Raw genomic sequence first — 121,896 nt, forward strand, 5'->3', positions numbered from 1 at the left:
TGGGCAGGGGTGGGGGTAAGGGCTGCAGATCAGTCGAGAGGGACCCAGAAGTCCGGGGGCGGCGGGCCTTGCAGGGTAGCAGGTGGGCCCGGACCTCACCTGTGGGGTTGGGGAGGAGGGACATGCAGGGCATGGGGCCACGGACACCTGCCCCACCCTCACCACCATTTCCCCACCCCTGCCATGGAAATCATGCTCACCCTCATCTGCCCCGTGCTCTGTCCAGTAGATGCCACCCAGTTTACATAGGAGGAAGCTGATGCTCAGAGGGGGGAAAGGTCTGTGGCCTGGAAGCGCCCAGCCCGGCATCACGTGGTCCCGTTTCCCTGAGTGGCTCTGGGCAGGGTGCCCCTGCCTCTGAAATCTAATTTCCTCATTTTGCAAACTGGTGATCCCAGCTTTTCCTTTTTTAACAGTTTTATTATGGACAGGAACAAAGCTGGTATAATCGAGTCATGTCATCATTAGGCAGAGAGTTTCTTAAATGGTGATGAGACTCAACCCTCCGGCTGGAGCCCCCGCCCCGGGGGTCCGGCCTCCCGCCCCTGCCAGCGCCCCCTCCCAGTGGCTCACCAAGGTTGCTGTACGTGGGCTGAGTCCGCCAGGTGGGCATTACGGGCCCCGGGGCCTCTGGGGCTGGCGTGGGGCTGCTCATGCTGCCTGGGGGAGATCAGAGCCAGGTGCATGCGTAGCTGGGCACATGCAGGGTGTCCAGGAGCCCTCGATGGCAATGGGAGGGTGCACAGCGGCCTGGGCAAGAGAGGGCAGTGTGGCATGCCTGTGCTCTCTTGCCTGGCCCTGACCCTGCTGTGTGGCCCTGAGAGGCTTTCTCACCCTCTCTGGGCCCTTTCCTCATCAGTGAGACAACAGGGGCAGTGCGAAGGCCCTGTACTTCTGTGATGTGGACAGAATGCCTAGCCCTGAGGGTGGGCATTTGGGGGAACGACTGACGGTCATGGACCAGTACATGATGCCGGAGACACTTGGGATGCGTAAAGCTCAGCTCCTCAAGCCTGCAATTGCCCCAGCTCTGCCCCACCCAGATCCCAGGGCACCCTAACCCCCCAAAGCTGCCACTTCTGCCCACTGCCCACCCCGGAGCCCCTCCCGAGCCCCCTCCAAGCCCCCTACCTTCAGGAGTGGTGACTGTGGGCCAGGAGGGCATCAGGGACAGACCCCCACTAGCTGCAGCCCCTGCCTCCCAAGACTGTCTGACCTGTCACTGGCAGCCAGCCGGAAATGCCGCCCAACTGTCAGACCTCAGGCCACCGCCCGCATCACTTCCCCTCCTGCCCTCAAAGGTGGGCTGGCATTCCAGGCAGGAGGCACGCGGGAGCCAAGGTGGGGGGTGGGCTCCAAGAGACTGAGCACAGGGTGGGCAACAGAGGACGGGTTGAGGCCCCAGAGGGCGCTCAGGGCAGGCGGCCGTGGTGGCCTCTGCTACACTGGGGGGCCGGGCATTTTGGGCTCCCAGTGTTTGGCTAGGTCAGGGAGCCCCAAACAACTGCTTAGACAGGAACACAGTGAAGGCACTGTTTCCTCTGCAACTTTCACTTCCCGGAGAACCACTTCCCCTTCTTCAGGACCCTCCGAGACGACCCCAGGGCACGGCCCCTGCCGCCTGCCCAGCCCAGCACCCTCTGCTCGGGGCAGGCACTGCACCTTTGAGCACCTCTGTTCTGACCTGCTGTGTGACGTTGGGTAAATCACCATCCTTCTCTGCATTCCAGCGAATAAAAAAGTGGCTCCTGCTTGCTGCCTCAGAAGAGCCACGCCAGCTGGATTTTTCTTGAAAAATAATTGAATCACCTCCCTCGCCAACGCTCACCTCCTGAATGCATTTATTTAGAAAAAACGGTTGCTACATAATTACCATGCATGGAAAATAATCTAGAGTGATGGAAAATCCAGGGAAGACAATGTGAGATTCTAGCTTAAGCACGTGCCTGGGAGGCTGTTTTGAGATTTGAGGCTTGCCCTGCCTGTGCGGGAAGCGTGAAGGGCATCCCGTCCCCAAATCCAGTCCCTGCCCACATGTAGCAGAAGAGCCGAGAAACCCCTACATGTCGGAGCAGATTTCATGCTGTATTTCTCCCCACCACCCTATTCTGTTTCCCTTTGGGACCGTGAGCCCAGAGAAGGTAGGGGGTCCCTGCAGGGTCACACAGCAGGTCAAGGCTGGGGTGAAAGTTCTATGGTGTCATTGCTGGGTGCCCCAGTGACAGTCCTCATTGGTCCTCACCTATCCAAGCAATATTTAAAACAAAAAATCTAATGGCGTATTCTGGCCATGGCTGGCTGGCTGTTTTTGTAAATAAAGTTTTATTGGAATCAGGGCTAGGATTTGGGTATGGAGAGTGAGGCAGGGTCCTGCCAGGGCAGATCAGATCCTGTCTTTATTTAAAAGGTTGGCATTTTGTTCCTCATGGATTTGAGGCACAAATTAATTGCATTTATGGAATGTTGATCTCGATGACTAAGTTCTGGGCACTTTCTTACGTTTTGTGCCCAATGTGAGTGCCTCTCTCACCCCGTCCTGGTCCCAGCCCTGCGGAGGCAGAGATTTGGCTAAGACTGTGGGGTGGGGAGGCAGGCAGAGGGGCCACACTGGACACGGGGTGGCACCTCTGGGGACTTTTCCATGCAGGACCGGACAGGGTGGTGGGCAGCTGGCACATGGGCAAGGAGAGAAGAGGGACCAGCTGACACCTGCCAAGCACCCTTGGTGTTTGTGGTAGAGGCAATCACAGCCCCCGAGCAGTGACTGGCAGGTAGGAATGGGGAGGGGGAGAGAATTTGCACACCTTGGGGGTCAGTCACCAGGAGAGGGCCCTGGCTGGGCGGACCTGGGAGAGGACAGGAGATCCGCAGGAAGTGTGTCTGCACCAGGGCCAGAGGCAAGCACGCGGAGGTCCATGCGGCAGGGACCCCACGCACCCTCCTAGCCCCACCTGGTGGGGGATCAGGGCAGGTATGTTCGCGGTGCCCCTGGGCCCAGAATGTGCGGATGGCAGGCACCCCGTGATGTGTTTTGGGGGAAAACCCCCCATCCCCCTCTGAGGGGCGCCTCTTTGGGTTTCTGGCCACCAGCAGGGATGGGTCCCCGGTCAGCTGGGCCTTGGTCACCCAAGGAAGGACCCCTCAGCTGTACCCAAAATAAGACAGGAGTCAGGAATCCTGATCTTATACCTGGTGTGAACCAGGGGTTCGGCAGCCAGGAGGAAGAGGGGCGTAGACCCCAAGGGACCCCTAGCCTCAGCAGCCCTGCCCTCCGGCTTCTCTGAAACCAGGCAGGGGCAGGTTCAAGCGGGGAAACCCAGGCTCAGAGAGCGGCAGTAGGGTGGTCGGTGCGAGGCTGCCCTTGGCCATGGCGGCCTCTGACCACTCTGACCTGGTCCACCTTCTTCTGGAAAAAGCACAGGCCTTCAGGGGCCAGTGGGGTTTAAGCTCTGACGTCAGGCTCCATGACTCAGTTTCCCTGCCCCTCGGTGGGGGTTGGCATGAGGATAAAGCCCTTTATTAAAAGCTGCCTGCTTCTCCGGAGGCAGGGAGGCTGACGGGACCCCCGCAGAAGAGGACAGCTCCCCCTGCCCAAAGGAAAAAGCTGCCAGGAGACATCGTGCAGGGCAGGGGGCCTGCGCCTTGTCTGCCTTTCTCCCTGCCGCCGGCTCTGCGCCCCGCCTGACTTGGGGCAGGAGTTTCTCTGACAGCCCAGCTCTGCAGGTGCCCCTCGACCGCACCCCTCCCTAGCTGGGGCCTCTGGGCGGACGGCCTCCATCCCACCTCCGTTTGTCCGTCTGTACAATGGGAGGCTGCAGGCTGCCATCAGCATGAAGGTGGTTGTCGCACGCAGTGAGGGAACAGCGTGGACGCTCCTGAAGCCCCGCCTCTGACACGGTCACCATGGCTGTCTTGGCCCCACAAAGGCTCTGTGACTCTGGGTCAGCTTAGGGGCCAGAGCCGGGCAGCGCCCCCTAGGCACCCTGCAGCCTTTACTTTCTGCCCCGCCTCCTTCCATGGGACTTTTTTAAAGCCCTAAAGTTTGTTATTAAATTGGCTTCATTTTTATTGAGTTCCAACCAAATACAGCAGGCTGGAGCTCGGGGGGTCTTGGTTCATTTGGGACTGGGGGCGGGCAGAGGGCCTGGGGATCCCAATATACTGACGTTCTGTGAGACCTGATGCTGCTGGCATGCACCCCCTCCTGTCTTTGATGATGCTAAAGGCACTTGGATGTCTTTTTGAGGGGCCCTCAGGGTTGCCACGGGCAACCAGAGTTGGGAGGATGCTAAGAGGCAAACCTAGTGGGTTCTGCCCAATTTGGGTGGAGTTTGAGGTTGCAGGACACCCTTTTCTGCCCTCATGACCCACCACGAGTGGGGCTTGGGTGCGGTCTCCACCCTGGCTGCCATGGTCACAGCCTGCCATGTGGCCCTGCTGGCCCATCTGCGTACTGTTGAGGCAGGACCAGGACCTTCCAGGGAGAATGGCCGTGTTCCCTCTGGAGTTCTGAATCCTTTGCTCAAAAACTCCCCAGCTTTCTCTATGGCTCAGCTCAGAAAGGCCTTGGAGGGATCCAGGCTCTGAACCAACCATCAAGCCCATCCATGGGCCTGTCTTCTATATAGGCAGCAACCTACTTGACCCTCAGAACCATTTTACAGATGAAGATACCAAAGGTCCTAATGGTCCTCAGTCACCAGAAATTACATAGCTGGGCAGGAACAGAGCTAGTTTTGAGCCTTCTTACAAGGTCCTTGAGAATACTGTCCTAACCTCCTCATTGGCGGCCAAGTTCCTTATGGCCTAGGCCCAGCCCCATGTTTCCTGCACCCCTTCCTCCCAATGGTGCCCTGTCATCTGGCCAAGGTGGAGGGTGGGGCAATAATCAGGCTGGGGAAGGCAGAGTCATGGCCAGTTCCTCTCTGGTGTCTGTGTATTTCTGCAACAGCTCCTGCTTGGTCACCTCCGGTGACAGGAAACTCACTACCTACAGGGCATGGCACAGTGACCTTGGGGAAACTTCCTTATCCTGAGCTGCAGTCTGCCTGTGATCCCCGGCTCTTTGGTCCCAAGGTGCCCTGTCACCTCCCAAAGACCCAGGCCCAGGCCTCCTTATAGCCCGAACCCCTGTCCTGAACTTGCTCCCCACTGCTGCCCCTGCGGTGCAAATAACAGAGACCCCAACAACCTCCCACAAACTGGATCTAGTTCTCCATGTGCACAGCGGGCCACGGGGCTGGGCACGTGGGGCCTGCACTAGGAACGCGTGGGGCGCTGGCTCAGGAGTGGGGTCCACTCAGGATCAAAGGTCACTCCGGCTGGCTGACTAGAGGAAGACACCCCAAAAGCCGCGGTCTTGGGGCCAGTAAGCGAAGTGGCTGCTCTGACTGGGGTGGAAGAAGCTGCAGAAATGGCTTCTCCCCGTGGGCAGCCTGTCCTGCGGGCTGGCGGGTCCTGGTGGGGTGCAGTCGGGGGGCAGGGGTGTGGGCTAGCATGCGGGGAACCTCACCACATGCTGGGCCCCCTCAGGGTGAACCTGATCCTCTGATCAAGACGGTGGCCCAGCCCCTGAGGTCCCTCCCCCCCAGGAATGGCCATCGAGCAGGACTGCGTGAGCTCGGTGCTCCAGACGTGAGCTGAGTGTGTGCTGGGTGTGATTTATGCACGTCCCGAGTGTGCGCGGTGTGTGACTCAGGCCTGAACTGCTTGTCCCAAGTGTGAGCTTTGCCCTGCGTACCCCTGGTGAGCTCTGGCACCTGCTTAGTGTCACCTGGGTGTGAGGCTTGGGGCGTCCAGGTGCGAACAGCACCCACTTTCCTGTGCTCTGCCCTGGCGGCTGGACTGCCCTCAGTGGGTCCTAGGTGTAGACCACCTCCCCCAGGTGGGGGCTGTGTCAGACGGGGGAGCAGCTGTGGGCTTCCCGGGTGTGCTGAGGACCCTGGGGTCTCTGAGACCACCCAGCTCAGCCGCCGCACCAGGGGCAGGAAAACAGGGTGAAACCTTTAGAAAACACTTGAGAAACTGCAAAAGGTGCATCCTGATGAAAAAACAGTCCTGTGGCTGGGTCTCTACAAAAAAAGGGGAAGTCCTGCCAGGAGCCGGCCTGCAGCCGCTCCCCCCTGGAAATGCATAGGTGGTCACCAGAGGGCCGGCGAGGGGCCGGCGCGGGTGGAGACGCGGTCCCCCCGGGCGCTCAGATCATCTTCATGTTGAACTTGCGAGAGCCGCCCTGGCCGGCCGCCGCAGCCGGGCCGTCCACCTTGCGGAAGGAATACTCCACCGAGAAGCTGTTCTTGTGCTGCCCGCGGCCGCGGCTCCACACGAAGAGCAGCAGGAAGCAGAAGAGGACGACGCCCAGGAAGGTGATGCAGCCCATGGCGGTGGACACCAGGATGGCGGTGAGGTCCAGCGGGAAGCGGGCGGCCGTCTGCGTCTCGTTGCGGGCCTCGCCCGGGGTCCGGTTGGCCACCGGCTCGGGCTGCACCGTCAGCGTGGCGAAGTAGCTGTCGTTGCCGCCCGCGTTGCTGGCCACGCACGTGTACGTGCCGCTGTCCTGCGGCCGCGCCTCCCGGATCTCCAGGGTGCCCCCGGCCAGCACGCGCGCGCGCCCCGCGCTGGCGACGGTCACCGCGCGATGCCGCGGCGTCACCCAGGCCACGGTGGGCGCCGGCTCGCCCTCGGCGCGGCACTGGAAGCGCACGTCCTCGCCCGCAGCGGCCGTGACGCGCTGCAGCCGCCGCTCGCGGATCTTGGGCTTGCGGCACACGAAGTACTCGAAGAGCGCCGAGTCGGGCAGGTGGCGCAGCGCGTCGCCGCGGACCTCGGCCGGGGTGGCGCAGGCGGGCAGCCGCCCGTCGAAGTTGAGGGTCTTGCGGCGCTGCACGATCCACAGCAGGCGACAGTCGCAGGCCAGCGGGTTGCCGTCCACGCGCAGCGTCTCCAGGGTGTTGACCGAGTGGAAGGTGCTCTCCTCCAGCGTGGAGAGCAGGTTGTCCGAGAGGTTGAGCAGGCGGATCTGCCGCAGCCCCAGGAAGGCCTGCGGCTCCACCACCGCCAGGAGCGCGCCGGCCAGGTGCAGCTCGCGCAGGCGCACCAGGTCGCGGAAGGACCCGCGGGGCACCGTGCGGATGGGGTTGTGGGACAGGTTGAGGCAGGTGAGGTGCGCCTGGTGGCGCAGCGCCGCGGCCGGCACGGCGGAGATGTTGGTGTGCGTGACGGACAGCGAGGTCAGGTTGAGCCCCTGCAGGCTGCCGGCGGCCACCTCCTCCAGCAGCGGCCAGTGGTCGATCTCCAGGTGCAGCAGCGCGGGCAGCCTGCGGAAGTTCTGCTCCTCCAGGGCGGCGACGGGCAGGTGCCGCAGGCGCAGCGCGCCCAGGCCGCGCAGGTGGCCCAGCGCCTCGCCCGACAGCGCCGTGAGGTTGCAGCGCTCCAGGGTCAGCTCTTCCAGCGCCAGCAGCCCCGCGAAGGCCCGGCGCGAGACGAACACCAGGTCGTTGTCGCCCACCTCGAGCCGGCGCAGGCCGCGCAGGTCCTGGAAGGTGTAATCCAGCAGGATGACCAGCTTGTTCTCGCTCAGGTCCAGCAGCGTGAGGTTGTCCAGGCGCGTGAAGACCCCGGGCGGGAGCAGCTGGAGCAGATTGCCGCGCAGGCGCAGGACGCGCAGGCGCGGCAGGTCGGCGAAGGCGCCCGGCTCCACGTGCGCGATCGCGTTCTCGCTCAGGTCCAGCTCCTCCAGCAGCGGCAGGGCCGCCAGGTCGCCCGGGTTCAGGCAGCGGATGCGGTTGTGGCTGAGCTCCAGCAGGCGCGTCTCGGCCGGGATGCCGTCGGGGACGGCGGTCAAGCGGCGGCGCGCACAGGCCACAGCCCGCGTGGTCGCGGTGCACTCGCAGCGGGCCGGGCAGCCCCCCGCCGGGGGCGGGGCCGCGGGCAGGAGCAGGAGCTGCAGGCTCAGGACGCGCAGCCAGCAGGTCATGGTGGGCAGCCTGGGCCTAGGGCCGCGCCACCATCCTCGTGGGCACCTGTGGGCGGGGGCACCGTTAGCACGGGCGACCCACCCGCCCCAGCCCCAAGCAGTGCACCCAGGAAGCATTTATCCGCCGTTTATCCGCTCCTGGGGTCCCCCCAAGGGAACTGAACACACAAGTCCACATAAAAGCTGCTCAAGTGCGTGTCCACGGCAGCAGGAGTCAGCCAGCCAAAAAGTGGAAACAGGGTAAATGCCCGTAAGCGGGTGCATGGATGGGTACACACGGGAAGCATCACACAGCCACGAAGAGTGAGGCCCTGACAAGCGCTACGGGGGGACGGGCCCTGAACACGGTGCTCAGTGAGACGCCAGACACACAGGCCACACGGCATGACCGCATTCCCGTGACACATCCACGGCAGGCAGATCCATAGAAGAACGTGGGCTCGCAGGTGTGGGGGGCTGGAGAGGGTGGGGTGACTGCTCATGGGGACTGGGCTTCTTTTGGGGGGATGGAATGTTCTGGAATTAGAGGTGATGGTGGTATAACCTTGTAAATATACTAAAACCCACTTAATTGTACACTCTAAAAGGGCGAATTTTATCTCGATTTAAAAAATGGCAAAAGATGGCATTTATTGACTTGAGAAGAACCATACACATATAATGTAAACATTTCTGGTACCAAGTCCCTACTTACTGAGAGTCTACTGCCCACCAGGCTCTGGTTACATGGAAGAACAGGGCAGATGGAGCTCTGCCCTCCCGGGGCTCATGTCCACTGAGTGGGGGCACAGGTGGTTTAAATGTGCCCCCTCCCCACAGAGATCTCACCAGGTCCACTATGCATCGTGCTCCCCCCGAACAACCCTATCACCCTGTTAATGCACCTGCACAGGTCCAGCCCCCCGGGAAACTGTACTGTATCTTAGAACCCTGTTCATTGTCTCCTCCAGATGCACTGTGAGCTCTTCAGGGTCTTTGTCTCCAGCACGTTCCCATTTAACGGTGCCTGAGACCTGGTTGGTGAACATCAATGTGTTCAATCAGCACAGGCAACAAGAACAGGGACGCAAGGTGCAAGGCGCTGGTGGGAGGCAGTGTGGATGGATCATCAGGGTTATCAGGGTCGGTTCAGGGTGGCTCCAGACCAGGAAAGGTGCCATTTTGAGCTGAGACCCTGTAGCGGGTCAAATTATGTCCCCTAAGATGCTATGCTCAAGCCCTAAACCCCGCACCTGTGCATGGGGTTTTGTTTGGAAATAAGGCCTTTGCAGGTATCATTAGTTAAAGGAAGTTATACGGGGCGGGTCCTAAGTCCATTGACTGGTGTCCTTGTCACGAGGGAGATTTGGACACACACACACAGGGAGTGAGGCCATGCAGAGATGGAGCCAAAGATTGCTGAGAGCCTCCAGAAGCTAGAAGAGGCAGGAAGGACCCTCCCTTGGAGGCTCGGGAGGGAGCATGGCTCTGAGACAGCTTGATCTCAGACTTCCGACCTCCAGAACAGACAGAGAATACATTTCTGTCTTTTGTATCCTTGAGGAAATCTCATGCCCGGGAGCGGAATGGCATGAACAAATAGGTTTGAAAGAGCAAAAAACTGGAACTAACCTTTATGTCCATCAGTAGGGGATCAGTTGAATAAACTGGTCTGTGCCTGTTGTGGATTCAAGGATGTTTGTATATATCAATAGAGAAAGACAGCTAAGATCTAGTCATATGGAGGAAGATGGAACTAACCTAAGTGTCCATCAATAGGGGATCAAATACGCCATAATCAATGGTTATTGTGGAATTCTGGAAGATCTGAATGTGCCCACAAGGAAAGACAACTGAGATACAGTTAGATGGGGGTGGGAGTGTGGAGGAATCAAGGTTGCCAAACATTTACAGACAGCGCAATCCTATTTGTGATAAAATAAAATGAAATGCTAAGTAAATTCTAGATTTGGTCACACATGCCTAAAAACTGCCTGGGAATTCACGCACCACACGGAACAGCACAGTGAGTGGTGGGAAGGGAGTTACCATAGCTGAGAATGTGGTCACACTGCAAGGAAACTGAAGGAATCCTGGTCTCCACGATGTCACCCCGCTCAGCTCCCTGACCCCAGCTGGGGAGCTCGTAGGGAGGCTGCAGGCAGAGGTCAGAGCCAGCGGTCGTTCCCTCCCACGACCATTATCCTTAATCCCAACCTGGCATTTAAGGGAACATAATCCTTCCCTGAGGCAAACTCCCTTCTGAGGCTGTTTTTCCAGGTCATTCTCTCCCCCGTGTGGCTTCCCTGCACCACATGGAGAGGCTGTGTCCCAGGAGGGGGCAGGGGAGCCAGAACAGAGTTCAGCCTGTTCAGCCTCCCATCTCACACCTCTGCCAGCTACCTACCTTAGACCTGTCCCTGGCTCTGAGGTCACTCCCAGCTCCCTGTCCTGGTGGTGCCACCCCTGTGGTCAAGGAGTGACTGTCACCCCAGCCAGGAATGGGGGACAGGTCTCAGGAGGCTGCTCTGGCAGAGCAGGGACCACCAGGCTCTGCCCCAAGGGAGAAATGGGTGTATTGTTCAGCCCCCAAACACAGACTCCCTGTGGGGACAGATGCAGGTTTATGGTTTGTTCTGCAGGAGAGAATTTCACGCCCCTAGAATAAAACACAAAGTCCTCCATGAGGCCCCCCTTCCCTCGTCTCCACCACTCACTCTGCTCCAGCCACACCAGCCTCCTCACTATTCCTGCAGCACACCAGGCCCCGTCCTGCCCCAGGAACTTTGCAGGTACTGTGCTCAATACCTGAGACAACTTCTGTGAGCACAGCTCTCTCCCTGACTTTATTTGGGTCTCACCCTCAATGTCCCTAGTTACTCTCTGTACTAAAGTCCCCACCCTAGCTTCTCTGAAATGCCATTTAAACCCTGCTTCATGCTGAGATTTCTTCTGGACCGTGGACTGCATCATTATTGTGGGGCAGATGTCTATAGACCCCACTCTGGTCCAGCCCTGAGCTAAGCATCCAACTTGGATTGTCCCATTTAGTTCCCACAACAGCCTCATGGTGGGGGGGGTCCCCACTGTCCCTCCCACTTTACAGAGGAGAACGCTGAGGCTCAAAGCAGCTTAAGTGACCTGCTCAGTTCACAGAGCACAGCAGGGGCAGCAGGAGAGAGTCCCACCGTGAGGCCAGCAGCTCATTCAGCCAGAATTTACAACACAGTTGTTTTTGCTGGACGTGTTTTTATCATTACCTCTGGAGACCCTGTAAGGTGGGTTTCCCCTCATTCACCAATTCCACCTGTCAGTCAGTCAACAAACATTTACTGGGTGTCGAGCATTTTCTAGGTGCGGGGGGACACAGAGCGCTTAAGACAAGAGCTGGCTTTCTTGGAGACAATGGCTAATTAACAAGGTAAATAAATACACCCTTTCCTGTCTGGGTGGCAGAAGTGAAGGAGGTGAGACAGACAGCCGAGCAGATGGCAGCAGGAAGGGCAGCCTGGGGACCGGGGTGGGTGCACAGCAGAGGCAAATGCCAGGAGGTGGGACCAGGCAGCACAGGCTAGGAACCCAGGGTGGGCACTGGGGTCAGAAAGATGAAGAGGAACTTTTCATAATGTTAAGTTGTTTAAGTGGGAAAGAATTTTTTAAAAAATGGTTGCCATAACCCTTTAGTAGAATTTGTGCCTCATATCGAAAATTACCGAGTATCATAATTCTTCCAAGTGGTAAAGATACCTCAAGACAAATGCTGGGCATAGAAGCTACAGGGCATAAATATGCAAAGAAGTAAAAAGCTAACCATTTCAAACAATAAGGCTTCCCTCTCACTTACCAACTTAACATTTCCCTGTATGGCCCCGGAAGATGACTGGTCAGCCAGAGACGGGTAAGATTCCTCAAGGGAGGAACAACCTAAGACAGGCACAGTCGCAGGGGGGCCATCAGGTGAGAAATTGGGGATCAACAGAGGTGAGGCTTAGAACCTCACCCCCCCGTTCTGAGAGAAATCTTCTGCATACGTGGATGTTTTATTGCCCTTGTCTAGCTTGGATTAACACATAGTCTACAGGCACACACCTGATCATCTACATTTGCTCTCTTACAGCACTAAATTATGTTTTCTACCTTTATCTTGCATCTACCTACCACTTCAGCATTTTATTAATAATAATAATAAGGGAGAAATATGGGATTCACATTTAAATCAAGTATAAAAATCAAACGAATAATCATATTTGACCTGATTGTTTATAGTTCATGATGTGTGATCAAAACCGAAAGTTTCTGTGATGACTGCCCTTGTACTGTTCACCATGTAACTTATTCACTATGTAAGAATTTGTTCACCATGTAAGAACTTGTTCATTATGCTTCAGAAGATTGGAGACTGTTGAGAATTAGGCCTGGGGTTGATTAATGATTGTGCATTGAGTCCCCTATACAGAATTTTATTGTTGTTAACAACCATGTGATCAACAAATATGAGAGATGCCTTCTCAAAATAAAAAAATAAAAATAATAATAATAATAAGGGAGAAATGTGGGATTCACATATAAATCAAGTATAAAAATCAAACAAAAAAAAATGGTTGCCATAGAATATGGATAAGGACACATTCAGGAGGGGAATCCTCAAATGACAAAAGGTCAGGGGCAGCAGGGCCTAGCTACCATGATTTGGTCACAGAAAGGCTGGCAGAGACTGCAGTGCCCATGTGCTGTGTGATGTCTGCCAGAAACACACCCTCTCTGGGCATCCCTGCCAAAGGGAAGGTGGGCCCTGGGGTGTCCCCAAGCTCTCCCACTATAATTGCTTCCCACTTGAGGTCAGCAGGGCTACGGTGTCCAGCAGGGCCACTCATGCTGTGACCCGGTTTGTCAGCTCTCACCGCCCCTCAGGCCTGGCCTCGTCATCTCCTCCGCAGGGCTGGGGGCAGGGGAAGTGGCCTTGAGGCCTGCCGCTGAGGTGCGGAGTGCCCTTAGGTGACAATGGGCTAGGCACCCCGAGCAAGTGCCAGACTCTCTCTGGGCCTGTCTCCCTCGCTGGAACCCTGGACCGGGACCCCCGTGCCCGAGTAGGCTGAGGGTCTGGATTCCAGTCCTGTCTCCACAAGGCTATGTTTTGGGGCACTGGGCTGGGCCCGATTCCCTGAAGGAGGCCATAGGGTCAGCGACACAGCTGGCGGGGGAAGGGCAGACCCAGAGGGGGGCACAGTGCAGGCACAGCTGGGCGGTAAGGCGGCTGCCTGGACAGGATATGCAGATCCTCCACCTTTCTCTGCCCGTTCCCTTCTCCTTGAAGCCGCGGCCTTGCGGGAAATGACACACCCTAGGGCCATCTGGTCCCTTCTCTTTCCCTGCAGGGACCTGCTACCCACCTGGGGCCTCTCCTCCGTCCTCCCAGGACTAAACACATCGTCACTGATGACTCCTGATTTTGGGTCCCAACCATGTCTCCTCTGAGCCCCAGTCCAGGGGCCCAAGGGTCCCCATGCCCCAACCTCACCCCCAGCTCTCCCAGGGTCAGTGGGACCCCCATCCTCCATGCAACCCTGGCTTCTGCCCACTCTGCAGGCCCAGGAGCCAGCCAGCGGGGACAGAGGCCAGAGATGCGGCTCCCTCTTGCCAGGCACAGAAAGCCCCGGGCCAGTAAGCCTGTGGCCGCGCAGACAAGCCCTGGGACCGGCCTGCGCCTGCTTCTCCTGGTCACGGCCGGGCGTCCCCTTCTTGGGCTGAGGGTGCCTCAGGCCTGGGGTCAGCCCCCCACCACCCATAGAGGCCCTGCTGTGCAGATACAACTGGCCTGTGTGGATCAAAGGCTTCCTGTGCTGAGCATGGTAGATACCCCACGCCCCTCACCCCTACGTCTCCCTTTCCCTGTCAGGAAGCTGGCGTGCCAGGCCCCGGGGACACTGGGCCTCATGGGGCATTTTCCCCATTTCATGTGCTCAATTCGGTGCCTTTTAGGGCATCCACAGAGCTGCAACCCCTCACCTCTAGTTCCAGAACATTCCACCTCCGAAAAGAAACCCTGTGCCCATGAGCAGCCACTCCCCCCCTCCCCTGCCGCCAATAACCACGAGCCCACATCCTGTCTGGATCTGCCTGTCGTGGCGTCACACCGTGTGGCCTTCTGCATCTGGCATCTCGCTGGGCCCCGTGTTAGGGAGACCAGAGGACTAGACTCACCCAGACACAAAGTCGCTTGTATGGGTAGCAGGGGTCCACCATGGTCTGATGCTCTGTGGCGTGGCCAGAGGGGCCTGTCTGGGCTGAGACCCGCATGGTGGGTGGGGGTCAGCTGGACGGGAATCTGGGAAACAGTGTCTGGGTGGAGGGACCCGCGGGGCTAAGGCCCCGGTGTGGGAATGTCTGGTGGTCCCAGGGGCAGGAAGAGGGGCCAGTGGTCTGGTGTGTGTCTGAGGTCGGGAGGGGAGCTGGGTCGGCAGGGAAGGAGGCACACAGGGCTTGTGACCCCTGGGGGTGCTCGGACTTGATCCTGAGGGTGATGCGGAGCCATGGGGGGTTGTGAACAAGAGCAGGACACATCTGACGTGCAGTCTGGACCGTCCTGTTCTGTGTGCCCAGCCCCATCACCCTCCCTCCCCTGAGGCTCAAACGTCTGTCACCGTTGGAGACCCCCTAACTCCTCTCTCCGCCCCAACGCGCACAGAGCTGCTCAGAGGGCCCGGTGACATCCAGCAAACGTGGCAGAGGGTCAGCACGACTCTGGAGCCAGGCCAGGAACGTCTGGGTCCCCACTGACACCCGTGCCTGACCGCCTTGGGCAGAGACCTTTAATGCCCTGGGCCAGCCCTGCCCGCCTGGAATTAGCCTGAGAAACCCAAGTCGGACTTCTGACCCCAGAACTGTGAGAGCATCGTCCGCACGGTTTGTGAGGGTTTGTTACAGTGGCCCTAGGAGACTTGTGCAGGGTCTGCCATCCTGAACAGGGGGTGCTGAGGCCTCCGTGGGGCTGGGAACCTGCCGCCTGGGTCTGGGGAGGCAGAAGGGCCAAGCTCTCCACGGGGGTCTGCCACTATCATCAGCTGATGCATGGGGACCTGCCTGGGAAGGGCCCTGAAATCTGTCCATCACGGCTGGACCTGGGAAATGGGGTCCCCTCCCCCTCTCTTCCCAGGTTCTCTGGGACTGATTGTCACAAAGCTGTCGACCCAAGGGGCAGGCAGAATATGGCCTGGGGTATGGGCCCTCCCCTCCTCCCATCCCAGCCAGGCCAGGGGATGCAAGGCCCCCCGGGAGATGCCAGCTGCACCCGCAGGCAGGGCAGGGGGGCTAGAGCATGGAGATGGCCCCCATGTACGCCCCACCACAACGGGGGCCAGAGGGAGCGGGGGAGCATGGTGGGCAGGCCCGTGAAATGACCCCCCCATTCAGGCTTCCACATGGACTTGGGAGAGGGGTCCCGGTCACCATCAGTACCCTGTCCTCCGAGGCCTGCTTTGGGGCCGCACTGCTGACCACCCTCAGAGCTGGTACATCCTCCGTCCTAGATCCGGGTCCTCTGGGCTTTCATCCATGACAAGTTAATGAAGCCCTAATTAGCCTCTATCTGCTGTTAGTCCCTGTTAACCCTTGGGGGGGCTGGAGGCCCCCTGACCCAGTTTCCTCGCCAGCCTGTGCCAGGAGGCTGTTGCCCGCCCTCGGCAGGTGAGGCCCCCAGATCTGGAATGACTCTCTGAACGCCCACAGCGTACTGTGGCTGCTCGCCCACTAGCCCAGCGTGGGAATAATGAAGCCCATTTGGAGAAACAGAGACGGAGGGTCTGAGTGGGCTCCAGCTCACCTGACCTCACACGGCTTGAGAGTCAACATTTGAGGCCGGGTCTGATGCCAGCTGCTTGTCACTAAATGCTAGAGCCCTCCCGGAGGGTGGAGGCCGCTGTTCCGAGGCCCAGGATTGACACGTGGTGGTGGGTGGCTTGCGCAGGCCCACCGGGAAGAGCTTTGCTTAGAGCTGAGAGTCTCTCCACCTGGTGACTAGGCGGTGACTCAGGGGTGCCCGGGAATGACAGCACCGTGGGAACAGCCATCAAGCCACCACCCGCCACGGATCTGTTTAATATCCCCACCTGGCGTGGCCCTTCAGAGCCCGGGCTCACCCTGGGGGTGGCCAGGAGCAGCCGCCCCCATCCTGCGGATGCGCACACTGAGGCTGAGCTGCTGCAAGCACAGCGACAGCGACGACAATGCCCCCGAGGACCGAGCAGCTAGTGAACGGCAGCACCATGCCGGGGGCCTGACATACACCGGTCCGTTCCCTCTAATCCGGGGTTCATTTCCCTCTCAAAACTGGGGCTGGGCTGTCCTTTGCCCAAGTCACCAGCTGGCGTGGGGCATGGAAGGGCAGGAGGAGAGGGCTGGGTGTAGCCCTTCTGAGCCCAGGTCCCACGGCTGGGTGGCCGTCTGCCATGACTCCCACGGCTGCCGCTTCAGCTCAATGGGCAGCCAGGCCACGGGCCCACAGCCCGTCCCGGCCCAGACTCCTGGCCAGAACAATCCCCTCCCCACCCCCACACATGGTGTCCCCTTCCTCATCCACCCTGAGACCCTGTGTCCTCCACCTCTGTCACAGGCATGCCGCATCTTTCCAGCTTGCACACCTCCTCCAGGGAGCCCTCAGGGGCTGTTCCACGTCTCACAGCACTGCTGGCCCTGAAAGATCCCCCCCGCGGCTGCATCAAGTCCCAGATGTTCCCTCTTTCTGATGCCACATCATGTCAGATGCCCCCCTCCCACCCCCCCACCAGAAGCAAGAGGTTCCCACCGTGCACACACGGATTCACCAGGGGCTGCTGGTTAAAAATGCAGGTTTCAGGTCCCAAATCCCCAGAAGTTCCCATTCCTCAGAACTGGGCGGTGGGGGCACCTGCATCTTTCGTGCCCAGGGCACAGGTTGAAAACACAGTTCAAAGGCTGTGTCCAAAATAAGGAATAGGTCTTTTGTTGTGCTCAGACCAAGGTACAAAGAAAGCGCTGCCCCCCAGCACCCCAACTTGTTGAATGGGGCTCAGTGGCCTCCTCTGCAGGCCCCAGGGGCCAGGAGGCACCCAAGTGACCTGCCCCAGGCAATGCAGAGAAGCCCCTCATCCCATCTTTGGTGCTGTTTGGACACAGGCCAGGCCCTCAGTGCAGGGGGCTCAGTCCTGCACCCCCAAATCCCTCCCGGACAGGCTGCGCTGTCCCCAGCTTCAGGGATGGAGCAGGTCCTGGCGCGGACTCCAAACGCCCCCCTGGCCCTCCGCCAGGCCCGGGCAGACCGCTCTGCGGGAAGGAAGCCTCCGGCCCCGCTGGCCGCCACCCCCCAGACCCAGCCAGTGCCTCTTCCTCTGCATGGAGGGGGACGCAGCCTCCCGTGCGTCCCCGCTGCCCCAGAGACACCCACCTGGCTCCCTGCCCCGGGGTCCCCCAGGAGAGGGGCGGGGGGACCCTGGCGTGAGGTGGCCCCCAAAGTTTCCAGGGGGAGCGCGGGGGCTTGGCAAGGGGATCTGTGCCCCGGAGGGGCGCGCGGGGCGAGAGTCCCCGGGCGAGGATGGGGGCGCCGGGGGGCTGCGGGGCGCGGGCAGAGCGGGGGTGCGGAGCCTGCGCGGCCACTCACCTGGGCGGCTCCGGCGCGGACACGGCGCGGGCTGCGGCGCGGGGGCCGCCCGGAGCCGACACAGCAGCCGCCGCCGCCGCCTCCCGGGCCCGCCGTGCGCGCGCCCGCCGCCCTTCCCGGAGCGCGGGGCGGAGGGCGCGCGGGGCTGCGCCGGGCCGTGCGCGCGGCCGGGCCAGGGGTGCCCGGTGCCCGGGCTGCAGGTGTGAGGGGTGAGGGACCCGCGGGCCACGTGCACGCAGGTGTCGGGAGCGCGGGCGGTTTGTGGGCACCAGCCGTCCTTGGCACGAGGCGGGGACCCCCTTGGCCATGGTCCCGGTGGGTCTGCAGAGGCTGTGGGGCAGGAAACGCGGGGCTCCCTGTCCGCGCCCCTCAGGGACCTTGACCCCAGTCCAGGCCACCCCCATCTGGCACCTGGACACCTGCTCTCCAGGCTCCCAATACCGCGTGGGCCAGAGGGAGCTGAACCCCTGGGCTCCCCACTAACCCAGGATCCTGTCTGAGCTCCAGTTCGGCCCTGGCTCCACTGAGGGCCCCGGCTCCACTGAGGGCCCCCTGCTCTTCCTCAAACACGCCCTGGCCTGCCGGTCACAGGGGCCTTTGCATCTACTATTCCCTCTGCCTGGAATGCCTTTCCCTTCACCCTTCCCCAGCCAGTCTGTGGGCACTGTGTGTCTAACTGGGCTTTTTCACCGCTGTGCTCTGGGGCTGGCACACAAGTGCTCGGTGGGTGTATGTGGGAACAACGGGCCTTTCACTTTCACCTGCCACGGGTGCCCCCACGCTGGGACCCCACGTGAGGAGGGGGCCCATCGCATCTATGCAAGTCATCTTTTGGAGCAGAATCACGGAATGTATGGGTGAAGGGTCCCTATTCCTGACTCCCAGGCTTCAAAGCCGTGACTCCCAGGTGGAAGTGAATCAGGCAGAAATGGGGCTGGAAGTAGGGTGTCCTGACCCCCAGGACTGGGTTTGCCCAGCATCAGCCCAGAGCAGGCACTGCCCCATTTGGTGGCATCTGGTGAGGGAGGCGGACGTTACTGCAGCGTGGGGGCCACGGGCAGAGGCATGTGGGGCACCCCCCGCCGTGCCGACATCACCACCTGGGATCATGGAGCGCTCGCCAGGTACTGGGCCCCTCTGACATGGCTGCACGCACGCCCCCGGGCGGACACTTACTATTTCTGTTTCACAGACGAGCACCCTGGGCTCAGAGATGCTGTTTGTCCCAAGTGCGGGGCAGGAGGCGGGCCTGGCTGCCCTGGGGTTCTGGCCTGTCACCTTGCATGATCACCCCCAGCCCTCCCTGCCCACTGCGTCCTCCCAGCGGCTTCGATGGTGGCTCCGTGTCAGCTCAGCCACCTGTGACTCAAGCAGGCACTCTTCCCAGACTGTCGCATTGGCTGGAGGCCCAGAAACTGCATCCTGGGAGGCCGCAGGCTGGCTCCCCACGGGAAGAGGGGGCAACTCCCTTCCTGGCCTGGAGAGGTCTAGCAGGAGGCCGTGGACACCCCTCGCTCCTGGCCCCACCCCCATGCCAGTTCAGAGCTCTACACCAAGGTCTGTCTGTGGGCACGCTGTGTGACCTCGGGGCGGCTGCTTGCCTTCTCTGAGCTTCCCGGTCTTTCTCCTGATAACTACTTCTCAGGGCTCTTAGAGGAAAGCATTTACTGAGCACTACTGTGTACCAGGCCAAACACTGGAGGAAGAGACCGTAGGGAGTGAGGGGCTGGCCAAGGGCAGTAAGGGAGCAGGAAATCATGGGGGTGGGTGTTTCCTGAGAACGGGTGCTGGGGACAGTCCTGCAGGGTGACGAATGCAAAGGCCTGGGCTCCCATCTAGGCCCTCCGCTTCGTGGCTGTGGGACTGTGGGAGACTCCCCCCCAGGCTCAGTTCCCACATCTGCACGACGGGGCTCAGAACAGCACCTGTCTTCTAGGGTCACGGAGACTCCACTCCCACGGATGGAGGGGGACACTGGGGCGCTGGTGGCCCTGCCTGGCCTGTGGTCATGGCTCCAGGAGCCTGGCTGAAGGACAGAGCGAGGCCTCAGCACATACCACCTCAGGACCTTTGCACGCCCTTCCCCAGACATCTGGGGCTCCCCCTCACCTCCTCCCTGCTCCTGTCCCTCCTGCACTCCACCCCCCAGTAGAATACTCTGTGATTCACTGATTGGTCTTGTTTGCTCTGGGCCTTTCCTTCTTCACTGTGGTGGCTTAGGTAGGCACACAGTAGGCATGCAATAAACACTGACTGAATGAGCGAGTGATCCATTTACTTGCCGGGTGGGAGATCTCGCCCCTGAGGTGGGGCTTCTGGGGGCCTGAGTGGGGAAGCAGCTCCTGAAACCCTGATTCATCTTCTCCCCACCCCCTGTCCCCAGGGGGAGCCTGCCCAGGGCAGGACCACACCTGTGTCTGCTCATGATGTTTACATCATGAGCACATAGTAGATGCTCAGCAAATGGCTAAAATGTGTACATAGGCATGAGCAGCTCAGGGGTGGCCTGCCCAGGTCCTGCACCCCAACAGTGCCTGGGAAGGGGGTGCAACCACAGGGTGGAGGCTCCCAGGCTGTGGGACTACTGTACCTGGTTGCCAAAGTCACAGCCCCCTGTGATGGGGACGTTGCTGTGGAGACGGACCACGCAGGAGGAGACCAGATGGGAAGGCCTGAGACGGGGAGGGGGCCACGCCCAGGGGCCTCCGATCCATCCTCAGCCTGGCCCGTGTGCCTCTGGGTGGCGGTGCCTGGGGGCCACAGCCTCTCCCACCCTGCACCCTCATGCCTGGGAAAGCTGGCAGCCTCATGTGGCAGTTGTTATTTCTAACATTAAAGCCCCCCTCCTTGTGCCCTCTCTCCAGTGGGACGTGCAGGGTGGAGGGTCGGTGCCAGTGGGGGAAGGTGGCCCGGGGCTCCCCAGGCAAGTGGCTCCCCCTGTAGTTGGAAGTGGGGTCGTGCATTGCTGAGAGGCAAGTGCCGGGCGACTGCCAAGGGTCCTGGGGCTGCACTGGCCCCTGCTGTGTGACCTTAAGTCAGTGACCTGACCTCACTGAGCCCCAGAAGCCTCGCCCATAACAGCCGTGATAACAGCCAGTCCCTCTGGGTTGCCAGGAGGACGAAGTGGACACAAGACGGCCCGGGTCCATCATAAACAACCATGAACAGTTAGTGGACATTATTTACTGAGCCAACAGTTCTGCACGCTGTGCACCTTCCCAGGGGACACCGGGTCCCCAAACAGAGCTCCTGCATCCTGAGGTGGGGAGACAAATGCACCTGAGGTCCAGACCCCAAGGTGACCGTCACAGGAGGGCCACACCCGTAGGACAAGGGCTATGGGTCTGTGTGACAGGGCACTGCCAGGAGGCATGGCGTGGGCAGAGGCCGGCAGGCCGGAGGTTAGCCAAGCTGCTCTGTGGTGCCGCTGCCTCGGCATCCGTTTTGTCTGGGCAAGTGGCCTGCGGGGGCCTTACGCTGACCCTGGGCCCCGCACCGCAGCCCCTGGCCTAGACAGAGGAGGCAGGGTCACAGGGAAGTGCAAGCCCCACGTGGCCCCCCAGTGGCCCTGGTGAGCAACAGTCTCCCGTGTCCCGGGGCCTCCCGCGTGCGCCTCGGGTGAGACCCACTGGAGCTCACTGGGAACCCCCAAACACTGCACTGGTGGGCCCTCCAAAGGAGTGCGCCCCAAGCCCTGCCACCCTGCACAGACCCGACGCAGTTCCTGGGCCCCCCCAGGGCCTGTGAGGAATAACCTTCCCCAGTTTGCTTCCTCTGTGGCCCCTTTGTGGAACTGTGGCTCAGATCTGAGCCCCCGAGCTCTCTTTGGCCGCTGTTCATTTAACAAAATCACAGCAAGGGTCCAGTGGCTTGGAGAGCCGCTAGCCATGGGCACAGAGCGGGGAAGATGTTGGAGGCCCTCAGATCTCATCCTGAGGGAAGTCGGGAGCCGTAGAGGGTTCCGGGCAGGGGCACGAGGATTGACTGCAAGGCCTCACGGGAGGATTCGAGGTACAGAAGCCAGGGCTTCAAGAAGTGCCTCCTGACAAGGGACCTCTCCCCACCCAGGGCGAGTTCTGGCCTCAGAGTGGACTTGGCTCATCCACCATTTGAACAAACCTCCCTACCACGTACACCCTGAAATCAAAATCCCCAGCAGATCCCAAAGGAATCTAGGCTTAAGTTAACTTTTTGTCATGGACATTTTCAAATGCAAGCGGAAACTGGCAGAATCGTGTGACGAACCCCGTGAACCGGCTCTCCTGTCTCCCAAACGGGCTGTGTGGCAGTGAATCCGTGACGCCGCACAATTCCGTCCCTAAATATGTATATCTCTAAAATGCAAGTACTTGGGGAAAAAAAACCTAACCAACAATACCATTATCATCCTTGAAGAAATTCATAGTAATTCCTGAATGTTCTCAAGAGTCCAGGCAGCTCCCAGTTTCCCTGACTGTCTTGTCAAATTGTTTTCACACTGTTCCGATCAGGACCCAGCTCAGGCCTGTTCATGCAGCTGGTTGACACCCTTTTACTGTCTCTGTCTCTCTCCTTGAGATGTATTTCTTTTTAAGAAACCTGTAACTTCTGGGTTTTGCTGGCCACTCACTCGATACCTGCTGTGTGTCCCCCGGGCACCCGGCATCTTACCTGCGTTACAACCCGACCCCAGAGCTTCTGTCCGGGACCACCTGTGTATGTGCTGATGCTGTTTGAGGGTCTAGGGAGCTGTTCTGGGAGGATGGCGGGTCCCACCGAGCAAAGGCCTGGAGGGAGTGGGGGCCGAGGTTTGTGAGCCTGCGGGACGGGATCAGGAGCAGCAGCCGCATGTGCAAAGGCCCCGAGGCAGCAGCCAGCCTGGGGCACTGGAGGGCCGCCAGCGGGCTGCAGGGGGGATTTGGCAGGACGGAGGGGTGGTCTGGCTTTTGAGATCTGTGTTGAAAGCTTCAGGATAAATTCTGGAGGTTGGGCTGTCAACATGGGCTGATGGATGGGATGTGTGGGCGAGAAAAAGATCGTGGGGTCAAGGGTGACCCCAAGGATCTGGGTCTGAGAACAAGAAGTGGGGGAGTTCTGGGGATGGATCTGGGTGCGGGGAAAGCCAGGAAGGTGGCGGGCAGGAGGGGGGCAGCATCCGCTGGCTGTGTGTGCTGACTTGGGGCGCTCTGAGATGCCTCTGTGGGCATGGACCTGGTGGGCCTGGTACAGCGAGGAGGCGGGCAGGGAGCCGGAGATCCTTTGCCACACTGCAGGGCAGGGCAGCCCCTCAGCAAGGCCTCATCTCCCTGCCTCCCAGGAGCGCTCTTCATTCCTGGGTGAGTCCTGGCCCCTGCCAGGCAGGGTGGGTGCAGTGGGCCGGCCTGGGTCCTGAAGGGAGCTGGGAAGCGTGAACACAGGGAGGCTGAGGGTGCCAGAGGCCCTGGCTCAGTCCGGAGCTCCTGGCCGCCCCCATGAAGCTCTGATGGGGAGGCGGGGGAGGCGGGATCCTCTGGGAGAGCCTGGAGCTGGGGGGACGTCTTAGCGCAGCAGGGAGCAGGACCCCCAGGCTGGGGCCGTCACCCTCCCACCCTGGGCTGACTCCGAGTTCACACCAACAAGCAGAGACACCGGGGTGCTCCCGCTGGGCTGCGGCTCCCCGTTGACAGAGCCGCCTGCCTCCGCGTCCTCCCCCCCCCCCACCGGGGCTGAGGCCTCCAGGCTCTGAGCAGGAGACCCGGGAACGCAGGGCCTCACTCCCGGATGCCGCGGGGGCCGTGGGGGCCCTGAGGCAGGGGGTCCTCGCTAGTGCTCAGGGGCTGAAGGGTGGTCTCCCCTCGGTTGCTGGCAGTGTGAACAGACCTGCAGGGGACAGCAGGGGGACCGGCTCCCTGCTGGTTCCTGGGGCCGGGCGGGCAGGCAGGGTCTCCTGTCTTTCCCTCTACGCTGCCCCCATGCGTGCCCCACCTCTAGCTCTGGGCCTCTGTGTCCACACCCGCAAGATGGGGCAGTTAGCCTTGACAGCTCCAGAGCACAGGAAGGGTGGGGGAGGACAGATGGTGCTGGAGGCAGCCGGACACCTGGGCTAGAGTCCTGCTGTGTGACCCAGCGTGCGTCTCTCAACCTCTCTGGGCCCCCTGTCCGTCTGTGAACGGATCACACGGGGTCTCGGGGAGAACTAAGTGAACCCGAGGGTATTCATTAGCCCATCCTGTCTCCAGCGCTATTCCGGGGGCAAGGCAGCTGGGGTGCGGAGGGGCAGGGCTGACCGTCATCAGCGCCAAGATCCTGTCCACCTTTGAAAGATTCCGGAATCTGCCGTGGGGTGGCGTCCTGGGGACCTCCCGTGGGTCTGGGCTCAAGCTTGGGCCTGTCCCTATCTCCCCGTTTGCCGGGGCCTTTAGCAACGTCCCCCGGAGTGGGGCCTGGGTGCACAAGGCCCGGGGCCTCTCGGCCAGCAGCTGGCCGCACGTGGAGCAGGCCTGGCCCTAGGTTCCACGGCTGCAGCCTCCGCCCGTCGTTCCAAGGTCCGCACAGGCTGGGGGCTGGGAGTGCAGAGGGTGGGATGTGGGCAGAGGTCAGCAGGCAGCCTCCTGGCATAGTGGGCTGGCTGGTGGGCCCGGGGAACTGGGGATTCATACCAGGGCAGGGAGGGCAGGGAGGGGAGGAGACGAGGACCCAGTGTCGCTGGCGGATCATTCGCTCCCTCTCCCTGCTGTGTCTCTGCCTTTGAATGCCTTTCCTCTCTCTCAATCTCTCTGCCTCTGCTTGTCTGTTTCTGGCCTTGTCTTTCTCTGACCCCTTGTAAAATATTAAATTTTCATTATAATATTAAATGTAAAATATTAAATATTAAACCTGTTCTCGTAAAGTATCAGCGTGTTAAGAATAGGCTAACGCCCCCCACCCCACCTGATCACCTTCTTCAACCCAGGTCAGCATAGGTTCTTCCAGATCTTTTTGTACACATTTCAAAGCATAAGACCTTCATAAAAATGACCATCTTAAACACATGCCGTATCATGGCCAACCTTGGGTTCACTCTGCAGTTTGTCACGGGCCTCTCAGCAGGTCTTGGTGAACTGTCACCGTGTAATGAACATCCCCCATGCTTAAAGCAACCATTCGTTATTTCTCACAATTCTGTGGGTTGGCTGCGAAGTTCCTCGCCCGGTCACCTGGGCTAACTCCCAAGGCCTCAGACGCCTGCAGGGCCGACTGTGGGCACTGGCGTTGGTGCTGGCTGTTGGCTGGGGGGCCTCAGCGCTCCTCCAGGGCCTCTCTGCCTCCAGGAAGCTGGTCCAGCTCCCTCAGGTCATGGTGGCCTCAGGGGACTCCAAGAGGGCAAAGGTGAAACTCCAAGGTCACCTCTGCCGTAGTCTTATCAACAAAGCAAGCTCCCATATTCCGAGGGGTGGGGAAATAGAGCCCCCCTCTTGCTAGGAGGAGCTGCAGGGTATTCGGGGCTATATTCAATCTGCCCCTGCACAGACACCCACCTCTTTCATAAGAAGTCGCTTTGCATTGGCTGAAGAAACCTCAATTTATATAGCAGATTCCCCCGGGACGGACAGCTGGCCTAAAACTAATTTCCAGTCCTTCCCAAACCAGGTCAGAGTGATTCTCTAGGGTGGATACGTGTAAGTGGAACAAGCCATTTTATTCCCATTTCCGGGGAGTCCTGCCTGAGCCCCCAGGAAGCAGGGGTCTCCCTTTCAGGCCCCCACAACACTCTTTGCGTCTTCAGACTTAAATGCACAGCTTTGCAGTCTTAACCGACTCCCCGCACAACTGTGGCCCAGTGTCTGGCCAGAGTGGATGTGCGATGACTTTTCCTGAATTTGGGAGGGAAAGAATGGGGCCTCGGAGAGGTCGCTCTAAGCCACGCAGCACGCAGTGGAAGAACTGAGCTTCGTGGCTGCAGGGGGCAGCTTATCCTCATCAGCAGGCCGAGGGGTGCAGGGCTGGGTGGAGGGCAGTCTGTAGCCGGAGGGGCAGCTGAGTGGTACCGTGCTGGGGCCGGGAGGTCTGAGAGGTGGGGAGCTGGGAGACCAGGTCCTTCTGTCTCAGCCCCGGCTGCCCCTGGGGGGGTCCAATGAGCTCTAAGTAGCCTCTAAGGCCTTCCTGCTTCTCCGACCCCCTCCCCGGGTCAAGGCCCTTGGGCCGCCTTGCTGGTGACCCTGAGTTCTCTCTCAGCCTTTGTGTTTTGGCCCCAGGCTGGTGCCTGGGTTCAGTCCCCCCACCGTGACCTCCCTGAGTCCTGTCCCCAACCATCACATGGGCACCAGGAATCCCTCCCCAACAGTGAGGCACGGCAGGCTTGATGCTGGCATGCCGAGTAGGGCCGATTCTAGGTCATGGCCTTCCCTGGGGCTGCGACCTGCAGGCCTGCAGCTAGTCCTGCATCCCCACCCCCATAGCGGCTCCAAGCTATGGCTCCAGATGATGCCTCTGAAAAGGGGGATGGTGGGGCAGGGCGGCCAGATGGTGGGGAAGGTGGGGCAGGAGGAGGAGGCGGAGTAGCCCGTGGAGGGGCTGGCTACGTGGCCCAGGATTCCCAGCAGCAGGCACTGATGCCACGGCCAAAGCACAGCCCGGATCCCACGATAAGCCGGAAGCCAGCTGGTTTTGTTTATTTAGTGACAATGACGGATGGTGGTGTGGGAGCCTGTCAGCCCCAAGTCTGAGCTCTGGTCACATACTGCTGCTGGCTTCCTGCACAGCCTGGACCCCACGCTGCCCGCGTCCCCAGCTGTAGGCGAGTTCCCGCCAGGCGGGCCCACACTAAGCCCCCTGGAGTGACTGGACAGGCACAGCCTGCTCCTCACAGGGAGAGTCCCACGGGGACAAGGTTCTAACAAGGACACTGAGTTTAGGAACCGGCCAAGCGCAAGCCCTGCTTCCTGAAGACGGGGCCCTGAGGATGAGTGGACTCGGCCAGCTGAGCGGGGACAGCGCCGGGCCAGCTTGGAGGGCACGCCTCTGGCGGCTCTGTTCTTTGCGGGACACAATGGCCAGCACACAGGCGGCTGGGGCCTGCCCGCTGAGGCCTGCAGGGCCCACTCCTGCTACGGCGCCCTAAGGGCTCTGTCGGGCCCAGTCACGCAGGCCCCCGTGCCACAGCCCAGCACGGACCACGGCTGGCACAGGACAAGCTCGGGTGGGCCAGACCAAATCCCCAGGACCTGGGCTTTGCCAGAAAACCAAGGCCAAGAGCCAAGACTGCAGGCTACCGGACACTGGAAGTTTGCCATTTTATTAAGAAAAAAACAGAACCTATACAAAAAAGGACAGTCCGTTCCTGCGGTGCCACGTAGGGAAGCCTGCACGCTAAGCGTCCTGCTGCTGGATGAAGGGGTTGGGGATGGCCTCCATGCCATCCTGCGGGCAGATGAGCACCACGGAGGTGCCCCTGCACACCACTAGGCCCAGCTGGCGCGTGTCCTCGGTGAGCTTGTACTGGTCATCAGGGTCTGTGAGGAAGGGCAGGGGGTGAGGCGGCACTGGGCCCAAGGAGGCCGAGACCAAGGGGAAGGCAGCCCCCGGGAAGTGGCTCTGCGGACCCGAATCAAAGGGGAGGAGCTGGCCGGGCAGTGGGCCGTGTGCCCCCAAAGCCAGGGCACAGCCTCACTCCGGGAGGCCCAGGAGAGCTCTGGGAACAGCCGTCCGCACCTGCCATCCTTCTACAATGAGAACACACCCGGGGGGTGGTAGGGGACACGGGGTCACAGAGCTAATTGGGGGGCCCCGGGAGCACGCTGGCGGGCGGCTACAGTAAGATCAATCTTGGAGTCCAGCTTCCGCAAAGCCACAGAGGCCCTGTGCGGACACCATACCATCTCATGTCAGTGGGCCACTGACAGTGTGGTGAGGGGCTCGGGGCCATGGCAACCAAGCCATTGTCACCACGTGACATGGGGGCGGCTGGAGCCATCAGGTCAGATGGGCAGCAGCTCTCCGCCCGCAGCCCCTGCAGGAGCAACAGCGGTGCAGGGCCCAGGGCCTGGTCCCGGGACTGTCCTGCCTGACCTTGAGGGGCTGCTGCGCAGGGTCTGGGGGTCAGGGAATGAGGGGTTGGGGCCCTCTGTCAGCAGCAGGGGACACCTGGGGTCCAGGAGCCCAGGAGGCAGGACCCGAGCACCCAGAGGTGACCTGCATCAGTGACAGGGGTCAGCAGAATGCTCCACAACTTCCAAACCCCCGAGACAATGGTCCCTCGTGCTTCTCGGGGACACAGGGACAGAGGGAGGTCAAACACAGCTGTTGGCTGCCTAGACCCCCCCCCCACGCATCACCCTGGGCAGAGCGATGGGTAGAAGGACATGGAAGGCCCAGCGAGGAGGCCCCGCCCCCAGCCCGCTCACCTCTCATGTATTCGATGGTGCCGTCCAGCACAAGGTTGAGGAGCGGGTCAAAGCCTTTCAGGATCCCACTGGCTTGTAGCAATCACCGAGAAGAGAAATGCAGGGGCGCGAGGTCAGCAGCCGACCTGGGGGCGGCATGCAGAGGGCTCACCCCGCAGGCAGGGCACAGCCTGGCCAGGGGCGGTCACGGGGAAGGCACGGGAGGCTTCCAGGAGGGGGTCCCGGACGGATGGCGGTGACAGCAGACCCCCGGCAGGGGGCCAGCTGTGCAGCCCCGTGGTCCCCTCGGTAGCCAGTCCACAGCCTTCCTGGGATGGGTGCAGCCAGCGGGCAGGGACGGTGTGGGTGTGCGTCAGGAGGCTTCACTTGCGGACATGGAAACGTGCAACTTCACGTCCTTTTCCCGGGTCATGAAACAGCCTTTTTCTGATTTCCAACTATTTAAAATTGTAAGCACCTTTTTTGGCTCCTGAGCTGTGCTACAGGCAGTGGTGTTCCACACACCAGAACATTCCTCAGCCACAGAAAGGAAGGGGGGAGCTGCCAGACTGTGGGGGAATGCACCCCAGACACCTCCTACTCCAACTCCACCCTCCAGGCCTCTGCTTCCCTGGCCCTGGCCACCGCGTCACTCTGGCCCACACGGGGAATGCTGCCGGGCTGGGGCCTGCACCACGTAGCCCGCGGGTCAGAGCCAGCCTGCTGCCCGCTCCTGTGAGCAGACGTGCTGGCACGCAGGTGCGTTCACTTGTCTGCAGCAGGGTCTGGCTGCTCGGGCTGCCATGGCAGACTTGGGTGGCTGCAATCAAGACCACCTGGCTTGAAAAGCTGGAAACAGTCACCGTCTGGCCCTTTACAGAAGCTTGCCAGCCCCCCGGGGGAACCTGCCCTGACTTTCCAGGCGTGGGCCATTGACTCTGTCGCAGCCTCTCCCTGCAAAACAAAGATAGCGTGGACCTACTGCAGGGCCTAGGAGAGCGTCAAACGCAGTCACGCACTCAGACACATGGCACTGGGCCATCCCTGCTCAATGGAACGCAGGGTGGGCAAGATTCAAAGACAGAGCCAACACCCCACCCTGGTGAACATGCCTGTGACCCCCTCCCCTTGAGTGCAGGAGGGGATCTGTGAACGTCCCCTCCCATGGCTGGGCTGCATGACGAGGACGAAGGTTCTGTAGGTGCAGCTGAGGCCTGCAGGGAGGTGACACTTCATGACAGGGAGCTGGCGTGGTGGGCCTGCCCTGAGCAGGTGAATGGTCAGTTCCAAAAGATTTAAGCATGAGGGGTCTTCCTGCTGGCCTCGAAGGAACACAGTGCTGTGCTGTGGATAGTCCTGTGATGGGCGCGGCAGGCAGCCTCCAGAGCCAGCGTCCCTGAGCAACTCTCTCAGGAAAGGAAAATGGGGCCTCCAATTCTACAACCATGAGGACCTGAGTTCCCCCAACAACCAGCAAGCCTGGAGGAGGACCCCAAGCCTGAGATCATGGGCTCCTCTATTGCAACCCCATGCCACACCAAGAGCCAGAAGCCCCCAGACATCTGCCAGATGGTAAATTTGTGATGTACAATCTGTGTAACTGATGGCAATTTGCTACATGGTGCAGAGAACTAGTATAAATAACCTGAGAAGCAAGTCACGTCCCAAGCCAGCATGGAGCCGACAGAGAAAACATTTTCCCAGATACAAACTCTCACACTTGCCGGCTACCTAGACTTACAGGTGCTGTGTTGTTAGCCACTCTAATGCCACCTAACTGTCCCCATCTCAGGAAGAAGCAGTCTGCGTCACTAATGAAACACAGCAACTGAAGATCTGAGAAGCAGGTGAATAAACGAAACGTTGGAGATTGCTCACCAAGTGTTGGGAACCAGGATAAATATGCCTTTCACCCTCTCGTCCTCACTGCCAGCCAGTGAGGTAGGTAGAGCTAACAGCCCTGTTTGACACATGGGTTAACTCAGAGAGGGTAGTAACTCGCCCAAAGTCCCACAGCTGGGCTGCGGAGGCGGTGGGGCTCTAACCTAAGCTTCTGGAGCGAGACCCGAGAGCACCAGGCTGAAGCGCGGCGGCCACCTGAGCAAGCAGCACCTGACCTCATTTCTGCCCTGGGTCCCACTGGAAGGTGCAGAGTTAAGCATCACGCGAATGCAAATAAAGCTACAGGTGCTATCAAGGAGCTTGTAACAAATGGGCCCGGCTGGGATCAGGGAGCTGGGGAAGGCTCCCCCAAGCAACAACCTTGAACTGATAGCAGGAAGTGACTGGAATTAACCTGATATTAAAAAAAAAAAAAAAAAAGGGGGAGGGAGCAACAGGTGCAAAATGGAGTCACTGTGCTAAGCACCCCACCCCCACCCCCGCGTCACCAAACCCATCAATACCTAACTAACTGCAGGCTTTCCCAGGAATGTGACCTTCCACGGGTAGGTCCAGAGTCTCCTGGTCAGCACCGGCGAGGCTGTCTGCCTGGGAGCCCCCTGCCGTCCCCCAGAGGAAGGTACCTTGCCTGAAGCCATCTGCTCTGTGCTGGTTCCTGCCCCCTTCTGCCTATAAAAGTTCCCACTTTGTACAACTTCTCGGGGCTCCTTTTTACCTACTGGGTGGGATGCTGCCTCATTCATGAATGGTTCAGGAAAGCCAATAAAATCTTTTAAAATGCACTCAGTTTAAGTTTTTTTTTTTTTTAACACCGGTAACAGGTGAAGGTGGTAAGAGCATATTCCAGGCAGAGAGCAAACACCCGCTTACCACCTGAGGCAGGTGGGCGCCCATGTGCTGCTCAGAGGAACTAAAGGCCTTTACCCTGGGAACCGGAGAGCCCTGGACGACTGAACAGCAAACAAGGAGATTCGATTTGTTTTTAATAGGCCCCTCTGGTCCGTACCCCCGACTAGGGCTCCGTTAAAACAGCGGCAATTCTGCACCCAGGGAGCATCGATGGCTGGAGACATTCCCGTTGTCGAAAACTAAGGGGCGTCCCTGGCATCAGCTGGCCGGGACTAGGGACGCTGTTCCACACCCCCCAGAGCCCAGGCTGGCCCCACAAAGAACCATGTGGCCCCGATGCCAACAGCGCGGGGCCCGAGGTGGCCGGGGCAGCCGCCCGGGCGGGAGCTGCAGGCCCAGGACCGCCCAGGAGGCCAAGCCTTGAACCCGGCCCTGGCTGCGCCCCCGTGGGGTCCCTTCCCGCGCCTCGGCCTCCCCACCCGCGCTGTGGGGGGCACAGGGCCCACGTCCCGGCGCCGTGCGGAGGCTCGCACGAGACACCGCGCAGAACCCGGAGGGCGAGCCGAGGACCTGCGCCCGCCCCCGGCCCGCGCCGGGGCCTCACCTTCGCGGCCGCCCTGGAACTTCACCCGGATCGTCTTGTCGATATACTTGGACAAGTCCAAGATACTCTCCTTCTTCTTCTTCTCTTTGTCCTGCGGGGGAAGCAGAGCGCGTGAGGCAGGGGGGCGCGCGACCGGGAACCGCTCGCCTCGCCCGTCCCTCCAGGCCCGCCAGCTCCGCCAGCTCCGCCGCGCGCGCTCACCGCCATCTTTCTGCGCCGCGCCTGTCTTCGCAGGCGCCGATCTCGCGCCCTTTGACCACGCCTGTGCGCGCAGGCGCGGCGCGGCTCGCAGGGGCGTTGCTGGGAAACATCTGGCGACGCCTGCGGCGGGGACCGGTCGCTATGGCAGCGGCGGCGGCGCTGGCACGGCTGGCGGCGGCCTTCCTCCTCCTCGCGGCCCAGGTGAGGGCTGCGCCGGCCTCGAGGCCTGGCTGTCAGCGGGGCCCCGGCCCCGGATGCTGCGGACCTGTGCAGGGCCCGCCCGCCCGGCCTGGGCGGCCACACGGGAATGCGCGCCACCGCCACCGCCCCACCCCGCGCAGCGGCCCGCCGGCCGGGAGCCCGGCTGTGACCTTGCGGGCCTGTCCCCCGCACGTGTCCCTTCCCGCCTCGAAAGCCCTTCTCAGCTGCAGCGTCATTTGGTTCCGCCCGGTTCTGAAGTTTGGGGCATCCCCTGTAACCCCGGGCCCTGCTGGCCGGTCTCGGGGTCCCTAACCGCCTCCGGGAATGTCCCTGCCTGGTTCTGTGATCTCGATCCTCTCCGAGCCTCAGTTTCCCCTTTCTTGAGGTACCCCGTGGTTGTGGTACGCCGTCCAGCGCGGCACGCAGTGCCTGGTAGTGTCGGGGAGAGGCCAGGAGTCCAGCCCAGGAATGGGGTCAAATGGCCGCCCCGTCTTTGCTGCTCGGCCTTGGGCAAGGGGCTTCCCCTCTTTGGGCTTCTGTTGCTCGTGTGCAAAAGGAAGGCTACAGCGTGGATTCGCTGGATGCTGCATGGGCTGGTGATCACGGGGTGTGCTACTTATTTGTCACTTCTGTTAAGGTTCTTTGGCGCCAGTCGGGGACAGACCTCGGGATGGCTGATGTACATTGTCACAAGCGTATATTTTATTTCCGAATTCTTCCTCTCCCCTGGGTTCTGCAGCTCAGGGAGTGGTGTCCATACAGCCCTACAAATGCAGACATTAACCTTGACATACCACTCCAGCCCAGAACCTCTCTGCTGTGGGTCCTGGTGGGCCAAGTTCTCCCTAGGGCCACTTTTGTCCCCAGCATCCCCAGTGTGTTCTCAATACAGCAGGAGCAATCTCTTTGAAAGTGTGTCAAGTCTTGTGGCATCCAGATGGGAGCTTTGCGGGGGCTTCAGGCACGCTGGGGAGGCCTCTGTGGCCTGGCGGTTGGGAAGGTTCCCTCTGTAGCTCTAGTTCACCGAAGGCTTGCTGCTTGCTGCCCTCTGGTCTCAGCTGTGCCCCCGACTCACCCAAGCTCTCCGGGACACCTGGTCCCCCATTCTTTGCCAGCCCCCCAAACTTCCCCCAACCCTGGTCACTCAACTCCTCCCAAGTCTGAGTAGTTTGAGGGCAGCGACTTTGCGCTCTCAGACCTTTCACCTGAGGGCTGACCAGGATGTGGGTGATGGGTCACGGGGGTGCTGCAGAGGGCGTGACTCAGTGTGCATGGGACGGCTTTACAGAGCAGTGTTTTGAAGGCTGAGTAGGAGTGTGCCAGGTCTCACAGGCAGGTGCTGCAGGCAATGAGGGCAGTGTGAGCAGGGGTTGGGGAAGGTGAGGAGGCTGCTACGACTGTGTGTAGGGGGTGCTCACAGCCTGGGCAGGCTGTTACTGACGGAGGGCCTTAGGGTGCAGTTGACAGGAGGCTGGGGTTTCCTCTTCACTTGGAAGGTGGGGGGGGCAGGAGCAGGCGTGGCTCTGGGCAAAGGGTAAAGGGCAGGCTGAGCATGTGGCCTCTCTGAGCTGGAATCCAGGGGCATGGGCTGGACAGGTCAGAGGCAGATGGTGGGAGGCTCATGGTGGCAGGGTGTGTGGGCCTTGTCCCGGGGACGTTGAGGGTTTTGAACTTTATCCTGCATGTGGGGAGAGAGGAGAATGTCAGAGAGAGTGAGAGCCCCGGGCCCCCGCCTCCCAGGACCAAGCCCAGGCCTGTGTACCCTGAGGGTAAGTCTAGCTCTGCGCTGGGTGGAGGCTGCCTGCTGACAGCCCGAAATGCCCTTGCTGCCTTTGTGACCCCGGGCTTGACCACCCCGGGCTTGACCACCCCGGGCTTAACCTCCCCGAGTAGAAAGCCTCAAATGGAGGTTGTTCCTCAGCAGGTCTGAGCTAACGGTAGCGCCCTCCCCGCCTCGCCTCTGCCCCCACCCCCTCCACCTGGACATCTTTTTCCAAGTGTCCTGCGTCCTTATTTCTTCGTGTTCTCCTAGGACTCACCAAGTCTTCTGGGAAGACTGCTCCCAGCTTGACTCGCCAGCCACTCAACCCCCTGGCGTGGTGTTCCCCCACCCCCAGTTGCCCAAAGCCCGGCTTCCCCGGGAGGTCCTGAGCTTTGGGACTGGGATGCGCCCGAAGGTGGCCCATCCTCTGTAGTCCCAGCGATTTCTGTTTCCCCGAGGGGGAATGGGCCCTGCCAGAAGGCAGGGTGCTCGTAGCGCTGTGTGCTTTTGAAGAACTCCTGGTTGTGTGACCCAGCAGGGGAGGAAATTGTTCAGGAGGAATCCGTGGTCTCTCTGGTGTGTGACTCAAGCGTAAGTTTATGTCCTGGTGGAAAGCCAGTTGTGTGACTGATGGGGAGGAAAGTGCAGGGTATGCCGTTGTGCTTGTAAACAACCTTTTTAAGAAGAAACCGCCTCTGTCCACACCCATTTTACACAAATGGCATTTTCGCTAACAACCTGGATCCCATAGAATGGGGTCAGCAAACATTTTCCCTAAAGGGCCAGACAGTGAATATTTTCGGCTTTGTGGGCTACGTGGTCTCAGCTGCAAGTCCCACTCTGTCATCGTCCCCAAGAGCACCTATAGGGCCTGCATGTAGGGACGGGGTGGCTCTGTTCTAGTAAAACTACTTACAAACACCGAGTGAGGCCTGTGGGTGGAGAGACCATGTACTGCCTGCGGTGGCCCAGGGTGAGGAGGTGCCAGGGGCCTGAGTGTGGGGTGACCCACTGGAAGGGGCACACGGCCAGGCGTGGTGCTTGGGGCCAGGCTGAGGGGTGCCCCTTGGGGGCAGTCCTGTAGGGAGAACCTGGAAGCGGGGGCTCCTGATTCCGCCTCTGGTGGAGGGAACGAGGAGATGTGTGGTGTGTAGAGGTTGGCTGGGGTACAGTGAGACCCCCAGGGGGCCTGAGGCAGCTCCCCAATCCCCCGCCCTCTTGGGGGGGTTCACCGCACACACCCAGCAGCACACTTGGCGGCCAGCACCTCCCTCAAGGCACAGATCAGGGTGCCAGAGACGGCGCGCCAGCCGGAGCAGGGGCGGTCGGGCGTCGCTGTGCTGTCACGGAGGGCCCGGCCAGCCAAGAGCCAGGCTGTGCCCAGGCCTGGCTGGGGGCCACGGTCCCTCAGGACTCTTGGCCAAGCCAGAGCCCCCACTGTGCCCCCAGCAGGCGTGGTGTGGACCCCACAGTGCTGCTGCTGTCTACTCCCATCCTATGTCCGTTGTCGCACGAGGCTGCTGTCTGTCCCCGTGGCGGGGTCTCGGGGGACACCTGGAGCGTACTCTTTGCTTCTGTCTCTGCTTCAGGGCCTTCCCAGCCCCAGGGGAGCACGAGCTACAGCAACACGGGCCCCAGCAGCCCACAGCGTGCACACAGAGAGTCGGGGTCAGGCAGGCCTTCCAACCCTCAGAAAACGAGGGCACAGGGCGCAGTGTGGCTGGGCTTCTCCTGGAGCCCCTCCTCCCTCGGCAGGCCTGGCCGGCCCTGGGGGCTCCCCACACTCAGGCCAGCATCCTGGAGCAGAGCAGCCGGGCCCCGACGCTGTGCCCACTGGGGACCAAGCCCTCTGGAGACACAGAGGCCGTCCTGGCGGGAGCTCTGTGGCCCCGGCCGGGCTGAGCGTGTGGGCAGGTGGCAGGGGAGAGTACTTTTGATTTGGCCAGACGGTCAGCCAGTGGCTCCCAGGAGGGACCGAGGGGTCTGTGCAGGGGACGGTGGGCGGGTGGTGGGGGTACTTCCGTGTGAAGTGGTGGTTTCGCGTACATGAAGCTGCTCTCTGGGAGATGAGAGCCGTCCGCTGCTGTCCCCAGGCCCTGCTGCCCTCGAGGGAGGTGTCCAGTGTCTCAAGGACACTCGGCCCTGCCCCTCTGCCTTGCTGTGAATTCAGACAGAGCTTGCCGGGTCAGCCTGTCACTCAGCGCGGCCCTCGGTGAGCAGCCTGCTGTCCCCTGGGACTGGAGGCAGAAACCTGAAGCCGGCCGCCAGCTCCTCCCTCCTCGTGGGAGCAGCGAGTGGGCCGGGTGCGGGGACAGGCCCTGCTCGGCGGGGTCACGCGGCCAGAGGGGACATGAGCAGCTGCCCCTGCCCGGCTGACGTCAGCCTGGCTCCTGTCTGCTACAAAATCTACACATGCCCCCCCCGCCCGCCACACCCTGCAGCAGGGGTGCAGCTCCCAGCGCCCCCTGGGGCAGCCCGGCCCCTCGGACCGTGCAGTTCTGCCCCATCTCCGAGCCGGGCAGGTCAAGGGTGCTGACCCCTGTGCCCTGTAAGGGGCTGGTCATGTGACCTGAGCTCCCACCTCCCCTGGAAAGTGAGGTGCTGGCCCCAGGGGCCTGAGTTTCACCTGGAGCAGCAGGTCTTGCTGGTCAGTGGCCAGTGGGCAGTTTCCTCAGGAGTCTGTGGGTCACAGGTTATCCCCGAACCTGCTGGGATGCCAGAAGCTCCCCTAGGCCTCCAGCCACTGCCCAGTGTTTGGGACGGGTCTGCTGGCTCAGCCATGTCCCCTCCTGCCCCGTCTATCCTGGGAGGGCCCCAGAGGGGGCACCATCCCTGCATAGGAGCCCCAGAAGGGGACCCCCAGGGCCGTGGTCAGCCCTGGGTCTCCCGGGGTGCTTCCTGCTGCCCCTGCCACCCACCTCATCTTCTCCACCATGAGGCGTGAGGCGTGAGGCGTGTCTCACTGGGGAGGAAACACGCCAGACGCCTGTCTGGGCGTTGTTGTGTGGGTGGCCCTGGTGAGGGAGGCGAGGAGGTGGTCTGCCGGCCCCCAGCCGGTCCGCCTGCTGCCCCCCCTCCAGGTGGCCTGTGAGTACGGCATGGTGCACGTGGTCTCTGAGAGGGGCGGCCCTCGGGGCAAGGACTACTGCATCCTGTACAACCCCCAGTGGGCACACCTGCCGCACGACCTCAGCAAAGCGGTGAGTGCCCGCGGCGCCCTCCGGCTGGCGGACCGACGCCCGTCCCGCCTTGGGCCTGATTGGCCGCTTGGGTCCGCCCCTCCCACAGAGCCCGCGGAAGGCCCCCGGCTGGGAAGCAGGGCGGGCTCTGGCCGCACCCCGGGGGCTGCTGGAGGCTGTCCCCAGTGGAGCCTCGCGGGGCCTTGGCTTCCTGGGCTGGGAATGAAAGCCATCTGGGTGTCGCGGGGAGCGCGTGTGGGGCGGGGCCGGCGGGGGGCGGCACCTGCCCATGGGGTGGGAAGATTCTGGGGCAGAGGCCTCGCCACCTGCCACCTGCATGCGGCCTCGGGTCCGAGGGATCTGGTTGCCCTCTGCCCCTGCTGTGCGCCTTGCGCTGGGGGTATGGGGTGTGCCTGCGCGCGTGTGTGGGAGCCCATGCTCACGCGTCCTGCTTGCCCGCCTCCCCCGGACGCCCCGGAGTGAGCACCACCTCCCCTCAGTCCCTCCTGCAACTGCGGGACTGGACGGCCTCCGTGCTCTGCCTGCCCTCCGACCTCCCCACCAAGGGCTTCAGCAACCAGATCCCGCTGGTGGCGCGGGGGAACTGTACCTTCTACGAGAAAGTGAGGCTGGCGCAGGGCGGAGGGGCACGCGGGCTGCTCATCGTCAGCAAGGAGACGCTGGTACGGCCGCCAGGGACCCTGGGGGCAGTGGGCACTGGTCTGACCTCCTCCTGCGTGGGGAGCAGCCCGCAGGCCCCAGAGCACCGTGTGCGCAGCTGCTGGCTGGGGTGTGGGTGGCCCCGGCGAGGGAGGCGAGGAGGCGGTCTGCTGGACTCCAGCCTTTGGGGTCCGAGGGCACTGTGCCAGGCGTCCTTTTGCTGGGGAGACTGCACACAGTCCCTGACACGGCTGCGGGCCGGGGCTCTGGGGATGCCCTTGGGGGGTGGGGGGTGAGGCCACCCTGGCAGGAAGCGGAGAGGGCCTTCCCCACACAGCACAGGGCGCTCAGTCCTGCCTCCTGGCCCTCTCCTCCGCACCACGCGGCCCCCGAGGACCCCAGCCCCCACGAGGGGGCCCTCCTGCTCCCTCGGAGCCTGGCAGCCTGCCCCCTTCCTCGTCGGCCCCAGCGGGCCGACAGGTGTCTCTCCTTCCGGCCCTCAGGTCCCCCCAGGAGGCAACAAGACCCAGTATGACGAGATTGGCATTCCCGTGGCCCTGCTCAGCTACAAAGACCAGCTGGACATCTTCAGGGTAGGGCTGCCCCCAGTCTGTGGAGTCAGGGGGTGGGCCAGGGGCCAGGTTCTGGCGTCCGCACGAGGCTCGTGCAGGCCTGGCCCTGCCGGACCGGAGGCCTGTGTTCCCCTCGGACGTGGGTGGTGGGTCCTGAGCAGGTGGGCTTCATTTACGCGGGAGAGTCAGGACATGCAGCCTTTGTGGGGACCTCAGGCAGCGCCCAGGGAGTGCTCCGAGCAGGCCTCCCACCTCCCCCGGGGGGGACACCGTGCTGGGGGCCTCGGCCGGGCCTGAGTGGCACGTCCTCCCGGCAGAGCTTTGGCCGCGCAGTGAGGGCGGCGCTGTACGCGCCCCACGAGCCCATGCTGGACTACAACATGGTGGTCATCTTCATCACGGCCGTCGGCACCGTCGCCCTCGGGGGCTACTGGGCGGGGGCCCGGGACGTGAAGAAGTGAGTGCCCTGGAGGGGGGGTGCACGGGGCTGCCCGGAGCGGGCTGCGAGGGTCCGTGGGCAGGGTCCGGCACGCCCTGGCTGCACACGCGGCTCTCCGTCACCCCGGGGCGGGCGCTGGCTCTGCCGCGGGACACCGGATGCGCGGGTGTGGGGGCGGCTGCCCACTGAGCACCTGCCGGCCTCCGCGCCCCCTCTTCGCCGGCCCTGCCCCGGAGCTGGGCCCCCGTGGGCCGTCTGCATGACCTGTCTGTGCCCTGAAGAAGGTACATGAAGCACAAGCGGGACGACGGGCCCGAGAAGCAGGAGGACGAGGCCGTGGATGTGACGCCGGCCATGATCTGCGTGTTCGTGGTCATGTGCTGCTGTGTGCTGGTTCTGCTCTACTTCTTCTACGACCAGCTCGGTGCGCCCGCCATCCCCCGCCCCGCCTCCTGCCCGCCTCACCCCGCTGCCCTCCTCCGCCCACACCCCACACCATCCGCTGTCCCGCTGTCTGGGGCCCTTGGGGCGGGCCGGGCGCCCCTCCCGCCCTCACTGCCGCCCCGCCCCGCCCCGCAGTCTTCGGCATCATTGGGATCTTCTGCCTGGCCTCCTCCACCGGCCTCTACAGCTGCCTGTCACCCTGGGTGCAGAGACTGCCGTTCTGCACGTGCAGGTGAGCCCCAGATGCAGCTTCCGCGCACGTCCACTTCTGTCCTGCCCACCCTCCCCTGGAGCCCCGCACTCTGCCAGGGCCCCGGGCCAGTGGAATGACCCTGGCATATGGCAGGTGCCTCGGGAGCAGGTCAGAGTGGGGACGTGGGGCACGGTTCTCTGGCCTTCTGCCTCCCCATCCCCAGATCCTGTTCTGGGTCAGGCCCAGTGGGGTCACAGGGCTGGAGTGGGGCAGCTTGGCTACATGGCAGCCACGGGCTGCAGGGCAGGGCTGCGAGGCTGGGTGTGCTGGTGGCCAGGCCCAGAAGGCCCTGCTGCTGGGCCCATCTGGTTCTCACAGGGGGCAGGGCAGCTGCCCAAAAGCTCAGGCCGGGTCGGGCGGGTGTGCAGGAAGCCAGCTCTGGGGTGAGGCCCCGCAGGGCCGCTGTTCTGGGGAAGAGGGCAGGGGCCCGGGGCAGGCAGGGTCGTGGGAGAGGAGCTGGCTCCCGTGGGCTCTGGTGGGCAGGTCTGGCCTGCAACCGGCCGGGGTCTGCCTCCCCAAAGTGCCGGCCCCCAGCCTGCCATGCTCTGCCCTTGCCGAGGGGATGAGGAGTGTGAGGGGGAGCGTGAGGCGGAGGCAGGTGGGCCCGCAAAGCCTGGAGGACCGAAGGAGGCCCCAGAGGTGGGGCTGCTGGGGTTAGGACGTGGGCCCAGGGGCTTTTGGCAGGAGTTGAGATGACCCCCCTGCGAGCCAGACAGGAATGGGTGAGAGGTGGGTCAGACGGGGTGGCGAGGGCCGTGCTGCTGACAGCCACCCCATCCCCCAGGGTCCCCGACAACGGGCTGCCCTACTTCCACAAGCGCCCCCAGATCCGCATGCTGCTCCTGGCGTTGCTGTGTGTGGCCGTCAGTGTGGTGTGGGGAGTCTTCCGGAACGAGGACCGGTGAGTGCAGCCCTGGGTCCCAGGCCACTGGGAGGGCTGTCCTCAGATGCTCTGAGCTCCGGCTGTGACCTCCCGGCACCCCTCCGAGGCCGTGTGCACTGGTTCACGTCCTCAGTGGTTAGCAGTCCTCCCAGCTCTCTGGAAGCGCCCAGGCGCCACTCTGTCCGCCCTGCATCCTGTTTCACTGGGTTTGTCCGGGCGCCACAGAGACTGTGATTAGAATCTGGATGTGAGGGGCTGCAGACCCCCCTGCCAGGAGCCCCAGCCATGGGGCCTGGGCGCGGGAGCCCCCGTGCAGGTGGCAGACTCTGCTCCTTCAGCACCCCCCTCGGCTCGGCCCAGAGCCCACGGGTCGGGTGGACAGAGCGGGCCTGTTCCGGCCCAGCCGCCACCTTCTCCGGCTGCCGCTGTCTGGCTCTTTCTCCGAGCCTTCCAGAGGCAGTCAGACGCTCTTGGCTGCGCTGCGTTTGGAGCCATGACAGATTTCACTGGCAGAAGGAAAATGCAAAAATATTTTGAGTTCTTTATACACAAAGGGAGCACCAGCTCTCGCAGCTGAGCCCGAGCCAGCAGACTTGCTCCGTCATAGAAGATTGGGACAGGCTGTGGTTCCCGCCGTGACCGGCTGCCTGTCACCCTCTCTGTTCCTCACAGCCACCCCGGCTGGGAGATGGCTTAGCCCTGTCTGCTGGGTCACAGGGGCGCAGGCGGCTGGGCCATGGGAGCTACACAGGGCGCGTGCCTCCCTTCCCAGCCGCCCGCGCCCCTCCCAGAGCCTCCGCACGGGATGCGGGCAGCACAGACTTGACTTGTAGATCAGGAAGAATGGCCCTGCCCTGGCGGCCTCCTCTGCCTTTTCGTCCCCTGCCACTGCCATGGGGGTCCCCGGGTGGTCCCATTTCCCCTGGGCCAAGATTTGGTGTGGAACCTGGCTGGGTGAGAGTTTTGGTTTCCTGAACCATTTATAAATCATTTTTAGAGCAAGTTTGAGTCTGGTGGGTATACTGTCCCCGCTCACCCTGTGATCTAGGTGTGAATGGGGCTGAGACCCTGGCACGTGCCCACCCTGACCCGGCGCCGGGAAGGGGGTCGATTCTCCCCGGTTCCCGCCGCCTGCACCGCTGCATGGGGCCCCATCCGCGGCTCTCAGAACCCACACCACGTCCAGCTGCCCGGGGCTCAGCAGTGAGGTGGGGTCAGGCTGCGTGCAGGCGACTCGGGCCCCTGCGTGGCTGTGGTGGCCCGGGAGGGCAGGGCGTGGTGTGCAGGGTGGGCTGCTCTGCCTTCCAGGTGGGCCTGGATCCTTCAGGATGCGCTGGGCGTCGCCTTCTGCCTCTACATGTTAAAAACCATCCGCCTTCCCACTTTCAAGGTGAGAGCCTCGGGGGTGAGCTGGCTGGGAGGGAGCTCTGGGGACGGACATGGGGACAGGGCCCGGGCAGCCTGCGTCCTGGGGGCCCCTTCCGAGTCGGCCCAGTGCCTCGAGCGGCTGCAAGCCTGCCCCTTTCCCTGCTTTGCCAGGGGCCTTGCGCTCCAGCCTGACCCTCAGCGGGTGGTGTGGTCTTTATGTGTTTGTCCCTCCAGCCACTCGGCTGAGCTCTGCAGTGGCCTTCTGTCATGGCATGGAAGTGGCCACCTGGCCACGAGGATGCATGGTGTCCCGTCCTGGCCCACATGGGTTTTGCAGGGCGGCTCCTTCCTGCTGACCACACAATGCTGGGGCTGGTGTCCCGTGGGGCCAGGGGATGGAGGGGAGGGAGGTGACCACACGGGCAGGGGCGCCTGCTTGGGCCTGAGCACCCCAGTGCCGGGCCCAGGCTGTCCCCCAAGGCCCCGCAGCGATGAGACAGACCTGGGGCCTGTGAAGACCGGGTACGGATGCGTGTCTCCTGACCCCACGTCTCCCATGTCCCTCACTCAGAAACCCAGCGTCCACTTTAGCCCCCAGCCCCCAGCATCGCCCCAGGCGCTCGCCCCGGGCCCTCCTCCCCTGAGGGGCGGCTCTGGTCTTGCTCACTTTCTCGTAAAGGCTTCGTCCCAGTGGGGCAAGTCCGAGCCCTGCGAGGGGCCCGAGGGGGCAGGACGTGCTGCTGGGGGGCTGGTGGCGCCAGGGAGCCAGCCCCCTCAGGATACCCTGTCCCCAGGCCTGCACGTTGCTGCTGCTGGTGCTCTTCATCTACGACGTCTTCTTCGTGTTCATCACCCCCTTTCTGACCAAGGTGGGCGCCCCAGTCCCCCTGCACCCGCCCCCCAGGGCCCGGGCCCCCTGTGCCTTCACCTGACACAGCCCTCCTTCTGCTAGAGTGGGAACAGCATCATGGTGGAGGTGGCCACCGGGCCCTCAGACTCGGCCACACGTGAGAAGGTGGGTAGCCGGTGTGGGGCTGCGGCCCGTGTGGGGCAGAGGGGGGCCGGGTGGGCTGCAGGTGCTGCCTCCTCTGTCTGCCCAGCTCCCCATGGTCCTGAAGGTGCCCAGACTGAACGCCTCACCGCTGGCTCTGTGTGACCGGCCCTTCTCCCTCCTGGGCTTTGGGGACATCCTGGTTCCAGGTACTGGGGCTGGGCAGGGGGACTGGGTGCCTGAGGCACCCAGCGTCCCTGGGAGGATCAGGGCAGAGGGGTCAGTGGTAGAGACGGCCGGGCAGGTGGAGAGGCGGCTGGCGGGTGGGTGTCAGGGAGCAGCCTGCCTGTGCTGTCAGGGTGCAGAGATGTGCCCACTGCACTGCCCCAGGCCCACCCCTGGCTGGGCGCCTCTGTCCCCTGGCCCCAGCTGTGGGGCTCGTGGCCAGCCCCCCGTCGTCCCGGGAGTCATGCAGTTCGCGTCCCGAGCTGGCAGCCCCACGGTGGCGGCGTGCTGCCCAGTGCGTGGGGCCCTGGCCAGCCGGCCCACGCTGTGTCTCCGCAGGGCTGCTCGTGGCCTACTGCCACAGGTTCGACGTGCAGGTGCAGTCGCCCAGGGTCTACTTTGTGGCCTGCACCGTCGGTGAGTGCCCGCTGCCCGCCCCGAGGCCTGGGCTCCCGTCACCGTGCTTTCTGTCGTTTCCCTGACTTTGTGTGTGGTTTTCTTCTTTTCTGTCCTTTATGTCTTTTACTTTCCTGGTCTTCCCTTTGTTTCTTTTGTCATCAAAGCCATTCACACAGAAGTGATTTTTGCTCATTTTTTGTTGGGTCTTGTTTTTGCAGATCCCCCCACCCGTGTGGCTGTCCCTGCCCTGTCAGCTCTTCAGGAGGTGGGGGGTGCCACCCCCGCCCTTGTCTGCGCTCGCTCATAGGCAGGGGTGCGCAGAGCACGGGCCCCGGCAGCCCCACTTGGCCAGGGAGACCCCGCAGGTGCCCCCTGTGGTGCCAGGAGCACAGACTGGCCTGTGGTGGGCGTACCTCTGGGTTGTCACCGGCTGCCCTTCCATCCGGTTCCTGAGGGCGGTCTCCCCGGCTGGGCCCATTTAGCACACCTAGACCTTCCCTCCGCCGCTCAAGGTCCTGTGGTTATCCCCTAAAACCACAGCCACAGGCGCTTTGCTCTGTATGAATCAGCCTGTCAGACGGCTTCTCCAGTTCCTATCATTGCAACCGGATAGGCCCTCGGGGCGGCTCACGCCTTTGTTGTCCACACTGAGTCAGCTCTTTAGGATGTAGGGATTGTCCACAGTCTCCAAATGGGAGCTGGCCCTGCATAGTTATTCCACGTGGGACGGGGCCAGAGGGGCGAGGGTGCGAGCCGTCAGGGGAGTCGATTCCCCGGAACTTCATCTTGAACCTTTGCCGTTTACAGTTGTGGGATCAGCACAAAGCACTTGTGTGCGCAGGGCTGCCGGCTTTGGTGAATGGCTGCCTTTGCTTTGCTGCGGTCTCCTCTGAGCGTGCTGCTTGTGTGTTGGCACAGTCTCGTCCTGTGTGCACATGCTCTGTGTTTACGCACTCACAACACGCGTGTTCCTGCACTCAGGCTACATGTGCACATATAACATACTCACCCTGTATGTGTGCATTTACATATCCCTGTTGTGTGTGCATAGATACATCTGTTCATGCTATACACACCTGTGTGTATATTCACACTGTGCAGATGCATGTTCACACTGTGGACATGTGACACATACTTATATATCCCCATGGTGTAAGCACACATGTTTGCATATTCACACTATATCTGCACATGTGCCTGTACTGGATGCATACCCATGTGTACATATTGACATGCACATGTATGCACATGCATGTTTGTGTACTTATATACGCACACTCAGGCCCGTGAATAGTGAGTGACGTTCTGTGCCCTGGCTGTGATGGCAGAGTGGGAGTGTCAGGCCCCTGCCCACTCTGTGCTTCACCAAGCACGTCAAAAACAAAAACATCCCTTTATGTGATCGCAAAGCAGTCATCAAAAATTTCATTTCCCAACTCAATACATGTATTCCCTTAATTCACATTAACCTTCCTAACTGAAAAGTTATAAAAGCAGGATACTCAGGCACGCTCACACCTGTGACCCCGGCCCTGAGGTCCCCGTCCCCGCCCTCAGCCCCCCGCGGTGCCCTTCCTGCTTTCTCTCCTACCTGACCAGCACGGTACTCTCCTGACCTGGGGGCCGGGCGGAGGCAGTGCCCAGCCCCCAGCACGCCCACACCCTGTGTCTAGGGCGTCCAGGCTGCCTCTCGCCCTGTGCCCCTGCACTGCTGCCTGCCCTGGTGTTGCTGTGCAGGGCAGCTGGTGGCCCTGGGTGGCCTGGCCAGGCTAACGCGCTGCCCGTCTCTGTCCCCCAGCCTACGGCGTCGGCCTGCTGGTGACGTTCATGGCCCTGGCCCTCATGCAGCGCGGCCAGCCCGCTCTCCTCTACCTGGTGCCCTGCACGCTGATCACCAGCTGCGCCCTGGCCCTGTGGCGCAGGGAGCTGGGCATGTTCTGGACGGGCAGCGGCTTTGCGGTGAATACCAGTTTGCTCTGACTGCAAGGGCAGGGGCCCAGTAAGCCCTAACTAGTTAAAGTTGAGTAAATCCTCCCAGTCTGCAGCTAAACCCCGCAGCCCATGCCCGTGTCCGGAAGGTCATGTTGGTTCAGCAGCGGCTCGGCTGTCCCAGTGGAGGGGCCGTGCCTGTGGCTGCCACCCGGGTATGACTTGGGGGTGGTGTCAATAGCCCTCCCAAAGGTGCCAGCCCCCCTAGGCAATGACATCCCATTTGACTGGACATCGGTCTGCCTGCTTCTGCCATCAGGACCGCAGCACCAGGCCTGGGGGTGCCGGCACCCTTTGCCAGGGCGAGAGCTGCCACAGCTCAGGTGCCTGACTCGGGGCCAGCGTGGCCTCCCCCTCACGGGTAGGGGGTCCTCTGCCAAGGCAGTGCCGCCTCCCCCCTGCCTGCAGCGGGCCCCATGGGGCTGGGTTCGCTGCCGCTGGAAGCAGAGGAGTCCGTCTGAGGGCGTTCGAGTGGCCCTTCGGGACCTGGGGGACCGCCTGCACTTGCCCAGAAGGTCCGCAGCCTCCTGCCTGCCTGGCAGCCGATCACAGGGGCTCCCACTGGGCACGGGCACTCTGGGGTGGTGTCCTTAAATGTGTTACTGTTAGGTTTTATGGGAGTTAAGCCCCCAGCCCTGTCCGTCCTGGTGCAGAGGTGCTGGAGCCAATCAGGACTTCAGGTTGTCCCTGGGCACAGGTTCACCCAGGTAATCAACCTGACGGGGCCGTCAGTCCTCAGCGGCTGTAGAGCTGGACCCTCGCCTGACCTCAGGGAAGGCCTCGGTCAGCACCCCCATGCTCAGGGGGTCTCAGTCCCAGGCTCTGGCTTTGCTGCAGGGCAGGTGGGCTAGTTGTAGAAGGTTCAGGTTCGGGGGGGGAACAAACCAGAGACAGGGTTGTCAGAGGGTTTCTGCCTCGGCTCCCCCACTGTGGCCCTGTGTGCTGGCAGCTGTCCTGGGTCCTCAGGAAAGGCCCCTGCTGCTCGTCCTGGGCCTGGAGCCTGGCCCCTGCGGATAGGGATTCATCTGCTCCCCGTCCCCGCCCCTGGCTCCCCGCTGCCCCGCCCAGCTCTCCTGGGACCTGACTGCTGACCTCCTTTCTTGCAGAAGGACCTACCTCAGTCTTCTTGGGCACCAGCTTCCACTAACGGCCGGCAGCCTCAGAGAGGCTCAGATGCCGGCACCTCCCAGCAGCCTCCAGGTGAAGAACCGGCCAAGCTTCCCCTGCCTGCAGAGCAGCCCCTGGAACCATCCACTCCTGAGGAGAAGGGGGCCGGTGCACCCACCCACGAGCCCACTAGCCCACCCAGCCACACCCCCGAACCCATGGGTCTGCCAGGGGCCTCGGCCTAGGAGGGGGCGGCGCAGACCCCCGGCCCCTCCACGCTGAGGGGGGCTCGTGACGCAGACAAGCCCCCCACTCCTCGGTGCTCTGGTCTGGCCAATGCCTGCGTCCAGGCGGGGGCCCCGCTGTCCCCACCCCGACTCCGACTCCTCTGCCTCTGCCACCAGTGGAGCCCGCTGCACTCCGGACCCTCCAGCCTGCCCCCAGCCTCCGCGCCAGCCGAGGTCACCGCCGTCTGAGCGCCCAGCTGCGTCGTGCTCGGGGGGTGCCTCACAGGGCAGGGGGCCTGGGCTGCAGGCAGAGCAGATGTGCCCACACTGGTGCTCACCGTGCTGCTGCTCCCTGGGCACCCTCCCAACGGCACCCCGGCCCCGCAGGAGGGGGGCTCCTGCCTCGCAGCACAGCCCCTGGCTGAGCAGAGGCCTCCGGCCGTCCAGCAGGTCTGGACACCGAGCCCTGCGGGTTTAGGCTCAGGCTGTGGGCCCAGCCGGTGTGGGCGTGGACCCCCTCGGGGCTGGCAGGTGGCCTCCAGTGCCGCACCCTGCCGGCTCCTCCGTCTTCCTGGCAGGCGCCCTGAGCCCGCCCTTGGCTATTGCCTCATTTTAATAAATTGCTGCGACATTTTGGGATGCCCGTAGTGTTGGTTCTTGGGTGTTAGTCTCTGTCGCCCTTCTGAGGGTGGGCAGGCGCCGGGCCAGTGGACAGGCCCTCGGGGTCACCTCTGCGGCTGCGGCAGCCAGCTCCTGTCCCTTGGCTGCATCCTGCCTTTCTGCACAGAGGGACCCGGTGTCCCTCCCTCGCCCAGGGCGTCTGCGCCTTCTCACTCTCATCCCAGCGCCCCCGGCTCCCGCTGCCCAGGCGAGGTGAGCGCACTTACAGTTTAAATCACGAGGAGAATATTCTGGAACCGGCATTTTGTCTTCTACCTCACCGACAGGGTTCTCTGAGGCTCGTGGCGTGGCACTGGAGGTGCCTGTGCTCCGGCCCTGCCGTGCCTGGCCACGCTCGTGGAGGCACAGACCCTGCGGCGCGGCCTGACCCCGGCCCCACCTGCCTGCCGTGCCCTTGGGTGGTACAGTGTGACCCACTATGAGCACGACCAGTGTCAGACCTGCACTCAGCCCTTGCCAGCCACGCTTCCCGAGGGAGAAACAATGTTTATTCCAAAAAACACTAAGCATCTTCCACCTGCTTTTGTGTATTTCTTAAAAAGAATGGGAGGCCTGGGAGAGGGGGGTGGCCTGGGCGACAGGCCGAGCAGACCCCTCGGCATCATTCTAAGCCATCTTGTATGTTGGTGTCAGAGCGGGGAATGTCTTCTCTGTTCTGGAAATTTGACAAATGTGGAGGAATTCAAAGGGAGATGTTAGTTCCTCAAGTTCCCATTCGCAGTTTTCGCCTCGGTTCTGTTTGAATCTTGTAATTAAACACAGCTTTTGATAGCACCTGGCCTTGGCTTTTTCCATGGGGGCAGCGAGCGGGCGGCACCTCGAGCCGGGATGGTCTGGCCTTTGTGACTTGAATACCTGCGCAGGCAGGGGAGCCCGTTGCCAGCCGCGTGGCCGGAGGAGACGCGGGCCTTTGGCTCAGCTGCAGTGACGCCGACTGCCCTACCGGGGTGGGGTCCTAACGAGTGGCATTTCCAAGCCGAAGGAAGCCTCGAAGCGAGGTAGGCTGCCCTCCATGATAGCTTACCCGTGATTGTCTAAGAAGCGTGGAAGCAGATCACCTCTCCCAGGGACCCCTGGGGCTTCTCAGGCCACACGGCCATTGTCACAAGCAGTCGACTCGACTCTGCTGTCATAGCCAGACATGACACGGACGCATGAGCAACTGGGCATGACTGTGGCCAAAGCATTTGATGGACACTGGAACGTGGGTTCCCTGTCCTTTTCACGGGTCACAAAATAGTCTTCTTTTGATATTTTTCAACTAGAATATGTACAGCCATTTCTTAGCAAGCAGCTGGGCAGACGAACAGGCAGTGGGCACTGAGCCCGCCTTCAGGAATGTACATCCTAACGGAATGACGGGAGCAGGACGGGCTTTGGGGGCCACAGTGGCAGGTGAGCGTGGTTGGTGCAGATAGGGCATCTGGGGACAGAGGGAGTCCGGGAGGGCATTTGAGGACAGAGGGCATTTGAGGACAGAGGGTGAGGAGCCTGGCAGAGAAGGGTGGGGGGGACGCCCGCCACGTGGGGAAGGCACCACAGCAGGAGGGGGGGTTGGCATTCTAGCCCCGTGTCTGCCCTGAGGGAGAGGGGGTGGCCCCAGAGGCCCCAGGCTACTCCTGACACAGCTGTCCTGCCTCAAAGGACTTGGCAGTGAGAGGAGTGCAGCGGAGGCAGCCCCCTCTGCCTGAGAGGTGGCAGGTACTCCTGCAGGGTCTGCTGGGTAAATGGGACGGCTCTGCAGGCTGCTGGGGCCCGGCGGGACTGCCGTGCTCCCCACAAGTCAGTGGCACTTGGGACACAGAGACGGTGCCACCACACACGGTACAACAGTGGGTCTCTGTTGAAGCTCAAACAATATCCCAAAGCAGCTTTTTGGCAAAAGATGGTGGTTCTGCGGAAGCCCATGGCCGCCCTGGCCAGTGTGAAGAAGCTCCCGTGACAGGCAGGAAGCCTGGGGTGCCCGCGTGGCCTGTCAAAACTGAGGCCACGCCATCGCCCAGCCTGACGGTGGGGAACACAGCAACGCCCCCCCGAGGACCATTCCCACAAGGGACGTCCCCACAGCCCAGAGGGTCCGGGGAGTGGCCAGACTGTATCAGTGGGGGCGTGAACAGAGGTCGGCCACCGGGGGCACAGCCCACGACCCCGGACCATCTCCGCACCCTTCTGTAAATCTGCTCCAGGATTTTAAATGTTTATTTTTAGAATACAGTGGTTATTCCGACCCCCAGCCCTTCCCCAAGCCCTGGCCCATCACCCACTCCCGCCCCTCCTGGAACCGCTCCCCTGCCCGCCGTCGGCTCCCCTGCCCACCGCCATGCCCTCCACCTGACGCCAGTGCCGGGCTCCCAGAGCTGGGGGTCCGGGGTCCGCTGCAGCGCCCACTGCCCTCCCTCCGCTGGACCCCGTCCGGGGCTGGGCACTTGGCCGCGGGCCACTGACCCCGACACGCAGCCGCCCCTCGGAGCCCCCGCCCGCCCTGCGGGCCGAGGGAGGGTCTCAGCTTCGCTGGGGGGACCCTGGGGAGGCGCCGGGAGTCAGGAGGGCGGCGACCCCCGCCCGCGACCTCAGGGTGGGCGGAGGCCCGGCCCGTGACCCCGCCCGGTGGGCGCGGCCCAGGCCCGATCTGGGACGCGTGGAGACCCTCCCCCGGCCCGCGCCCCACGGGTGGGCGGAGCCCCGGGCTGGCGGCCCTCGGGTCTCTCGGCGCCAGCGGCTCCGGGACGCGCGGCGGGAGCAGCTTGGGCGCAGCGGTGAGAGGGGGTCCCCAGATGTGCGGCCTCGGGGCGGCGGCCCCGCGGCATGGCCCCCGGGGCTGTGCGGACGTGGGGGGCTGTGCGGACGGACGTGGGGGACCGTGCGGACGGGGGGCTGTGCGGACGCGGGCTGTGCGGACTCCGGGTTGTGCAGATGCGGGCTGTGTGGACGTGGGGGGCTGTGCGGACGTGGGGGCTGTGTGGACGGACGTGGGGTCTGTGTGGACGCGGGCTGTGCGGACGGACGTGGGGGGGCTGTGCGGACTCTGGGTTGTGTGGACGCGGGCTGTGTGGACGCCCGCACACTGCATTTCTGGAGCAGCCATGGACCCTGTCTTCTTTGCTGAAACTTTGCTGACACCCAGGGGACCCTCTGCTCTTCCTGGGCCTGGGCTCCACCTCCCAGCTGCTCCGAGAGAGCAAATGGCCCAGATTTGAGGGGTGCAGTTTGGGAAGGGTGGCATCCAAAGGCCTGAATGGGGGATGAGGGTCCTCTTTGCCTGGGGGAGGGTCACATAGGTTCAATCCCTATGGCAGGAAAGCCAGGGTGTCAGAACCGTCTGAGGGTGGGGGGCGGGGGTCCCCCTGGCCAGGCCTGCATCCCCCTTTCCCCTGGTTAAGCCCAGGCTCCAGACCCCACAGGGAAGGTGTGGGCTCCAGGGGTGCATGAGGCTTGGGGCACGTGTGTTCACATCAAACACAAGCTCCCTGCCCCACCCCAGGTCGGGTCTACCTACTGGGATGGCCAGGTCCAAGCCTCGGGGCCCCCGGGTGTGTAAGTGGATCCCTGCTTTGTGCATTGTGTCTGCAGGGGGCAATATTTGATGGATGGGGTGGCGGATCTGTGCACACCTGGGCAGGGCATTGAGCCAGCTGACACACTCCCAACCCACCTGCCCACAGCCCTGGCTGGATGGTGTGTGATTGTGTGCAACCGTGTGTGTGTGGTAGTGATCATGTAAGGTTGTGTCATCACGTTTCCATGTGGTTGTATGTGGTTGTGTGTCTGGATAACCAAATGTGTGACCACTTGTGTGTTTGTGTGTGGTGGTGTGACAATAGTGTATGGCTGCATACGACTGTGTAACATGTGTGTGGTCACTGTGTGTTTGTATGTCATGCGATTGTGTGTCTAGGTAAGCATGTGACCACATATGTACGATTGTGTATGTTTGTGTAGACATCTGTGTGTGTGTGACTGCACTGAGATGGTGTATGATTTTGCGTGTGCTTGCATGAGGTTGTATGTGTTATGTGTGCATGTGAATTTCCCCCTTACTAGCTTCCTCGTCTGGAATTTGGGGGCAGGAGTCACTGCTGCTTCTAGGGGCTCCCCCCCCAAAAATGTTGCTTCCTGTAGCCCCATTGCCCCATTAAGCAGAAAGTCAAGACACTGGTGCTGCTCGGGGGGCAGTGTGTGAATCTGGGCTGCGGAGCCCTGCAGCTCACCGGGGCTCTGAGCCCCATCCTTGCATTCGTCTGTGTTGGGTTCACTCTGCAGAACTCTGGGGGCCCCAGGTTTCGACATGGCGCTCGGAGAGCCTTTGGGTCCAAAGCTTGTTGGGTGGCCGTCCATGAAGGCTGAAACTCTGGCTCACAGCCTGAGTAGCGCGGCATGAAGTGGGAAACCCCCTCCTGTCCCCCTTGCTGTGGGTGGAGAGTTCAGCGTCTCAGCTCAGGGCCCTATAAGGGACCCAGACAGCAGGGGTTCCAGCCAAAGCAGGTGTTCCTGGTCATGGCCCTGGGGACCCTAGAGGGGGACAGAGGATGTCAAAGTGGCAGGACATGGCCTGGGCCTCTGCTCTCCTCCGGCCTATGTGTGTGAGGGAGCTGTGTGGACGTGGCCATGTGGCTGGCACACAGGGAGCCGGGGCCTGAACCCAGGCACAGACGCTGACCCCCGTCCCTCAGGCCACTCACCATCTGGCTTTTTCTGCTCCAGGCAGGTCTTAGAGCTCCTGGTGGCCCGTCCCCCAGCTCACCTGCCTTACCTGGACGGCAGTGTCCTTGGGTAGCAGTGGCCCATTTTGTGAGAGAGAGAGAGAGACATCCAGCCAAGCAGGGCAAATTCCTGGAATCTAAGACGTGTGTGTGTGTGAAAGAGAAGGGGTTGCTGGAGAGAGGGGACCAGGGACAGAGGCGGGGGAGAGCCTCTCCAAGCCTCAGTCCCACCTGTGAGATGGGGAGGCCGTGCCATGTCCCTGTCACGGACCCGTGGGAGGGCTGACTCAGCTAGCTGGCGTCTGCGAGCCCCACACGGACTCTAGGCGCGGACTTCCTGCGCCTGTGGCCTCCCCCCTGGCGTGAGCCCGTCCCAGCCAGGTCAGTGGGAACAGGGAAATGGCTGTTCCCAGCTATTTACATTCATATGTATAGCTCCAAAATTAACACAGGGAGTAACATTCTGGGCTGCTGACTCATACCCGTATAAGCCATACCGATTCTCATACTTTACCTCTATTAATTAGAAAGAATGATTTCAGAATAATTTTAATTGCCAAGATGGCACAGAGGGTCTCCGCACACCCCTCACCCAGCTTCCACTACCCTTAAAACCTTACATACCCATAATGCTATGATCAAAACCAAGAAAGTAACTTTGGCGCAGTAATCTCCGCTGACTTTGTTAGAATCTCCCGTTTTCCTAGCAATGCCCTTTCTCTGTTCCAGAATCCAATCGGGAGTGCCTGTGGCATTCAGGACCTGTATTGATTTTAGATTGCACAAGTCGTGGGTGACCAGGAATTTCTTTGTTTAATCTATGAATCTTTGTGAGTCCCCCGTGTGTCGCTCAGGTTGATCGACCCCTCCCCACAGGCTCCCGACCCTTTCCCCGCACGCATGCTACCAAGTAAAAGAACACAAGATACCATCACCCAAGGTAGTTTTCTCACAAACATATCTTCCCATGAAAACCTAACAAAAAGTCCACAGACAAAGAGGGAAAACAAGAGATGGAGCTTATTAAATTTCCTTTAGGCTGGCTGAGTGCTTTACTTGATGAAGCCGGGGTGGAGGGGGCGGGAGGTCGTCCTGGCTGCATCTGAGCCAGAGAAGCAGGCTGGGGAGAAATGGGGGAGGCTGCCGTGTGGACCAGAGACGGTTGTCCCGTGAACGAGCACGGGCTGCAGCGGAACTGCAGAAGGGGACGCAGATGGGACGGAGGATTCTGAGAACTGCCATCTTCTTCCATTAGGAGAGAGAGAAAACTTCCACTGAAAGGTGAGCAAACTGGTTCAAGGGCTGACAGTGAAGAGGGAGACCTCCAGGAGCCCAGGTGAGAAGGGGGGTCAGGAACCCCGTCTGGCATGTGTCGGGTTGGGCAAACCTGATGGTCATTGGATTGTGGTAAAAGAGATGACCACAAATGTGTGGGCTTGAAAGAACTGTCATTTATTATCTCCTAGTTTCTGCGGGTCAGGAGTCCGGGCACAGCTTGGTGGGGTCCTCTGCTCAGGGTCCTCAGGGTCAGGGTGCTGGCCGGGCTGTGTTCTCATTTGAAGGTGTGACTGGAGAAGGATCCGCTTCCAAACTCATTCAGGTTGTTGGCAGGGAACTCGGGCCCCGGCTTTTGGCTGGCTGTTAGCTGGTGGCCACCCTCAGCTCCTGGGAGCCCCGCGGGCTCCTCCATCATGGCTGCTTACTTCATCAGGCCAGCTAGGAGCGTCTTTATCTCCAGTCTGCTAACACGGAGTCCTCTATAATGTAACAGGATCATGCCGGTAACATCCCACCACCTCTGCTGTTCCTTAGAATCCAGTCCCAGATCCTGCCCACACTCCAGGGGAGGGGATGACGCAGGGGTGTGGATGCCAGGAGGTGGAGGCGACTGCGGGTCACCTTAGGTCACCCAGAAGGAGGTTCCAGCAGCCAGCTGGACCGGAGTCGGGAATTCAGAAGAGGGGTTTGGCCTGCAGCTTGTAGATGTTGGAGAAGTGATTAAAACCACAGGCGTGGATGGGATCACAGAGAGGGCACGTACCTGCAGGCATCCCTGAAAATATTCATTGACTCTCCTTTTAAGTGGTTCTGCTTTTTAAATCTAAAAAACCTTTTAAAAGCAAAATGTAGTGGCTGCCATACACAAACAGAAAAAGAATAAGAGAAGGCAGCTGGGACAAAGAAGTGAGATGAACACCTAGCGGTGCTTTTAAACCATTAATAATTATTAATGGTTGTTAATCGGGCCCAGATGAAGGTGAGACAGACAGGACACTCACCTTGGCACAGAACTTAAGGCGACTCCAAGACCCTCAGTGATCAAGAGAAATAAAATTGCAGTGCAATGTTGGAAATAGTCACCAATGAGCAAAATACCAGCATTTTAAACACAGACTGGGGCCAGGGGTAGGGGAGGAGAGAGAGGAGCCGGTCAGGTGGAAGGCAGGATCCCATCTTAGGTGAAATGTTGATATTCAGTTGTTGGCATTTTTATTTTCTAAAACGTCATGTGACAATATCTTGTCGGCCGAGGTGTTTGGTGTTGCCCTAGATTCTGGCCCCCAGGCGAGTGCCTCGGTCACCCTGCCCTGGACCCCGGCCCGGGTCTCCTCCCTGAAGGCCGGGCACCTGAGTCCACTCTCTCTTTGGAAACAGACACTGGCACGTGTTGGAGTGGCATTAAGGACACGCTGGCCCTAACCCGGGTCTCCGTGCCATGTCAGGGGCCTGGAGACCGAGCTTATGTCTTGCCACATTCACAATTACGGCTCTGTTCACAAAGGCCTCTTGCCTGGCACTTCCTTGCAAACCCCCAAATTGTCCAGCCCCTTCTTGGCTGATGAAGGCAGAGGGACGCCAGGGTGAACAGATGTCCCAATTTCCAGGGCTTAAAAGTGGAAAAGTCCCAGGCGACCTAGGCTGAGGGGTCACCCCAAACGAGAGGAACCAGCTCAGTGTGGCCACAGCACTATCGTGCTGGGGAGAGTCGGGCCTCAGCCTCCCACCTGGACCATGCGTCCTTTGAGCCGAAGGCTGGCTAGGGCGCAGGCTCACGCTGCAGCTGTCACTGCTCTGTGCTCTTGTCACCCGGCCCAGGGACCCTTCCGATCCCCTGGGTCTCGGTGTGCGCTCTGCATCTCAGACCCGGTGTCGAACCTTCCTGAAGCTTTCACTGGTGGCTCCTGTAACTGGGGACAGCGTGTCGCCCACTTATTTCTCATTTTACAACCGCACATTCGATCTTCAGCTTTGCCCGGGCTGTTCTCATGTATCGCCTATCCTCCTACGTGGCTTTCAGAAAAGTAAACCATATGTCATCATGCCTCCCACCCTCTCCAGAACTTTCCATCTCCCCAGACTGAAGCTCCGTCCCCATGGAACACTAACCCCCCCCCTCCCCCAGCCGCCGGCCCCACCGCCCACTCTCTGTGTCTGTGGATGGGGCTCCTTGGGGACCCCCGGGGGTGGGCTCAGACGGGGCTTTCCGCAGCCCGAGGTCGCCGTGTGAGCCACCGTGTGCTCTGATTTCTCTTAATCATCTATCTTCCCTCTTTCAACTCAGCTTTTGTCTTCCATTCTCTCCCACCCCCAATCTTTGCAAAAAATTAAAATAAAGCAAATTCTAGAAGATATTTTGTAGTCTGAGATAAGGGGCGTGAAGGATCTTCCAGAACCTTCTACCCTTTTGCTTCTCTTTCTTAAGGAAACCACCCACCTGTCGGAGAGAGGCCGTCTCCATTACATCTGAGTGAAAAAGCAAAGATACCTCTAAACAGGCACATTTGGTTTCTGGTCTGCCCAACACTAAGTAATTTATTTTGACTGACTTTTTTTTTCTAAGCCCTAAATGAACTTTACATCTTGGTCAGAAATTTACTTCCATTTAGAAATACAGGTGTTTGGGGAAAGTAGGGCTCTAAATTGACTTTACCTTATGACTGGGGACTGAGAATTAGCTCGTGATCAACCTGACCTTCGACTTTTCTTTCTCAACGTTAGGTGGAAGGTGACGCAATCCAGAGAGGTTGCTACTGGAGGTGCGTCAGCTTTCTGCAAAGTTAGTAAGGACGTGGACGATTTATTTATTGGTAAGGTTGTCGGCTTTTCACTCAAACAAATGCCTTTTCTGTGCCAGCTGTTTGAAAAGGCTGCAGAGAGAAGGGGGAGACGCAAAGGGCAGAAGGCACCTGTCTGTCCTTGAGGAGTTGGCAAGGGTCTAGAAGGTTCTCTAAAGTGGGAGCATCTATGCAGTACTTTATAATCGCTTTCCAAGCCAGGGAGCTCTGTTGCCTCCAGGGCTTCACTGGTTTCTACTGCTTAAGTTACTGCATCCGCACCAAACATCCGTTTTCCTTGTTCCCATAGGCACAAGGCGAGGCCCGCCCGTTCCCCGCTGATCTCTCCCAACAGGCTTCACCATTGTAACCGTTTCTGAGAACACAGCTCACAGCGTGAAGCGCACTCACATGTCTGCAGCCGTCCCCACCCTCCGTCTCCAGAACTTTCCATCTTCCCAGATTGAAGCTCTGTTCCCATGAAACACTAACCCCCACCCTCTCCCCAGCCCCCGGCCCACCACCCACTCTCTGTGTCTGTGGACGGGGCTCCTCCAGGGACCTCCTGGGAGGGGGATCAGACAGGGTCTGCCTTTTGGGTGTCGCTGATGTCACTGAGCACCGCGCCCTCAAGGTCCGTCCACGCTGTAGCAGGGGTCAGGGTTTCTTTGGGAGCAGAATAAACGTGGAAGGGCTAGAAGTGGGGGCGAGTGGTGCTGAGGGGTGAGAGGAGGTCAGGGCCACGGTTCTGAGCCTGGTGCTGCAGGGAGTGAGCAGCCACGTCATAGAGTCCAGCATCTCCCCCTCGGCACTGTGGACACTGGAGCCGGGCCATTCTCTGGGGGTCCGTCCTGGGCGCTGTGGCGGGTGGAACAGCACCCCCAGCCACCACCCTCAATGCCAGGAGCACCCCCAGTGTGACAACCACAGACGCCCCCAGACATGGCCCGGTGGTCTAGGTAGATACCTCAGGTCGTATGACAAGTGGGTGGGTGGGGGCAGGCCTGGGGTGAGCAGGAACACCACAGGCCCAGGGCAGGGGTGCTGCGCAGGGGGCAGCAGGTTTGCTGGGGGAAAACATCCCACTAGGGCCTTCCTGAGCTGCTGGTGGAGACGTCCGGGTGTCACGTTGCAGCCTGAAGCTCCGAGAGGGCTAGAAGCTTCCATCTGCGGGTCGTTGGTGCATCAAGAGTCACTGGGGCCGGGCTCCTGAGGCTGCGCAGGCACCGGGGGAGGCCTGGAGGGCGGGTGGAGAGGGCCTTCCACACGGACGATGGCGTGGGTGCAGCTTACAAATGCTTCGCTCTGCGGCTCCTCTACTGTCGTATCAAGATTTTACCAACGAAGGAGGCCAGAGAGTGAGGACACGAAGGCCTCGTGGGAGGCCCGGCTGTCATGCCTGCAGACCGGGATCCCCTAATCGGACCTGGGAGAGGAGCTTGTCGGGACCACAGCTGCTTGAGGCCCCGCGTCCGGGGCCCTGCAGAGCCCTGGGTGATGGAATGGGCGCCCCAGTGTGCCTGGAGGTGGCGCCACCTAGAATTCCCACGGGCCTGTCGTGTGACTGTAGCGTTTTCTTTTTAAAGATGGCAGAAGCCATGGGGAAGCATTTCCTTAGCGTCCTTGAGGGACTTACTGCCCCAGCTTTGGTCCGCCATGAACTGTACACCTTGGTCTTGTAGGAGAGACGGTCCTTACCTGTCCGAGCAAAGGCTGGCCTCGATGCCGGGGCAGTCCAGCGGGGACCTGCTCTTGTCCCCTGAAGTCCTGCTGTGTCCCCCCGCCTCTTCCTTCAGGGCCCTGAGCGCATCCCTCCTTCCTGTTGGCAGCCAGGATGGTGGCCAGCGGCCCCGACCTACCAGGGGCAGCTCACGAGGCCTAAGGAGAAGGCGCTTCCTCCGCCCATGAGTAACTGAACTGTATGCAATTGAGAATGGCCTATTTCAGTCTAGAAAAATGGAAATAACGTGCAGTTGTAGTTCAAGGAGGAAATTCAATTGGCCTGTTTCAGGTGTGCAAATTCTTGGACCAGCCAGGGATGAGGATTGGCAGGCCTGGGTCCAGTGTGGACCAATCATCATGCGGATGGAGGATTGGGGGCTGTGATTGGCAGGCCTGGTGGCCAGGTGGGTAGGCGCCAGGATTTGGGAGAGCTGGTCGCCAAGTAAGGGATCTGTGAAGACACAGCGACCTTGTCAGCCCACATGCTTTGGAAAATCAGAACTAAATGGACGAAGCTGATCAGCCTGCCGGAGCTGAGGCCTGGAGAGGTTACCTGCCCTGCTGGGGTCACAGAAGCCTGCGGTTTGGCGCCCGACTGTGGACACTGGGCTATGACCAGCTTCCTTCTGCTTGACCCGAGAGGACAGCATGTTTTTCCTACAAAGGTGCCCAGTGCCCCGCGCCCACCCTCAGCCCTGTCTCCTGGGTCAGCACTGAGCACACTGCCCGGAAGGAGCCTGTGCTAGTTCCTGTGACCGTTGTAACAAGGGGGCTTCATGGGGCTAAATCCCGGCGGGCAGGGCCGGCCGCTCCGGGGGCCCCGGGAGGACCGTGTCCCCCTCTTCCAGCTTCTAGAGGCGCCGCAGCCACACCTCGAGGCCCCTCCTCCATCTGCACGGCCGGCAGGGCCTCACCTTCCTGTCTCTCTGACCCTGACCTCCTGCCCCCCTCATAGGGACCCTCGTGAGGACCCTGGGCCCCGGGACCCCAGGGCCACCCCCCGTCTCAGGGGCCTTGACTGTCCCCACTGTGAGTCCCTCTGCCACGTGAGGGGACGCGTCCTTAGGTCCTGGGGTTCATGACGTGGACGTCTTTGGGGGCCATTATTCCACCAGCCACAGTGTCCGAGCAAAATGCCACTTCTCTGCCACCGCAGACACTGCCAGGTGTTTTGGACCAAAGAGCCACTGCCTTTTCTGACCCTTGCTTGAACCAAAGGCACATTTTGTAGCCTGGGTTTTTTGTACCTTCCACCAAGCCTGCTAACTGCTGGATGGGGTTTCTCTGCCCTCCGAGGCCCTGTCAGGTCATCCCGGGGCGCAGAGCACCGGGGGCACGTCCAGCCCGGGTCCTGCGGCTCAGCGACCAAGCGGAGCTGGCCTGGCAGGCAGCCTGGCTTCTCCGACTTCCCCGTTTGCTCACAGGCACTGGCTCCTGGCTCTCCACAGCCTGGGTATTTTGCAGGGAAGCCCCTAAGTGTGTGCGCTGCCCATGGTTCTTGTCCCCTCCGTCCGCCTCCCCTCCCGCGGTCCACTTCCCAGACTGTGTCAGCTCCTCTTTCTCTCTTAGCCATTTTCCTGCTTCTTTCTTTCTTTATAAAATACACATGACATAAAATTCAGCATCTTAACCATTTCTGTGTGCACAGCTCAGCGGCATGATCACATATTCACATGTCGTGCAGCCGTCCCCACCCCCGTCTCCAGAACTTTCCATCTTCCCAAACGGAAGCTGTGTCCCCATGAAGCACTCACTCACATCCCCTCCCCCAGCCCCCGCCCCCCCCCACCATCCACTTTCTCTCTGGGGATGGGGCTCCTCCAGGAACCTCCTCGGACCTCAGACAGGATCTGTCCCTTCGCGTCTGGCTTATGTCCCCGAGCACCACATCGTAGCAGGTGTCAGGCTGTCCTTCCTTGGGAAGGTGGAGTCGTGTCCCAGTGCGTGGACAGGCCGCGCCGTGTGTGTCCATCCGTCAGTGGGCACTTGGGCCCCTTCCGCCTTCTGGTTAGGGTGAGTAATTCTGCTTGTGAACACTTGTGTGCAAATCTGAGACCTGCTTTCAATCCCCTTGAATATATACTTAAGGGTGGAATCACTGGGTCGTGTGGTCCCCCATGTGCTGATCCTCCCACTGTCAGACTGCCCTCCACGGTGGCAGCACCATTTTCCATTCCCTCCACCAGCACACGAAGGGTTCTGACTTCACATCCTACCAGCCCCTGTGTCTGTTGTTTGATAATAGCCATGCTAAGGGTTGCGAAATCTCTCTTCTTAAGTCTCTCCCTTTCTAAGGGGTGTGGGGCCGACTACAGGGTCGGAGGTGACGTCCAGCCCCGCATGGCAGAGCACGGGAAACATGCTCAGTGCCGCTGGGCACCTAATGCACCCATGGGTGAGGCTCCTCTGGGGCAGCGCTGGTTCACCTGTGTCACAGGGACTTGCCAGCCCCCTGCCGGTACTTATTTAGGCTGCTGACGATGCCCAGCCTTGTGAACATATGTCTTTGTGCTCACTCTGGGGTTCCTCTATGGGGGACGAGACCCTGCGTGGACAGGCCTGTCATCCCCACGTCCACCTCAGACCACTCGTCCTTGTGATTTCCATGGCAGGGAAATTCTAACATGGTTCCAAAGATTTCTGCCCCCCTGGCATACCTGCTGTGTGTAATCCCGTCCGTGTGGGTGTGAGAACTGCTGAATAGATGCTGTGGTCCCCCCCTTGATTAGGTGGCTTTAGGTGACCAAGGGGACAGGACATCACCTCTACTGCATTACATTAAGACTCCATCCTGGTACATTGGGTGGCCTTGATGAAGGCACTGCCATGTTGTCAGGCGCCCTGTTGAGCAGGAGACCCCTAGGAGCTGAGGGCAGCCCCTGGCCTAGCCGGCAAGGCAATGAGCACCTCACCCCTGCAACTGTAAGTAACACATTCTGCCAGCACCAGGGAGCTCAGAAGCGGATCCTTCCCTGTTTGCGCGTCTGGATGAGAAGGCAGCCCACCTTGATTGCAGCTAATGAGACCCTGAGCAGAGGACCAGTTAAAACATGCCAGAATCCTGACCCATGGGAGCCGCGAGATCATAAATGTGCCTTGACTCAAGCTGCTGTTGTTTGTCACGCAGCAGTAGCTGACTGACGCACTTTCTCTACATTGGCCCTTACATTCTCCCTCCTGTCCTAGGGCTTTTATATATTTTGTTTTTACTTATGGGCATCTGTCCTCTCACCAGGCACTTACTGAATTCCTGTTTATCCTTCAGAACTCAGGTAACCCATCTGCCTCTCAAGAAACCCTCCCTAACAACTTTGTCTAGATCAGAGCTCTCTTTACACAGACTCAAAGCCCCCCGGACACATCTTTACTTTTGAGCCTTTATTGTAGCCATAATTTTAATTTATTTGGGTCTCTGCCATGAAGATTTAAGCTCTATGAGCTCAGAGAATTGCATCTGCCTCGTTCAGGGCCGGGTCCTCAGCACCAAGCAGCCAGGCCTGGCCCGTCATAAATATCGGATGGATAGAAAGCTGAATGAATGGCGCTTCTATGTTCGATGCTAAATAGCAGTGGGCCTCTTCTATGCCTTAGTGATGGTGATGACAAGACAATTTAGAGAACACAGGAGCTCTTAGAAAACCCGCAGGGTTGGGGGGAGCAGCAGGGACAGCACAGCTGAATGAACAGGGGGTGCTGGGAGGGTCAGAGAGCTCATGCACTGAAGCTGAATTCCCAGCCCTAATCACAGGGCAGGGGGGTGTCTTGGTGTCTTTGTCCCTAAAACATTTCATCAAGTGATTCTTAGAGAGTCCCTGGCCCCTCAGACAGCAATTCAGCCCAAGTGTGAGAATAAAGGGGTAAGTATTGCTCAGGCTCGCTCCCTGCCACCCTGGGCAGCTCCGCTTTCTCATCAGCTGCAGAGGGTGGCAGGGAGGTGTGGGGCGGCTGTTCCAAGCAGGGACACATCCCCTTGAGGACGAACCTTCTGGCTGGGTCCCAGCACAGGGTTCCAGACTTTGTGCGGAACATACAGCACACATGGCTAAATCTGGGCTTCAGGTAAACAACGCTCCTTTTTTTTCATATGCATACATCCCAAATGTTGTGCAAGGCATATTAGGCACTATTAGCCAGGGCTCTCCAGAGAAACACAACCAATAGAATGGAGGAGTGGGAGCGGGGAGAAGAAAAGAGAGATTTTTGAGGAACTGGCTCACATAACTGTGGGGCTGGCAAGCTTGGGCTCTGCAGGGTGGGCTGGAGGCCCTGGGAAGGCCTGAGGCTGTGTTCCTCCCTTCTTGGGGATCTTTACTCTTTTCTCTGAATGCCTTCAACTGATTAGATGCAGCCCACCAACATCGTGGAGGGTCATCCGCTCCACTCAATATCTACTAATTTAAATGTTAATCACAACTAAAAATTACCTACACAGCAACATCCAGAATAATGTTTGACCAAAAAACTGGGCACCATAGCTGAGCCAACTGGACACATAAAATTGCCCCAGGGACACACTTACACTACAAAAGCATAATCTTCAATTTGAGATTGAAGTTTAACTGGTGTCCTGTATGCTGTCTGACACCCAGGCCTGCACTTCAATCTCTGGAGGCCTCAGAAGCAGCCCCACAGCTTCCCAGGAGGCATGGGGCCCTGGTGAGGGAAGGAGGGTGGGACTGTCCCCCCCCACCCCGTCCTGGTCTAATGGGGGAAGGTGTGTGGGAGGCCAGGTGTGACTCACTCTATGTGCACGCAGTGGAGGCTTCATGTGGGGGGAGCCGGGGTGGACAGGTAAGGAGACCCGCCTCTCCTTATGGTAAAGGCCACTCTTCCCCTCCAGAGAAAAAGGCTTCTGTCTGTAGGCAGGGAGCATTTGGGTTTGTGGAAAAGGCCTGCTCTGGTCTCGGGAGCATAAGAGAATTTCATCTGGCGGGAGCTGGGGGGTTAGCACACGTAAGGCTCTGCTCGGGGACCTCTGGGTCACAAGTAGCAGAGGCCAAGTGCTATCAGTGAGAAAGAGAATCCACGGGCGGTTGACAGTGAGAGGTTTCAGAGGGCCCAGCCCACAACCACCTCTCAGCTCTGCCTTCTCGAAACTGAGGACCCTGCAGAGGGCAGCCGACCGGACGGCAGGTGTTGCATTCTGCCCATCTGGCAGAGGAGGAAGCCGGGGGCCGTAGCAGTTAGATCACCGAGTCATGCTCCTTACCCCACAGCCTCCCTAATAGGAGGGTTTTTAAAAATAGTATTAACTGTTATGATGGAGAAACGGCCTATGCCCACATTTGCGGACTTATATAAATGAAGCCGTTGACTTTTGCATAGCATCTAACAGCTGAAGTGCTGGTGTGCCCGTTTTCTGGGCTCTGTGCCACTGACATTAGCACAAGCTTCGTGGCTAAAACAGCACCGCCTGTGGGGGACAGCAGTCGGCACAGCTCAGCTGGGTCCACTGCTCAGGGGGTCCCACCAGGCGCCCTCAAGGTGTGGCTTACCTGGCAGAGGAGCCACTCCCAAGCTCCGGGGCTGTTGGCAGAGTTCAGCTCCTGGAGGTACAGGCCCGGGGACTTCATCTCCTTTCCGGCTGTCGGCCAGAAGCCTCCCTTAGCTCCCAAACCAAAATGAGATCCTGGGGACCGTTCTACAGTCTATCTTCTTTCAACAGATGTCTGAGCATCTCATGGGTGTTCTGTGCTGAGCGTCCTGAGAGCAGGGGTGGCGGGGCGGCCGGGGGAGGATGTGGGACCCCAGGGAAGGACCAGTTCAGAGGAAACGAGCCATCGATGCGATGCAGGGACCTTAAGGGGCCGTGCAAGGCGAGGCTTCCCAGAGGAGGGGACGTGCACCCAGGCTATGGGTGGAGGCGGCTGCAGGTGCCCCAGTGAAGGGACATGGAAGGGTGGGTGGTGGGGCGCCGTGAGGAAGTTCCACCCAATGCTCCCAAGACCCATGACCCCAGCCTGAGCGTGAGGAAGGCGCCAGACAAACCCCAGCTGCCGAGGCTTCGGGACGAGCAGGTGTGAGAAGCCGCGTCCGCCCAGCGGGGCCCGTGGAGGGGTGAGGCCCGCCTGCCCGCTGGGGGCCGGGGCCCCAGGTTGGAGGTGGCTGCAGGGGGTGTGCGACTAGAGCGTGTGCGGTGGTCAGTCACGATGCACATCGTTGGCCCGGCTGTGTGACGGGAGCCGCGCCAGCATGAGGGGGAGCCGGGTGCCGGGTGCCCCGCAACCCTTCCCTTTGTTGCTGGCACCCAGGTCGCTGTCCTGAGGTCCAGGAGCCATGGAGCCCGGCCTCGGTGACCCACAGCTCGTGCCCAGGGCAACGAAGGAAGCCGTGGCCCCCGACGCCTCCTGCGGCCGCGCGGCCCTCCCGGCCCTGGCGGCCGCCAGCCTCGCCGTGGTCACCGTGGGAGTCCTCGTGGGTGAGTGGCTGCGGGCGCCATGTGGTGACCCCGGGGCCGGGGCGCGGCGGGGACGGCGGGCCCTCCAGGCCACACGGAGGCAGGCAGGCGGGCGGGGGCCCGGGGCTCAGGTGCTGCTGCCGTCGGGTCCTCCGGGGAATGGCTAGCGGGAAACACAGGCTGACCGGGACGGGGAGCGTTTTTAAATCTTGAGGAACCTGAAAAGGCCCCAAAAGTTTAAGAAAAACAACCGTTTCTGTGCCCGCGATCCACAAGGGCCCCGTTTCCTATTGCTTCCAGTATAACGCAAGTTATTTAAGGGGAGCCGGCCAGCCAGGCCCCGCTGCACACAGTGGGGCTGCAGTTATAAAGGGAAACGCAGGCGGCTCGTTTTGGTTCCTACAGATGCCCGGGGGCAGAGGAAGCGCCCTGCGCGCCCCGTCTGTTTTCCGGGCGGGCTTGGCCCGGGCAGGGGCAGGACGGAGGTTCCTCCCCAGATGCTTTCGTTGGGTTTGACTTTGGGTCAGTCACCCGCCCCCCTACAATTCTGCCCTTTGTTCAAGTAGGAGACCCGCCCTCCCGTGCCCCCCGCCCGCAGCCGCCCGGGGTCACGGTGGCCGCGCAGCTCAGCGCGGAGCCGCCCCAGGGCCGGGGGCTTGCCTGCCATCCTTCGGGCTGGGCAGCTGCTCCGGGACGGCGGCCACCTACCCTCGCGCCCGGGGGTGGTTCACCTACGGGAGCGTCGGCGGCAGCTGGCAGCCGGGCCTGCGGGGCGGACGCCCCCTGGCGGCTGCGGGGGGCAAATGCGGGCAGGCGGGAGCGCGCTCGTGCGCTGGTCCCGCACCGCACCCGGGAGAGGCCGGGCGCAGGCTTCACCCCTGCTCTCATTCTAGAACCACAGGTACTTGTTGGGGGAGCAACAGGTCAGCGGACTCCTCAGCAGGACCCCTGAAACAAAATGAGGCTTTAGGAAGCTTTAAGATTGCTAAAGAAATTCCTTTAATTAAGGTGAAAATGTATCCCCTTCTCAGCCCGCTGGGCATGTTAGCTGGATGTGCTGGCCTTAGGGGAAGCTGGCGGGGGCGCCCAGGGCCGCCTGCGCTGTTCCTCCAGTTTCGGGGTCTGTGACTGTTTCAGAGGGACATGAAGGGGCCGGCAGAGTCGGGAGCAGAGTATATAAACGTTTGGTCTACACAGCGGGGGCTGGCTTGTCTTTATATCAGTTTCTTGGATGAGAAAACACCATTTTTAGAATTAGCTTAGAATAATTTATTCTCTCCACGGAATAAGCAAACACCTGGATATCTGTCCAGATGAACATTGCTTCCGAGGAAACAGCCCGGGGCCGAGGCCCGAGGGTCCGATGCCCCAGCTACGGTTGTGCCTGCAGGGTTTGGTGGGGGTCGCCGCAGATCGGAGGGAGGGTCTCCGGAGGCCCGTTCAGCTATTCGGGCTTCAGGCCCTGGGCCCGCCAGGCTAGCAGACGGGTGTGCGTGGGGCTTGTGCTCTGCCGGGGCCTTCAGGGGGTGTCTGTAGGACCAGACCAGGACTGGTGTCAGAGGTGGAAGGAGGTGTCGTTCACAATCATTCAGGGAATGCCAGGAAGTCCATCACCCCGCTTGTCGGGGAGGCCTGGACCTTGGGCAGTTGAGGCTGGCTTAGCTGAGCCCCGACCCCAGGTGGGGCTCTCACGGGACCCTGGTCTCGTCCGCAGCCTCCCTCTCTACACAGGGCATCGACGTGGAGCACACGGCCGAGCTTCAAGGCATCCGGTTTGCCCGCGGCCTGCAGCGGGAGACCTCGCATCTGTACCGCACGCTGACGCCCGCTCTGGAGACACTGGTGAGGGCGGCCCGCGTTCAGGGCTGGAGGGGGCTCCTGGGAGCAAGCGGGCAAAGGAGACAGCCAGGGGCTTTGGCCCAGGGAAGCCCCCCGCCATGCCCAGGTGAGCAGAGTGGAGCAGGGGTGCCCAGGCAGGCTCTGCCATTCACAGTAATGGGCAACCATCACCTCTAATTCCCAAACATTCCATCAGCCCGAAAAAAACTCTCCCCATAAGCAGTCACCCCTGCCCCCTCCCCAGCCCTGGCACCCATGAGACCACGTCTGCCTGTAGACCCACCTGTTGTGGACGTGTCATGGAAATGGGGTCACACCCCACGTGGCTGTGGGTCTCAGGGCCCACCGTGTGCTCAGGGCCCGTCCACATGTGGCCCACATCAGGGCTCTGCTCTGAGTCGTGTTCCACAGGTGGATGGGCCCCATTTATTTTATCCATCCATCTTTTGATGAAGCAGATCTTTACATGAGTGACTCCAAAGTGTCCTTTCCATGTCACAAGCCTCCACAGGGATAGGTCCCGGGCCACAGCCTCAACCTTTGCCCCTCTTGTGTCCCCCACAGTTTGTGAGCAGCTTTCAGAAGACAGAGTTGGAGGCCAGCTGTGTGGGCTGCACGGTGCTGAGTTACAGGTGAGGCGGGGCCTCCTTGGGGGAGAAGGGACGGCTGTGGACACCCGGGCAGTTCCGGGAGCTCCCAGCAGAAAGGACCCTCCCTCGCCAAGGGCCTGTCTCCCACCCGCAGGGATGGGAACAGCAGCGTCCTGGTGCACTTCCGGCTGCACTTCCTGCTGCGGGGCCTCCAGTCACTGAGCCTGGGCCTGGAGCAGGAGCTGCTGCAGTGGGGCCTCCGAGCCAGGCTGCAGGAGCACGGCCTCCCCATGGCAGCCTATGGCACCATCGTGGCCGCCGAGCTCACAGGCAAGGAGGCACAGAAACCGAACGACGTCAGGAGGAGGCTGAGGGGTGTGGGCGGGGAGCCAGCTGCGTCACACTTCAGGTTTTCCATAATCGCCCCTCCCATGAAAAGAAAACTCACACATACCACTTGACCCTCAGCAGTGTAGACGAGCAGCCTCTAAATGGCCAGAGTGTAGATATTTCCAGCATTGCAGCCCACTGGGTCTCTGTCGACCTCTCAACTCCGCTATTATAGCACAAAAGCAGCCAAAGATAATGCATAAACAGATGGGCATGGCTGTGTTTCAATAAAACTTTATTTGCAGAAACAAGTGGAGGGCCGGATTTGGCCTGTGGCTGTAGTTTGCTGATCCCTGGTGTAGAAATAAGAGTGAAAGCTGCTACACTTTAACAGCAGAGCCAGGCAGGAGCTCATATAGTCATCAGGTTAAAGACTGCTCACCTTGACCTTCCCTGGAGGACACCTGCACTCCCCTCCTGGAGCCCTGATACGCCACTTGAGCCTTACTGACCCTCATCAGCACTAACAGAACTTGCCACGGTGGTGGAAACGTTTCATGCCTGCTCCATGCACGGTGACAGCTGCCCACCCCATGTGGCCACTGAGCGCTTGTCCTGGGGCCAGAGGCAGGAACAGGGTTTCATTTGATTTCATCTTAACTGAGTTAAGTTAGAATTTGGCTCCTGTGGCTGCTCTGCTTTGCAGTATGATGTTTTCAGAAAACTTTGCCACTCACCAGATGGGCTGATATGGCTTCTCTGTGTCCCCGCAGGAAGCCAGAAGGGGCCGTTGGCAGAAAGAGGCTTCAAATCAGGTATGTTTTTCTCTCTGCGTGAGCGCCCTGTACTCTGCCAGGTTTTCTCTGATCTCAGTCACCTGGAGGGGTGGAGTTTCCCAAGACTTCTTTCAAGAACACAGAGGAATTCCTCAGGCACAGCAAATGCTAGCTTTGTGCATGACCCTCTTTTAGGGGAGACGGGCTCCTGGTGCCCCGCAGACAGAGTATTTAAGAGCAGGACGCTTTGAATTACACATGGCCAAGCAAGATGAAGAGAAGTTACTGTTTTTTTTAGTGGTGGAAGCCTATTGCTCAGAGAAAAGATAAAACAAACAGTTTGGATAAACAAAAAAATAAGGGCCATGTGGAATTCCATTCTTTCGATATTTTGGTGCCTGTCCTTCCAGACAGCTCATGACGCATAACTAAATTTATTTAACTTCACATTAATGGTCCTCAGCAAGTAGTGATCCAGTCCCCCCAGGGGCCCCGGGCTGTGTCTGGGGGCATCTGTGGTCACAATGACTGGGTATCCCTGGAATCCAGTGAGTGTGGCCAGGGGTGCTGCTTAGCCCCCCACAGAGAGTGACCTGGCCCCGCATGTGAGCCGTACATTTTAAATGGTTAAAATGGCCAATTTCACATTATGTATATTCTACCACAATCGAAAATTTTAATGTCATGCATTTCTTACTTTTTGTAAATGTGGCCCCTCCAAAATGTGAAGTGCTCATGTGATGACACACGTGCATTTCTGTTCCGTGGGCCTGGCCTCGGCTCTGAGGCAGGGATTTCAGAAATACTCAGAGATAAGAGAGCAGCTAAGACACACTTTCCACACGCTCAGGTTCCCCGGGGGGAGAGACGGCGTGAGGTCAGGGGCGCGGTATGCTCTGCCTCCAGGTCACTGTCCAGGGAATGGCTTTTCCTGCCGGGACGGCCAGTGTGTCGCCAAAGTGAACCCAGAGTGTGACGACAGCGTGGACTGCTCCGACGGGTCTGACGAGGCCCTCTGCGGTCAGTCTGCCTGTCTGGCCTGCTTGCTGGGCTGCATTCCCATCCCAGGGTCAGCTGCTGACTGCGCCCTCTGCCACCTGAGTACAGGGCTCACGGCCTGGCATTCCCGGTAGCTGGGTGAAGGGGGGGGCACCCACGTGTGAAAAACAGGCAACAGGCTCAGAAAAGGGACACGGTGGGGAGAGGCTTGAGCTGGCTGTGGTCCTGCCATCTGGGGGTCCTGGCGGGTGATCCTGGCCGGTGGCCCCTGTCCTGCAGACTGTGGCTTGCAGCCCGGCTGGAGGACGGCAGGCCGGATCGTGGGCGGCATGGACGCGGCCCCGGGGGAGTTCCCATGGCAAGTCAGCCTCCGAGAGAACAACGAACACTTCTGTGGGGCCGCCATCATCGGGGCCGCGTGGCTGGTGTCCGCCGCGCACTGTTTCAACCAGTGAGCCCATCCCTGCCACTTGGAGCCCCCACTTCCACCCCGGGGGGCCGCCTTTCCAGGGGGGTCCTCAGATTCCCCTCGGAACTCTTTATTTTTCCCCCACTGATTCTGAAGGCAGTCTTTTTTTAAAAGTTATTTGAAAAAATTGTGTTAAAATAGGCATTATTAAAACATACCACTTTAATCATTACAATTCAGTAGCATGAACACATCCACAGTCATGCAGCCGTCCCCACCCTCCGTCTCCAGAACTTTCTATCCTCCCAGACTGAAGCTCCATCCCCCTGAAACACTAACCCCCAGCCTCCGGCCCCACCACCCACTCTCTGTCTCTGTGGACAGGGCTCCTCTGGGGACCTCCTGGGAGTGGGATCAGACGGTCTGCCTTTTTGTCTCTGGCTTGTGTCACTGAGCACCGTGTCCTTGAGGTCCATCCATGTTAGCAGGTGTCGGGGTGTCCTTCCTCTTCATGGCTGAGTAATAGTCCAGTGTGTGCATGGACCATCCTGCACCTGTTCCTCTGTCCATGCTGCGCCTTTGGACCACTGTGCCTAATGCTGCTGTGAACACAGGTGTGCACATATCCGTGTCCCTGTTTGCAGCTCCCTTGGGCGTTTACCCAGGAGTGGATTGCTGGGTCACATGGTGACTATGTGTAACCTTTCTGAGGAGCCCCCCCGACTCTCCCCCAGCACTGCCCCATCTTCCGTTGCCAGCAGATGTGAACCAAGCTCCAGCTTTCCTGAGCCCCCATCAACACGTTCTTGTCTGCCATTTGACCACATCCTTGCCAACACTTCTACTGTCTGCTGTTTTGAGTCTAGCCATCCTTGTGGATGTGTGGTGGTGTCTCGTTGTGATTTCGATTTGTGTTTCCTTGGTAACCAGTGATGCTGAGCACCTTCTCATGGGCTTATTGCCATTTGTGTGTCTTCTTTGGAGACGTTTTTCAGGCCCTTGTCCCATTTTTGAATTGAGTTCGTTTTTGTTGTTGAGAATGGTCAGCATCTTTAACAACCAGAGTGGCCAACCAGAATGGAGCTGGATAAAGGTGAGGGGAGGTTCTAGAAGCCTCTGGTGGTGCCGGGCACTGCTGTTTAGTTGTTGCAGCCCGACGAGCCCCCGGGGGAGGGAGGGTGATGGGCAGCAGGGGCTCCCGGGGCTCCGGATCAGCCTGCAGAGCTCCCCGTGGTCCGGTGCTTTAGCAGTCTGTTGGCAAGACCAGGGCAGCCTGCATACCGCCCACTTGCTGCCCCAGAAAGTGATGGGCACAGAGGTCATGTGAGCGGTGGCCGCTCGGGCCCACAGAGCTGTTTTGGTTTTTCAATTTTAAGTTTTATTCCTCTTAGTAATTTATCATCATTTAGACAGAAACAATGAAAAAATAGTATAATACCCACAAGCTCTCTCTGATTTGAGCAGGTGTCATATTTTGCCACATTCGCTTTCTCCCTCACTCTGCCTGCCATGTCTGTACCTATGCACATGCACCACACATGCATACATGGGTTTTTTTTGCCAAACCCTTTGACAGGAGGCAGGAAGCACCACGACTGTGTTCTGCGTGCGTCTGTCAAGTACAGGCCAGTCCCCATCCCCAGAGCGTCATCACACTGCCACCTGTGGGATGCCCCTGGTATCCTACGCATGTCGTTTCCCTGATTGCCCCAGGAGGGTCTTTTACAGCTGGTTTTATTTTTCTTGCTTTTTGATTCTGGTAAAATATACGTGACATGTGAGCCGTTTTTGAAGGCACGAAGAGTTTTGGCCTTGAGTTGGCAGAGTGGTTCGGGAGAGGCACTGGAGAGAGGATGGGTGCTGGGGGCAGGGGGCCTGAGCTCTGGGCCTGTGAGTCTGCAGGGCTCCAGCAGCCCAGGAATTGCTGGTGGCGGTTGGGCCAGAGACGGTAGGAGGCGTGCAGGGTGACGGGCTGCGTGGCGTGCGGGCTTTGTCAAGCAGAACCGAGATTTCTCTGTTTCTGCTGGGAAGCGGGCCGGGATTAGGGTGAGCAGAGCGGGGTCCTTGCTGTACAGGGTGGGGACACCGGGGACACCCAGTCATTGCGACCAGTAGTATTTTTATGCTACATTGCAAAAAACCTAAATGAATGCAAAAAGGAAAAAGAAAAGAAAAGAAATTCAAAATGAACAGGACATCCAGTTCTAAGGACCCACAGATCATTCAGGGGATGGGAGGTGAGCCCAGCTGGCGGGGCTGGACCCCGTGTTTATGTGAAGTGTAGGTGCTTTGTTTGTTGGGGGTTTAGCCTTCGTTTCCATGTGTGTCATGGCGTGAAAACGTGACTCATCTCCACAACTGTATTTTGTTGTCCCCTCAACATTGTGTACCTGGATTCTGTCTTTGTTTAAAACGCTGAATTTTTTTTTTTTGCATTTGTTTTGATTTCTGACAATGTTGCATGAGAATGTCATCAGCCTCCATGACTGGGTTTTGGGGTGCCCCTGTAACATTAGCCCCGGGGTGTGCCTGGCTGGGCCTCGGAGCCACATTAGTCTGCCCCGCAGGTTCCAAGACCCCACCGAGTGGGTGGCCTATGCCGGCACGACCCTCCTCAGTGGCTCGGAGGCCAGCACCGTGCGGGCCCGCGTGGCCCGGGTCATCGCGCACCCCTTCTACAACCCCGACACGGCCGACTTTGACGTGGCGGTGGTCCAGCTGGGCAGCCCCCTGCCCTTCGGCAGGAGCGTCCAGCCCGTGTGCCTCCCGGCCACCACGCACGTCTTCCCGCCCCGGAGGAGGTGCCTGATCTCAGGCTGGGGCCACCTCAAGGAGGACTTCCGTAAGTCCGGCCTTCCCGCAGGGGGGCGGCTGGCCAGGAACCGGCATGCAGGGCGCCCTCACCCTCCACGGATTCCGCGTCTGCGATTTTGAGTTCGCACACTCACTGCAGTTTAATCGTCTTGCGCAAACGGCTACTCAGGGAAATGTGGGTCGTTTGCACACGTGTAGAGCACACTCCCAGCCGAGGAATTTCAGCTCAGAGGATACACGAGTGTCCTTTTCCTGGTACTTACTGCTGCGTTTTCTCTTTTTTGTGGGTTCTTTCACTAAGATGGCCCCCAAGCGTGGAGCTCAAGTGCTAGCAGCCCTATGCGCAGGGAGGTGGGATGCGTCCTACTAGAAAATACTGTCAGGTCAGCCTCGTTCAGGGGGTCCCTGAGTTCCGTAGGCGCCTTTAAACAGGAAAACACGTGACACAAGGTTACCTACTGATCCCTTGACCAAAATGTTGAGGCCCCAGCCACGGTTCCAGGGACTGAGCTGGAAGCAAAACAGCCAGAAATCTCTGCACACGTGGGGCTCACGCTTCCGACCAGTCCGTCCAAGAGGAGTTTTCTTGGGGGTGGACCATCCACTAATGGAGCCACCAGCCCCATGTACTGTGGCCAGTGCAATAGAGAAACAGAGTTTCACATTTTATTCCGTTTTAATAAATTTAAATTTATATTTAAGTAGCCACATGTGGCCAGTGGCTGAGTACTGGGCAGCATAAGTCTGGAGGGAAGTAGATAATGGAGAATATCGCAGGAAGGTCGGGAGAGGCCTCCCCGAGAAAAGAGGTGAAGGAGGAAGGCAGGGGGATGCTAGAGGGACAAGCACTCTGGGCAGCCGGAACAGAGCGTGCAAAGGCCCCGGGGCAGGTGATGCTGACTTGGGCTTCAGTTTGAGCTTGGGCAGGGTGGGGATTGCCCTAGAAGATTTGAACAATATCTGATCTGCTGTTTAGCAGAGGCAGCGCTGGCCACGGGGCAAAGAGTTCAGCAGAGGGGGGCGTGCAGGGCGGAGCAGGTCCGGGGGAGCTGCTGTGGAGCTGTGGCCCTCGGCGCCTGTTAGCTGGAGGGGGCTGGAAGCCTCATCACCAGGCTTCAAGGGAGCGTTTGCTCTTTGCAGCTTCTGCGCAGGCTGCAGTGGTCCTGCTCTGCACGGACACTGAGGCTCTGAGAGACTTGGGACGGCCGCCTGGCTCCGAAACACTCACCCTGCCAGTCTCTCTCTGTCCCATCCAGTGGTCAAGCCAGAGGTGCTTCAGAAAGCCACCGTGGAGCTGCTGGACCAGGCCTTGTGCACCAGCCTGTACGGTCCCTCGCTCACCGACAGGATGGTGTGTGCCGGCTACCTGGACGGGAAGGTGGATTCCTGCCAGGTGAGCCCTGAGCTGCAGGGCTAGTGGCCAGGCCCCAGACCCAGGCCACCTCAAGGCCACTGGGAGAGCCCCCCAAGTTTCCACCCCATGGCTCCCTGCTCCTTCCCAGAAGAGGGGGGTCCTCACAGCTTCTGCTCCACCTCTGGCATCTCCTTCTGAGTTTCTGCTCTGATTTCTACAGCCTGGAGGGTGGGGAACGGTGGGGGACCACACATGCTCGGGCTGCCAGAACAAAACCAGAGCTGGGGAGATGCTGGGGGGGCAACACCTGTGTTTGAGGATGTGAGTCAGGGCGAGCCGGGCCGAGAAGGCAGAGGGCTGTAGAGGGCAGGGCAGGCCCGCAGGAGGCGCTGCAGCTGCCAGCGGGACCAGGGGCACCGCCCCACCGTCCCCCTGAGCAAGCGGGGACACGGTCAGAGACCTATTGGGATGAGGAGCCGGGGGAATGAAAGTTCCGTTTCACAGAAGAAACAGGCTCTGAGATGCGAACGGTCAGCCCACGTTTGCTCCGTGCGCTTGGGCTGAGATGGGTCTCAGGAGCCCCCGTCCAGGGTCCCTCCCGCAGCTCTGCAGCTCTGGGGTCCGGACCGGCTGTGCTGGAGGAGCCCCGAGCCTTCCTCAAGGCATACCTTGTCTCCTAGGGCGACTCAGGGGGCCCCCTGGTCTGCAAGGAGCCCTCCGGCAGGTTCTTTCTGGCCGGTATTGTGAGCTGGGGAATTGGTTGTGCAGAAGCCCGGCGTCCGGGGGTCTATGCCCGGGTGACCAAGTTGCACGACTGGATCCTGGAGACGATCAGCGTGGCCAGCAAGCCTCTGGCCCCCACCATGGCTCCTGCCCCTGCCACCCCCAGCACGGCCTGGCCCACCAGCCTCAAAAGCCGGGAGGTCAACACCCCCACCAAACCCGCACTGGCCCCCAGCACTGTACCTGTGGATACAGTCACCGCCTCTAAGCCACAAGGTATTATCTGGTGAGGCGGGCAGAAGGAGGTGTTGGGTCTGCTAGATTGGTGCTGGCTTTCTGAAGCTCTCCGTGGAAACAGACAGGGATTGATTAGTGATGTCTGTCATGAGCACAGCAGAAACCGCACGGACTGCCCCTCAGATTCGCTGCACAGTGAAGTCCGGCAGTTCTAGGGCACACATGGATACCCTCGAGGTTGTCCAGGACACCACACACACGCAGCACACACGTGCACACTTCAGTACCTGCGACTCCTCATCTCTCTCCCCGGAATTTCCCTGGATGAGCCCGCATGCTGCATGCCTGTGGGATAAGTGAGGTCGGCATGGTTTTTAATCCTGGTGACACGCACCATAAAATTGGCCATCTTAAACACTTCTGAATGTCTGGTTCAGTGGCGCTGAGCGTAACCCCCTCTTGTGCCACCCATCTCCAGAATGTTTTCATCTTGCACAACTGAGCCTCCGTGCCCGCGGAATGCCAACCCACCCTTCCACTGCCGCCAACCCCTCCTGTGGCAACCACCTTTCCCCTCCATCTCTGACTCCTTCAGATTCCTCCTGAGCGGAGTCACACAGCATGTGTCCTATTGTGACTGGCTTGTTTCACTGCAGCTTATCTGGTTTCTAAAAAAATTACAGATTGTTCGGTTTAGGGAGAATGAACATCTTCATATCTTCCACTGTCAGGTGTTACTGTTCAAGGACACGGCGCACCCGTCTCATTTTGTGTGCACACTGACATGTCTGTCACACAATCTCGCCCATTTATTCAGTGTGGTCTGATAAACGAGATCTTTCTGTTCTACCTTCAGCTACTTTGTAGCCAGACCACTTAGAGAATGACCTTCTCCTGGCTGTTCCATATACAGAACAAACATAGACAAAGCCAGCGGTGGGCACCAGGGACCTGCTTTCTCTGGGGAGTCTGCAGGGCGTCCTGCCCACCCCCACAGCTTTCTCACTGAAAACGCTTATTGTCTGGAATCAGTCAAAAACATTGCTGTCTGAGTCACACCAGTGGGAACCAGACCCCTGCCCTGCCCAGGGCTCTCAGACCCCGGGATCTGCCTGAGCTGCCAGCTGGGTGCATAGCTGCAGGTGAGGGGTTTCTGGACACAGGTCACAACCCCGGTCTGATGTCGACCCCACAAACCTGTGCCCTGCGCCAGCTGAGGCTGTGCCCCGTTTGGATGTCACCTGCACCCAGCCCGCCCCTGAATCCCGCGATAACCCACTTCTTCCTTTGGTGAGCGGCCCCTGGTTCTGCGGCGAGCCCCAAAACGCGGCCTGCGGGCTCAGGCCTGCCGGACGGCACAGGCAGGTGCCCTGACTTTCTCTCCTTTTACACCTATGCCCTCTGCTGTGCCATGCGCTTGCCGGGAGACCTCAGGCCGCCATAGGCCAGCCTTGGTCTCCCTGCCCGTGGCGTGGGTGTGACTGTGCCACTGTGTGCCCAAGGTGCCCTGAACCCAGGGGCTCCCGCTCTGCGTGGGCTGACGACCCGACCCTCCTCTCCTCTCCCCCCAGAGTGCGGGACCAGGCCAGCCATGGAGAAGCCCACTCGCGTTGTGGGTGGGTTCGGGGCCGCCTCTGGGGAGGTGCCCTGGCAGGCCAGCCTGAAGGAGGGCTCCCAGCACTTCTGCGGGGCCACTGTGGTGGGGGACCGCTGGCTGCTGTCGGCCGCCCACTGCTTCAACCAGTAAGATCCCCCAGGTTCCCCCTCACCGGCAGGGCCGCCCCGTCCAGGCCCCCGTATTCAGAAGCTACTCACCATGGGGTGTGGCCAGCTGTGCCCGGGGTGGCTGCGCGGTCTGGGTCTGGCTGTCCGATTGCCATCAACAGCGGGCAGGGGCATAGGCAGAAGAAGGAGGGGCTCGGGGGGCCATCCCAAGGGTTTGGGCCTGGGCTGTGGCTCCTGGGATGAGAAATCTGGGCTGGCCTTTGGGGGACAAACAGGGACCGACTGGGGAGGGGACAGGGCTCTTTCCCCTCCACCCCATGGCCAGCCAAGTGGGTCTCTGATAGTCACGTGGCAGGGGGGCTCCCAGGGCAGCTGTGCAGCCCCTCCAGCCTCCTGCGCAGCGGGGCGGGGTCTGAGTGGCGCCTTGTCGGCAGCACCAAGGTGGAGCTGGTGCGGGCCCAGGTGGGCACGGCGTCGCTCATGGGCGCTGGCGGCAGCCCAGTGAAGCTGGGGCTCAAGCGGGCAGTGCTGCACCCCCAGTACAACCCCAGCACCCTGGACTTCGACGTGGCCATGTTGGAGCTGGCCAGGCCCCTGGCCTTCAACAAGTACATCCAGCCTGTCTGCCTGCCCCTGGCCATCCAGAAGTTCCCCGTGGGCCGCAAGTGTGTCATCTCCGGCTGGGGCAACACGCAGGAGGGAAACGGTGAGCCCCGGTGTGTGTGGTGCCACTCCACTCCCGCGGGGGTCTTACACGGGCCCTCAAGCCAAAGCAGCTGCTCCTTATGAATCGAGTTTTATTAGCACACAGCCACGCCCCTCCGCTAATGGCCTGTGGCCGCCTTCCTGCTACAGGGCACTGGAGCTCAGTGGCCCCGACAGGGGCTGCCTGGCCCGGAAAGCCAAAAACGTTTACTCTGGCCCTTCACAGAGAAGTCCGGGGTGCCGTGCGCAGTGCCCCCCGCCCCTGAGCCCCTGCTCCTCTGAAGCACGAACAGCAGGCTTCCTGCAGGCCCTGGTGCTGGGGAACCCGCTGGGCACAGTGGTGAGAGCGCAGGCTCCGAGCCAGGGCTTGGGTCGGCCTCTTCACTCCGTGGCTTTATGCCAGTCCCGGCAACCCCGTGGGCCCGAGGCTCCTCATCCGGGGGGAGGATGGGACCCTGAGCACCAGGCACTGAGTAGGAGCCCCTCAGCACATGGCACGTGGTCCTGTCCTTGCAGCTACCAAGCCTGACATCCTGCAGCGGGCCTGGGTGGGCATTGTAGACCAGAAGGCGTGCAGCACGCTCTACAACTTCTCCCTCACGGACAGGATGGTCTGCGCCGGCTTCCTGGAGGGCGGGGTCGACTCCTGCCAGGTGAGGGGCGACAGGTGCCCGGAGTCTTCGGCTGTCACTCAGAAACGTGACAACCCCTGCAGACAGGAGAGGCGGCAGCTTAAATGCTCCATCTACACTAAACATGCACCCTCGACCCCTGAGCAGCAGGTTTGACCTGCACAGGTCCATTTCAATGCCAGCTTTTCTCATTTTGGAGATTTTCAACAATTTGAAAAGTAATTTTCTTGTCTCTAGCTTAGTTTATGGTAAGGACACGGCAGATAAGGCACACAGCATGGCAAGAGTGTTGGCACACTGCTTGTGTCACGGCAAAGGGCCCGGTCAGGTGGGCGACCAGCGGTTTCTGGGAGTCTAGCTAGACGCAGATTCTCGGGCTTGGGGAGAAGGCACCCTGACCCTGCGGTGTTCGGGGATCGGCTGTGCTGTGAAATGACCCCAGCAGGCCGGCTAACCTGTCCTCCTCCCCTGGCCCCCAGGGTGACTCCGGGGGCCCCCTGGCCTGCGAGGAGAGCCCTGGCGTGTTCTATCTGGCTGGGGTTGTGAGCTGGGGTGTCGGCTGTGCTCAGGCCTGGAAGCCTGGTGTCTATGCACGGGTCACCAGGCTCAAGGGCTGGATCCTGCACACCATGGTCTCCCGCCCCCACCCCATGCCCGCCGTCCCCACCACCGGGATGCCCGCCCCCACCAGCCACGTCCCCAGGACCACAGCTGACCTCACAGCCCTGGGGGCCTCGGCGACCAGCCCACCTGCCAACAGGACGGCCACCACCCCGAGTGCCACCACTAGGGGGCAGACACACACCCCAAACGCCACAGAGACCACCATGGGCTCCCAGCCAACAGGTACTGGGGGAGCAGGGGGACAGGCGCGGGTGGCAGGGGTCCTGGGTCAGTGCACGCAGGCCGCCAAGGCCAAGAGCGGCAGTTGGGGTGGCTCAGGCACACGCGTTTACTGTCCAAGCTCTGGAAGCTGGGGTGCTGAGACCTCGGCAGGGCTGGTCCCACAGAGGCTGCCTGCTGGGCTCGCAGAGGCATCTGCTCCAGGTCCTCAGATGGTCTGTGTCCCAATCTCCTTATAAGAGCCTCATCTTACCTCAGTTACCTCTTTTGAGACCCTTTCTCCAAACACATTCTGAGGTCCTGGGGTAAGAACCCCAATGTGTGGATCTCGGCAGGCACCGAACAGCCCCTAATAGGTCCTGACGGCCAGAGACATGAGCACAGATGGGGCAGGCGAACATCATCTAGTGGCAAACGCCTTATCCTACACCGTCTGCTCCATTTAAAAGGGAGACCTGGGGGCACCCAGGAGTGTGGGGAAGGCCCTGGTGGAGGGCCTCTGTCACAGGGTCACTCCACCTGGCCAGTGTCCACGCAGCCGCCTCTGTGCCAGGCACTGTGCCGGACGCGGAGTGCAGCACACACGAGAACCACACGGTGACGGGAAGTGGTTAGGAGCAGATATGAATGCAGGGCACAGTTGGCGGCCGGCTGGCCCCACGTGCGCCCCATTAGGGCCCAGGGCCCTTGAGGACCTGGGGACCTGAAGCAACACAGCTTGGAGGGAACTGGCCCTGATTTGGGGTCTTCCAGCTTGTGTCTGAAACATGGAGCCGACTTTTGTCATGAGGACCATATAGAACTGCGCGTTCATAGGTAAAAAATAAAACAGCCAGTTTCATTCAGCTCAAGCCAAGAAACCAGTTAGCACACGCCCCTGCTGCCTGCACACAGTGCCTCTGTGCGGACGCTGTGCCCACCTTTGTTTGGGCTGGGCGGAGGGCACGAAGCATGCTCCCGGGGCCCTGGGAGGTGGGGAGAACTGGGCACAGGGGCCACCGGCCGCCCCATGGCCTCTGCACGAGTGCCCTGCCTCCTGCCTGCCCATCCTGAGGCCGATTCAGGCCCCTTTCCCCTCCTCCGTCCCCACTGCCCTCAGCTCAGGGGCCTCGCTGCTGCTTCTGACAAGTCAGGGGACCTGCTGGTCATCGCTACACCCTCTCACAAGGGGTTTCCTTCTCTCCCCTGCACATGTACACACAGCCAGGCCCACAGCTGCCCAGGCAGCCCTGTACCCACAGAGTCAGGTTTATGGGCTCACTGCCCCCAGGCAGGGCCTGGGTGGGGGTCAGGGGCAGCTGGGAAGACGGGCTGCTGCAGTGGCTACTGGGACAGGGCAGAGCCTGGGTATGCAAAGGCCTGGGATGGCAGGGATCCTGGCTCCTTGGGGACTGGGAGATGCCCGGGTGATGTGGGAAGGGGATGCAGGCCTGGCCCCGGGCCCCAGTGCTAGGTTCTAGGCAACAAACCTAAATGCATTTCAGGTTACACATTACATGAAAAAAGGGCTGAGCAGACTTCTTTGTAGGACGGGGCCAAGTGCTGTTCCACACACGGGTGTATCGGGGGGCGGCCCCCCACTCCCAGTGCACCCAGGCACAGCTGCAGGACGGGAGGCTCCTGGTGGGCTACATAGAGGAAGCGCCATCCCTCTGCGCCCACTGACCCTCGGCTCCCCGCAGACTGCGGCCTGGCCCCTGCAGCCACGCTGACTAGGATCGTGGGCGGCAGTGCCGCGGGCCATGGGGAGTGGCCTTGGCAGGTGAGCCTGTGGCTACGGCGCCGGGAGCACCGGTGCGGGGCCGTACTGGTGGCCGAGAGGTGGCTGCTGTCCGCGGCACACTGCTTTGACATGTGAGTCTGCCGCCCCAGTGCCCTGAAACCTCAGGCCTTTGCCCAGGCCGCCCCCTCCTCCGGGCAGCCCTCCTGTCCCCCTCTATCTCAGGCAGACCATATGGGAACGCAGGGGAAGTGCGGGGCACCAGCCCCCAAAGGCCACCCAGTGGGGAGCCCCCTTCCTCCCCAGGACCCAGGGCCCAGGTCCCTTCCTGCCAGGATGCTAAGCAGGGTAGCCCAGGCCAGGGGTCCTGCCCCCCAGAGAGACACGCCCCGCTCAGGACCCACTCTGTGCCTGCTGGGCCTTTAGAGCCCTAAGAGGTGGAAAGGGTGACAACAGCTTCTACTGTCACCTCGGTGCCTAGCAACAAGCTGGGTCCATCCCAGGACAGCCCCCTCTGCTGTCCTAGGAGGAAGGGTTGGCACTCAGCCGGTTTGCACAGGGGCAACCCAAGGTGGACGGGGGCAGCCCCTGGGGTGGGGATGCAGGTGGACGCCGTCCCTCCACTCTGCAGCTATGGGGACCCCAAGCAATGGGCAGCCTTCCTGGGCACCCCCTTCCTCAGCGGTGCCGACGGGCAGCTGGAGCGCGTGGCCCACATCTACAAGCACCCCTTCTACAACCTCTACACGCTGGACTACGACGTCGCGCTGCTCGAGCTGGCGGGGCCAGTGCACCGGAGCCACCTGGTGCGGCCCATCTGCCTGCCAGAGCCTGCGCCCCGGCCCCCGGACGGCGCGCGCTGTGTCATCACCGGCTGGGGCTCGGTCCGCGAGGGAGGTAGGCCCTGTTCGGTAGGCCCCAGCCCGGGCCGCGGGTGGCTGGCCACGGGGTCCCCACAGCCCGTCTCGCCCGCAGGCTCCTCGGTGCGGCAGCTGCAGAAGGCGGCCGTGCGCCTGCTCAGCGAGCAGACATGCCGCCGCTTCTACCCGGTGCAGATCAGCAGCCGCATGTTGTGCGCCGGTCTTCCTCAGGGCGGTGTGGACAGCTGCTCGGTGAGACCGCGGGTCAGGGGCCCACGGCCAGGCCGGGCTCATCCAGGCCGATCAAGCAGGGCACCTTGGCGATTTCCGCTAGGCCTCCGTTTACTGACAGGGTCCCCAGCCCCACCCTTCCTGGCCTGATGAAAGTCTCATCCTCACACTGAGCCCGTTTCCCAGAACAGAGAAGTGAGGCTCACAGAGACAGGTGCTCACACGGGGAGCCCAGGGAACACTCCCACAGTGGCCAGTGACCCAGCATGTGCAGATCAGGCCAGCGCTCCCCCTGCCTGGGGCTGCTGAGGGGACAGACCGGTCCTCTTGACTACCGTTCCTCCCCAGGGTGACGCGGGCGGACCCCTGGCCTGCAGGGAGCCCTCCGGCCGCTGGGTGCTAACTGGCATCACCAGCTGGGGCTACGGCTGCGGACGACCCCACTTCCCGGGTGTCTATACCCGGGTGGCTGCCGTGAGAGGCTGGATCGGGCAGAACATCCAGGAGTGACAGCCACGTGGCTGCCCAGGCCTGGCACGAGGAACAAGAAGGCAGCAGGAACCACCAGCGACCCGCCCGAGGAGAGGCTCCGGGGGATGGCAGGAGAGGCGGTGGCGGTGGCTGCGGGAACAAGGCGCGGTTTTCACCGAATATTTTGTCCCAATAAATGGCCACTCCTTCCTAGCCTGTTGGCTCGGCACCTCCATGTCACATTGCCCACCCATCGCCCAGGGCTCAGAGGTCAGGGAGAGGACAGCAAAGGGAAAGCTAGGTCCCCGGGGGCAGGAGGCCCAGCCCGAGCTTCTAGGCGTCCCGGGTGAACATCACCCTCTGTGTTACCGCGGGAGGGGCAGGAAGACGCACGGGGTGCTCCCCAGCCCACCGTCAGCGATTTATTCGTCCAGCTGTCCCAGCGGGTCACAGCTCAATAGGGTCTGATCCCACCCCAAGTCTGATCTGCGCACACCTGGACAGGTGCCGTTGGGCTGCCAGCACTTCGGGAAAGGCAGGGTCCCCAAGCCCAAGTTACACGCCCTGGCTAGTGGGGCGCTGGCAATCTCGTGTCCTCGCACCAGGCGCATCTTCATAAACCTAGGGCAGGCGCCCCGCCGGACAAAGGGCACAGGTGGGCGCGGGGTGGCCGGTCACATGTTGGCTCGCTCCCGCTGCAGCCGCGAGTTGTAGGCGCGAGACACGGTGTTCCAAGCGTCCATGTAGCGGTCCATGCACATAGCGATACACTTCTGGAGGCGGGAGGACGCGCGGCTCAGTTCGGGCCGCCGGCCGCACCGTCTGCCCGGTCAGCGGACAGCGCACGCGCAGAAACCTCTCCCAGACCCAGGCCGGCGGCCCCAACGCAGGCGGCTGACCACGCACACGCAGCAGCCCCATGGTGACCTGTAGGTCCGCGCACGCGCGGAGGCCTCCCCGCGGTATCCGAGCCCACGCCAACCCTGAAAACTGCGCAAGCACAGAGGCCCCAGTGTCCCGTTGGCCCGCGCACGCGCAGAAACCTCCTCGCCCGTGGGTCTCACCTGCTCGGAATTATCCAGAGCGCCCCCCGGCTTCCCGATGCACTTTCGGAAGCATTTATCTGTCATCCTCTGTGGGGACATGCGAGCATTCAGCAGCGACGCACACCCCTGGCGGACCCCGCCGCCCTCCGGTCCCGCCTCTTCCAACCCCGCACCTGCAGCAGCTCCTGCGCGTTGGCCACCGCGATCTGCACTTTCACCTGCTCCATGATGAGCCCCGGGTCCAGCTTGCCGCCGCTGGAGCTCCCGAAGTCCGAGCCAAAGCCTCCCTCCATAGCTCCGCGGTTAGCCGGCCTGGGAACGTGTGCGCAGCTCGTGCCCGCGCCGGAAGTCAGCCTCCCAGGGCACCACGGGAAATGAAGTCAAGAGGAGCTGGTTGGCGTATAAAGGCCGGACTACAACGCCCAGAAGGCCGCGCGGGGAGGGCCTGCTGCGCACGCGCCAGTTGGGGCACGGGTACTCCTTAGGTACCAACCCCAGCTCTTCCCGCGCACCTAGCATCGAGCGCGCGCGCCCAGCTGAGCGACAGGGCCGCGCGGCACACGGCAAAAGCACAGAGCGGCGCCAGAAGCTCCGGCCGAAAATCAATGCACGAAACAGGTAGCAGCCACCTAGGGAACTTCAGGGGCTGGGCACCGAGTCTGCCTACACCAGCTCAGTTTTTCTGGGGAGTTGGGTCTCAAGGCACCACCCCGTTCATTAGGGGCTGAGGCTCCAGGTAGGGCTGCGGGTCAGAGTGAACTCCCAGGCATAACTTAAAACCAAAGTGTTTATTGGAGTGTTGTACAAAAGGTTCCAGTCATAAAATGCGTATTACAAATCATTGGAGAAAAAAAAAAAAGACAACACGTTTGGCATGCATCCCTTAAAAACCGACCCGAAGCCAAGGGGAAGACCAGCCCAGCTCCTAAAGCCGGGTCCTCAAGTGGCGCTGGTGCTCCGCCTGGGGAGCGGACTTAAGACCTTGGAGCAGCCCTTGTCCCGATGAATGTCAGCACGACTCCGGCTGAGCTAACATAATGCAACGGCTGGGTCCCGGGTGTGCGCGCAGCACAGCGAGCCTCACCGTAGGGCAGGGCGTGGGGCGAGTGTTCACCAGGCCTGAACCACTTCCGCATCCCTGGAAACGGCTTAAAGCTAAACATGTCTAAGGACTAGCGCAATTTGTTTCCCAGGCCATAGTTGACATTTTAACATTGGATTCTGCTGTTTCCAAATAATCACCAGCCTCCACTTGCCAACTGGCCACAGAGTCCAGCATATCTTCCTCCACCAGACAAGGATGCCCAGGCCACCTCCCTGGGTCCACCCAAGACCCCAGCCACACCAACATGAGTGGGGAAGGCTGAGAAGGGGGTCTGCATGACAAGCATCATCTGCCAGGAGCAGCTGTCTGCAGGCCCCTGGGGCTGTGCAGGGTACTCGGGCAGCAGCCCTGGGCCTGCAGGAAGGGCAGGGCCCACTCCCTTCCTATCCAGGAGCCTTGCCTGCGAGCCCAGGTCAGCACATCACAGACCCATGTACAAGGACACAGCCCTGAGCCCTCCTGAGATTCCCAAAATATACAGGAAGTGGCTGAACCCAGGGCAAACGTAACATGGGTTCCCCACCAGCTCACTGCCAGAGCAACCATTCTCTGCATGGGCCACCACGCCGGGAAGGGGAGCTGCCTGGGGGAGCAGGTCACACAAGGGCGGGGGTAGTGCACCGCCAGGGCAAGCATGGGACTTCCAGAAGTGGAGCATGTCTGCACCTTCAGTGAGGGGCTGTCTGGTCAGGCATTCGCTCCACAGGGGAAATGGGAGTCCTCAGCCCAGGACTCAAGTAGCCACAGAAAGAGTCTGGACCAAAAACAGAAGGGCTGCAGGTAGAGCCTCAGGGCAGCAGCCACGGTGACGCTGCCACCCGCTAACCCTTCGCCATGAGCGATTCCCAAGCAGGACAGGCAGGCGGACAGGCCCGTGGCTCCCAGCCCAGGCCAGGCCAGCAGAGGTTCTTTGTCAACGCCCACCCTCAGGGGCAGCAGGCTCACCAAAACAGCCTCAACACTGCCCCTTGGGGACTAGACGGTGAGCCCAAGGCGGGGTCCCTGCAATCTGAGTCCCGACCAATGTAAAAAAATAAATATCCATTAAAAAAATAACTTCTGTGTGTGTGTCTATGCGGAACAGGGTGTAAACGGGGAGGTGAGCTAACGCAGAAGGCTCACTGGGGCCGGAAGCTGGACTGCTTATTGGGGGGCCACCCTGTGGAGTCAACTGGCCTTGGCGGGCCTGAGGGACACCAGCAAGGCGGCCACAGACGAAGCAAGGGCACAGAGAACGCGTACGAACACGGCAGCAGCGGGGCCATCCCGTGGCTTACCCTGAGGTCACCTTCCTCCCGACCGGAGGGCCGGAAGTGGTTGTTACACTTGCTCTGAAACCTGAGGCACTGACTTTCGAGGGTGCCACACTGTCCCCTCCACCTTTACTTGGTGACAAGTCTCAGTACACGACTGTCCCCGTTCCCCAGGCTTCTATCTCCCTGACCTGCTGGTCCTGCAGGCTGAGGAACTCAACTGCAGAAAGCTCCGAAACACAAGGATCAGTCAGCCAGAAGGGGAAACGGGAGGTCCTGCCCAGAATCCCTGCCTGCACCCCAACACAGGCAGCACCGGAATCCCAAACTCTCAAAGTCCAGACCAGTCGGTAGAAACCTGCTTCCCCCCACACCTACGACATCTCGTCTGGTTTGCAGCCACCAAAATCTGACAGGGGTACCCCTGCGCCCCACCAGGACGGGATCCAGATTCTGAATTTGGTTTCTGATAAGCTCACATAAACAACTACTGAATTCCTGCACAGCCTGCTTTGGCCACCTCCAGGCTCCAGGGGCAGGAGCCCAGCCCACCAGCTGAGGACAGCAGGGTACAGCCAACTGCCCCTCAGAGCCTGGTGTGGACCCAGCCTCCACTCCCGCTCGCTGGCCACTGGCTTCCTGGGGCTCAAACTTAACAAAGAGGTGAAACGGGGGACAGAAAAACAGTGTAGACAGCGCCACTACAGGGAGGGTCCCAGGAAACCCACCCATACAAAGATCAGCAGAGACCCGCCCCCACGTTCTGGTAGTTTAAAAATTCTCTAGAAATGTACCAAGGACTAAAAGAAAGCCAATGATATAAAAATAATTTTCAGTGGCTCTGAATAAAGAAAGATGGGTGATGAGGCGTGCCCCTTCACATTACTCGGCAGCCGCGCGAGGTGGTTCTCGGGTCCCCCTAGAAGGAAGGGAGGACAGACAGGTGGCAGTTAGGCGGGCGGGGCCCAGGGCTGAGCCACCCAGGGAAGAGCACCTCCCAACAGCTTTAACCTCCACCATCCTGGTTCCAGAACCGTCTGTGTCTCCCTTGCCTCTGTTCTGAGGTATGTCATCATTTTGTTTTGACACCTGGCACCAGAGCCACAGCAAGGACCCTCAGGGCTGAACGAGAGCCTCCGCAAGATGCAATCAGCTCTCAAGACCGCCCTCCACCCCAAGGCCCACACGCCAGCCAGGCCTTGGGGGCGGGGAGCGCTCCCCCACGGTCGCTGCTGCAGCTGCGGGGCCGTGGCCCGGGTGCCAAGCACCAGGCTAGGCCAGCTTGGCCCCGATGCTGGGGACCCGGCGGCAAGGTGCCAGGCGGCTCAGTGGGTGTCCGTGGCCTGTACCTGCTGGTGGAACAGATCCTCCTCTCCGAAGTCAGCTCCGTCCTCTTCCTCCTCCCCGTTCTCGGCCTCCCGCACCACAGAGGACTGCTTCACCATCCTCATGGCCACTTCCTGGATGGGACAAGGGCCTCGATGCGCGTCCCCCCGGGGGCTGGCTGCCGAGTCAGGCTGCTCTGCCCGGGCTCCACCCCAGGACCCTGTACATGCCCTGGGTATGGTATGGGCTGCACAGGGGACACCCAGAAGGGACCCCAGCACCAGAACAGAAGCTGCCCACACCCTGAGGCCAGGCACCCACCTCCCCGTCAGCGTTGACCAGGATGGTGCGGGAGCTCTCGCCAGTGCCCCAGCTGCCCTGGCTCTTCCACACGAGCGCTGAGGGGGGGCTGTGGGCCACCCCCGCACCAGCTGCCCACACCTGGGGACATGACACAGGAGGACCTCCCGTCAATGCTGGCTCTGCTCCCGTGGCATGTGCCACGAGCAGGTCTCCTACGGCAGCCCCCCTGGACACCTAGTCCTTTCGGCTCTGCCAGGTCTTGCCCAAGCATGGTGACTGCTAGGGCATTGGAAGCAAAGAGGTTCACAGCAGCCACCAGCACTCATCCGGCAAACAGGGCTGTGCTGGGATCTGAGGTCCATCGGCACCAGGGCCCACACTGACCGACGCCCGCTAGCCTGCGCCTGCCTGGACTCACCCGCCTCTGCCGTGGGTCCCTGACACGCCACTCAGGTGCCCCGAGGGCACCACAGAGCGTCTCATGGCGCGGCACGGGCCCGCAGGGGACCCACGGCAGGCGGCAGCTGTGCTCAGAGCCCCGCACCACCGCCCACCCCCCAGCCAGCCCGGGGCCCTTCCACAGCCACCTACCCTGACGGTCTGGCCAGCCCGCAGCACATACTTGGGTGTGAACTTGTAGGCGATCTCCTCGCCTTCTGCCACCTGCCTCTTGATCCTCCAGTTACCCAGAGACTGGTCCTGGCAGAGGGGGCACGGCCTGACACACAAGCCCACGGATGGGGGCCCCCCAGCCCTCCGAGTCCAGCAGGCCACTCACCTTCTCGGAGCTGTTCCTCAGCTGCACGAACCTGCCCTCCGGGTCCACCTCCTCGATGCTGACGCTGCCCGAGGCGGAGGTCTGCCGCGCCAGGTGGAAGCCGCCGCCGCCGCCCCCTGTGCCCAGGCCGCTGGGGCCCGAGCTCGGCTCCTCCGCCTCCAGACGCTTCCGCTTGCTGCGGCCCGAGCGCCCCGACGCCTGCACGCTGCTGCCGCTGCTCAGGGCGGCCCGCGAGATGGTGACCCGCGACGAGGGGCTGGGCGACAGCTTCAGCCTGCGGGAGGTCGCGGGTGATGGGGGCGCCCCAGGCTGGCTAGGACCACCGGGCTAGCTGCCCCCGGCCGTCTCCTCTCCCTCAAGCCCCCACTCCCTGTCCCCAGTGCCCTCCCCGCCCGGCCCGCCACCCCACCTCTCCTCCTCGCCCTCCAGGAGCTTGCGGTAGGCGCTGATCTCCATGTCCAGGGCCAGCTTGACGTCCAGCAGCTCCTGGTACTCGGCCAGCTGCTGCTGCATCACGTCCCGCATCTCTGCCATCTCCTGCTCCTTGGCGTCCAGCATCTTCCGGGACTTGTCGCGCTCCCCCGCCACGGTGTCCTCCAGCTCACGGATGCGGTCCTCGGCGGCACCTGCCTGGGGAGGGGTCCGGGCGGCCTCGCGGGTCACGGGGAGAAGCCGCCCGTCTGGCCCCGGGCCTCTCCCCCGCCCACCGGGGGACAGAGGGCCCCTCAGCATGAGCCCGGCACAGACAGCGGGCACCGGGGGAGCCAGGGGTCCCGGGAGGGAAGGGTGGGCCTCGCCGGCGTCTCCAGGGCTGCGTCCACCCCCTGGCCAGCCACCCACCTGTTTCTGCAGGCCGGACAGCTGGTAGCTGAGGGACTCGAGCCGCACGCGGGCCTCCTCCAGCTCCTCCCGCGCGGCGCTGGCGGCCCTGTCGCTCTGGCTGGAGTTCAGCCTGGCGCTGTCCAGCTGCGGGGCACAGGCGGTGCATGAGGGCTGGGCCGGGCCGGCCGCCGGGGAGCCCCGCGCGCCGGGCCGCGCCGCACCTTGGCCTGGTAGGTCTGCTCCAGCTCCAGCCGGTACAGCCGCACTTGCTCCTCGTGCTGGCCGCGCAGCTCCTCCAGCGCGCGGGCCACCTTCAGGTCGTGCTCCTGCTGCCGGCTGCTGTCCACCTCCACCAGGCGGCGCTCCTGCCGCCGCCGCGTCTCCCGCACCTCCTGCCGGAAGGGACCGGTGACCGGGGCCGCGCACGCATGGCCGCCCGAGCCCGAGCCCGGGCCCGGCCGGGAGCCGCGCCAGCTCTGTCCGCACGCGCCCCGGCGGCCCGCGGCCGGTGGGGAGGTGACGCGGTCCACCCACACTCGGGCCAGGACTCGGGCGGAGAGGAGCGGGGCCCTGCGTGGACGGGGCCTGAACACACGGCGCTCGGTGGGACCATCCCCACGACGGGCGAATCCACCCACAACGTGGGCCCGTGGCTGCTCACGGGGCTGGGAATCGTACCAAACACTTTTGCATTAATTCTATACTGTGTGGATCTCATTTCGATTTAAAGAAAAACAAAAAACCTCAGAATGCTAATGGAGATGGGCTTTCTCTTTGGGCCAAAGGAATGTTCTGAATCCAAATAGAGGCAATGGCTACACAACTCTCTGAACGTACAGAAACCCACCAAGCTGTGCACTTTTTTGAAGTCTCATGCTGTGGGGTACTTCACTAAAACGGTTAATGGGAAGAATTCCTGCCAAGAGCCTGACCCAGGCGCACAGCTCCCACCCTCAGGACAGCAGTCGGGTGGACAGTGATGCCTGAACAGGGCCGCCGTCCGGCACCCCGGCCTCACACACGGCTGCCCGACGCTCGGAGCCGGTGCAGGCGGTGGGCCCAAGGCGGGGCGTCCCACTCGCCAGTACCCGCCGCCTCTGCACACAGGCCACGTGTGGCTGCACCGTGACACGAGATCAGGGGCCTCTCTCGGGGAAGCCAGTCTGTTCACCTGGAGCTGACGAGCCTCGGGGACCCCGGGAGCCCTTCCAGACCACAGGGTCCCTTGGGGGCTGGGGTCCCTCCCAGGGCCTCTGGCTCTCCGGGGCCTGGCTGCAGCCGGAAACCGCTCCTTGGGTGGATGGCCATTGGGCCTGCAGCAGCTCCCCCAGTGGGCTGTGCCGGCCTGCCGGGATCCACCCTGGCCATAACAGCACAATGGGCTGAGGCGGGCGTGGGAGAGGCCAGGGGTGCTCAGGCAAGGGGAGTCAGAGGGTCTGCCATGGGTCAAGCGTGGATCCCAAAAGGTGTGTGCACGTCCTGATTCCCAGACCTGCGAGGGTGCCCTTATTCAGGAAAGGGCTTTACAGCTGGGAGGAAGTCAAGGGTGCTGAGATGGTGTCACTCTGGGACATCCAGGTGGGGCCCAAACCCAACAAGTGTCCTCCTAACACGTGCAGAGCAGCAGCAGCAGACTGGTGGGACGTGGCCACAGGCCAAGGGTGGCCTGGAGCCCCCACCACCCCGCAGTTGTCCGGCATGGGGGCCCCGGGACACCCCAGCCATGGAGGGCCGCACCCGCCGGAAGCACCTCCTCGAAGACGTTCTTGCGGAAGTCGAGCTCCTCCTGCAGGCTCTGGCGGCGGTTCTCCAGGTCCACGCGCATCAGCGTCTCCTTCTCCAGCTGCTGCCTGGCCACAGCGTGGCCGTCCTCTGCCTGGGAGACACAGGACGAGACAAGGCGACAATCTGCTGCACCATGTGGCTCCGCAGGAGCCCGCCAGCGGGAGGCCTGCTGTCACAGGCAGGGCCGCCCGGGGCCTACCTTGGCCAGCTGGGCCCGCAGCTCCACCACGTCGCTCTCCAGGCCACGCTTGTCGCTGAGGGCGGTGGCCAGCTCCGCCTCGCTCCGGTGGAACAGGGCCTCCAGGTCTTTCACGCGGCCCTGAGCTGCCGAGAGCTCGGCCTCCCGCTTCCTGGAGCTGGGAGGCAAGCGCAGGAGTCAGCCGAGGACCGGGGGGCGGGCAGCCCAGGGCCCCAGGGCAAGGTCACCTCTGCCGGAGCCGCCACGCGCTCTGGGGCCACCCCGCCCAGCTCTCGGGAGCAGAGCCCCACCTGCGGGCACAAAAGGTGCCCTTCCTCAGACCTGCTCCCACCACTGCTACGCCGCCAACCGACGGACACAAGCTCTCGGAGAAAGGGGTGGGTTCATATGTCATTTTTTTTTTGCAATTTTTGGTCACGGGAAAGAACATTTAGGGGAGAACTCAATTCTTTTTAAATACTAGCATATAATTTATTAAACTTACAAATAAAAACTCTGGATTTTGAAGAGTGGATCTCATTTGCAGAGCTATTTTAGGGTCACCAGAACTGTAACAACTATCTCAATGCTAAGTATTTAGGATGGAGAGCAGATTCTCCGTCATGTGGCTGCAAACAGTGTGGGTTCTAGGCATGATTCTAAACTTCTTGGAGGGCCTTACCCACCCCCCAGGACCCGAGCCACCCCATCAATGGTGGGGACACTTGGGTCTCCCCCGCCCCTGCTGACAGCGGCAGGACATTCTCCAGGGGCAACCTGGGCCCCACCCACCTGATGCCAGGACTCCCCCATCATGATCATCACAGACGTCCCCAGACGCAGCCCAGTGTCACCGGGTGAGTCACCAGGGACGCATCAGCGACCGGACCTCAGCTGCTGAGCTGGCCACGGCCTGCACAGCAGCCCTCAGGACACCGCGCTCACCCAGGCACTGTGGCACAGCTGGCGAGAGGGTCCTGGGAGCCCAAAGCCCATGTTCCTGAGCTCAGGCCCCAGGGTCCCGGCTCTCCCACTAACGGTGGGGCTGCAAATCCAGCCTCCCTGGCCCGGGTTTCGGTAGGGGTTTGGGGGAGCTGGGATCATTACGGAGTGCCAGCTTTGCAGGGGACGCCCCTGCCCTCATGGAGAACTTTCCCGTGGGGGGGGAACAACAGTGAAATATGCTGCCTGTCGATGTGAACCCACACTGTCAGGGCAACCGAGGCGTGGAGGGGGAGCAAGGAGGTGCACATGCCCGGCGAGGCCCTGGGCAGAGACACAAACGAGGGCAGCGTGGGAATGGACCGGGCTGTTACTCCTGAAGAGTGTTCAGGCAGAGGAAACGCAGGTGCAAAGGCCCTGGGGTGAGGGGTGCCCCACCAGGCTGAGATCAGCACAAGGCCAGGGTGACAGGTGTGAGGCATCAGGGGCTGCAGGAAAACTGACCTTTATCTAACATTAGGGTTCTGCAGAATTACTGGGAATCACTGAGTTCTCACTGGCTCAACCACTGGTTTCCCAATTGTGCCAAGGTGCTGAGGCTGACCCCTCAGGATGGCCTGCCTATCAGTAGCTCCCAGAGGACTGCATGGGGTCTGGACTGTCTGCTGGGCACTCCATGTGGCTACCTGCATTTCTGTCCTGCGTGTGCTGGTAAATTTGTCAGGAAAAGGAAACCACTCACTGGAGCCTGTCGGGAAGTTCCCTGGGTTGGGGTGACATGCACCCCCACCTCCCTGCTCTGGAAAAGTTCATTAGACAAAGAACAGAAGTGAGGCCATGGAGTGAGGCACTTGTGGATGCTGATGGCTGGAGGCAGAAAGGGGTCCCAGCCCCGGGCGTGCAGGAAGCCAGCCTTCCAGCCTGAGCTAAAGCTCCCAGCCCGGACACTCCCGTCCCGCTCTCGGTGTCTGTCCACTGCCGCACCCAACACAGGCCGGGAGAGATGACTCCTCACGAAGGGCACACGCGTCACCCAAAAAAGCTGTCACAACAGGGCCAGCCAAGCCCAGCCATGGAGCCACATGTGGGGTATCTGGCAGCTGGGACAGCATCGCACCACAAAGGACACCCCAAGACTTGGGGAGGTGTCTGCGAGAGGCTCGCTGCCCCGGAGAAAGGCGTCCACCCTCAGTCTGTGCTGCACGGGTCAGAATAGATGCGCAGCCAGCTGGGCCTGGCAAGTTTGTCTGGGTGCCGACTCATGTTTCTCTCTAAACTATCTTGCGAATTCCGCTTCAACGGAGCATCTACAGCCCTAGGCCCAGATGAGGGGCGACAAGCAGGGCGGGGGCTGCAGGGCCTGAGCTGGTGCAGGAGGGGCTGCAGGCGGGGCACAGAGACCTCACCTTCTCCAAACAGCACCAGTCACGCTGCAACTCAGAACCCTAGTAAATCGATGGGCTGCGGTCTATGGGGCTGTTCTAAAAATGCACAGGTGGCCTCTGCTCCTTGTCAAAGACCAGGTGGCTCTGCTCTGGTCCTACACATGGTCCCACAGCACACGTGCCTAAGGGAAGGCGGTCCGCCCGGGAGGCGCCACCTGCAGCACCAGCTCCAGCGGGCTCTGGGACGGGCAGAACCACGGTGCCAGCGTCGAGCTCAGCGGCAGCCAGGGGCCAGGGGAGTGAGAACAGGCGGAGCCCAGGGATTTCCCGGGCAGCGTAACACCCTGCGTGTGACGACAGCGCGGACGCATCATTATGTTCCCCGAAACCCACAAATGAGCCGCCATATCAACCGTGGACTTCGGTTAATGATAATTACCGATATTGGCTCATCAATCGTAACCATGTGGCACTGATTACAGTGAGATATTTATACTACGGGAGGCTCTGTACTTTCATTTCCCTGTCAACCAAAAACTGCTCCAAAAAACAAGTCTATTAAAACAAAAAGCATCAAAAAATGTGAAGGTGACTGTCGGCTGCGGGACCAGCAGTGGGGACTCGGAAGCCAGGGTGCAGCCTGTCCTGCTCACTGCAGGGCTGTGGGGCCCTGTGCCTGCCTCCCCCGTGAGGTGGACGTGGTGACGGCCCGGCCCTGGCAGGCTCACCATCCGGGTCACGGTGAGCCTGTCTGCACACGGGGGTCACATGCAGCGGCCTTTACTAAGTACTTGTAAGTGACTTTATGCTGCCAGATCACCACCGTTGCCCAAACTTCCTGTACGCGCCCGTTCCTCGGGAGGGGCGAGATCGCGCCGCTGAGTGGGCAAGGCCTCGTGTTGCCTGCGCCGCCTGGCCTGCGTGGTGACTCTCCTGGGGTCCCCGGGCCAGGACAGAAGCCGACCACGGCCCTCTGGCGGGGGCACCCTGACAGGAGGTGTGTGAGGCGGTGGGTCACGGCCACCAGGGGGCCCACGTTGGAGGGGCCGGCACACCAGAGGTTCCCAAATGCAGGGTGGAGAGATGGGTCTTTGGGGAGGCTTGTCTCTGTGACCTGGGGCGATCCCTTCTCTCAGGGGGCACAGTGCTCTTGGCCACCCCTCAACTGTCCCAGGAGAGCTCAGGTCCGAGAGCCCCTGTGGGCCCAGTCATGCCAGGGGAGACCACGGAAAGCGGGCAGTCTGCATGGCAGCCGCTGCACAAGAGGGACACGGGAGCTCAGGCTGGTGACACACGAGTCCCGGGGGACCCCAGGGCCCACCACGTGGGGGCCCCGCCACACAGAGGGCAACGAGCCGGCTCTGCCCCGGCCACCGGGCACTGGCGGGCAGCCGTGAGCCCCACCTTTTGTTGGCCTCCTCCAGCTCGGCTCTCAGTTTCCCAATTTCGATCTGCAGCTGCGCCCGCTCCCGGGCCGTCTCGTCCAGCACCCTGCGGGCGTCGGCCAGCTCTGCCTCGTACAGCGTCTTGATGCCACTCACCTGGGGGCACAGCAAGGCCCAGGTGAAGGAGACCCCTTCCCAACCGACGGGGGCAGGCCCAGACGGGCACAGCTCCAACTAACACCGGAGCCTTCCCCAGCCACCCTGGCCACCCCCTGCTGGGTGCCAGCTCCCGTCTGCCAGCCTTCTTGCCTCCCCCGACCCGACCCGACATCTAGGCACACGGGACCTTGCATGTGTGCTGACGCGTGTCTGAAACCAAACCACCTCCCCGACTAGGACAGCAAGAGCCAAGGAGATGGAAGACAACGAGCTCAGCAACGATGGATGGAATGAAAGCGGCGCAGCCACTGAGGTTCCTCAGGTGGTCAAACCCAGGAACCACAGAAGCCAGCGGTTCCCTCCCGACCACAGACCCGGGAGAAATGGCTCGCGGGCACACAAGACCTGCGCATGCCCGCCAGAGCCACCAATCGGCACAGCCGGAAGGCAGCCACAGCCCCGGGGGCCACCTGCAATGGACACATCTGTCCACATGTGGAGTATCACTCGCACAGAAAGGAGCAGAGCCCTGCCACGTGCCGCACGTGGACGGGCCCTGAACACATGGTGCTCAGTGAGACGCCACACAGGCCACACGGCGTGTGACCCCATTTCTGCAACATGTCCATAACAGGCAGATCCACAGACAGAATGCGGACTTGTGGGTGCTGGGTGCTGGGGGGTGCTGGGGTGACTGCCAACAGGGCTTTTGTTTGGGAGGACAGAATATTCTGGAACTAGATACAAGTGTACACAACTGTAAATACGCTGAAAGCCACTGAAGTGTAGTCTGATTGGGTGAACTGTGTGTAGGAATTTAATCTCAATAAAGCTGTTTAGCCCTCTGGTGCTGACAGAGGTGGTGGACGGGGAGCCACGCCCAGGGCTGCCACCTTTGAAAGTGGCACCACTTCCCACAGAGCTACACGGTGCCAGGGAAGCTCCCACCAGCCAGGTCCCTGCCCTCCCATCCACTGGGGCAGAGCGGCTCAGGGGGGCTGCCGAGGACCCACCACTCAGTGGGGAAACCACCACCCTCGTTTGCCCAGAGCGACGGGCTTCGCAGGTGTTAAAACCAGAATGTCCCGGGCAAACCCAGGCAATCCGGAAGAGGTGGGATTGAACAGCCAGTCTGAGACTCCCGTGCCCCGTGGCTGGGCCCACGCGGCCATTTCATCCCACAGGCAGGCCAGTGTGCAGGCTCCCGGCCCCATTGCACAGACGGGGAAACAGAGGCAGACGGAGATGGACAGACAGGAACCCGAGCTATCGATGCACTGATACGGGTGGAGTCCTGGGGACAAACTGCAGTGCCGGATGTTAGCAGGAGCCTGGACTGAGGCAGGCTCAGGTCTGTGGCAGATTTCCAGCGCCCCCTCCAAATCCTGCACCCGAGGCGGGGCCTTGCTCATCCCGGCCCCACCCTCAGCCCCCTCGGGTGTCTCGCTGAAAGCGCCAGGCTGCTCTGGCGGTGCTCAGGTTCCTCACACACGCCTGAACCTCAAGGCCCACGGGGCCAAAGTTTCCGGCTGCTACCTGCCTTTGTCCAGCCTGCGAGGCCAGATGGCTGAGGGCACTGCCTCCACATAAAAAAGGAAAGAAGAAAAAGGAAAACAACTTCTGTGGCACAAGCAAATTAAACAGATTCACTTCAGTGTTTACAAATAAAGTTTTATTGGCACACAGCCTGGCTCATTCCTTTTTCTGTCTGGCAGCTCTCCCACTACGGGGCCGAGCTGAGCGCTCCTGACTGAGGCGGCCTGGCCCACAGGGCGGAAGGTTCTGGCGCTGGGCCTCTGCAGAAAGGACCTGCCAACCCCAAGCGACGGCACTGGGACAATTAGATAATTCTTGTGTAGGGGAGGATGAACGGGCAGTGGACCTCAGAGCCTCCTTCTGACTGCTAACAGGGGTCCTCCTGCGGGACCCTACTCCCCTGTGCCTGTGCAGGGCCCTGGGGAGCCTGGGGCACTGCACCAGGAGACAGACGGCGTGGGCCACGTTTGCCTTTTATGGATCCTGTAAGTGCCAACTGCGAGGGACTAGACAAATGCGTTAGCACATGTTGATGTGGGCAGATGGGGAGATTCAGATGACCCGAGGTGGCCTTTTCCTGTTGCCTGCGTCCCTGGGGGACAAAACTGTCCCTGGCTGAGAACCACAGCTCTCCAAGTAAGAGCTGTGCACAAGCTTGGTGCTACTTCCGCCCCCCAGGCTCCCAAGCCCGGTCCAGCCCTCTTGCCTGTGTCCACCTTGGGAGGCCCCCCCACTTTCCCAGCAGCAACAGGACACCTGGGCAGGTGAGGGAAAAGAAACTGGAGCCCGGAGGAACCTAACACCCGTGTGGGAGGCTCCCTGGAAACCTCCGTGCCTCCCTCCCACAACTGGCACCCTGGACCTTTCCCAAACAGAGGTCTGGCCAGCCTCCAGCCCCCAGAACTCTCCCAGTGATTTCTGCAAGAAACCGAAAGTGGTTATCAACTGACGTCCAGTGGGAACAGCCAGAGGCTGCAGGCGGCCAGCGCTGCGTGTGAGCTAGTCCTGCGTGTGAGCTAGCCCTGCGTGTGAGCTAGCCCTGCGTGTGAGAACGCTCGAACCGGACAGGGGCAAGGCCAGGGGCAGGGCAGGAGCGAAACCTCTGTTTTGCCTCACGCACCTGGACTATCTGGGTCCCCTTGCATGTGGTACGCTTATAACATTTAAAAGCCATCTTCAAAGAGCTCCTTAGTGGCTTCTCAACCTGTGGCATTCAGGACAGGTCACTCTCTGGGTTCACTCTGTGTCCTGGGCACTGTGGGGGCTGAGCAGCCTCCCTGGCCCCACCCAACAGATGCCAGGAGCTTCCCCAGTGTGACAACCACAGCGTCCCGGACATTGCCCAGGGTCCCCTGGGGGGCAGACTGTCCAGGCCAGAAGCTGCTCTACAGGTAAAGTGACCGCTGCCTGGCGTGACCCATGCCTGACCCTCCTGGCACAGCCGCCTTCCCAGCCCCCGTGTGCTCCCCACTCCCCCTGCTCCAGCTGGCCGGGGCCCAGCTGAGGCTGCCCTCTGAACCTTCCCCCTTGCCCCCTGTGCCATGTCCAGGTCACGCCCTTCACACAGCCCACGTGACTACCTGAGCTCTGCTCCAGCGACCTCCTCCAGCTGGTTATCAGCTCCCTCCACTGACCGGCTAAGAGGGGCATTATCACCTCCCCCTCAAGCTCTGGGACAAGCCGTCACCCTGGGAGACCCCCTAGAGCCCATGCACAGCCCTGGGGCTCACTGGGGGACAGGCTTTCTGGCTCGCACACATGAGCTGCATTCCAACAAGCGCCAGCCGCTGAGCAGTGAGGGCTGCAGCTGCCCACACAGACGGGGCAGCTCGGGTTCCCTTGGCACCGCTCCCAGCACCCACGACGGCAGGCTGGCCATGTGCCCACCTGCAGGTGAGACAGCGGAGGCTGGGAGAAGACGAGAAACCCACTTAAACGTGCCTGGCACAGGAACTGGGCCAGATCCCGAGGCAGGCAGCCACCTTCAAGGCGACTACTCTAGCCCACTGCACAGATAACAAGATCAAGGTTCCCGGGGGGTGGGGGGGGGTGGCCTGCCCAGGGGCACACAGATTAAAGGCAGAATCTGGACCCTGTTTTGAATCCTGCCCCAGGCAACCTAGAACAGCACTGCGTACTAGACCTTCTCCCCAAATCCCCAAGCCGCACCTCTGGGCCATGACCTGTCCCCACGACAACAGCACAGGGGCAATAAAGCCCTCGGAGCACCTCCACATCCTTTGGGTCTTTGGGTGCAGGGCTGTGTTTTATTGCCTTTATTTCACAAAATTAACTCAATGTGGCCCCACACACAAGCCTGAGGCGTAGGCATTATTATTTCCAGAAGAGGCCCTAAGACACAGAGAAGTTAAGTGACTTGCCCAAGGTCACACAGAGGGTAGGTGGCTCCCAGGAATGACTGCCCAGCCTCCTACCGCCCTCCTCCCAGAATTCTGTCCCTGGGCCCATTCTCTGGCTGGGGAAGCAGCAAGCGCGTCTTCAGGACCCGGCTGGCCCATCAGGCCTGCAAGAACCACTCGGCAGGCACTCGCCCTCCCACGCGCTGCCCTTGCAATGGGATTGGGATGGCGGCCAGGTTCCAGCCCAAGACAGACCCCACCCAGGACCCCCAGACCCCCAGTCCTCACATCCTTTAAGAGGCAGGGTTTACCCAGCCCCTTCTCCGTCAGTTTGCAGTGAAGCCTGGGGCCCACCTGGACCCCAAACTCCCCTCTGGGTCCCAAAGTTATCACATCCCCTTCCCCTCACACCCCCTGGGGCCTACCAGGCTCGAGCCCATCAGCCCATAGGCCTCCCAAATTTCCGGTGGGATTTCCCTGGGCATCAGACCCCCTCCCTTCAGCACCCCCAGGCCCCGAGGAGGAGACAGAGCCTGCTGCCCGACCCGCAGCCCAGCCCCAACTCCCTGCAAAATCCCAAGGAGAACTGAGACCCCATGACTCGCCCCGGGACACCACCCAGCAAGGGCCCCTAGCGCCTCCCAGTCTCCTCCAAGACCAGAAAATTCCCCCTAAATTTTCCCCCAGGACACCTGAACACATCCCCAAAGACTCCCCACAACTGCCTGGCTCACACCCCCTCAGTCGGGGATCCCCAGATAGGACGGCGCGGACCTGGCCCATCTCCACCTGCAACACAGGGGGCCCCAAGATCTCCTGGGGATCCCTCAAGGGGTGGGTCTGCCCCAGACTGCAGCGCTCACTCAGGGGACCCCTCGATGGGTGGGGCTACTCCAGTGCGCATCCCTCGCTCAGAGATCCCCCGAGACCACCTGGGAACCCCCGCGATAGGCAGGGCTCAATCCGGCCTCGGTGGGCGGGGCTTCCCCAGCATGCGCCCTGCATTCAGGGAACGCCGATAGCCCCCGTGGGATCCCTCGGGGGCGGGCCTGCCCTCCCCCAGCGTGCACCCCTCCCTCGGGGCCCCGCGAGCTCCCCGGAGACCCTCGGAGGGCGGGCCTGCCCTCCCCCGGCGCGCACCCCGCCCTGACCCCCCGCCCGGCCCGGGGCCCCGCGCCGCCGCGCACCTCGCGCGTGGTCACCTCCTCCCTCTCGGAGATCTTGAGCAGCAGCCGGTCGTTCTCGAGCTCGAGCGCGCGGACGCGGTCGATGTAGTGCGCCAGGCGGTCATTGAGCTCGCGCAGCTCCTCCTTCTCTTGCAGCCGCGACAGGCGCGTGGGCGACAGCGGCGTGGAGGGCCCGCCCGCGCGGCCGGGCGGCGGCGTGGCCGTGGCCATGGCGGCGGCGTCGGCGGCGGCGGCACGGGGCCCGCGCGGTTCGGGACGGCGGCCGCGGCTCTGCGCGCTCATTCAATCCGGCCGCTCGCCAAGATGGCGCCTGCCGCCGCCGCCGGCGCGGGGCCGCCTGGGACTTGTAGTCCGTGGCCGCGGGGCACGCTGGGAGCTGCAGTCCTTGCGACCTCGGCTGACGCCCACCCGCTGTCTTCACACCTGACCTGGACCGCTTAGCGCAGGGCCTCGGGGTCCCCTTGCTAGCCTACCTCCCTTTAGGGGGGTCTTATTAAAGTTAAAGGTGGGAAGGAACCCCATCAACACGCTCAGTGGTCTCACATGTGGGATCTAAAACAAAAAACCCAGCTCACAGGCACAGAAATTGGTAGTTGGCAAGGGGGCAATGAGGTGAAGCCGATCAAAAGGTCAAACTTCCAGCTGTAAAATAAGTCCTCGAGTGTCATGTACAGCATGGCGATTATAGATAACAATGCTGGATGGCGTGTTTAAAGGTTGCGAAGAGAGGAGATCTTGAAAGTTCTTATTGCAAGAAAAAAATATTTTGTCACTGCGTGGTGATGGATGTTAACTAGACCTATCGTGATCATCTCACAATATACACAAATATATGGAACAATAGGTTGTCACCTGAAACTAATGTTATATGTCAACTACATATATACACCTCAATGAAAAAAAAATCATGCCCAGTAAAAGAAGTCAGACACAAAAGGCCACATACTAATTCCACTTATCCTAAATGCCCAGAAGTGACACATCTGTTGGGCAGGGTCTAGGCAACCTGGACGTTTGGGCCCCGTCACTAGGTGATGGTGGCGGGACGGTGCTGTTCACTGTAGGATGTGAATCAGCAGCCCTCCTCCACCCCCTTACCAGGAGCACCGCCAGCCCCCTCCAGTAGGACCACCCAAAATGACTCCAGACATTGCCAAGTGTCACTGAGGGGGCAAAATCGCCCCCAGTGGAGAACCACTCCCTTCCACTCTCCTGGAATTCACCAGGTGTTCTTTCTGCCTGGTGAACCCCTCCTTCCCACACATACTGCCCTGGGTCCGAGCAAACCCCACAGTGAGAATGTGAGTCTCTTTCCAGCCTTTTGCATGGGTTGGGGTGGGTCTCCCCAGGGAATTCACCTGTCTTGAACACCTGATGCTCACTCCCTACTATTCCCCCCGGGTACCAGAAGCAAAGGACCGCCCACTGAGCAGCCAGATGGCACGTCTCTGGCTAGATTGTGACTATGCCCTTCTTCTCAAGTCACCTGCGCTTGTGGCCCCCACTGTTTCACAGGGAGAACATCAAATGTGGACAGGCAGTGGGTTAACGTGCTCGTGTTAAAGCAGAATGTGAAAAAGTGAGGCAGGGCGGGAGGGAGAGAAATGCTTGCGGTTTGGGGGTGGTCTGGGGTCACCTTTTCTGCCCACTTAGCTGCAGCCCCCTCCCTAATCAAAGCTCCCGCCACCACCTTCTGGTCGCAGCGGACCCGACCCCACGCCTGCCCCTCTAGGCGCTTGGATGTCCCCGGCCTTAGACTGTGCGGGTCCCCCCGCCAGGATGCCGTTCCCTCTGTAAACCAATGTGGCCCCGGTGCCCCGCCCCGACCTCTCAGTGCTGGGCGGGGACCCGGGGTGCCCGGAGCGCCCCCACACCGACCCCGGGGAGTGGACTCCAAGTCCCAGAACTCCCTGCGCTCCCCATGGGTGGGGCCCGGGCTCCCTCCCAGCGCTCAGCTTGGGAGGCGCTGGCAATTTTCAAATCCTGGTGCTGCACGGGAGGGGCGGCTGCAGCTGAGGCCCTGTCCCCCCGCCCACGCACCCCGGGAGCCCGAGATCAGGGCACCCCCCCACAGCTGCCCCGTCCCCCCCGCGGGATCCCCAGGCACGACACGAGGCGGGGGGCTCCGGGCCCATCGCCAGGACGGGAAACTGAGGCACAGGGCGATTAGGGGACCTGTCCGGGGATTCCCACCACCCCCTCGAGAGGGGCTTGGCGGAGGCGGGATTCGAACCCGGGTGTTCTGACGCTGGACAAGCTATTGGCCGATTGCTGCCTGCTCTTGGGGATACGGGGAGCGGACGGTGGGCGAGAAATCCCCGGGCCGAGACGTGCCGGCCCCCGAGCCTGCCCAGCCGCGCCCCGCCCCGCGCGGAGTTTGGCGCCAGATTTTTCAAAATCTCATCCCAACGGCTCCCTGCGCTCCCGGCCTGCAGGGCGAGCCTGGAGCCTGGATCTGAGGGACCCCGGATTCCAGAATGGGGGGTGGGGGATGTGAGGACAGATTCTGGAACCGGATTCCAGGGCCTGGAGGCCAAACCTGGAATCTAGGGTCAGCATTCGAGAACCTGGGGCTGGAACCCCATCATCCCAGCTGAAATCTGGGGGGCAGGGAGGGGCCAGCCCCAGCGCTGCAGCTGTTCGTTTGCCAAGTGGGAGGGACTGACCGGCACCCACTGACAGCGTCTCCCGTCTGCCCGGCCCTGGGGCCGCATCGGTGACTAACGATCCTCGCTCCTGGGGAGCTGGCACGGGCCTGGGAGAGGGAGACAAATACACATAACGAATGTGTAAGGAACATGGCATGTCACAGAATAGTAAGTGTGGAAAAATAAGGCAGAATAATGGGGTTTGGGGGCATGTGGGGAGAGGCCCGTTTTTAAGAGCGTGAGCCTCCTACAGAAGGTGACACATTTGAGAAAGAATTGAGGAGAAGGAGGGGACCAACCTTGTGAACACGTGGGGAGAAAGTTTTCCGGGGACAGGGATCTGCCCGAGCAAAGTACAAGTCCTGGTGGACATGGCAAGGGATGGACCTCCAGGGGGGTGCCGAGACATTAAAGAAGGACACAAAGGTGATATAACATCAGTGTATTTGTTACCTATTGCTGTGTAACAAATAGTCCAAAGTGTAATGGTTACAGCAACTCACATTTCTTATTTGTGTTTGTGTGGGTCAGAACCTGGGTATGGCTCAGCTGGGGTGTCTGGTTCATGTCTTCACAAAACTGCAATTAAGGGGTCAGCTGGGGCAGGGCTCACCTCCAAGTTCACTCGTACCATTATTGGGAGGGCTCAGCCCTTGCAGGCTGCTGGGCTGAGAGGCTCAGGTCCTTGAAGGGGCTGTTTCAGCTCCTCATCACCTAGGAGAGGACCTGATGTGGGTTCTGAAATCCTCACTGTTGGTGGTAACAGGGAAGCAAAACCTGAAAAGCCAAATATCCATAGAAAAGAATAGATGAAATCCTTTTGGTAGAGCCCCACAGTGGAATATTACACAGCAGTGAATCAGATGTTATTTATGGTTGCTATAAATGTGGTACAATGGACATGAGAAAAGGGACATGGTTGACCTGGAAGTCAGCATGGGGGGTTCCATCTGGAGCAGAGACGGGGTGGCACGTGGGGATGGGCACACGGCCAGGGCTTCCACAGGGAAGCCGCTTTCTGTTTTGTAAGCCCAGTGGTTGTGACTATTCTGTAAGCTGGATGTACGAGTTAAGATGCTCTTAGTGTGTTTGATGTACTCCATGCTTCAAAAAGCAACTTCCCTCAAACTTCTATGTAGAACAGTGGTCTGAATAGAAATAGAACATCCTCCCCCCCTCTGCAAAAATAAGAAATAATTATGTGATCTGATAAAGGAGTTATTAAAGGTACAATGCTAATGATGTTGCAATATGTAAATGTATCAGTCAACACACATTATAGCCTTAAACTTACACGGTGTTATTTGTCAATTCTATTGCAAACAAAAAAGTACTTAAAAAAAAAAAGAGAAAAGAAATAGAACGTGAGCCCCGTATATTACTTTGCGTTCTCTAGTCCCTACTTTAAAAAGAGTAAAAAGAAATGGGAAAGATCAGGTTTTCATGTGTTTTACTTAGCCCGATATACCCCAGTCTAACCAGTATTGTAATCAACACAGAAAAATTATGGATGAGATATTTCACATTCCTTTTTTTTTTTTCATTCAAAGTCCTGGGAATCTGGTGTGTATTTTCTCCCTACAAAATATAGTATGTTAGATGGTGTAAGTGCTAAGCAGAACAAAAGGAGTATGTGGAGGGTGGTCGGGGGAAGGCCCCCTGAGAGGGGGGACAGAGGTGAGGGGACGGGCATTCCGGGGAAGAAGCCAGGAAGGGACGGTCTTACTTCCTGGCACAGAGGTAGGACCGTGCCTGCCAGCGCATTCCAGGAAAGGTTTGATTCCGGACGGTGAGCAGAGGAGGGATGCTGTGAGAAGGCCTTTGGAGAGTACCCTCTGGCACTAGCCGGGACAGCCAGCTGAGGGGGATGCGGGTGTCCCTCGAGGCCCGGGAGTAGCTTTAAGTTGCTGTCAAGGTAACTCCAGTAGGGAAGATGTGCAGAACCCTTTGTATGCACCCAGCCCAGCCTAGCTCATCCTACTGTGCAATCCTTTTGACAAGGCGATTTTTCCCATGAAAAGGGATTTTTCAGAAAGGTTAAGTCACTAACTCAAGGACCCCAGAGCTTGCGAGGGGTGGAGGTGGGATTTGAACCAGGTGAGCGGGATCTCAGAGTGGAGGCCACTCACCCCACGTCACTGTTCCACACATCCCAGCCTCCTGGCTGCTGGCCACTTCTGCGCTCCTGCCCTGCCAGCCTCCTCAGGGTTCCTCAAGGGTGCCCTGGCCTCCGGCCCCCCTGCCTCGGCCTCGCCACCTCTGCCACTGGTGTGTCATCCCTCTCCCCTCCTGGCCCATCCTGTCTTACCAACATCTCCGGGTTTGCATGATGACTACCTCCACCAGGAAGGCTCTCCTTGGGGATAGGAATTGTTCATCTCTGCAAAAAACATGACGTCAGAGGCTGGCCCGTCTCCTGCTGCAAACCTGCTTCCTGGCACATCCAGAGGTGGATCCGGAACCTTCCCCACAGCGCCCAAGGACCACTTTTCTGACCTCATGTCCCCTCTCTCCCCACCACTTACTTACTCCCCAGCACCTGGGGCTCCTTAGATGGGTGAAGTGCAGCCCAACCTCAGGGCCTTTGCATAGGGCTGTGCCTGGAGTTCTCTCCCTTCACAGCCTGGGCTTCTTCATGTCACCCAGGTCTCAGCTCCAATGTCACCTCCTCAGAGAAGCCCACCTTGACCACTCCACCTGAAGCAGCTGGGTTACCATGCCCTCCAGTGCCAAAGCAACATCCAATGGGTCTTCAGTGGGTGCCTGAAAGCTGGATAACACCCCCCATTTGGAGGCAGTTATTATGCACAGAGCCCTCTTCTATGTGTGGACCCCAATGGACCCGCTTTGAGCTCAGAAAAATCCCAGATAATGCTATTATTTCCGTTTTGCAGAGGGGGAAACTGAGGCACGGGGCTGTGGTTGGGGAATGGCATGCTCAAGTTCACACAGCCAGTTGGGAGGGGAGCTGGAATTCAAATCCAGGCGGTTGGAAATCTCCCTAGTCATCCCTGTGCCTCCCATGAATGCCATTGGGGGGCCCAGCCTGACCCCCACCTGCCTGGGGTGGGGTGGGGTTGGTGCTGTGGGAGGGAGGGTGCTGAAACCACGGGCGCTATTTCTCACCATTCTGGAGGCTGGGAGTCCGAGATCAAGGTGTTGTGGGGTTCGGTCCCTGGTAGGAGCCCACTTCCTGGTCTGCAGCCTGCTGCCCTGTCAGAGTGAGGGCCAGTCTGTCTCTCTCTCCTTTTCATAATAACCCCAGCCTCACTGTGGGGCCACCCTCGTGACCTCACAAAACCTAATCGCCTCAAAAAGCCGCACCTCCAATGCCATAGCGCTTCAGCCTGTGGATTTGGGGGGGACATAAATATTCAGTCCACCACATCTACCATGAAGGGGGACCTCAAGCTCTGGTCCCTCCCCAGCCCTGGGCCTCCTAATCCTGTTGCATTCCAGCTGCCAGGCTGGCGGAGAGCCCGGATCTACCCCTCCTGGGCAGGCCCACCCCCCAAGCTCTTGGAGACTTGGTTTCCTCCTCTGTCCATTACCTCCCTACCTCCCAGATTTGCTTAGGCTGATGAAAGGCAAGGTCCCAAGAAGCAGGCCAGGCCCTGGGAGCAGCAAGCATTCCCTCGTAATGAAGAATCGTAGTTTAATGCCTGTTTGATTGTTTTAAAACATCAAAACAAACAAACAAAAAAACCCCACAAATCCCTGCTGTGTACGTTTTCAAACTTCTAGGTCAAGGTTCACTCAGGCACACTGATTTTTCCTCTGGCCGGGCAAGGTTTGGCGGGGCAGTGTTAGCGATCCTGTCTTGATGGAAAATGTCAATAACCCATTCATCACAGATTTTGTGATGCTCATTTTGATTTGAACGATCGTGTAAGAAATATTTATATAATTCTGGACTAAGGGTGGCTGCACACACTTGTGGGTCTACAAATTCCCACTGCAGTGGACGCTCTGAAAGGGTGAATTTTATCATTTGTGAATTCTATCTTCATAAAAAAAAAAAAAAGGCAGGAAGAAATGATAATTTATCCTGATACCCGAATTTTCAGTCTTCCCCTTAAATTTTGCACCCAAAATGTGAAGGTTCACCCTAGTCCCCACCCTGCAAGCTACAGCGAAGCTGAGCTTCAGATGAGAAGAGGTGTCCAGGCTCTTCGCTGCACAGCCATAACAACCTGTCCCTGAAAAGCCAGGCCATTTCCTGTCTTCACCAGGAAACCCTCTTCAGGGCTCCCTTTGCTTTGTCTCCTCCCCAGCCTGGCTTCCCAGGCCACATCCGCCCCAGCCCTCCCCATCCAGACTCCAAACATCCCGTCCCAATCCTCAGGGTCTCGGAATATCAGAAGTATCTGGGAATAGCCTCAGGGAACTCTGAACTCTGAGTCCTTGAACTGCGAACACTGTCTTCCTGATCTGTCCCTTCCTCTGTCAGCTTGGGGCCGTCACACCAGTGCTACCGGACAGACCGAAGGACATGGGAACCGTGAAGGTGAAACGGCTTCAAAATGATTAGTACATTGTAAGCGGCTCAATCGTTGCTTGCTTTTATTAGCATCTTCAAAGCAATGCAATGCTAATAAAAGAAAAGTGGCTTCGGTGATCGATTCTGGAGATGAGGGATCTCATTGGGGAGGTGGGTATGGATACACCCCATTTCCTGGCTGGGGAGGTCTCCTCCTCCCACATTCTCCAAGGGGAGTTTGTGGGTTTCCCCTGGTAGATGGGGTCACTGCTTTTTGGTGCAGGCAGGGACATCCTCAAGGGCTGGGCCTAAGGTAAGGTGAGTGAGGCACTGACTTCAGGACCTAAGTTTAAGGGGGCACCCAAAAGCTCAACCATCAAGGTAAATATTTTAACACAGTATTCAAAAATCAAAATCGATGTAAAAAAATCCATGATGAACAAGAAATGAAAATTGTAAATAAAAACAGAATCTGGCCTTGTACCTGCTCAGGTCACCTCCCTGCGCCCCCTCCCCAGTCCTGTCTACACTATTTAAAATCTTGATATTTTTACCATCATGGGTGGGGTGGTTTATTTTTTTGCATACAGTTTAATTTTTTAAAATATTGCCTTCAAATATTGTTTTTCTTGACGGAATTTTGTTGCATTCCCTTAAAATTTTTATAATTGAAGTATGACTGATATACAATTTTATAATGATTTCAAATACACAACTGGTGGTTCAACAGTTACCCATATTATTAAATCCTCACCGGGACTAGTGCAGTTACTATCTGTCAACACAGGAAGATGTTACAAAATCTAATCCCCTGCCCTGGTTCCAATTAAACTTTACTGACAAAAGCAGAGCCCAAAAGGTGAAAACACTCCAGGGGTCCATTCCTGGATGAGTAGCAATCGTATGGATAGAAAGTAGACCTATAGGTGTGGGGGACTGGGGTCAGTTCATGTCTAACCGGTACAGAGTTTATGATGGGGAGTCTAGATAGTGGTGATGGTTACACAGCATTGTTCATGCATTTAATGCCACTAAATGGGACACTTACAAATGGTCCAAGTGACAAATCTCATGCATATTTTACCATCATAAAAAACAAGCGCCTCTGAGCAGTAGTTTGTCTATTTGACTTTTAAAAAAATATCGCATTTGTAAAATCGCTAAATACATGTTGCGCATGTAAAACATTGTGTATATAAATTGCAACTGTCAGCCCAGTCCGGGTCCCCCTCACTCTCCGCACCCGCCCGAGGTCCGTCTCTTCCGGCGCAGCGGGCGCAGAGACCTCTCGCGGCCACCAGGTGGCGCCATGGCGCCTCCCAGAGCCCGGGACATTTCGCGCCCCCAAGGTGGGCGGCGCGGAGGCGGCGCGATGCGTCAGCTGGACCGCGGGCAGGGGAGCCGGAGGACACAGCTGCGGGGCCGAGGCCAGACCCCAGGCTGGCAGGGGAAGGGACGCAGCTGTGAGTCATCCGGGAGCCCCCGATCGACCGTGGGAGACAGTCCCACGCTAGTCTGTCCGCTTGGCTAGTGAACTGCGTTCTCTGGGAGCCGGTGAGGCAGGCGGCAGGCCCTGCATGAGGCTGCGCCTGGCGCACACGTGTGGCTCCCACACCAAATAGTCGGTGGCCTGGCGGAATGGCGGTCTCACCACGCCTCAGTTTCCCTTTTTCCCTTACATTGCAGATAAACAGGGCCCCTGCATACCGGCTCCTTGAGGATTACATGAGCTGTGATTCAGGGAGCTTGGTACAGAGCAGGCGGTCAGTACACGTGAGTCCACTCCGGGGGGAGAAAACCGAAGTGGCGACCACTATTGCAAGGGCACCCGAGTGGCAGCGTGCAGCGCAAGCAAGAACCATGCTCCCCATCCCATCCCCGTTTACCCCAGGCCTGGATTTGTCCCCGCGGTCAGGTGCGGAGGTGAAAGGGCCGACAGGGGGCGCGGGGCGCCCTAGCCCAGCCACCTGCGCCTCCCACGCGGCGCCCCACCCTGAAACTCGCGGAAGGCGGGGAGGGGGCGACCCGGCTCGTCCCTAGGTTGCCGAGTGCTTCGCAGGCCTTGCTCTGCGGGTACGTCAAGGCGGCTTACGGCGACCACCTGGTGACATTTATTGAGTGCTTACTGAGTACCCCTTCTTTGATGCTTCCTGCACCCCAGTGGGCCGGTGTGCATTCTCATAGGACAGGTGGGGATGCAGGCAGCTTTCGCACGCCCCAACTTTGAGGACCTCGAGGCGGTTCCCTGCGCCCACCACCGTTTACTGAGAGCTTACTGTGTACCCCTTATTTTATTTAACGCCCTCTCCAACCCAGTGAGGCCGTCGTTGCATGCCCACTGGACAGAGAGAAGCAGGGAAGGTAAGTCACCCAGAGTCTGGGGTCCCTGTAGCCAGAGACGCCCACCCTCACCACCTAGGAGGGATCAGGCTGCAAACTGGGTGCCCTCCCCGTGCAGACCCCCAGCAGAACCTAGGAAAGGCACGGGCCAGGGACTCTCCGGGGACCGGGAGGGGATTCCAGGCACCCCCCCACACCCGAAAGTCCGGGCTGTCTCGCGCGCTGGAAATCCCGCGCGCGCCCCGAAACGCGGCGCCGCTGCCGGGAAATCAGGAGAAAAACTTCTGCTTTTTTTTTCCTTTCTGGCGCTCGCTCTCCCCCCCGCCCTCACCCACCCCGCGGCGCTCGCCCCCACGTGGGGCGCCCCCGCCCCGCCTGGCGCTCCGCCCCTCCCCGCCGGCGGCCAACCGCAGGGCGCCCCTCGCTCGCCTCTGTGGGCTCACCAATAGAGGGGGAGGACGGGCCGCCAGGGCCACGCCTCCGTTTGCACAATTCTATAAAAGGCGGCGCCTGTGGCCGCGGGCTCAGATCGCTGAAGTCCAGGACGCTCGCCTCTCCTCTTTCGCTACCTGGATAATTGCGGGGACTTTGCACAATTCCTTCCGCCTTGCCTGGGAAGGATTTGCTCCGTTTCGAAGGTCTTGGACGAGGGCTCGTGCTTCGTGGGAAGGCTTTGGGTTTTCTGGCTGCAGATTTTGCGTTTTCTCCCGCGGGATTGTCGTGGAGCGTTTTCCACTGTGGATTATAACTGCACCATGACGCTGGAAGAGCTCGTGGAGTGCGACAACGCGGCGCAGAGGTAGGTAGCCGGGGCCACCGCCGCCTGCGGCCGGCCTGGCCGGGCAGGGACCGAGCGCCCCCACGACCGCCGGGCGCTGACACCCTTCTCCCCCGGCCGCAGGATGCAGTCGGTGAGCGCGGCGGTGGAGGAGCTGCTGGTGGCCGCGCAGCGCCAGGACCGCCTCACGGTGGGAGTGTACGAGTCGGCCAAGCTGATGAATGTGTGAGTCAGGCCCTGTCCCCCGAGCTGGGCGCGGGTGGGGACCCCCCCTCCGCTTTGCAGTGTCGCCGCTGCACCCTTCTCTTGCAGGGGGCCGGGACTAAAAGTGTCTCCTTTGTGGATTGAGGGCCTCTCTGCTTTTTGGGGAGAAGGGGTTGACTGCAGTATTCTGATGGATGCTGCATCATTTGCACGCCCCCCGCCCCCACCCCCACCCCCAACCCCGACCTTGCGCTCTACCAATTCCCCCAGCGTTTGGAAGCTGTCTTGTCCTCCTGCCCTGCAGCTGCGCTCACAGGCCATCCCCCTGCACACCTGCGGTTTCTCTTTGCTTTTGCAAACAACCCGTGTGCGCTGTGGCCCCTCCCCAGTCTCCAGCTGCTGACCCGTCCCCTCCCTCTGGTCCCCTCAGGGACCCTGACAGCGTGGTCCTGTGCCTCCTGGCCATTGACGAGGAGGAAGAGGGTGACATTGCCCTGCAGATACACTTCACGCTCATCCAGTCCTTCTGCTGCGACAACGACATCAACATCGTGCGGGTGTCAGGCATGCAGCGCCTGGCGCAGCTGCTGGGTGAGCCTGTGGAGACGCAGGGCACCACCGAGGCCCGGGACCTGCACTGCCTCCTGGTCACGGTGAGCCGGCCCGGCCTTGCCCCGCCCCACCCTGGCACCTGGGCCCGCGCTTGTCAACAAGGTTGAGCTGTGGCGGGCCTTGCACCAGCTCAGCACTCAGCCATGCTTGGCATGTCTCGTGGGCAGCCCGGCCGGGGCTAGTCACCCAGCCAGCTATTTTGAACCGGCCTGTTTTCTCCACGGGGGCCCTGGGAGAGGGAGGCTTCCGTCTGCCCCTTGGGCTCGTACTGAAACGCCTCTCTAAACCCCCTTCTTCCCCCTCCCACAGAACCCTCACACAGATGCTTGGAAAAGCCACGGCCTGGTGGAGGTGGCCAGTTACTGTGAAGAGAGCCGGGGTAACAACCAGTGGGTCCCCTACATCTCCCTCCAGGAGCGCTGAGACCCTGCCCGGCATCAGAACCTGTCGAGTTGCTGCCAAAAAAAACCAAAATAAATATTTGACCCCCCTCCCCCCAGAACAACCCCCCAAAACAACCCAACCCATGAGATCATCGGGGGCAGAAACGTTGGAGATCGGAGAGGGGAGTGTACGGCCACCCCCAGGGCGGTGAGCCTGGAACAGTGCCAGCAGCGGCCACCGGAGAGGAGAAGAGGGGGTCCCGGGCCAGCAGGAGAGGGAACCTGGCGCTCAGGCCTTGTTACGGAGCAGCTGGAGTGGGGGAGCTGCTGCCTCCCCCGCGTGGAGGGCCTGGACTCTGCATTCTGGGTGGGGTGCCACTGCATCCCCCACCCTTCTAGAGCCGACATCTGCAGACAGGACTTAACTGACTGAGGGTGCGCACCCTTGCCAGGACCGTACTTTGGGACTGGGGAGCTGGGGCTGATGTTGCTCTGCACCCACGAACTCCCAGTTTGCAAACTAAACCATCTATTTTGTTACTTGCACTTGTTACTTGAACCACTGAAGTCGAGAGATGGGAAGCTTACAGATACATATATTTTTACTTCTACTATGATGGCCTTGTAATAAACTTCTCAAGCTTCTGGGCTCTTGTGTGTGTGCCGCCTCTGGGAGGGACCGCGACCCCTGCCCTGCCCCCAGGCTCACCAGGAAGTGTTACTAAAGTCCCTGTTAGCAGCTCCGAGCTCCTTTGCAAAAACAGTGCGTCTTCTCTCTGCAGCCGGCGCCACCCAAGTCCAACATATCTTTGCCTCTTTTTTTCTCCCTCCTCCTGCCCTGTAGCAATTAAAAGACCGGTTTATTACGAAACCTGGCCGCCATGCCACTGCTGTTACCGGCTGTGCTGGAGCCAACCCCAAGATCTGGGCACACACAGACGCACTCCTGGGGGGCTGGCTGCAGCCCCTGCCTACCCAGCCACCACCGCAGCCCGAGGTCCAGAGAGGTCAAGGGGGCACCTGGGACCACACAGCGAGGTGGGCTCAGAGCTGTCTTGGCTCTTGCAGGAAGAGCTTTTGGGGACCCCCCCCCCATCCAGGGAGAACCCCCACCTCCCACCCAGGCTTTCTTCGTTGGCTGGACCTTTCTGCTGCAATAAGTTGGAAGAAAAAAAAAACACTTTTTCTTTCTCTAAACTAAAATCAACACACAGAAAAATACCCCAGGAAGTCGTGCTCCTGGCCCAGCTGGTCTTGGCACGCTGCTGCGATTTGTCTCCGAACCGAAACTGTGAGGCCGGGCCGGCCACCTCTCTGTCCCGGGGCTCCGGCAGCCTGAGTTGCGAGCGCGACCCTGCCCGGCCTCAGCCCTCCTGCCTGGGCCTGCAGGGTGGGCTCGCCCCTGGACAGCCTCCTGTCCCCTGCCAGGCCTGCGGACAGACCGGGGGCGATGAGGGGGCTGCCCGCAGGCCGCGACCTTTCCACGGAGCCTCACGTGGGCGCGGCAGGAAAACCCCGGCGGCACCCCCCGCCCCCCGGGAGTCACGGGGCTGGGGGAGCCCCGCGGGGGAAGAGGGGGGAGGGGGAACTCCCAGGGGGAGGGGAGGGCGAAGTGGGGTGGCAGGCTCCCCGGGGGAGAGGGCGCAGGAAAGCCCGAGGTGGAGCCCGGAGCAGGGTCCCCCGGGGCGAGAGGGGCGGCGGGGCGGGGCGGGGGGGGGGATTCCCTGGAGTTGGTGGGGGAGGGGAGCACGGAGGCCGAGCCTGGGAGGAAGTTAGAGGGGGTGCAGGGAAGGAGCGATCCCTGAGATGGAGCCCAGAGAGGGCAGGGGACGTGGGGAGGGCGTGCAGAAGCTGAGGGGTGCCCCCGCCGAGTTGGGGGACTCAGTGGGGAAGGATTAGCAGGAACAAGGGAGCTCTTGGTATCTGGTTGGCGCTTCCTGTCCCCATGGTGACCCTGGCCATCGTGATGGCCCATGTGACCTCTGACTCTCATTCCTAGGTCCCCTGTCTAGCGTGGGGGAGACCCCAGGCTTCTGGGCCCCAAGGAGTTTACAAGGCCTGGGTGGGATCCCAGCTGTGTGGACCTCAGCCTGTTCTGTAACCCCTCTGTGCCGGTTTCCCCCTGAAAAATGGGGACAGTAATGTCACTACCTCACTGCTTGCTGAGGAGGTTGAATGAAATACACGCTCCTTAGATCAGCGCTTCCATAGACAGTAGAAGGATTAGCCATTATCACTACCTCCTATGTCAGCACTATTATTGCATCCCATGTATTTCCAGAACCATCTCCTTTAATTGACCCTGTGAACTAGCAGAATGGGGAGCAGGGACCCCAAAACTCAGCAAGACAAAGAGCACTTTGAAACAAAAACTCAAATGCAAAAAGAAAAAAAATTGTTGGGTGAATAAAATTGTAAATCAAGAAAAGATTGCTGATTTTTCTTCTGCCTCAGGCTCTGTCCGAAGCCTCTCAGCCTGGCCCTGCCCCTGATCCTGCCTTGATTGACATTTTTGATACTTGGTTCATTCTCTTTGCAGGCCAAGAAGGGAAGGTCCAGAGCGGGGAGCCATGACCTTCCAGGCAGGGGCCAGCCTAAGGCTTCCACCTCCCGAGGCCAGCCTCTCCATGTCACCTGTGGGAACGGGACCGTCCTGGAGCTCAACAGTTCTCTCATGACTGTTACTATTACTGTTGTGGTTGTTGCTGGCACTAATAAAAGCATTAGGTCTTTGGACCCAACTGGAGGATGCTGTGCAGGAACCTGCTTCCAGGGCTGCTTTCTGCTCGGTTAATAGCAGCCACTAGGCTAGGCTTACACAGTCCTCCCTGGTGTAAACGCCTCAACCTTGACGGCTGGGGAGACGGACACCGCCTGGAGGGGCCGGACCCTGGCAGCGAGGCTGGGGGCCATAATGACATAGCAGCTGCCACTCATAGCCTGGAAACCACCCTAGAAGGTGCATGCTGGTATCTGCTCTGCACAGAAAGGGAGCACAAGGGCCCAGAGGGGTGCAGCGGCTTGCTCAGGGTCCCACGGCCAGACAGTGGCAGAGCCACGGACCAAGCCAAGGCCCATGTGATTCAGAGTTCAGGACCAGGGATGCAAAGGGCACTTCATGAATGACTGTGGCCTAAAGACTCAAGCCCCAATCCCAAGTCCTGGACAACCAGAAACTGACCCACTAATGACCTCCTTCCCCTGGACAGGTTGTTTTGTCCCTAAGGGATACATGCTGGCGTTACACATACTGGGTCCTGGCCAGATACAGTGACCCCGCCCAGTGCAGGGAAGCTGGAACCTGGCCCTGTGCGGGCGGCCCGCGGGTGCCCTGGGGCCAGTTGCTCTACCTCTTGGGTTCTGTTTCCTTACCTGCACGGTGGGGGTACTAACAGGAGCACCGTCTCTTGGGGCTGTTTCAAGAGTAGGTTAACTAAAATATGCATAGCATTTCAAACAGCAGGGAGAATTCCGGAAGAGTGAGGTGGTATGTGACTGTGTACAGGTTCTATCTGCACTCCGTGGCCCGCCTGTCCGCTTCCCTGTGAGCAGAATTCCCCAGGGTGACTGATGGGGGTCCCATGATTATAGTTAGACCCCTCCCACTTCACCCCAACAGGCGACACCGATTCTGTAATACGGCTTTGCCTCTCTCTGTGAAGTAAGGCGGCCCAGGGACATAACCTCTTGGAGGGGTGGCAGCAGATGTGGCTGGTCGCCTGAAGACTTCTGTTCTAAGCATCGGGCATGGATGGCCACATGTGTGCATGCATGCACACACACGTGGGCTTGCACATGTGGACAGCATATGCCCAGACACGCAGAGCTGCAACCGGGCACAGACACACACAGTGCACGCATGTCCTTACACGTCATATGCTTGCCCTCATGCTAGATTTCCCCACTGTGTGAGCTCCCCGCAGCTACTGTAACAAAGTTAACAGATCAGGGGCTTCAACAGCAGAAATGTCTTGGCTCCCAGGTCTGCAAGCCAGAAGCGCCAGGTGAACCCCGGGTGCCTTCTGAGGCTCGCAGAGAGGGTCTTTCCAGGCCTCTCTTGCTTCTGGTGGCCTGGGGTGTTCTGGTGTGTAGGCATTGTTTCTTCACGTCGTCTTCTGCGTGTGTCTCACTGTCCAAATGACATTTTACCAGGACACCCGTGGTACTGGATTAGGGCCCACTCATCTTAACCTCATCAGGCGCTAAACCCCATTTCCAAATAAGGTCTGTTCTTGGGTACTGGGGCGTTAGGACTTCAACATCTTTTCAGGAGACACAGTTCAACCCTAACACTCACAAAACACCAGAACGCGGCTCTCCGTCTCCCATGCAGACGCTTGGGAGCCCTGGCCCACGTTCAGCAGATGTGGCACACGGGAACCCAGGAGGAGACACCTCTTGTCTTGTTGCCCAGCCCAGCACAGGCCCTCGTGCACGTGAGGGCCCAGTGAACACGGCAGGAATAAGGCACACACCCGGCCACATGTCCAGTGCATGCAGATGGCAGATGCCCAACCACTGCCTCCTAGTCTTTATGCTGGTGCAGGGGAGGGAGCCGGGCATCCATTTATTTATCCACTGTCACCCTCCTTGTTCCAGGGTCGTTCCTGGGGGCATTGACTCCCTGGTACTTCCTGTCTGCCCAAGCGGGTCCAGGAGTGACCCTGCCTTAGAGAAAGGCCCCAGGAGAGCCGAGACTCCGGGGAGGCCAAGGGGACAAGGAGGCATCTCTGAAGAGTGGTTCTCAGACCTCAGGGTGCATGGGAAGCCCACCCACACAGCTTCACACCCCTGGCTCCTACCATGCGCCCAGGGGTGCCCAGGTCTGCAGGAGGCAGGTGCTCTCTTTTCCAGGAAGCAGCAGAGGAATCTGGGGTCTTCCTGGGGAAACCTTTCGGCCTGAATAATTCCCTCTCCCTTCCCCAGGGTCAGGGCGAGACCTCTGGCCTCTGCCCTCTCCCTTCCCTGTGCAAAAAGGACCGAGCGTTTCCCAGCCCCGTGGGTCCTGGCCCTGCGGTCCCTCCGCCCGGGGGGCCCTCCCTGGGTCTCTGGTACATGCTATATTCCCCTGGTGTTTTCTCCCCTGACCTCAACTCCCAAGCAGAGGGTGTGGCCTCTTTTAGATAGTCAGGGTCGAAATAGAGCCCAGCTCCGGGCTGGGCGTGCACAGGCACGGGGAAGCCATTCAGGAGTCAGACCTGCTTGCTGACACCCCTAGGGTGAAGAAGGCGCCCACAGGGCACGTGTGAGATGCTCATCAGCTTTGCAGACGGCCGGAGACCCACAGTGACCTGCGGTAGCCTCCGGGGTCCCAGAATGACCCAGAGAGACACTCCGGCAGAGCCGTGCCCCCTCCCCCAAGGACGCGAGGCGGACGCAGACGCAGCCCCTCCAACTGGGGAAGCCCCTCCCTGCCCTTTCCCGGCATTGTTCATTCCTCCCGTTCCCACCCCACCCCCGCCTGCGCTGCCGGTTCCCAGGCTCTGGGCCTGGGCTGGGGTGCGTGAAGGGCGTGCGGGGCCGCGGGGGCGCCGCCGAAGACTCTCCTGCGAACGGGGCTGCGGCAGCCCCACGCGTGAGCACACTCGTGTCGGAGCGCGAGCCCGCGCGTGCACGCGTGGGGCGGCGTTGTGCCGCGGCGTACACAGCAGGCGCGCCATAAATGCTTCGCTTGCGGATGGCTGCTAGGAAGGAGGGGCGGGCCACAACGGGAAGGGCAGCCGCAGAGCTGTGGATTCGAATCCGGTCTCGCGGCGCGCAGAAGCGTGACTCAGTTTCCCCATCCATAAAAAGGAAAGTCTAATCTCCTCCCCGGTGAGGAGATGTGACCAGAGAATGCACGTTAGCGCTTGGCAAACGCTCGGCCTTGGGAACCCTGCCCGCCCTCCCTCTTCCCCACCCTGTCCCAGACACTCGCGGATGGACAGGGGCGCTGACCAGCGCCCCCGTCGGCCCTCTCGCCCCAGCAGGCGGGAGTCCCGGCTTCCTCGCTCCTTAAATTGTTCAATTGGAGACAGAGGCGGGTGTGCAAGAGACAGACAAGTCCCCGAGTGGGCGAAATGCAGGGGCCTGAGCCCCGGGCTCCCCACGTCGGGGGCTCCAACCCGCACCAGCGCCCCCTTGGGAGCGCCCTGGGCGCTCAGCACCTACGCACCGGAGGCCCCGGGCCGCCGCCCCCTCCCCGCCCCGCGGTGCCGGCCTCCCTCTGGTGCCCGTCGGGCGCGGTGTCTGCGGCCGCTCCGGGGTGGGGGGTTTCTAGCCGACGGCGGCCCTAGCTGCGTCTCCCTCCCCCAGCTCCCGGCGGCGGGCGGCCGGGCCGAGGGCGGGGCGTCTGCACAGACCCTCCTTTTGTGAGCGGCGCCTTCCCCTGGCGGCCTGGCGCTCAGAGCCCGGGCACAGCGCCAGCGCCCGGAATAGCCTCCCTGCCCCGCCGGCCGCCCCACGCCCCGCCGAGCCGCCTGACCTGCCCAGCCAGGCGCGGGGCGGGGTTGGATGGGGGTGGGGCGGCGCCCGGCCGTGCGGCGCCGCCACCCGCCCGCGTGCAGCTAGGCCTACTGTGTGCACATCACTGCCTGCAGATCCCCATCTGCATGTAAACACTCTTGTGCAGACTTCCGCCTGCGTGCAAGACCCACTGTGAGCGTACCCTCTTTGCCTGCAACCGTGTGTGCAAATTCCCATTGAGTGCAGACCCCTGTCTGCATGTAAGACAGGGACTGTGGTGTAGTCAGAGCAGGGTGAGGGCCTCTGGAAAAAGCAAGGCAGGATATTTGCAGTCAAAGCAGTGTGACTACATGCAAGGAGACCCCCTACCAAAACTGTGTGTTAAATATTCAGCTCTGGAGTCATTCTACAGTGAGATCAGTTGGTGTACCCCAGATAAAGAAGAGTAGCACATGTTTATTTCATGCTAATCATTTATAATCATGTGTCAGATTCACTTCAACATGCTAAAAGGCCCAGGCCTCTGTGCTGTCTTTCCTCCTTCAGATCTGATGAAGTGATTTTGCAAACCCGGCAAACTAATTTAGCTGCAGGCCCAGCTGTAAACACAATAAAAGGCAAGAAGGGTTCCACCCTAAAGATAAGATTGCATTTAATTTACTCTTTAGCAAACAATACCTCAGCCCACCTTGGGGGCTGAGCAGGTGGCCTTGGTTCATATGCCCCTAGACCAAGATGCTGGTATCTCAGGGAGAAATCAACAGAGCAAGAGGTTACTTGTATGGAGTTAATTGTAGATATCCGGGGACCACTTAGTAAGTCCACACCCCTAAGCTTTTTTTTTCTGGTTCTCGAAAAATCCTCATCTGCCTATAAAACCCCCTAGACAACACACCACCTGGGCTCTCTTGTACCCTCCTGGAGTAAGCCAGGAGCTCTTTATTTATAAATAAAAGCTTCTCCCTTGCTCTCCTACCTTGAGTGTTTGTGAAGCTCATTCTTGGACTTCGCAAACAAGAACCCCAGCATCGCATACACAGAGCAGATAGCCTCCACGAGCGCCAACTCCCGTGTGCACTGACAATCAGAGATCTATATGCGGTGACATCTAAGTGTGCGAGAACCCACTGTGAACAGGCACATACACGCTCAGGAGTATCCGTAAGTGGAGGTGCCCCATAGTTTTAAATGCTGTTCGTGCAATAACCCATGTGTGGGTAAAAACCCTACTCCGTGCACACCTTTATTTTGCTGTGTAACCTGTGTGGTCATCAGGATAGTGTGAACATTTTCCAAGTTCAATTGCTTGCTGTGCTGACCCCCACACCAGTGGATCTGGGGTGTGAGCAGTATGCGGGGTGCTCCCCTCAGAACTGGGACCCTCTCTAAAGGTCCTTTATGCATATCTCAGTTTTACCCCACGTGGAGAGAAACTGCTTTGCTTGAGTCTCTTCTGGTTCTGTGAGAGGCTCTGGAGGTATTGGAGGAAGTGGGTTGCACAGCCCCTGCATTGTGTGGTTTTGGACAGTGGACTCAGGCATGCAGGGCTGGGGGCAGGGCCTCCCAGGGCCTTCCTGGAAGCCCGGGGGGCAGGTGCGAGGGCAGGCAGGCTCCGTGGGCAGGACGCCAGCGGGTGGCTTCCCTGAAACTGGGCACAGCAGCTGGGAGAGGTTTCCGGGACTGCCCGGCCCCACCTGGCCCCGGGCACTCTCGGCAGATGGGCGGGGCAGGCGGGCAGTGCCAGGAGGAGCCAGGCCCCAGCCTGCAGAGGACTGCCCAAGAGCCACCCCCATGTGTGCGTGCATCGGCCGTGCGGGTGCGAATCCTGCAGCCCGTATTTAAAGGTGCATGCGCATGCGCGCGTACACACATAGGCCCGCATTTGTGTGCTGCCCTCGAACCACAGGACACAGGAAGTGACCATGGGGATCCATACTTGTCCTTAGGCTCCCCAGGACAGAGATATGTGCCTGTTTTGCTCACTGCTTTGCTCCAGCACCTGACAGTTGGTTGGCGCTCAGTACATGTTTGTAGAGTGAACAAGTGAATAAACGGACACATCATTTTGCAACTATGTACTGAGTGCCTACGTGTGCTGGGCACTTGTACATCCGGGAACAACAGAAAGATCCCTAGACTGACATTCCAGACACGTACACAGGGTGTGAATAAGCTCACACCTGCACACACCTGGGGGTCCCAGGCACTGTGATGAGGAAACACCTGAGTCCACTTTAATTCACTCACCTGCAGAAACCAGGGCCAGGTGGACACACAGCCCTGGTGGATGGGCACGTTTGTGTACTTGATTTTCCTTTTCTCTCCTTGCCATCGGCCTGTGCCATCCCCCGCTGCCACCCCTGCTCCTGACCTCCCTTCCAAGGCCACTGGGCGCCCACACGTGCTCCAGCGGTTATGGGAGCACAGAACACAGGGGTTCCTCAGGGCTCGGTGAGCCCCATACCCCCACTCCCCTAGCATCTCTGTTACCAGGTGGTCCCGTGGTCTGGAACTGCCACCATCTGAGCTTCTCGGGGCTTAGGCTATTGTCTGCAGAAGGCTCCAGAAAATGGGCAGCCAGAGCTGGCAGGGTCCGAGCTGTGCAGGATGGGGCGTTGAGGAAGCAGCTCTTGGATATCCCCTTTCATTTTACATCCTTTTATTTTACAGCCAGGGAAACTGAGGCCCAGAGAGGGGGTGGGCTTGCCTATGGAGTGGGAGTCAGGAGGGGTGATACTGGGAGGAGTACATGCCCTGGATGAGACGCCTCTTTTTTCTCATCCCCTTGCAGCCAAAAAATAGCAGGTTCCCACAGCCGCCTGCCTGCAGGGGTGAGGACAGGAAGGTAGAGGGTCACGTGGGTGGGGTGGGGTGGGGGGAATGGAGTTAGGAGACCTGTGGGGTGGGGGTGGGAGAGATCTTCTCTGCGTCCTGGGGACAGTCAGAGATGCAGGAGGGAGGCCACAAACACCCACCTGGGCAGACACACACACACACACACACACAGCTGACAGAGGCACACACCTACACACACACACACACTCCTTGGCCCTTTTCTGTCAACAGATGCTCTGTTCCCAGCCTCCAGAGGGGGCTCTCAGGGACCCTGCTTTGCTGGAGAGGGAGTGTGTGTGTGTGTGTGTGTGTAGGTGTGTGCCTGTGTGCTTGGCAGGTATGCGTAGATGATAGTTTGCACACACATTAAGTTTTTGTGTGTATGAATGTGCACGTTTGTGTGCATAATTGTGTATAGGTGGGCATTTGTGTAGATGTGTGTGCGTGTTTTTGAGGGGGTGCCTATGTGCACACACATATTTGTGGGTATGTATGTGTGTGGTTTCTGAGTGTACCCATGTGTGTTGGGGAGGGAAGTTCCAGGTGTCCCCCACACCCAATCCCTGAATTCGGGGATGTAGTGTCATGGGGCCTAGGGCCATTTGCACCACATCCCAACAATAATGAAGGCAATAATAGTAACAGCTATCATCTACCCTTTCATTACTATGTATCTGACATTTTTACAAAACATTTTATATTTATTTTCTAAAGCCAGGTCTATTGAGCTATAATTCACGAATGGTAAATTCATATTTTTTCGGTGCATAGTTCCATGAACTCTCACAGCAGACCAGTCAGGTAACCCTCACACAATCGATATTTAGATCCCAGGTGGCCCTTGTGCCCGCCGCCAGTCCCTGCAGCCACTGAGCTGCTGTCCATCTGGTTTGGCCTTTTCCTGAAAGTCGCATAAATAGGATCCCACAGGCACAGCCCTTAAACCCAGCCTCACGCATTGCCCATGTATAGTTTGTTCCTTTAAAAAAAAAAAAGGGATGTAATTCACATACCATAAAAGTCACCCCTTTGAAGTGTAAATCCAGTGGTTTTAGTGTATTCCCAGAGTCGTGCAACCATCATATCTAATTCCAAGATACTTTTATCACCCCGAAAGAAAGTCCCATGCCCCAGTCCATGGATCGTTCTTGATAGTCACAAACCGGTGTCACACCCTGTGTGGCCTTCTGTGTCTGGTGTCTCTCACTTCCTAGAGTTCTTGGGGTTAGTTTCTTCCTTCTTATTGCTGATGTTATTCCACGGCAGGGCGGACCTCCACCTGCTCACCAAGGGGCGGATAGCTGGGCTGTTTGCAGTTTTTGGTGATTAGGAACATTCATCTCCGGGTCTCACTGTGGCCCTACGTTTTAATTTCTCGTGGGTAATACCCAGGGGTGGGATTACTGGGTCCCATGGTGGGTAAACACCTTCCATCACTAATTCCCTTATTCCTCATAATCTAGGAGGTAAACGCTGTTATTAGATCCTTTTTATAGGACGTAGTTCTTCTCACAGATGTCTCTGTCCTTTGCACACACACGACAGGAGGGTTGCACCCACCCCCACCCCAGGTCCTGCAGGACCCAAGCAAATGTCCAAGGCAACCCACCGCGTACAGCATCATGCCCGTCACACCCCACACCCCCGGAGCAGGCGCTGGTGGGGCCTGCAGACCCAGACGTGCTGCAGACACTGCGATTTGTTCGTCTTTCCAGCCAACCCGTCTCGTCCTGACAGTAATTAGCTCCCAGACTGGCGGGGAGACGGTGAACAGGCTCCGAGTCATCGCCGCGGCCCCACGCCCACAGGCCACGGCACCGGGCAGCGTGCGTCCAGGCTGGGCGCCCCCTCCTCCCCAACTGTTGCGGACCGGCCCCTGGAGAGTCATGCCTGGGTTCCCACTCCCTTCCTGGACCGGGCCCGTCGTGCCTTCCCCGCGGGACCGTACCCCGCGGGCTTCGGAGCATGCACACGCTTGCCCGCGAACGTGCGCACGCCCACACACCCCGGACCTCCAAACGCGTCCGGGCGCCTGTGGACGGGCGGCGCGCGCCCCGGGGCTGGCGTGAGGGTGGGGCCCCGAGGGCGCACGCCCCGCCCCTGCCCCGCCCCCCGGCCCTCCCGGCTCCTCGGGGCCTCCGTCCCGCCCCGCCCCGCCCGGGCGCAGTCCGGAAGATCTGCGGCGGCGGCGCTGGCGTCACGGGTTTCCACTGGGGCCTCGCGCGGGGGCCGGGATTCCCTGGCGCAGGAGGGCCCGTGACGGCGGCGCCGGAAGGCTGGCCCGGGCTGGGATGACAGCAGCCGTGCGTCTCTGGAGCCTGCCTGGGCGGGGGGCGACGGGCGGGAGGGGGGGCCTGGCGAAATAACAGTGACTCCGGCGGCGGCGTGCGCCGCGCTTTGTACCTGCCCGGCCGTGGGCTGAGCTCTGTGCTCCGAAGACCAATGACTGCCATTGCACAGATGCGGAAACTGAGGCCGCGGGCTTTCACCTGTGAAACTTGTGGAAAGCGCCCAGCGCGTGCCTGGCGAATAGGCCATTGCTGGGTTCCCATCTCGCGATTCCCACATAGTCCAGAGATAGGGGCCGGGGCTGACACCCCCTTTTCCCCAGCGCTTTCTGGGTTTCTCCCTCTCTGTCCAGCTAGCCTGG

General features: G+C 60.4%; 8 protein-coding genes and 1 long non-coding RNA gene across 20 annotated transcripts in view; 3 read left to right on the top strand and 6 right to left on the bottom strand.

Moving 5' to 3' along the window:
- The window catches only part of PEAK3 (PEAK family member 3), a 6,002-nt gene extending 2,963 nt beyond the window's left edge, over positions 1–3,039 (bottom strand). The window contains exons 1-3 of one of the 6 annotated variants that reach the window (XM_036890591.2): positions 1,217–3,039; positions 574–750; positions 1–99 (exon numbers count right to left, since the gene is read on the bottom strand). The exon at positions 1–99 is cut by the window's left edge and continues 440 nt beyond it. In XM_036890591.2, the coding sequence (XP_036746486.2) occupies positions 1–99; positions 574–655 (181 nt within the window). In that variant the 5' untranslated portion in view covers positions 656–750; positions 1,217–3,039. Of the gene's footprint in view, positions 100–573; positions 1,087–1,131 lie in introns of those variants that run through there. The other 5 variants (XM_036890590.2, XM_036890595.2, XM_036890594.2 and 2 more) reach the window with 5 other exon arrangements.
- Positions 3,040–5,620: 2,581 nt separating this feature from the next.
- LINGO3 (leucine rich repeat and Ig domain containing 3) lies at positions 5,621–17,665 on the bottom strand. The gene is made up of 2 exons (XM_036890584.2): positions 17,586–17,665; positions 5,621–8,021 (listed from the first exon to the last, which is right to left on the bottom strand). The coding sequence occupies exon 2, from the start codon at positions 7,973–7,975 to the stop codon at positions 6,197–6,199; it is 1,779 nt and encodes a 592-aa protein (XP_036746479.2). The 5' UTR covers positions 7,976–8,021; positions 17,586–17,665; the 3' UTR covers positions 5,621–6,196.
- Positions 17,666–26,796: 9,131 nt separating this feature from the next.
- LSM7 (LSM7 homolog, U6 small nuclear RNA and mRNA degradation associated) lies at positions 26,797–31,585 on the bottom strand. The gene is made up of 4 exons (XM_036890696.2): positions 31,461–31,585; positions 31,260–31,350; positions 27,926–27,997; positions 26,797–27,034 (listed from the first exon to the last, which is right to left on the bottom strand). Exons 1-4 carry the CDS (start codon positions 31,464–31,466, stop codon positions 26,892–26,894), a joined length of 312 nt encoding a protein of 103 aa, XP_036746591.1. The 5' UTR covers positions 31,467–31,585; the 3' UTR covers positions 26,797–26,891.
- Positions 31,509–47,614, top strand: SPPL2B (signal peptide peptidase like 2B). 2 transcript variants are annotated; one of them, XM_036890693.2, is made up of 15 exons: positions 31,509–31,661; positions 36,504–36,623; positions 37,103–37,285; positions 37,766–37,855; positions 38,152–38,291; positions 38,555–38,697; positions 38,853–38,949; positions 39,755–39,871; positions 41,162–41,243; positions 42,016–42,090; positions 42,174–42,236; positions 42,322–42,421; positions 42,777–42,854; positions 44,635–44,795; positions 45,932–47,614. In XM_036890693.2, the coding sequence occupies exons 1-15, from the start codon at positions 31,602–31,604 to the stop codon at positions 46,175–46,177; spliced, it is 1,755 nt and encodes a 584-aa protein (XP_036746588.2). In that variant the 5' UTR covers positions 31,509–31,601; the 3' UTR covers positions 46,178–47,614. The 2 variants fall into 2 exon arrangements, with proteins under 2 accessions (XP_036746588.2, XP_036746590.2); XM_036890695.2 differs by having other exon boundaries at positions 38,558–38,697.
- Positions 47,615–49,461: 1,847 nt separating this feature from the next.
- Positions 49,462–81,011, top strand: TMPRSS9 (transmembrane serine protease 9). 4 transcript variants are annotated; one of them, XM_036890850.2, is made up of 20 exons: positions 49,462–49,596; positions 52,796–52,876; positions 63,569–63,735; positions 65,429–65,556; positions 66,118–66,185; positions 66,298–66,473; positions 67,247–67,288; positions 68,156–68,269; positions 68,528–68,699; positions 71,225–71,499; positions 72,728–72,864; positions 73,506–73,824; positions 75,357–75,528; positions 75,945–76,216; positions 76,732–76,868; positions 77,327–77,693; positions 79,373–79,544; positions 80,042–80,307; positions 80,386–80,522; positions 80,850–81,011. In XM_036890850.2, the coding sequence occupies exons 3-20, from the start codon at positions 63,594–63,596 to the stop codon at positions 81,009–81,011; spliced, it is 3,258 nt and encodes a 1,085-aa protein (XP_036746745.2). In that variant the 5' UTR covers positions 49,462–49,596; positions 52,796–52,876; positions 63,569–63,593. The 4 variants fall into 4 exon arrangements, with proteins under 4 accessions (XP_036746745.2, XP_036746747.2, XP_036746746.2 ...); XM_036890852.2 differs by having other exon boundaries at positions 49,513–49,596; positions 52,796–52,821; XM_036890851.2 differs by lacking the exon at positions 49,462–49,596 and adding an exon at positions 52,414–52,480.
- A 368-nt stretch (positions 81,012–81,379) lies between these two features.
- Positions 81,380–82,385, bottom strand: TIMM13 (translocase of inner mitochondrial membrane 13). 2 transcript variants are annotated; one of them, XM_036890859.2, is made up of 3 exons: positions 82,192–82,385; positions 82,037–82,105; positions 81,380–81,745 (listed from the first exon to the last, which is right to left on the bottom strand). In XM_036890859.2, the coding sequence occupies exons 1-3, from the start codon at positions 82,309–82,311 to the stop codon at positions 81,647–81,649; spliced, it is 288 nt and encodes a 95-aa protein (XP_036746754.1). In that variant the 5' UTR covers positions 82,312–82,385; the 3' UTR covers positions 81,380–81,646. The 2 variants fall into 2 exon arrangements, with proteins under 2 accessions (XP_036746754.1, XP_057345660.1); XM_057489677.1 differs by having other exon boundaries at positions 82,237–82,383.
- A 406-nt stretch (positions 82,386–82,791) lies between these two features.
- On the bottom strand, positions 82,792–98,829 carry LMNB2 (lamin B2). 2 transcript variants are annotated; one of them, XR_008992962.1, is made up of 12 exons: positions 98,523–98,829; positions 93,300–93,436; positions 89,590–89,746; positions 89,356–89,481; positions 87,827–87,997; positions 87,624–87,749; positions 87,193–87,413; positions 86,784–87,057; positions 86,628–86,704; positions 86,024–86,143; positions 85,726–85,836; positions 82,792–85,295 (listed from the first exon to the last, which is right to left on the bottom strand). XR_008992962.1 is itself a non-coding variant. In XM_036890857.2 (12 exons), exons 1-12 carry the CDS (start codon positions 98,802–98,804, stop codon positions 85,254–85,256), a joined length of 1,875 nt encoding a protein of 624 aa, XP_036746752.2. In that variant the 5' UTR covers positions 98,805–98,829; the 3' UTR covers positions 82,792–85,253. The 2 variants fall into 2 exon arrangements, 1 of the variants encoding a protein (XP_036746752.2); XM_036890857.2 differs by having other exon boundaries at positions 86,597–86,704.
- Positions 98,830–108,499: 9,670 nt separating this feature from the next.
- GADD45B (growth arrest and DNA damage inducible beta) lies at positions 108,500–110,612 on the top strand. The gene is made up of 4 exons (XM_036890756.2): positions 108,500–108,789; positions 108,892–108,993; positions 109,403–109,625; positions 109,894–110,612. The coding sequence occupies exons 1-4, from the start codon at positions 108,746–108,748 to the stop codon at positions 110,005–110,007; spliced, it is 483 nt and encodes a 160-aa protein (XP_036746651.1). The 5' UTR covers positions 108,500–108,745; the 3' UTR covers positions 110,008–110,612.
- LOC118915219 (uncharacterized) lies at positions 109,002–111,495 on the bottom strand. The gene is made up of 3 exons (XR_008992973.1): positions 111,190–111,495; positions 110,677–110,805; positions 109,002–109,122 (listed from the first exon to the last, which is right to left on the bottom strand). It is a non-coding gene; the product is annotated as an uncharacterized LOC118915219 (long non-coding RNA).
- Positions 111,496–121,896: the final 10,401 nt, after the last annotated feature.

The sequence above is a fragment of the Manis pentadactyla genome, chromosome 12 (assembly GCF_030020395.1).
Source record: "Manis pentadactyla isolate mManPen7 chromosome 12, mManPen7.hap1, whole genome shotgun sequence".
NCBI classification, from domain to species: Eukaryota; Metazoa; Chordata; class Mammalia; order Pholidota; family Manidae; genus Manis; species Manis pentadactyla.

Bases quoted from the DNA above. Each gene is read 5' to 3' on its own strand.
- LMNB2 (XM_036890857.2), bottom strand. From the start codon at position 98,804: ATGAGCGCGCAGAGCCGCGGCCGCCGTCCCGAACCGCGCGGGCCCCGT. The intron at 87,998-89,355 runs GTGCTTCCGGCG...CCCTTCCGGCAG, and splicing joins GCAAGAACGTCTTCGAGGAG to GAGGTGCGGGAGACGCGGCG. The intron at 86,144-86,596 runs GTAGGTGGCTGT...TCATGTCCCCAG, and splicing joins GGGCTGGCCAGACCGTCAGG to GTGTGGGCAGCTGGTGCGGG.
- TIMM13 (XM_036890859.2), bottom strand. From the start codon at position 82,311: ATGGAGGGAGGCTTTGGCTCGGACTTCGGGAGCTCCAGCGGCGGCAAG. The intron at 82,106-82,191 runs GTGCGGGGTTGG...ATGTCCCCACAG, and splicing joins ACGCGCAGGAGCTGCTGCAG to AGGATGACAGATAAATGCTT. The intron at 81,746-82,036 runs GTGAGACCCACG...TCCCGCCTCCAG, and splicing joins CTCTGGATAATTCCGAGCAG to AAGTGTATCGCTATGTGCAT.
- LINGO3 (XM_036890584.2), bottom strand. From the start codon at position 7,975: ATGACCTGCTGGCTGCGCGTCCTGAGCCTGCAGCTCCTGCTCCTGCCC.
- LSM7 (XM_036890696.2), bottom strand. The intron at 27,998-31,259 runs GTGAGGCCCCGG...GATTGCTACAAG, and splicing joins GTTCCAGGGCGGCCGCGAAG to CCAGTGGGATCCTGAAAGGC. The intron at 27,035-27,925 runs GTGAGCGGGCTG...CCTTCCTCACAG, and splicing joins CACCATCGAATACATGAGAG to ACCCTGATGACCAGTACAAG.
- TMPRSS9 (XM_036890850.2), top strand. From the start codon at position 63,594: ATGGAGCCCGGCCTCGGTGACCCACAGCTCGTGCCCAGGGCAACGAAG. The intron at 68,700-71,224 runs GTGAGCCCATCC...TCTGCCCCGCAG, and splicing joins GCCGCGCACTGTTTCAACCA to GTTCCAAGACCCCACCGAGT. The intron at 73,825-75,356 runs GTATTATCTGGT...CTCTCCCCCCAG, and splicing joins CACCGCCTCTAAGCCACAAG to AGTGCGGGACCAGGCCAGCC.
- SPPL2B (XM_036890693.2), top strand. From the start codon at position 31,602: ATGGCAGCGGCGGCGGCGCTGGCACGGCTGGCGGCGGCCTTCCTCCTC. The intron at 38,950-39,754 runs GTGAGCCCCAGA...CCCATCCCCCAG, and splicing joins CTGCCGTTCTGCACGTGCAG to GGTCCCCGACAACGGGCTGC. The intron at 39,872-41,161 runs GTGAGTGCAGCC...TCTGCCTTCCAG, and splicing joins GTCTTCCGGAACGAGGACCG to GTGGGCCTGGATCCTTCAGG.
- GADD45B (XM_036890756.2), top strand. From the start codon at position 108,746: ATGACGCTGGAAGAGCTCGTGGAGTGCGACAACGCGGCGCAGAG. The intron at 108,790-108,891 runs GTAGGTAGCCGG...CCCCGGCCGCAG, and splicing joins TGCGACAACGCGGCGCAGAG to GATGCAGTCGGTGAGCGCGG. The intron at 108,994-109,402 runs GTGAGTCAGGCC...TGGTCCCCTCAG, and splicing joins TCGGCCAAGCTGATGAATGT to GGACCCTGACAGCGTGGTCC.